Consider the following 141353-nt stretch of genomic DNA (forward strand, 5'->3'; position numbering starts at 1 on the left):
AACGTTTTGTCACTCATCCAGGTGACTTCTTCAGTCTCAGCTGACTGCAGGTTTCCCCAATCTTATAAACAGTACATTTGCATAATGACTGAAACCAGCCCACTGAAAAGTGGGCACGTCTTGTTTTCTTCTTTTCCAGAATTCTGAGATTAAAGTCAAAATTCTTTCATTACAGAACTCAGTTTTAAATGTTAGCTCCTAACAAATTTTGAAGAATTCCTATTGTATTGGTATCAAATATCAAGTATTTTTTAAAAGCATCATTTGATTTCACAAAAACAAGTTGTGCCGCAATATTAGTTTGTACCAACAGATGGCAGTAGAGTTATTGGTAAATAATGAATGCAATTGGATATGATTTATATGGAGGCCAAACAAACAGCACAAATTAAACAACTTACGGAGTCACTATACCAGTTATTCAGCTATGCAACAATAGCTATCTACATTGCCCTTTAGGGTATCTGTAACTCAGGATATAGAGCAGGTGATTTATTAAACAGAAGGTTGAAGGTCCCTGACTGCTTCACTCTGCATGCCACAGTATCCTTGGGCAAAATACTAAACACTGATTTCCTTAACAGTGTGTTCACTGAAGTATATTAGACACAAAGCACTTAAAGAACGAGGCATTTTAAATACTGCTCAGAAAAGTGCTATATAAAAAGTTGCTTTCTATTTAAAGTGCATGTGATTGCAGAAAGGTGACTTAAAGAAAGTGTAACCAAAGGTTAACTGCATTTTTCTTTCCCCTATCTTCATGGTAATGTCAATGTCACAGTCGTCATGATTTTCAATTGTGTATTAATGTTTACTGGGAAATGTAGGCCTCATCAGTTGAGCATTCCTTTTTGTAGTATATTTAGTCTTTGACTTCCATTTCATTTCATTAACTTATGGCTGAGTAATATCAAACCATGTATGTAGGGTCATTTTCAGTTTTGTGTATGAATGGTCCTCCACCTCCTTGTTTCCTTCCTCTGTGTGCTGGGTACTGTTATCTTTCTATGTTACTGTGTCAGTGCATTCATTTTATTATAATAAAATTTATGATTTTATTATAAATTATTATTTATTAGTCATTTTAATGTTTCCTTGTTTCACGTATTTGTTTTCTATTGTTACTTTGTGCCTGATTTTAAGGTGACTTCCTCTTCTTCATTCTCTCTCTCTCACTAACCTGTGTCCTAATTTGCCCTCCATATGTATAAAAATTCTAGCCTCCCCTTAATCTGAGTGCCTTCCAAGTGTTCCTCCCTTGTGTGATTTATGTTTGTTAGATTATATTTGTTTTTATATTTTAGTCTTTGCTAAATATTGTAGTCCAGAAAGAAAGTAGAATGGGGGGAACAACACACAGAAAACAGTGTTAGGCAGACTTGAACCCAGGCCACTGTAATAGCCTTCAGCAGATGGGTTACCTGCTCAACTATCTGCCTCTGAGGTCTTCATTTGGGTCCTGACCTCACACTTCAAAATGAACGTCTTTGTTCAATATTGTATCTACTTTGAAGTCAAATATGTTGTTAGTGTCAGCTTTTAAAGTACCCTTTCTTTCTACAATAAACTGAATTTGTAATTATTAATTCCTCTAATACAGAGTTTGGAAAATAGAGAAACATGGACCAAATTTAACTGTGAAGAAATGCAAAACACTTACAAAGAATGATTAGATAAAAGTGGAAAATAGGGACCACTGTACCGAAATGCAAAAATGTCTGGAAACAAGACAGCTGCTTTCCGTTTGAGTTTCTAGCTAGTGCGTAGAAAGGACTGAAGCCCTTTTAAACAAGACTGCATGGTACTGGTTCTGACTTGCACCAGTGCACCGGTTGGTTTGCACCAAAAGCGAACTCTAAATATACAACATGCTGCGGGTTTACAGAGTGCTAAGTGAATGGGTTTCGGTGGCCAATCAGAAACTATTATTGTATATTGATGCTGCTTTGGTTTCCTGACATGTGTGTGAAGTATCAAAGACGAGTGTTTGTTAAAGTCAGGCAGACATAGTCTTTGGAGGAATTTCTGTGAGTTGTCAGTTGTGACTCTGCTTCATCATGACTGGACATCTACTGTTTGTGATCCTTCTCTGTAAGTTAAACTTTCTGTCATATACATTGTTTAATTGTTACTTAACACTAAATGTAACGTTGAATTTTTAATCTTTCTAATTTTACATTACTATTGGAACTATTTAATTTATTAACTAATTGTGTCTCCAACAGATTCTTTTTCTGAGATCAAAGGTCAGTCAATGAATTTGATATTTCTTTTGATAATCACTTTTATTGATATGTAACATATTTCATGCACATATGTTAATCTCCAACTTTACAGCTCTTCCTGAACCTAAACTGACACCGAGCAGATCAGAGATCACAGAAACAGATTCAGTCACACTGAAATGTGAGGCTCCATCCTCTGTTCCTATGTCTCAATGTTCTTTCTACTCTCCCACTGGAGGAACTGTCAAAGAATTGCCCTGCTTAACGAACTTGACAGCAACCGAACTGCTGAAGATGGCAAATCTCAAATCACCTGCTACTGTTAAACTGAACTGTTTCTACACAACACAGCCCGGAGCACCAAACTCTCCATACAGTGACTTTTCCAGCATCATCATTCAAAGTGAGTGGCTTTAGCGCTGATTACTGATGGCATCTTAATGCAGAATCAACACAAGCAATGCATGCTTTTAGCATGTTGCTCATGTTCATAGATATAATCCTAATGTTAATCAATGCTTCAACTCTTCAGCTCCTCTTCCACCTAAACTCATCGTTAATCCACTGGTGATCACAGAGACAGACTCAGTCACACTCAACTGTGAGACTCCCCCATCTGTTTCTGTGCCTGAATGTTATTTCTACACTTCGAGTGGAGGGATAGTCAACAGGTTTTCCTGTCTAACGACACTGACAGCAACCAAACTGCTGGAGTTGGTGCATCTCAGATCACCTGCTGAAATTAAACTGAGATGTTCTTACACTGCACAGTCTGGAGAGTTAACATCTCCATACAGTAACATGTCCACCATTAAAGTAAAAAGTAAGTGATTTTCTATTCTACCCCATTATACATTGGACATATACAATAATATATTATATAATAAAATATATAACACTTTATATATTGTATAATTTTAGGGTCTATCTTAAAATATAAAGTCCCTTGAGGCAACTGTTTTTTGTAATTTGGTGCTGTATAAATAAAATTGGAATTGAAATATTCATACAGTATCAAAACAGCAGATGTTGTGTGTTGTAACATTTCAGTTTTAAATGTGACTTTAGTCCAAAATCCAAAGAATGCAAGCACAACAGATTTAACAACCATCATTCCTGATAAAACATCATCATCATCATAAAACATAATATGTTTTAAGATTGTCCACTATTCTAATTTACAAACACTAGTGCCACATACAGTAAATGTTATTTAATTACACAACAGTAACAGGTCTAAATAAATCTTTGTTTTTCAAAACCAAATTTACAAAAGTTCAGATTCTGTATAAAGATGTAAATAAAAACAAAATACGAAGATGTAAAAATTGACTTTCTGTTCCACCTCATTACACATTTATACAGTATGCTACTGTTCCACGTAGGATACATGTTATGTAATAACATAAAATAACAGGTATAAACCTATCTTTGTTTTCAAATCCCAAATTTACAAAAAAAAATATAAATAAAACCAGAATGCAATGATTTTTTTAATCTTATCAGCCTGTATTTTATTCAGAACCAAACAAATACAGTACAAAGTGAATGACTTTCTTTTCTTTTCTATATACATTTATGCAGTATCCTCATCACAGATATTTTGTGCTATAACATTTTTCTTTTTTGGTATGTTTGTTATCTTTGTTGTTGTTGTTTTTTGTTTCAAGTTTGTCCACTACTCTGTCTTTCAAACACTGGTGCCACATAAATGTTATCTAATTACAAAACAGTGACAGATCTAAATTTATCTTTGTTTTATGACCCAGAATCCAAAAAAGTTATAATGCTGCATAAGCTGTAGATAAAAACTAAATGGAAAGATTTACAAATGGCATTGTTTTTATTAACAATGAATAAAATAAACTACAAAGTGTGTGACTTTCTATTCCACCGCATTATACATTTGTACAGTATCCTAATCACAGATGTTTCCTGCTGTAATATTCCAGTCTTAAATTTGTGTTTAGGGACAACTTCAAAGGATGGAAGAGCCACAGATTTAACCACTTTCAGTCCTGGTAAAACACCATCTGGGCGCAAAGTTCACACAGGTATCTGTCATGTCATTGTGACACTGTGACTGTAATATTATTTTCTAGTTTGTCCACTACTGTTCCACATAGGATACATGTTATGTAATCACATAAAAATAACAGGTATAAACCTATCTTTGTTTTCAAACTCCAAATTTACAAATAAAAATAAATAAATAAATCCAGAATGCAATGATTTATAAATCTTATCAATCAGTATGTGATGGTATGTTATTTTGAAAAAAAAATCTCAAAATGTAACCAACATTTCAAATTATTATCTTAGAAATGGTTACTCCATTATCTATGGTGAACAATTTGTTATTGGTTGGTTTCGCTGTCTTAGTCGCTATCTCAGCTTTGTCTCAGTCTTAGTTTTGTGCGACTGAAAAAGTGAGATTTCCTTGTTTATGACCTCTTGTGCTGCAAAACAGATGAACTGATATGGAAACCACTGGTGGTTTCAACTGGTTGTGGAGTTGCTGTGGGTGTTGTCTTACTGGGATGTGTACTTGTGAGGAATCTGAAAAGAACTGGTGAGAAATGCTGTTTATTTTTATTTATCTTTTAATGATCTCCAAGTACATTTTTTATTTAAATATTGATGCTGCTTTGTTACAAAAAATTGAGAATTAGAAAAAAATATTTTAAATGCAAATTGTACCAAGGTTTTTCCACTTTTATTTTTACAAAAAAAAATTCTAATTCATTTTCAGGATTTGCATAGATGAGTTAGAAATAATAAATAAATAAATATATGTGAGCTTTTTATCTGCTTCATTTATTTTCTCAATTTAATATAGCTATGACATCATGTTCAAGCTCATAGTTTTGCGTGTTGTAGCATTATAATTCCAAAGTAAATATCTCAAGCCTAAATTACATCTCATGTCATATGACTTAAAACTTAAGCTTCTGTGTCTACTGATCAGAACTGGTTTGTTTAGTATTACTTTAGTATTTCTTTTCTCCAGTATTTCCTTATGGATCATGAAAGTTGTTTGATCAGCAATTACTTTTATGTAAATTTACAAAGGCTCGGATTCTATATAAAGATGTAAATAAAAACAAAATGCGAAGATGAAAAATTAACTTTCTGTTCCACCTCATTCTACATTTATACAGTATGCTACTGTTCCACATAGGATACATGTTATGTAATAACATAAAATAACAGGTATAAACCTATCTTTGTTTTCAAAACCCAAATTTACAAAAAAATATAAATAAAACTAGAATACAATGATTTATAAATCTTATCCGCCTGTATTTTATTCACAACCAAATGAATACAGTACAAAGTAAATGACTTTTTTTTCTTTTATTTATACATTTATGCAGTATCCTCATCACAGATATTTTGTGCTATAACATTTCACTTTTAAATGTTTATTTAGGGGCAAATCTCAAGGATAAAAGAACCACAGATTTGACAACCTTCTGTCCTGGTACACTATCATCTGGGGAGAGAGTTGATACAGGTATCCTTCATTAAAATATTTTATTGGGACAGCGTGACATTTATTTCTCTTTATTAATTTATTTCACTGTTGAATATGATGAGATATCAGTGTGAAGTTCAATACTCCAGTAGTTTCAGATCTCTCCTCACATTACTAAAAAAGCATAAACTTTGCCATAACCGAAAAAAATTACACGAGTTAAAGGCTTCTTTTCACAATACAGACAACCAGAAGTCCAGGTTAACATTAGTTGGCAGCATTTGTGGAGTGACTGCAGTCTTCATAGGATTTGCACTTCTTTGCACCCAAATAAGAATTGGTGAGAATCTAAGCACTGATATGAAAGGAGCCCGAGGAAGATATTTTTATAATATGTATTTATAAAGGTTTGAACTTGCTGAATAACTTATGTTTATGAAGAAACATATGGTACAATAGTACAGAATTTGCATGTACTAGAAGTTCATCAATTTTCTGGTGTTCTTTTTTTTCAATTAAAAAAAAAAAATACTAGAATAAAGAAATCAAACTAGTCCAGTCCCTGGTTTTTGGTTGAAGCTTCGTGGTAACTTATAGATGTTCAATGATCGCTGTTTTTTTTTTGTTTTTTTTTTGTTCTTTGTTGTTTGTTCTTTTTCTTACATTTTTTTTAGAGTCATCTGATTCCAGTAGGTGAGACATTTATATACACACACACACACACTTATGTATATATATGTATATATCTATATATCTATGTGTACATATATATGTATAAAAAAAAAAACACCCAGCACGCCCCTGCGGGCGGTTTATCCTTCAAGCTCGGGTCCTCTACCAGAGGCCTGGGAGCTTGAGGGTCCTGCGCAGTATCTTAGCTGTTCCCAGGACTGCGCTCTTCTGGACAGAGATCTCCGATGTTGTTCCCGGGATCTGCTGGACCCACTCGCCTAGTTTGGGAGTCACCGCACCTAGTGCTCCGATTACCACGGGGACCACCGTTACCTTCACCCTCCACATCCTCTCGAGCTCTTCTCTGAGCACTTGGTATTTCTCCAGCTTCTCGTGTTCCTTCTTTCTGATGTTGCTGTCATTCGGGACCGCTACATCGATCACTACAGCCGTCTTCTTCTGTTTGTCTACCACCACTATGTCCGGTTGGTTAGCCACCACCATTTTGTCCGTCTGTATCTGGAAGTCCCACAGGATCTTAGCTCGGTCATTCTCCACCACCCTTGGGGGCGTCTCCCATCTTGACCTCGGAACTTCCAGGCCATATTCGGCACAGATGTTTCTGCATACTATGCCGGCCACTTGGTTATGGCGTTCCGTGTATGCCTTGCCTGCTAGCATCTTGCACCCTGCTGTTATGTGCTGGATTGTCTCAGGGGCATCTTTACACAGCCTGCACCTGGGGTCTTGCCTGGTGTGATAGACCCCAGCCTCTATGGATCTTGTACTCAGAGCTTGTTCTTGTGCTGCCATGATTAGTGCCTCTGTGCTGTCTTTCAGTCCAGCTTTGTCCAGCCACTGGTAGGATTTCTGGATATCAGCCACCCCCTCTATCTGCCGGTGGTACATACTGTGCAGGGGCCTGTCCTTCCATGATGGTTCCTCGTCTCCCTCCTCTTTCTTGGGTTTCTGCTGCCTGAGGTATTCACTGAGCACTCAGTCAGTTGGGGCCATCTTCCCAATGTATTCTTGGATGTTCGTTGTCTCATCCTGGACTGTGGTGCTGACACTCACCAGTCCTCGGCCCCCTTCCTTCCGCTTAGCGTACAGCCTCAGGGTGCTGGACTTGGGGTGAAACCCTCCATGCATGGTAAGGAGCTTTCTTGTCTTTATGTCAGTGGCTTAGTCTATGTGTGTGTATATATATATACACACACACACACATGGATATAGATAGATATAGATAAATATGGAAGCATGCCGACTCGGACGTCGCCCGGATCAACAAGGTCTGCGTCAGGTGTTGAAGAACAGGGCACCCTGACGAGAAGTGGCCGTTGTTGGAATGCTACTATGCAAGTAACCCTGGCGGAAGGGTTTACATGAATAGGATGAGGGACCTATGGAATCTTCGATACCATAGGTCATCCACAATGATGTCTAAACAACTAGTAGCTCAGTGTTCCAACATTCGAAAGAAAGGACTGCTCTAACAGCTAGACACAAATGCTACGGCAAGGGGGAGCCAGGACACCAGGTCAGGGGGATGATATCATCACCCCCACCCGAGATTGGGTACCAAGCCCAAAGTGCGAAAGAAGAAGGATCGTTGAGTGCAAGAGGAACTGACCTGAAAGTTCCTGAAAGATAGGATCATGGACAAGCTTGAAAACTGGACCCCCGTAGCCGGTTACCAAGACTACGTGAAGTACCCTCAGAAGGTCTGCTAGATGATATTAATGCAGCACTACGGACGATACCTACAGGACCATTACCGAGACTAACAAGCTGATCTACACTACGGCAGCAGTGATCAGTGAGATGCTTGCCTACAAGTTGAACAGCCACAAGGGGCAGTGCCCTCCATGGAGAAGGAGGCTAGAGGCTAAGCTCAAGGTACCACAGAGGGAGTTTAGCCAACTATCTGAACTGCAGAAAGGTGCGATGAAGAAGGTGCCTATAAAGTACAGCAAACTGTCCATACCTGAGGCCTTGGAAACTGCCAAGCAACGACTAACAGCCTTGGCCAGCCGCTTGAAGAGGTACACTAGAGAGATCGAAGGTAGGAGAATAAACCAGCTGTTCTCCACAGAACCAGCCAAGGTGTTGTAACAGTCACAATGGTGTGGTGTCTCTTTAATGTAACATAAGTCGAGGGTTTATGATGTCATTAGTGTGCGCCACTGCCCTCTCTGTGATTTATGGGAGCAATGTGCTTGCATACTAGTACACGGAGAGAGACGGACTTTATATGTTTTACCTTTCCAGAAACCTTTGCAACGCTACGGGTTGTATGAACACTGTCTGTCATGCTTGATAAGCAGCAGCCGTTCAACCGGGCCTTGTATGGTTGATGAAGAGAATGTGCATTAAAGCATACGCTGTGGAATTCCCAGTACCAGTGTGATCGTGTATTCTTCCTACTGTCCTGCTGGGGTTTCTACCGCCTCTTCTCGACCACTGAACACAGCCCAACGTTACAGTGTACTCTCAGTGGTAGGGGAACAATATGAGAACAGCACCACCAAGGCTGGAGACGGAACAATACTGGAAGAGCATATGGGAGAAGGACGCAACCCAGTAAGCAGCACAGCAGCACAGTGGCAGACATCCAAGAAAGGGTCTCCAGTATGAAGAGTTAGACAGCACCAGGCCCCAACATGGTTCATGCTTACTGGCTAAAGAAGCTGACTGCACTCCACGAGCACCTGGCAGCACAAATGAACCAGCTGCTAGTTGAAGAGAGACACCCAGAATGGCCAACCGAAGGCCGGACAGTCCTGATCCTCAAGGACCCCCAGAAGGGACCGGTCCCCTCCAATTACTGACCAATAACCTGCCTCAGCACCACGTGGAAGCATCATAGCGGCTAAGATGAAGAGGCACATGGGTCAATACATGAGTGGGGCACAGAAAGGGATGGGCAAGAATACCAGAGGCGCAAAACACCAACTACTGGTAGACCGAGCAGTCAGTCGAGACTGCAAGACTAGGCTGACCAATCTGTGCACTCCCTGGATTGATTAGAAGAAGGCCTATGACTCATTGTCCCACACCTGGATCCTGGAATGACTAGAACTGTACAAGATCAACGGGACTCTAAGAGCCTTCATCAGGAACTCAATGGGGATGTGGCAGACAACTCTAGAGGCCAACTTCAAGCCCATAGCACAAGTCACCATCAAATGCAGGATCTACCAAGGAGATGCTCTGTCCCCACTGCTGTTCTGCATAGGCCTGAACCCCCTCAGTGAGATCATTAACAAGACTGGCTACGGATACCGACTACGGAATGGAGCAGTTGTCAGCCACCTCCTGTACATGGATGACATCAAGCTCTATGCCAAGAGTGAACGAGACATCGATTCACTGATCCACACTACCAGGATATACAGCAATGATATCGGAATGTCATTCGGACTGGAGAAGTGTAGTCGGATGGTAACATAGAGAGGGAAGGTAGTCAGGACTGAGGGGATTGAACTACCAGAAGGCAACATTGCAGACATGGAAGACGGCTACAAGTACCTGGGGATCCCACAGGCAAATGGGAACCATGAAGAGGTCACTAGAAAAGCTGCGACCACCAACTACCTGCAGAGGGTCACGCAAGTCCTGAGAAGTCAGCTGAACGGTAAGAACAAGATCCGGGCTATCAACACCTACGCCCTGCCCCTGATCAGGTACCCGGCTGGGATAATAAGCTGGCCAAAGGAGGAGATAGAAGCCACTGACATCAAGACAAGGAAGCTCCTAACCATGCATGGAAGGTACCATCCCAAGTCCAGCACCCTGAGGCTGTATGCTAAGCGAAAGGACGGAGGCTGAGGACTGGTGAGTGTCAGCACCACAGTCCAGGATGAGACAACAAGCATCCACGAATACATCAGTAAGATGGCCCCAACCAACCGCATGCTCAGTAAATACCTCAGGCAGCAGAAACCCAAGAATGAGGAGGCAGAGGAGTCACCATCATGGAAGGACAGGCCCCTGCACGGTATGTACCACTGGCAGATTGCGGAGATATCCAGAAATCCTACGAGTGGCTGGACAAAGCCGGACTGAAAGACAGCACGGAGGCACTAATCATGGCAGCACAGGAACAAGCTCTGAGCACAAGATCCATAGAGGCTGGGGTCTATCACACCAGGCAAGACCCCAGGTGCAGACTATGTAAAGATGCCCCTGAGACAATCCAGCACATAACAGCAGGGTGTAAGATGCTACGGCAGGGTGTAAGATGCTATGGCATACATGGAACGCCATAACCAAGTGGCTGGCATAGTATACAGAAACATCTGTGCCGAATACAGCCTGGAAGTCCCGAGGTCAAGATGGGAGATGCCTCCTAGGGTTGTGGAGAATGACTGAGCTAAGATCCTGTGGGACTTCCAGATACAGACGGACAAAATGGTGGTGGCTAACCAACCGGACATAGTGGTGGTAGACAAACAGAAGAAGACGGCCATGGTGATAGATGTAGCAGTTCCCAATGACAGCAACATCAGAAAGAAGGAACACAAGAAGCTTGAGAAATAAGGGCTCAGAGAAGAGCTCGAGAAAATGTGGAGGGTGAAGGTAGCAGTGGTCCCAGTGGTAATCGGAGCACTAGGTGCGGTGACTCCCAAACTAGGCGAGTGGCTCCAGCAGATCCCAGGAACAACATCGGAGATCTCTGTCCAGAAGAGCCAGTCCTAGGAACAGCTAAGATACTACGCAGGACCCTCAAGCTCCTCAAGCTTTAATATTGATAATGGGCAGAAGGGCTACTTAGTTAAAAACAAAAAAAGGCCAAATTGACAGTGTACATATGATATGAAATTTGAACCAAATTACATCTCTTGACAAGGTATTAAAAACCATATCAGCAAGAGGATAGTGGAAGGCCTCAGTGCAGAGGCCCAGTACAGTCTGCATGGACATTTACATAAAACTAATCATTATTTTGATTTAAGCACATGTGAAGTTTTGCAGTTCAGCAAAGGGTGCAGTGGTTAGTGCTGTACTGCTGTAGCCTCACAGCTCTTTGCGTAGACTTTACATGAAAATTAATGGATGCAAAGTTTTATTTTATAAAGTAAACCAAGCAAGTATTTTATATGAACAGTTATGCTGATTAGAAAATACACATAGTTGTAATGTGCATTCTGTTTATATACTCCCTTTTCTCTCCCTTTAGATCAAAAGTCAACTTCATAGGTAAATAAATACATAATGTTGGTAGTTCTTTTGTAAATCAATAGTGATATTTGAATTTATATAATTTTGCTTTCTCTTTAATATGTCTTTGTGACTACAGAACGGCCCATTAAAGAAAGAGCGGTAATTTAAAAATATTTTTTAATTTTATGTGTAATTTTTCTGTGATACAGTGAAGACTTTCAATCATCCTCAGATAATCTCCCTAATTAATTTACAGGTTGATTATGATCAAACCTACAGTATTGTTGTCTATGAATCGAGCCACATTGTGTCAAAAGTTGAGCTGCATTGATCTTTACACTATCTTGAATGTTAAGTGAGGTTCTTAAACAAGGTAAGACGACATGTTTCACAGTTTTCTTATGTGGTATTAATGATCAGTATAAAGTACACATGCATAATAAGGTGAATTATTTACATTGGGAAATGTAGGCCTAATCACTTGTGTATTTTTAATATGCACTTTAAGTACAGCAAAAAAAGTTTTACATTTCTCACGTGAAAGAGATTTTTACAAAAAATTAAAATGTGTAATTAATGAATGCCTTTTGTTTTCCACAGAGTGAAAAAAAAACAACAGAGGCACCTCAGAGATGTCGTCAGTATCCTTGAAAGAATACTATTATTATCCTATAGTATATGTATTTTTGTTAATATTTGAGTTTGATTTTCATTGTAATTCCAGTGTTTGAATTTTGATTTTCTAATTATTTTGAGTATCACTCTGTGTTTGAGTTCCTGTCTTCATTTAGTATTCTTTTTTTTCTGTCTTGATTTCCACATGATTCGTTTTTTCTAGTATATTGGACCTTTGATTTGCATTTCATTTCATTAACTTATGGTTGAGTACCTATCCTCATACTATGCATTTTATGTACATTTTCAGTTTTGTGTAAGAATGGTCCTTCACCTCCCTGTTTCCTTCCCCTTTGTGCTGTTGTCCTTCTGTGTAGTTCATTCATGATTTTTATTTCATTTTCATGTTTCTTTAACTTCGTTTCCTATTGTTAACAAGAACCTTTGTGCCTGATTTTGAGTTGACTTCCTTTACTTTATTTTATCTCTTGTCACTCAGCTGTGTACAATTGACTGATTTGCCCTCAATGTGTATAAATATTCTAGCCTCCTTTTAGTCTCTAAGTACATTTCGAGTATTCCATCGTGGGTTATGAATGTTGTTTTAAATAGTGATTTTTGACATCTTAGTATAGCCCAGTGGAACTGAGCTTCCACAGTTTTTCTTTTTCCTTTTCTGCCCGGGTTTGCCAAACCTATTCTCTATTGGCTTAATTGTATGTCTATCAAGTTTAGTTTGCCATCCTTTCACCTTATTGGCTTAAACCATACACCCTTGCATGTGATTGGTTAGGAGAAGTAGATCCCTCCTCCTCATGCTGACTGGGGGGAGATTCCGCGTGTCAGGCGGACGAGGCGACAGCGCATCAGGTGAAATGCTAAAGCAAATGATTCCTGATGAGTGAGGAAAAATACTTTATGCAGTGGAAAAAGTAACATCCTGTAACCCGGCTTTGGTTCAGGAGGAGCAGAACGCAATCACCAAGAAGACCGGAGGTTGTTTCTACAGAAGCTATAGTACTTCCGATTGTCTTGGCTGTTTGTTTTTTTTTGTTTTTTTTCCTTCCATCCCGTTCGTGGTTATTTATGGACTTTTGATGTTGGAACTCTCCTCTGCGAGGAGATGGCAACCCGGATCCTAGAATTCATCTGCTATAAGGTTCGCCAGTCGCTCCTTTGAAGATTCACGGTTTGGTAGGACCCCCACTCCCCAAATCACACAACAGCGCTGACAGTAGTAAACGAACCAAGGGCGTAGATTTGGTTTTGGCATTGGTGGGGACGGATGATTCAACCACCGAACTCTGCCCTGTTTCTTTTTTTTCCCCTTTTTGTCTTTGCTTCTTGATAAAAAAAAAAAAAAGGAGAAATATACTTGCCTATATATGCTATTCTACATGCTTTTAAACCATTTTAAATTACAATTCATAGTTTTATATGTGAATTATATAATGTTAAATTACTATTAAACAAATGACTAAGTATTTTAGACTACAGTTTACTTCAGCCATATTCCATATAAATCATCATACAAAAATAAAAATAGCTTCAAATACAGTCATGACAATAAAGAATATGACTTTAAGGACTTAACAACATTACTTCAGTTATAGTGCACCAACATCTCTTATACATTAGCACTAAGGGAACACTGAATGACCTGCTGGTTTTTGTCCATAAAACTACTCATCTAAGATTAGCACAAAGTAAAAGATCTCTCAGCAAAATTATGCAACATCTTAGGCACTATTGCCCCGATCAAATCAGTGAGCTGGGATTTTTTATTCTAAACATGAACTACTGTTACAGCAGCAGACATGGACTACTGGTGCCCCACACAACAACTCAATGTCCACTATGTGCAGGAGCCAAACACATGACTTCTCCTCTTGTTAACTGAGATAAACTGCTGGCATATTTGTTTTACATCTATACTGTCCAGTCTCTCCTGGTGGACAGACAGCAGCATTGTTTAATCTCATTGGAGTCACTGTTGACCTTAGCCATGTTTTTAGTCTTCTGAGAGCACTGAAGCTTCTTTCAGCCTCAGCACATGTGTTTTATCCTCAGATTAAAATTATTATTATGTGCTTGATGTGCCTCACCTTTGGCCCCGGCTCTTCCCCTCTGACTGCACTAGGACATATTGCCACCTGATAAAATAACACATTGATTCGTGCCATATAAAAAAGTGAGACATGTCAATTCAGATTCTTTGTCGAATGTACACTAATGAATCAATTTACATCAGCAGCCTGACAACTGTCATGATAATAAATACTAGTTAATCTATAGCACCAAATCATCAGTCAGTCACCTGTGACCTCGCCTCTTCACCTCTGTCTGAGCTACAACATGGCAGAGCTGCCTCTGTCACCTGATAAATAACAGTGAGACATTCCAAATACATGCAGTCACACATGTGCGTCAAATACAGTAATGAACCAACAAGTCATCATCCAATTTCACCTGTGATCTTGTATCACCATTGCTCTCTGAGCTTTGTGTTGGTTCTTCGGTCACCTGACAAATAGGACATACATGACAATAAGAATAAAATGTGGAGCTGCTTCAGTGTGTCTGTCACTTTGTGCAGATCTTGACTCATCAGTAATGTTTGTAGGGTGAGTGCATTTTTAAAACAATTTGTGCAAACTGCACTACAAGGTGGAATATTTGCAAAATCATGACTACCTCATGATATTTTGTCTCAAACATTAACCCTATGAATATGTCAGTGCCATTAGGATGAAATTATTGTGTCACCAACATTTTAACGTTAGACGTATAATTTTAACAGCCTCTGTAAACTAATATCCTGGCTTGCTCGAGGCTGCAGTTTTCTCTGACAGTTTCAATCAAAATTGGAAATTAGAGACTGAGATAACTAATAGTGCTGCCTGCTGTGCAGTTAGTTTCCAAAACACGTTATTCATGGTTACATACAATTTTAGACTGATGTGGGCCAAAGCCTAGCATAGCCTGTAACGTTATTATGACGGACACATTTTCTGAGTGAACTTGACTTTAAGTGACTTACAGGTTTCTTTGAAAAATACTTTCTTATATCCAGGTTCTTCCTTTTTGCTGCCATCCTCCTCTCCTTAGGGGCGATCGTGGCTCAAGAGTTGGGAGTTCGCCTTGTAATCGGAAGGTTGCCGGTTCAAGCCCTGGCTTGGACAGTCTCGGTTGTTGTGTCCTTGGGCAAGACACTTCACCCGTTGCCTACTGGTGGTGGTCAGAGGGCCCGGTGGCGCCAGTGTTCGGCAGCCTCGCCTCTGTCAGTGCGCCCCAGGGTGGCTGTAGCTACAATGTAGCTTACCATCACCAGTGTGTGAATGGGTGGATGACTGGATATGTAAAGCGCTTTGGGGTCCTTAGGGACCAGTAAAAGCGCTATATAAATACAGGCCATTTACCATTTACTCCTTACAGGTCCTCGCAGCGCAGGCTTACCGCTGCTAAAACTAAACAGAGCTCACTGAAAGGCACAGCCAATCACATTGGCCATATTTGTCACATGAGGTAGACCTCCAGTAGAGAGCGTAATTTAACTCTTTCTGCACAGCTGGGTGAATGAGACGCTGACAGATCGTTTTTTTTCTTTCTATCAGTTTTATTTTTCTTTACTCAAAAAGATCAAATTATTGGTGGGGACATGTCCCTTCCGTCCATGCCAAATCTACGCCCTTGAAACGAACTGAGGATGCACCCAATAAATCCTCTTTTTAATTTAAAAAAAATATATATATATATTATTCTCTTCCTCTTCTCCAAGAAGAAGCGAGCTTGACTGGACTTACTCTTCTGATTCTTGACTTGAGATTTTAGACCACTGACACCATACCCGTGTGGACACTCAGACACTTAACAGGGATTATACGTGTGAGATTGTTTAGCTTGTAACTTGTTTTGCTGGCTATAGTTGTTGTCTATGTTATTGTCTGTGTGATAATACAGTTTCCCCCTCAACTCACCTGTCTCCTGCAAATCATTCTCCCTTTATTACTACCTCACAAATCTAGAACTGCTCCACCAGAGGGTATGTAGAAGCTCATTAGCCTTTGTTAAATATTGTAGTACAGAAAGAAAGTAGGGAGAGAGTGGGAGGGAGATGACACACAGAAAACAGTGTGAGGCAGACTTGAACCCAGGCCACTGTAATAGCTTTCATCAGATGGGTCAGCTGCTCAACTATCTGCCTCTGAGGTCTTTATTTGGGTCCTGACCTCACACTTCATGGCAGATAACAAGATTGAACAAAGAAGTTCATTCTGAAGTCAAATATGTTGTTACTGTCAGCTTTTAAAGTAAATGGCCTGTATTTGTATAGTGCCTTACTAGTCCCTAAGGACCCCAAAGCGCTTTACACATTCTGTCATCCACCCATTCACACACACATTCACACACTGGTGATGGTAAGCTACATTGTAGCCACAGCCACCCTGGGGCGCACTGACAGAGGCGAGGCTGCCGGACACTGGCGCCACCGGGCCCTCTGACCACCACCAGTAGGCGAACCGGCAACCTTCCGATTACAAGACGAACTGCCAACTCTTGAGCCATGATCGCCGAAGTACCCTTTCTTTCTACAACAAATTAGATTACTAATTCCTCTCGTAACAATGTCAGAGTTTAGAACATAGAGAACCATGGACCAAAAGTAACTGCGAAGAAATGCAAAACAATTACATAGAATGACCAGATAAAAGTGGAAAACAGAAACTTGTGTAAAGAAATACAAAAAGGCCTGTAAACAAGTCAGCTGCTTTCAGTTTGAGTTTCCAGCTACTGCACAGAAGGGATTGAAGCCCTTTTAAACAAGAGTGCATGGGGCCCATAATTTTACAAAGTCTTATGACTGTGAATGTTAAAAAGTCAGATTGGGAAAGTATATATTGACCTGTATGTGTCTGTAGTTATCAGCTGTTTCAAAAATATCTTGCTCAAATGCTTGCAGAAAGGACCATAATTTTTTTTTTTCCATTTTTTCACTAATAAACAGTAAGACACATTTGATTTCATGGAAATAAACAAACAGTGTAACAATGAAAGAACTTGTGTGTTATCAAACTATTGTAGCACTTTCTGTTACAGCTCAGTAATAATGCGGTAAAAGTAAAAGTGAGGTAAGACCGATAATACTGACCGAAAATCAGCTAATAACCTCATGATAATGAGGTAATAGTGGCTGATGTTTTAGCATTATAGGATAGTATTACCATATTATTAAGCTTGAATTAATCTTAAGTTATCAGCATTCTGCTTTGCTTAAAAGCAATAATGTAAACATTGTTCTTAAATTTATGGCATATTAAATGGAAACATGTTTAGTAATTTCTGTATAATAAGCTGGAATTAGGACTGCAGGCAGACTCAGGACTGGATATATTTATTTAATACCATTTTAATAAATGATAAAATCAAACCTCAGGATTTGTGATGATTACCTAGAATAGCTGTTGTTGTTACTGTGTAATAAGCAGAAATCATCAAATAAAAACGTAATAACCACTTAAAGAAACTTCGAAGACTGAGATGATTACCTGAAAATGACTGGTAATCATCACAATTGATCATACAATTGATGATGTAGACTTGATCATACTTGACTATTACCTCATTTTTACTGAGCTATAAAAGAAATTGCTACCTAAATGATAAATGACTGGGTCATGTAGGTGCATCTTAAATGTCAGTTAATGTGATTATCACCATTGTAGCATATACAGTATTTTATTTTTTTATCAGTGGTGCCAAGTATGTCATATTTTTTTATGGTTCATTTTTAGAATAGTTTTTATAAGAAGTGATGTAATTGTGTGGTGGTTGGGATCCCTTCACAAATGCCTTCACACTACTTACTTCTGTAATTATGGTGCAGGAGAAAATGTCTTTATGAAGTTGAAAGAGTCATGTGACCTGTACTGCTGTACTAACTTTGAGCCCTGAACCACACTGACCCAGCAGGAAAACACCTTTAACGGACTTGCTGTGAGAATTTTTGCTAATCTGGCTAAAAAACACACAGACAGTATTATATTGCAGTATCGTAACACTCACGTTGAACTGATACTGACATTTATGTTTTTAGTTTATTTCACTGGTTCTGACATTTTGCACCAGTTGGTCTGCACTGATAAAGCGAAATCTAAATATACAACATGCTGTGGGTTTACAGAGGACTATGTGAATGTGTTTCTGTGGCCAGTCAGAAACTGTTATTTTATATTGATGCTGCTTTGGTTTCCTTTGGTTTCACATGTGTGTGACGTGTCAAAGGCGAGTATGTGAGAGTCAGGTAGACGTAGTCTTTGGAGGCATTTCTGTCAGTTCTCAGTTGTGACTCGGCTTCATCATGACTGGACATCTACTGTTTCTCATCCTTCTCTGTAAGTTAAACTTTCTCTCATATATATTGTTTAAATGTGAATACTGCTACTTACACTCAATAGAAATGTAAAGTTGAACTTTTAATCTTTCTAATTTTATATTATTATTGGAACTATTTAATTTATTAACTAATTGTTTCTCCAACAGATTCTTTTTGTGAGATCAAAGGTCAGTCTATGAATTTGATATTTCTTTTGATTTGTTTTTGATATTTAACATATTTCATACACATGCAGTTAGCTCCAGAAATAGGTGCGCAGAGACAACAAGGGCTCAAAAGCAATTGGACAACAACTAAAATTAATAACTCAAAATAAAATTTAATTTCTAATACTTGGTACTCTTTGCTGTCCATAACGGCCCGAAGTCGAACTCATGGACATCAGCAGATGCTGGGTTTCCTCCTTTTTAATGCTCTGCCAGACCTTTATTGCAGCAGCCTTCAGTTGTTGTTCGTCAGGCAATGAATGGTCAGGTGACTGACTCGGCCATTCAAGAATAATCCACTTCTGTGCTTTAATAAACTCTTGGGTTGCTCTGGCTGTATGTTATTGTCCATCTGTATTATGAAATGCCGCCCAATTAATTTGACTGCATATAGCTGGATTTAAGCAGACAGTATGTCTCTGAACACCCCAGAAATCATTTTCTGCTTCTGTCCTGTGTCACATTGTCAATAAACACTAGTGTCTCAGTTCCACTGGCAGCCATGGACTCCCAAGCCATCCCACTGCCTCTGCCTTACTTTTACAGATGATGTGATATGCTTTGGATCATGAGCTTAGCTTTCCTATTCTTGAAGCTTATTAATGGCTGGCGCCTTGCAGTGAACCTCTCTGTATTTACTTTCATACACTCTTCTCTTTATGTTAGACTTGGATATTGATACACCTTCCTCCTGGAGAGTGTTTTTCACTTGATTAGCTGTTGTGAAGGAATTTCTCATCACCATGGAAATTTTTCTGTGATCATCCACCACTGTTGTCCTCCATGAATATCCAGGTCTTTTTTGTGTTGCTGAGTTTACCAGTGCTTTCTCTCTTTCTCAGGATGTACTAAACTGTAGATTTTACTACTCACAATAATGTAGCAATTTCTCGGATGGGGTTTTTTTCTGTTTGCACAGCTTAAGGATGGCTTGTTTTACCCGCATGGTGAGCTGCTTTGACCGCATTTTGTCTGTTCACAGCAAAATCTTCCAAATGCAAGCACCACACCTCAAATCAACTGCAGGCCTTTTATCTGCTTAGTTGATAAGGACATAATGGGGGAATTACCCACACCTGCCCATGAAATAGCCTTTGAGTCAATTGTCAGGTTACTTTTAGTCTCTTTAAAAAGAGGGTGGCACATGTTAAGTAGCTGAAACTCTTAAACCCTTCATCCTTTTTGAATCTGCATACCTTCAAATACCCAACACACCTACGCATTTTGTGTAGACTCAGCTCTATGCCCATTACATAACTAAATTGGAATATGTGTCAGTAAACTGGTAAAAATCAAAAATTGTGTCCAAATATAAATGGACCTAATTGTATGTTATTCTCTTACTTTACAGCTCTCCCTGAACCTAAACTGACACCGAGCAGATCAGAGATCACAGAAACAGATTCAGTCACACTGAAATGTGAGGCTCCATCCTCTGTTCCTATGTCTCAATGTTCTTTCTACTCTCCCACTGGAGGAACTGTCAAAGAATTGCCCTGCTTAACGAACTTGACAGCAACCGAACTGCTGAAGATGGCAAATCTCAAATCACCTGCTACTGTTAAACTGAACTGTTTCTACACAACACAGCCCGGAGCACCAAACTCTCCATACAGTGACTTTTCCAGCATCATCATTCAAAGTGAGTGGCTTTAGCGCTGATTACTGATGGCATCTTAATGCAGAATCAACACAAGCAATGCATGCTTTTAGCATGTTGCTCATGTTCATAGATATAATCCTAATGTTAATCAATGCTTCAACTCTTCAGCTCCTCTTCCACCTAAACTCATCGTTAATCCACTGGTGATCACAGAGACAGACTCAGTCACACTCAACTGTGAGACTCCCCATCTGTTTCTGTGCCTGAATGTTATTTCTACACTTCGAGTGGAGGGATAGTCAACAGGTTTTCCTGTCTAACGACACTGACAGCAACCAAACTGCTGGAGTTGGTGCATCTCAGATCACCTGCTGAAATTAAACTGAGATGTTCTTACACTGCACAGTCTGGAGAGTTAACATCTCCATACAGTAACATGTCCACCATTAAAGTAAAAAGTAAGTGATTTTCTATTCTACCCCATTATACATTGGACATATACAATAATATATTATATAATAAAATATATAACACTTTATATATTGTATAATTTTAGGGTCTATCTTAAAATATAAAGTCCCTTGAGGCAACTGTTTTTTGTAATTTGGTGCTGTATAAATAAAATTGGAATTGAAATATTCATACAGTATCAAAACAGCAGATGTTGTGTGTTGTAACATTTCAGTTTTAAATGTGACTTTAAAAGGATAAGCGGAAGCGAATGGATGGATGGATGGATGTGACTTTAGTCCAAAATCCAAAGAATGCAAGCACAACAGATTTAACAACCATCATTCCTGATAAAACATCATCATCATCATAAAACATAATATGTTTTAAGATTGTCCACTATTCTAATTTACAAACACTAGTGCCACATACAGTAAATGTTATTTAATTACACAACAGTAACAGGTCTAAATAAATCTTTGTTTTTCAAAACCAAATTTACAAAGGCTCGGATTCTATATAAAGATGTAAATAAAAACAAAATGCGAAGATGAAAAATTGACTTTCTGTTCCACCTCATTATACTTTTATACAGTATGCTACTGTTCCATGTAGGATACATGTTATGTAATAACATAAAATAACAGGTATAAACCTATCTTTGTTTTCAAATCCCAAATTTACAAAAAAAATATATAAATAAAACCAGAATGCAATGATTTTTTTAATCTTATCAGCCTGTATTTTATTCAGAACCAAATAAATACAGTACAAAGTGAATGACTTTCTTTTCTTTTATTTATACATTTATGCAGTATCCTCATCACAGATATTTTGTGCTATAACATTTCACTTTTAAATGTTTATTTAGGGGCAAATCTCAAGGATAAAAGAACCACAGATTTGACAACCTTGTGTCCTGGTACACTATCATCTGGGGAGAGAGTTGATACAGGTATCCTTCATTAAAATATCTTCATCACAGATATTTTGTGCTATAACATTTTTCTTTTTTGGTCTGTTTGTTATCTTTGTTGTTTTTTTTGTTTCAAGTTTGTCCACTACTCTGTCTTTCAAACACTGGTGCCACATAAATGTTATCTAATTACAAAACAGTGACAGATCTAAATTTATCTTTGTTTTATGACCCAGAATCCAAAAAAGTTATAATGCTGCATAAGCTGTAGATAAAAACTAAATGGAAAGATTTACAAATGGCATTGTTTTTATTAACAATGAATAAAATAAACTACAAAGTGTGTGACTTACTATTCCACCGCATTATACATTTGTACAGTATCCTAATCACAGATGTTTCCTGCTGTAATATTCCAGTCTTAAATTTGTGTTTAGGGACAACTTCAAAGGATGGAAGAACCACAGATTTAACCACTGTCAGTCCTGGTAAAACACCATCTGGGCGCAAAGTTCACACAGGTATCTGTCATGTCATTGTGACACTGTGACTGTAATATTATTGTCTAGTTTGTCCACTACTGTTACACATAGGATACGTGTTATGTAATCACATAAAAATAACAGGTATAAACCTATCTTTGTTTTCAAACTCCAAATTTACAAATAAAAATAAATAAATAAATCCAGAATGCAATGATTTATAAATCTTATCAATCAGTATGTGATGGTATGTTATTTTGAAAAAAAAATCTCAAAATGTAACCAACATTTCAAATTATTATCTTAGAAATGGTTACTCCATTATCTATGGTGAACAATTTGTTATTGGTTGGTTTCGCTGTCTTAATCGCTATCTCAGCTTTGTCTCAGTCTTAGTTTTGTGCGACTGAAAAAGTGAGATTTCCTTGTTTATGACCTCTTGTGCTGCAAAACAGATGAACTGATATGGAAACCACTGGTGGTTTCAACTGGTTGTGGAGTTGCTGTGGGTGTTGTCTTACTGGGATGTGTACTTGTGAGGAATCTGAAAAGAACTGGTGAGAAATGCTGTTTATTTTATTTATCTTTTAATGATCTCCAAGTACATTTTTATTTAAATATTGATGCTGCTTTGTTACAAAAAAATTGAGAATTAGAAAAAATATTTTAAATGCAAATTGTACCAAGGTTTTCCACTTTTATTTTTACAAAAAAAATTCTAATTCATTTTCAGGATTTGCATAGATGAGTTAGAAATAATAAATAAATAAATATATGTGAGCTTTTTATCTGCTTCATTTATTTTCTCAATTTAATATAGCTATGACATCATGTTCAAGCTCATAGTTTTGCGTGCGTAAATATCTCAAGCCTAAATTACATCTCATGTCATATGACTTAAAACTTAAGCTTCTGTGTCTACTGATCAGAACTGGTTTGTTTAGTATTACTTTAGTATTTCTTTTCACCAGTATTTCCTTATGGATCATGAAAGTTGTTTGATCAGCAATTACTTTTATGTTTTCTTTGTTTTTAATAGTTCCAGTAAATTCTGTTAACAGCAGGTAAGACATGCTTTAACCTTTTCTGCAACTGTTTCCAATGGTTTCTGTATTATGTCCATGAAAATGACTGTCTGTTTTTTTTTTCCTTGTAGCTCACAAGCGCACTGCACTGGTAATGTAAACGCTAAGTGACTTTAAGCTTTTTCCAATTCTTACCTATAGTATATACTATGTTTATGTTTATACAATTTTTTTTACTTTCAGTTGTAGATGGCTTAATGAACACAACACATCTTGGAGAAGTGGTAATTAAAAACAAAAGCTCTCAATATAACATTCTAGTTAGTGGTTCTGAAAAGTATCTGGACACTTCAAGCTGTGGCAGATGGATACTTTTTGAAGTAATTAAAAAAAAAACATCCTTCAACCCCTTTCAAAATACTGAAATTCACATAGTGTCAATGGAATGAGATGTTTGCACTATTAATAGGCTTTGTGGCTTGAGAAATTTTAAACTGTGAGCAGTCACATGTATTTTCAGATAACATTTATGAGTAGGGATGGGAATCACTTCTTGAGGAGAACTGGTTGTACCTTGGAATTGTTAGTCTGCTTGCCTGTAAATTTGCTTATAGGTGCTACTTATACTATAATCAGCTGATTTCAGTCCATGTGTCAGAGGTGGATGATAGTGACACAGTCTACAATTCAGATATGGACCTTACTTTTATTTTTGCTGAACAAAAGGATGAGAGTGTGATGGTTAAATGCATACTCCATCACGAATAGAAACAACTGCATTATAGTGCAAATAGAACTTCGGCTCTTTGCAAGTATGCTAATGATAAGCTAGCCAAGAACCCAGAGTGACATTAAATCTGAGTGGATGCCAACCGCAGCAGCGAGACCCTGAACTTCAACAGGTAAAAAAAGCAATGATGACCAGTAAGGCTGGACATCATTTCTACCACCTGTTCATGTTTCTAAAGGAGAATCACTGCTGAAGTGTCTTTGTGCTGGTTTTTGTGTTGCCAGCAGTGTTGCGTTCATACCGATACACTAAGACAAAGATTGCATGTGTCTCCTCATTAGGATAGGCGGATCATCCCCTTCGTCCCCAGACTCTGCTTCCACCACGGAAGATGTGCCAGTGGGATTGAGGAGGTCCTCGAAGTATTCCTTCCACCATCCGACAATTTTCTCAGTTGAAGTCAGCAGCACTCCACCCGCACTATACACAGTGCAGGTAGAACACCACTTTCCCCTCCTGAGTCGCCTGACGGTTTGCCAGAATCTCTTCGAGGCAGTCCGAAAGTCTTTTTCCATGGCCTCTCCGAACTCCTCCCACACCTGAGTTTGCTGCATTCCGCTTGGCCTGTCGGTACCCATCAGCTGCCTCTGGAGTCCCACAGGCTAACCAAGCCCAGTAGGACTCCTTCTTCAGCTTGGTGGCTCCCCTCAGCTCTGGTGTCCACCATTTGGTTCGGGGATTACCACCACGACAGGCACCAACTACCTTGCGGCCGCAGCTCAGTGCAGCGGCTTCGGCAATGGAGGTGCTGAACATGGTCCATTCGGACTCAATGTCCCCAGTCTCCCTCGGAATGCTGTTGAAGCTCTGCCAGAGGTGTGAGTTGAAGATCTCGCGGACCGGGGCCTCTGCTAGATGTTCCCAGCACACCCTCACTGTACATTTGGGCACGCCAGGTCTGTCCAGTGTCCTCCCTCGCCACCTAATCCAACTCACCACCAGGTGGTGATCAGTTGACAGCTCAGCCCCTCTCTTTACCCAAGTGTCCAAAACATATGGCCTCAGGTCTGATGATACGATTACAAAATCGATCATCGACCTGTGACCTAAAGTGTCCTGGTGCCACGTGCACTTATGGACACTCTTATGTTCGAACATGGTGTTCGTTATGGCCAAACTGTGGTTTGCACAGAAGTCCAATAACAAAACACTGCTCGGCTCCAGGGGCCATTCCTCCCAATCACGCCCTTCCAGGTCTTGCTGTTGTTGCCTACGTGAGCATTGAAGTCTCCCAGTAGGACAACAGAGTCCCCAGGAGGAGCACCCTCCAGTGCCCCACCCAGGGACTCCAAGAAGGCTGGGTACTCTGAACTGCCGCTCGGCGCATAAGCACAGACAACGGTCAGGACCCATTCCCTGACCCGAAGGCGAAGGGAACAAACCCTCTCGTCCACTGGGAGAAACCCCAACATACTAGCAGCAAGCCGAGGGGATACCAAGATACCCACCCCAGCCCTCCGCCTCTCACCAGGGGCAACTCCAGACTGAGACAGAGTCCAGCCCTTCTCCAGGAGGCTGGTTCCAGAGGCCAGGCCATGCGTTGAGGTGAGCCAGACTATATCTAGCCGGTACCTCTCAACCTCACGCACTAGCTCAGGCTCCTTCCCCACCAGAGAGGTGACATTCCATGTCCCAATTGCCAGTCTTGGTAGCCGGGGATCGGTCGGCCAGGACCTCTGCTCCTGGCCGCCGCCCAGCTCACATTGCACCCGACCTCTACGGTTCCTCCTGCTGGTGGTGGGCCTGCAGGAAGATGGGCCCATGTCCCTTTTTCGGGGTGTGCCCGGCCAGGCCCCTTGGACTAAGGCCCGACCACCAGACGCTCGCCCTCGGGCACCCTCCCCGGGCCTGGCTCCAGGGCGGGGCCCCAGTAACCCTATCCCGGGCAGGGTGAACTGTTCATAGGGGTCTTCCGAATCGCTCTTTGTCTGGTCCCTCACCCAAGACCATTTACCCATGGGAGACCCTACCAGGGGGCAAAAGCTCCCACACAACATAGCCCCTGGGATCCCTTGGAGACACAAATCCCTCTACCACGATAAGGTAGCGATTTGCGGAGGGGATGTAAAGATTAGTTTAATTAATTATTCTCTCCTTGGAGTAGTTAAAAATGTACAGCATTGCTTTTAAGAAAACTGTTCAGTGTAATACTTTTGGGGGTTTTTTGAGTCATGACCCCAGCACTAATCATAACAAGGAGGGGAAATACTTCCAGTATGCACATACAGAGATCAGTGATGTACACGATTTCCACACTCAGTAATTGTTAGAGTCAATCCATAGAAGAACATTTTTGGTATTGTTTGGGTTATTATGTTACATGTTTGATTTGTATAAGATGTTATGAGGGAAATATATGCTGCATGTCAATTTGTGTCAGGTAGGATGAACATTGTACGGCGCATGTGTGGTAGGGGGATAGAATGAGCCAGCACAGCACTGGAAATGTGTGCTGTACAGCAAACACTTTTTTGAGCATGACATCGTGATATGGTAGCTTTGTTAGTCAGAAATAAACCTGGAGAGCTCACATTAAGAAGTGGAAGAATTATTTTTTCAAAGTTTGGGACAGAAATTCGCCATTACAATAAAGTTTTTTGGCAGTCAGATGAGCACATGTTTATTTTTAATTTTGATAAATGCATCATAAAAGTATTTCCATGCCAGCTCTACAACAGTGATGTGGAGCTGATTCTATTCAAGTTATAGTTCCATAAATCACAAGAGAAAGCTTGATCACAGAAATGGTTACAAGATCATTTAAACACTTTTTGTGGTCTTGATTTTGGAGCTTCAATTGTCTAACTGCTGCTACCACACAGTGGCCACTGATATCATTTCCAAAACCAGAGTCTTAGTTAAAAATAAATAATTTTCTAGGCATTTAAGATTTGGATGAGTTTTAGCTGTAAATTTGTTTTGTGGACATAGATCTAAACTCTCTGAGGAACAGAAGACAACCAGTTAAAATCTCCAGTCAGGAGAAGTTTATTGAGTTCCATATGAAACTCAGAAACATCACAGAAGTTTGCTGTTGAAGTGTCCAAATTCTTTATGGGGCCAGTTTCCAGTATGTGTATTATAAGGCTTATGAGCTTAAATGTATTGTTACAAATATTTTTTTTTTCACTATTCCAATTTTCCCATCATCTCTGCAATAATCATCCTCTCACTTCTGCCTTATTTCATTTTTTCAAACTAGTCACCTCCAGGAAACGAGCAATCATACTCTGTATTCACCTCAGTACCTGCTGCTGATCCAGGTGAGCTGCTTTGTATCCTCATTTGTAAGAATGTAAATGATACAATTTAATGGCAAGTTCTATAAAACCTCAAAAACCTTTTTCTATATCATGCTTTGCATTAAAGAATTTCCTTTTCAGTTGCAGATTCTACTCAAGAAGATGGACAGCAACTTCAAAAAAATGAAGTAAGTCTGCCAGAAGCAGAGGTGGCAAAAGTATAGACATTCTTAAGCAGAAGTGTTAAAGAAATGAACATTGGAGACATTGGAGAAAAAAAAAAAAAGAAGATGTACATTTGCAAAAATTTTGTGAGATCTCAAGTTACTTCTGTGAGGTCCCACAAGTTTTTAATTTAAGTCCATGCACTTCCAGGGCAGTACTGAGACTTTGGAATCAACCATAGCAATGGAAGACAAACACTTGCGGCTTGGCCTAAAATATGACAACATTAAATCAGTGCTTGGCAGTACACAGGGTTTTTATAATTAAAGATTTCTAAAGAGAGTTCTTAGTGTAAGCAGGCACAGTCATCACAAGGAGTACTCTGACCTGGCAGTTTTGGTTGAATTCATTAACTACCACTTGAAGTACTTTTAAGCTCCAATATCAAGTACAATAAATGCAGGGGGAAAAAGTATTTCTCAATCTCTTGCAAATCTTTTGCAGGATCTTGCAAAATTAACTCGGGATCTTGCAGAAGTACATCTTTTTGTTTTTTTCTCCCATGTCCCTTGCAGGGCTCTGTACATTTGAAATTACCTGCCTCTTAAAAAAAATATTATACCCTTATCCTCACTCCTCTTCTGTAGCTAGCTAGATGCTGAAGTACCACAATCACAATTTGTGGCCATCTGCACGTGTCCTGGTGTTTTGCCATAAAAAGCACTGGCCCACTTTAACCCCTATAGCACTATAAATTGTGCAAAAATACAGTAAATGCAGTAATGTGAAATAATAACTCCCCTCAAATGTCCTAAAACAAAAGTAACAAGCCTATTTTGAAAATGTAAGAAGCAGAAAGTATTAGTTGTGTTAAAATGTAAGGAGTAAAAGTGAAAAGTTGTCAGAAAATAAATGCTTAAGTAAAATACAGATATCTTAGAAGTATTTGTACTTTGTTACTTCCCACCTCTAGTCACAAGAGTAACATTAAATCTGTTGGTCATATAAGTTAATAGATAACACAGTTAATTTTCTTTTTCCCCCCCAGTCTGATATATACCATTGGTATTCAACCATCCCAGAGGAGCCAACTACATCAGCCCTGAAGAGTATGGTGTATAGCACTGTGAACCCTATGTACACCTCTGTGAACTCCGTGTAAACTGCAAATGAACATTGTTTTAACTTGACTGCCTTAAGACAGTTTGATAGCATAAATGTTAAATTCCTGACTAAATTAAAATGTTAAAAAAGTGTTGTTTTCTAATGTGTCTATTTTATGCTTAACACATTTTTTGTAATAGGATATATTTTGTTTTTCCTCCAGGACTGTATATAAATAGCAACACATTTATATTCAATGTCTGCAGTACAGCTACACAAACTCACCCACACAAAAAAGTAGCTTAATGTGTAAATGATGGAAAATATTTATTTGCATTTATTCATCAGCTTTCCTAAAGATGTAGTTACGAGTATGTGGTCACCTTGACAAATGGCTGAACACATCAATGTCACATTCTTCAAACACACTGCTCTTATTCATGCATCTTGTACTTTTGTTAAATATCATTTGCTTAAAAAAACAGAATAAACAGAATGAAGCCATTTAACATTTTCCGGTGTCTCACTACTATTTTACATGATCCATTACAGACATCAAAGCAAATTTAGTAAAACAAATAAATTGTTTTAACAAACTGAAGACTGTGGTAGCACTAACAATTGTTTGTAATGATCTACTGCCTAAAACAAAGACCACTCTGCATTCTTTTCTCACTCACAAAAGTGCATTTTACATTCTGCAGACAATAGCTTTCATATTTTTCCTGACACAACAAATAATCAAACATTTAATGTCTTCCTGTGCACAAAGGCCCTTGTCTTAGACTTTGAGCAAAGCAATCTCACTTGTTGTGAGGCATTCTGCGTTTCTTTCTTCTAATAAATTCAGCACACATGTAGAGCTATTTTGCAAACTCTATTTGGTGTGTTCTGCAGTGCACTGATCAAAGTCACCAAGCACTCCTGTTATTCTCATTTTCTTTTGTTCTCTGCATTAATGGATGTGTCTCAGTGCTGCTGATAAAGATTTTGTCTTTGTAAAGTGCTGCCTGTATTAGAGGTATGAGCAAATTCATGTTTTTATGTGTCTGTAAGCTTCCTCTCATTGAATTAGTCCTTACTGATTTCCACTGCAGCTGCTTTTGGTCACCTGCTGATGATCGCTGTTATCAGAGGCAGCAGAGCTGCTGCTAGGGGACTGGAGAAGCGTGTTGCTGAACCGCACTCCATGGCATTTTCCTGTAAGGTACACAATCAATTGTCATATTGCAGTACACATGCTTTTTAGTAACTTACCAGCTGTATTTGGCTGTGACAGTACTGAATATAAACATCATATCATATCTTTAGATAACCTTTTTACTAATGTTAACTTGACCCATATAATGTTATTTATATGTCAAAAAAAAGTGAAATAACTATTCAGTGACATGGATGAGAATGATCCCCCTTGGAATTGGAATGTACAAGTGAAAACTACAAATCCAGACAATCAGGATTTCAAAAAAACCAAAGAAACCAACCCTCTAAAATTCTGGGATGAGTTAACAATTTAATTTCAATTCAATTTTTTTCAATTCAATTTTATTTATATAGCGCCAAATCACAACAAAAGTCGCCTCAAGGCGCTTTATATTGTACAATAGATCGCACAATAATTTATAGCTGAAAGTTTGAAATATAAGATTTACAATATGTACATTTTTATTAACAGATTAGTTTTTAGACATTTAATGCTAGAAGAGGATATGCCATCATCACTACATATTGTGTTTGGACTGTCCTTTCATATACTACTGTAGCCCACATCTTAAAACTTAGAAACAAGCCAGTGGGTTAAAAATCAAGTACCAGCTCCCTATTACTACTACCACTTTAACTACTATCTCTAAAGCTAACTTACTATTATATTATTATAACATTATTATGTTATTCTTACAGAAAGAAATCAGTTTTAGTGATGTTATATGGAATTATATTACCATTATCACATTTTCATAGAGTAGCACATAACCTTATTTGTGTTTTCTTTACTGTCAGCTTTCACTGTATCGATGTTGACCCGCATACATACAGATAGTGTGTGCAGATCAACACTTTCACATACCTCAGGGTGGAAAGGATGACATGATTCAGGCTTTTTTCTGTCCTTCTGATACTTCAGTCTCTCACATTTTAGTGACTCGTTGTGTTCAAAGGTGTCAAGGGTGTAAGAATAAATCAACAAGATGTGGTGCTAAGTTTGAAACCCGACTAACATGCATTAAACCTCACTTACCCTAAACCACAACTTCAAATTTAACCCTAAGTGTAATCATCTCAATAGTAAATCCTCAAGATGAAATTCATAATGATCACTTTTTCTCACAGCCAGCTAAACATATTTAGGAAACAAAATTTAAAAAAAAAAAAACCTTTCAGCTATTTTGTTTCAGTTCATGAAATGTCTCTGCTTCACACAGAAAGGATATATATGATCTCAATGGGATCCATTGTCACTGGAGGAGCACTGCTGCAGTCACACTTATTATCCACAACAACCATGAACAGGTTGCTGCTGGGAATCTGCTGTATGACAAAAGATCTGCAGCACAAACACAAAGTCTAATTTTAAAAAAAGTTTAATGTTGGTTAATTATAATCAAATTATATTATTAGATTATTATTTCATGATTTTACTTTGCAGCACCTGATGCAACCGTCGCACTCAATGTTTCCAGTTGTTTCTTTGATGGTGCGTTCAGACACAAATGCAGGGTATTCTGTATCACATGGTACCATCATGGTTTTACCCCGAGATCTCTGAGCTGAACGTGAAACAGAGCAGGTTTAACTGAAACACAGAGGCTTTACAAAACCAGCATTAAGCAGAAGAGGTTTTCATTTTACTCATACTTTTCAAATATTCTCCCTCTCTCAGATCTCAAATGCCTTTAAATCGTCATGAAGTTACGGTTACCTTTAACTGAGAGATCAATATTCCACCAGCTGTACAGGTTAAATTCTAGCAGGAAACTAAGTAAAAAGCAGAAACATAAAACATAATCAGCATTTATGATGAAAGTTATGAGAACAGAGTAAACCATACTAAACAAATATTTTATTAAAATTCTTACATGACAAGTTCAGTCAGAAGCCATTTAACTACAGAAAATGGCTAAAAGACAAAGAAAAGATAAGGTCAGCTTTTTTATTTGCTTTGTTTTGTATTGATTGTTGTAAATACTGTAGTTCATTTTCCACTTGTTCAACATGCATCAGCAGCATGCAAATGATAACCACAAACTGAAATATGTATATGGCCAGTGGTTTAGTTTGAGGACATATACAGATGTAGATGTTGTGAACCACAGATTATAAATATCCTTTTACTTCTCTTTCTCTAAACGCTGTCTGTTGCACACTTACATCTGACAAAGTGCGTGCACTGTCACTGCTCCCAGCATACTCTCTGCAAAGGGCCTGGTAGTCATAAAGAGTGATCCTGAAACACACACACCACAGTGAAGATCTTAATAAGCATCCGATATCATCATCATCGTTTATTTATATAGATCTTTAAAAACACACCAGGTAGACCAAAGTGCTGTACAATATAAATATAAATAGTAATAAAATAGCAAAAACCAAACATAGCAATAAAATTAATAAAAATGTCAGTTACCCACAGAGTTAAAAGCCAGGGAGTAAAAATAGGTTTTTAATCTGGACTTAAAAACTGGGACTGATGTAGTTTGTCTAATATGGAGAGGAAGAGTATTTCAAAGCAACAGGGACTGAAAGCAACAGCTGCTCAGCTGACCGAAGCAAACAAATGGGGACATGGGGCTTCAACAAATCAGACAAATAAACAGGTGCCAGACCATTTAGAGATTTAACATCCAATAAAAGGACTTTAAAACAGATCCTAAATTCAATAGGAAGCCAATGTAGAGAGGCCAAAACCGGAGTGATGTGGTCGAATTTCCTTCTGCCAGTTAAAAATCATGCCACAGCATTTTGCACTAGTTGCAAGCATGACAAAGTGCCCTGCCCAACCCCTGTTACAAGGGAATTGCAAAAGTCCAAACGTGAAGTAATAAAGGCATGAATAACAGTTTCCAAGTCACACTTGGAAAGAAAGGGCTTAGCCTTCGATAGACGTCTGAGGTGATAGAATGTTGATTTTACCACCCCGTTCACATTACCATCAATGGTAAGTGCAGAATCAATTTTTACTCTGAGATTTGTGATTGAAGTCTTTAATTGGGAAGTCAAAGCGGCAAGATCAACATCTGGAGCATCAGAAAAACGATTTGGCCCAATAAGATCGCTTCCGTCTTATGATCATTAAAATTTAAAAAACTTTTTGCCATCCATGCTTTACCTTCACTAAGGCATTCAGAGGTCGACTTGGGAGACTATCAGAATGACTAAAAGGTAAATAAAGCTGGCATCTGCATATAGATGGAATGACACTTTATATTTTCCAAATATCGCACCAAGAGGCAGAAGATACAGCGAAAACAATAATGGCCCAAGAACAGATCCCTGTGGCACACCCCAAAGCAAAGGGGCCACAGAGGATGAAGCAGACCCCAACTTAACGCAAAAAGTCCAGTTTGAGAGATAAGATTTTAACCACAAAAGTGCCGAACCACAAATTCCCAAACAGTGCTGTAAGCGGGAGATCAGCATATCGTGATCCACTGTGTCGAATGCAGCGGTCATGTCCAACAAGACAAGCATTACATATTTATCACAGTCTGTCGCTATCAGAATGTCATTCATAACTTTTACGAGGGCTGTCTCCGTACTGTGAAAAGGCTTAAATCCGAACTGAAAGATAGAGAGTCATTCAAATAGTCCATCCACTGAGTATAAACAATCCTTTCCAGGATCTTACTCAGAAAGGGAAGCTTAGAGATGGGTCTAAAATTTGACATGACTGAGCTGTCTAAGCCTGGTTTCTTAAGTAAAGGATGTATGACTACATGCTTAAACTCGTTAGGTACTTGACCAGACAAAAGACTAGTATTCATCATGTTCAGAATGTGTGGTCCGATGGTAGGAAATACCTTTTTGAGAAAGTGGGGAGGAACAACATCATTTGGAGAGCCACACGGCTTAGATTTCAACACAGTTTCTCTAAATCAGGTAAAACAATTGGTAAAAAAGCAGAAAACAAACCTGAGCAAGAACCATGCATGGCTGGGTCAGCAATAGATAGAGTCGGAGGTCTCAACCTAGCAACCTTGTCCACAAAATAATTAAGAAACTTATTGCACATAACCGCAGAAGAGTGCAAAAGAACATAACCTTCTGTATTAAGTACAGAATTTATAGTGTTATACAATACACAAGGGTTATGCGAGCTGGAAGCAATAAGTTGAGAAAAATAGAAGTCCTTGGCAGCCTTTACTGCTCTCTGATAGACTTTCCAGCTAGTCTTAAGAGCTTCCAGAGAGACATAGAGCCTATCCCTTTTCCACCATCTTTCACATCTCCTACATTCTTTTCTAGCGGCGCTGGTAAAATCAGTTAGCCAAGGACTAGCCTTGGGCTTGCACTGTCTGAATCTTAAAGGAACAACAACATCGAGGACAGATTTACAAGCAGAATCCAAATAAGAAAATGATCCATCTGAGGTGGACAACTCAGGAGGATAAGACATAAGTTGGTCAAACAATATGGAAAACCGCTCGGCAGTATTTAAGCCAAAAGCACGATAACATCGAACAGGTACAGCCCGTTTACCAATAGGATTAAAAAGAACAATGTCACATAAAATAGGCATATGGTCAGAGAATACCACATCCTCGACAAGTAAGTTACAGACAGATAAACCATGTGACAAAACTAAGTCCAGTGTGTGACCACGTTCTTGAGTGGCACCTTTAACAGACTGAACAAAATTAAAAGAGTTCACTAAGTCCAGAAAGTCCTTGGCCAGGGGCTTCCCCGGGCAGCAGACGTGTAGATTAAAATCACCGCTCAGAAGGATCTGGTCATACCGTGATGCACAGTTAGCAAGAAACGCTGAGAACTCTGATAAAAACTCCTTATTATATTTCAGGGGCCAATAAACAATCGCACACAACAGCGAAGGCGAGTGGCGAGTTCGCACAAACAAAGTTCAAAACTGGTGTGGCGTGTTGGTGGGGATAGCTGCTTAAAGTCAAGATGTGCCTTATTGTCATATATAACATCATGCTTTTTAGCCTTTGAGTTTAATTTATTAGGTTAAAGCTCAACCAGATGTTTAACTGTGTCTCAAACCTTTTAAAGGATCCCATTTGTAGCAGTTTGTTCATAACAGCACCTTCCACCTCTCCAAAGAAAAGTCCTGTCTGAGAGAGAAAAGATGTCAAAGCACACCAGAAAGCATGAAAAAAGATTTTAATTTGAAATTAAGTGTGTTTATGTCATGCTTTATTTAAGCAGCATTAAGCATTCACAAAGAAACATGAGATGCAAGCTGGCTTTTTAGGGCATCAGTACATAAATAGCGTCTACCACAGTGAGGTGGTAACCACTGAGACCTGATCAGCTGCTAAAAGTTGTGTAGTTATTGCAGTACAGGAAGCCGGAGCTATTTGTTCTTGGTCTGCAGCTAAAGTTAATGTGAATGCTCTGATACATACAATGTAGAGCACTTATATTACCAGATGTTACTGAGTGTCTTTGGGATTTTCTAAGGTGGTAAATGCATAGCTCACTCTTCCACTTTGATATTTCCCACTGTAAGAGTGACACTAATGCATTTCAAGACTCAATGGAAACCCTTTAAAGGAAGAACTGAATGAATAAATATAGAAAAATAAAGAAACTTTCTATGCCTAAATATGTAATAGAGGAATTCAATATATTTTAAATTTATATCTAAATTTGTGTTTTTCAAAAACAGAAATATTAACACTGGACAAAGGAAGGTCAAAATCTAAAAAGATGAGTATTTTATTAAAAAGAAACACGTTCTTCAAGGCAAAACTGGTCCTGTGATGTAGTTTAGTTGCACACAGTACCTGAGACTGTTCTTCTGTAACAAGAATAAATCCATTGTTGTCAATGAGATAACAGTTGATGTCCTGTTTGAAATGTGGATATAAAGATCATAGTCATATTTTCTTCTAATACCTTTCAGTACTCCTCAAGTCAGAATAAAGAAGCTTTCTTACCTCATTATCGCAGCTAATGCTACATTTTCCATCCAGGGCTGTACACTGAGCATATAAAGGACAGGTTAGTTTCATGCATAATCATGAGGCTCACTTTTGTATGTAAAACTGTTGTGACACTTGGTGTGTTGTTACCTGTCTGCAGGCAGTCCAGAACTTCTTCTGAAAGTATTCAAGCTTCATTTGGATCCCTACAGCTGAGAGCAAGTGCAAGCAAAAGTGAGCTTGGACATAAGTGCAGCTAGAAACTAATGATAATGATATGACAGAACTTATTACCAGCAACAATTGGAGATTTCCTGTCATCGAGGAGCTGAATTGCTGTGCTGGCCAAAACCACACTTTTATTTTCTAAAGCTGGAGGAGAAAAGGAGATAAATACAGCTCAAGTTATAGTTTCTGCTCACTAGATGGCACCCTTTACCCAGCAAACTCGCAATAAACCTAGTAATGGAGTTCAGTCTGGTCTTTTTTGCAGCCAGATGACTATAATATTTCGGAAATGGGTTCTGTGACAGAACATTTCAGGTTATGATGGTAAAGCCTGGCTGGATACAGTCATTATTAACAGGGGAAAGGGGGGCAAATGTCTCGGAGAAGGAAACTGAGATCTCTACCCTCCAGATAGTAGACAGCACGTGAGCCACATTAACGGCAGGAAAGCTGTGAGGGAGATGAGCATCCCACCAGTAAAAACCACAGTCCATAACAGAGAGAGAGACGTAGAAAGACAAGTTAATGCCTACAGCAACCAAATGAATTTGCAAAATGTACAGTGTGCAATGCTGCATTGAGATGAACTTGTATATTAGAAGATACAGGAAAATTTACCAGCACTGTGGAGATAAACTCATGTTTTGTACATTTTTGTACAGGCTCATAGAGCTGATATTTCACACTTCATAATGTTCTGTATACCTGTGCTGAAGGGGATGGAGTAGACAAACGTGCCGGGAACCTGCTCTGCTGCTCTCTTGTACCACAGAGGGAAGTGATCAGCATTAAACACACCCTCCTTGTCCTCTGCTGTCAGGAAATCTCTGGGGATTCATACAGAGTGAAACTGAGGTGAAGAGCAAAGGATTAGATTCATCAAGCACAATCACAGCCTCACCTCACGCTGTAAGGAATGGTTAGAGAAACGTTGAGCGGTGGCACTCACCTATTGGAGAGCTGATCAACGGGTACAAACAGGTTGGTTCTCGAAAGACCCGTACGTGTTCCCAGAAAAGCAATCTCCACTCCTTTGTCTGAGTTTCTGTTGATCAATTTTAGAGCAGTGAGTGCATGCCACAAAAACACACCTGCGCTTTGAGTTTACATGCTTTCCCTGAACATTTGTGACTGATACAACGCAGCATGTAATTTAAATTTCTCTTTGAATACAGTATTTGATGAACTGGGTATTTTTACATAAAAGTTAACTTAACACAGATGTTCTTATTAAGTTCATACTTGATTGCTTTTTATTTATCCATGTAATTATTCACATATGACTTCTGGTGCATTTAGTTTGATATTTTATAGGCAAAATTATTAAATTAATTTGTGACAAAAAATATTCAGCAGCTTTATCAAAAAGAAATTATCATCAGTTGCAAACATGCATAGACATCTTACACATATTACTAGGATTCAAAGTGTTATATATCCTGTAACTGTGTAATAGTTGATGAAAAGGTAAATTAGCTTCAGCTATATTAGTCAAAAACTGCATTGATACAGATGTATTGAGTCTTACAAGGCATATCTTTTTAAGGTATGCATAATTTGAACAAAAGATATGTTATTTAGAATTAAATAATTTCATAATGTGCCAGAGATTTATAAACACTACTAATAATTAACTTCATATTTGGGTAAATGCTTCTAAAGTATTAAAGTGATCAAACCTCAGCTACATCGAATCATCATTGTGCATATGGTACTAACACAAACAGCACTTCTGACTTTGCTGGTAAAAAATGGCAACTGGATAATTGCTGCACTCCTACTTGCAACATGGAAAGTTTTGCAATCCATCATATCAGCATAGTCAATTAAAACTTAATTTAGCATCGTGTACACATGCCACCAGATGGCTGTTTTTAACTCCCCGAGGCAACCACAAATTTTTTTAAATGCACAGTAATATATACCACTGTGACTGATTAAATGAACACTAAAATCAAATAAATCATATTGTTTTATAATTAAAATAAAGAAATTGCATTTCATAATTTTGAGTTTGGGTTTTTTTTTTTTCCTTTTTTTAACTTCTATAATCTTGTGTTTTTTTAATGTTCTTTTATTGAACATATGTGTTGAGCATAATCTTTATGTGTTTAAATGTGGAATGCAATGTTTTTTTAATCAATGCTTTTAAATGCAGACCTCAGGAAGAAAATCTGTGCCTCCCTAATAAATAAACAAAACAAAAGATGTCAGTATTTACCCAGCAAACCTGCTGGGCTTCTGTAGGAACCCTTCACCCTTCATTTACAGTGACATTTAAGAGTGCAGATGAATTGCAAGCAATCTTGTGATAGTTTGGTATGTAATAATAATCATATTATTAATGCTTTATTCACAACTTCATCTCAGGAAGATGTACCTAAAGATTCTTACTCTGACTTGTTGAGAGCCAATCCAGTCCAATAGGCCTCGAGTGGAGCAGTGACCACAGCATCAAATAACACCTCCTGGATCAGCTCTCTGTCACCTGTAACATCAGAGGATAACCTGGGTCTGATTAACTATATATCCATCTCATTCAACATATTTTTATCTTCATTGTTCACACTTGATAGGATAATTGCATTTCAGAAATAACAGGCTAATAACTATGACTAGCTTATGTGTTACTTTATGTCTTACATTTGAGGTGCGGTCTGCGGCCTGTCATGAAGAGTTTGATAGCTTGAATCTGGGTCAGGTGACGATGTTCATGCTCCTCCTCTATGTTGCAGTAGGTCCTGCGTCCAAAAAGAGCCACACTGTCACACCACAGGCCTCAGGATCCCTGGTGATCACAAAAGGGTAACCTACATAACGCATGAATGCCCACTCCCATAACCCCTGCGTTACCATTCGTCTGCCAGGGCGACATCTGGCTGTTCCAGATCACGGAGCCCTGAAAAACACAAGTCAGTAACGCTTCAGCAATGCCGGTCTGCAATGACTGAAACACAGAGTAAATTTACATGTGCAAGTATTTGTATTATTAGAGAAATGTGGTTATGTGTTGCTGATGTAAACGTCTTACTTTGTTGTGTTGGTACAAAAACCCATGTATAAATGGATATAAATAACCTGGTTTTATATATTTCCTGTAAATGCCACATTCTCAGGATACTCACTACAGGATACTAACCAAGTAAGATCTTCATCACAAGCCATTTTTTCATGCAATGTGAAGTATTCAGACTTAAAAGTGTAAATCAAAGAGCGGAGTACCTGCTTCGAGTGACACATTTCCTCTGAAGAAGTACTTTCCGTGACCTCTTGAGAGAGCTACTCCGACACTAGAGGCACGCACCGAGAAGAACATTACACTGAGTCAGTCAACGTTTGAGTAGAAGTGACACATAAACTGACAGAAAGTCATTTATGAATGTAATAAAACTTTTCTTCCACCTGAATGGAGTTCCTTTGATGTCAGTGTAGTAATAGTCATTGTGCATCTTTAGCACACGCCTCTGAAAGAATAACAGATTCATTCCCTCAGTTCAGAGACAACAAAGAGAACATTCTCATTTGTTATGGAGACACTAAGCGTCTTTATCTGCAGCCTCACCCCTCTATCCACAGTCTTCTTCACCTCCATAGAGAAGGTCCCTGTCCTCCTGTTCACCATAGCATTGCGTAGCTAGAAGATAAAGCAGAGAGGGCAAGGTTGGGTCACTGATCATACTACCAGCCGGTGCTGAATTTCAATGCAATTGGACTGTGTTGCAGAAAACTGAGCAATCGCGCCATGGCAATTCGTATGCTAATTTGATCTAATAGAAACCTTCGCCATTACTGAACAAAGTAATAAATGTGTAATTACACAGTGTGTAATGAAGTCACTGATTTGCTTAATATTGCAGATCCAAACACATTTAGTGGTTCATATTCTACTAAACATAAAGGCTTAAAACTATGAATTTTGGTACATACTATGCCATCTTTGTCTTCCCATTCCACCTCCGAGAGATCCACACTGCTGTAGTTGGGCTTCCTTCTCTTCTGACCCTCCTGATACTGCATAGAGGAACACATCGTGCACAACTTAGTGACCTCTTTAGTGTAATAATATTTTATTTGAACTAATAGCTAAACATGTCAGCTTATCTATCCTTATTCATCTGTTAAACATACGCATAAGACATAATTTTCAAATGCATGAGCCAGATATTAAGGAAATAAATCAATTTAGAAATCATTATTTTTCACTGTAATCTGTCTTTCATGTTGAACTTTCAAAATTAAGACCTACTCTTATTTATCAAGAGCAGTTATTGAGGTTTTGCTGAGTAATTATTTAACAAATCGACTGTGAAATGAACACTGTCAGGTAAATTAAAAATAATTAATATGATTGATAGAAAATCCACGCTCAAACAACTCTACATCAATGCATTAAACTTTACATGTCAAACTTTGCTACTGAATGTAGTCTCGATCCACATGAAACAACAAGTCAATGACTACGACCACAGCACAGTTTTAGCCACAAAGAGACACAAAGAACCAACACAGACCAACACACACACGCATACACAGTTGCACAGAGAGGAATAGCACTAACACTGGCACACACAGATCCACTAGCACAGCCATAGCTCCCGAGGAACCAACGGTGCCAGGGCGAGCGGCTGTGATCTCTGCCAGCGAGTGTTAAGTTACCTCTGGGAAATCTCAGGCCAGCCAGCCCTATGAATGGCCTTTATCCCTGCATGCATACATCAAAGGAAAAGGTGGGGATTACAGACTATACGAGCCCATGTAGCCTCCTAGCCAGATAACACATTTGTCTCTGCGTACCCTCGTGGGAGGTTCATATTTTTGGTTATGCATACAATAGCATGGACAAAAGAAAAAAAGGAAAAATAGGGTCAAGTCAGGGAATGCTGTGAGAATGTTCAGGTGTAAAAGTAATGCTAAGAAAGTGAGTTACCAAAGGCCTGAGGTCCGGATGTATCAGGATGTAGCCATTGTTTGTGATGGCAAATGCATATCCATGGATCCCTAACTAGAGACAGAAAATGAGATACTTAAGGCAGAATGAAAATATGCATATGAATACATTAATCTAGCCCAAGACAGCTGATTGTACCATATGTTTGGGGATGAGCTTCATCAGCTCCTGCAGAGGGATGTCTGTTCCTACGACCCCCAACAGAATACCCTGGTTCTTCTGCATGAAAAGATTCAAAACACATACACAACTTTAGATAAAAACTGCATTTAATATTCAGTCACCCAGCAGTGGGAGGATATCATTGCTTTAGTAAAAGGTGTTTATAGTATGAAAAAGTAAGTTTAGTCTTTGCAGAATTTAAATGAAAGAGAAGCGGCTTTTCACTGTTGCTTGTCAGTTTGGTAATTTAGTCCACCAGGAGTGTTTTTAAGGTTTAGGCAGAAAATAAAGTCAGAAAGAAAAATACTAAGTTCTGGTGCTCACAATCTTATTTCACTTTCTCTTTATTGTTAATTTTTTCAAAAGTTTAGATAAAAAAATGTCTTTTTGTCAGAATTTTTACACCTGAGAAGCCATAGTTTGATAAATGCCTTGTATTCATATAGATTTAAGGTGGACCTATTATGTTCATCAGCCTACATTTATATGCCTGAACCCAATTAGAATAGCTTTTTCACAATTTCCAGATTAAAAATAATCTTTATTTATCAATACCAGAGCTTTACAAAGCCTCTAAGTTTATCCAGGACCCTAAAACAAGCAGTTTGAGCACCTTCCTTCCCCTTTTTAAAACAACTTTCTTCTGACTGGCTGCTCCTTAAAATAGAAGATTTGAACATCAGGGGATGTTCTACAGCCACATATAGTGATTGATCTCACCCACAGAGACATAACACACAGCCGCTATGTGAAATTTAATCATCAAAACACCTAGTAACTAGCTAATAAATGATATGATTGACTCACAGTTTCATTCTTTGTGCTGAAGACAGGCATGGCCACTGTAGTTGTTAAAGTTGGGCCTGATTTGTCGTTCAACTGAAAAAAAAAGACAGAAAAAAGCAAAACAGGACATTATTATTTGCAATAATAAAGCAAGGGAAGAAAAACTGTATTGAAAAAAACTCTCTCCCCTAGATAGGCTCTGGTAATCAAACATAATTAAAATAACTTTTCCTTTTTTAATTTAAGTAATTTAATTAAAAGCTCTGAAACTGACAGGAACCAACAATGCATTCATCCACAGAACATAAAACTTTAATTAAACTTTCTTCACATTTGATTCATTTTAAGACAAGTTACATACAAAGCACGCTGCGTGTCCTTACCATTGACACATTTTGTTTATCAGCAGTACCTAAAGTCCTGCAAAATTATATTAATGACACAGATTATGTAAAAACAATACATCTGAACCACCCAATAAAGTAGTTAATTGGTAATAAGCCCAAGTTCCATATAAATGTGTTATTAATGTATTTATTGAATGCGTAACACTAGACTGATGTGAAAGGCAGGAGCAGAATTTATTTCCTCCACATAATATATAACTGCAGCATCCAAACGGTCCTGAAGAATTACAAAAATGAATTGAGGCTGGTTAAAGCCTTTATCTTGTCAGACCTGAACCATGTGAGGCTCATGTGGTCAGGGGGATAAAGGCTGACATCAGCACATGAGCACCGTTAAAGTAGGTCTGCTATTCCCTCACCTTGTGAAACGGTACAGCTGAGCATGCCTGTGTCTGTGTTTGTGCATGAGCGTGGTTGATGTTCAGTTTGTGTGTGTGTGTGTGTGTGTGTGTGTGTGTGTGTGTGTGTGTGTGTGTGTGTGTGTGTGTGTGTGTGTGTGTGTGTGTGTGTGTGTGTGTGTGTTTGCATGTATATATGAAGCCAACGAGCTGTGAACTGCTGTGTGTACAAGCTGGCTTGACAAAATGAAGAATGGAGGCTCCTTAAATTCATCACAGTACACAATGGAAGAGAAAACTGGCCTGCTTTAGTCCTTACAAACACACGCACACAGGTACAGCAATGGACACCTCCATCGCTCTCGCTCTCTACCTTCTTTCCTTCTTTCCTTCTTTCTTGGTCTCTCCTCCAGTGTCAGTTTTATTATGGGCTTTAGGAGATAAAGTGCAATGATCCACAGAATGATGAATGGTGTGTCTGAGGCTGAGATACAAGAGCACACACTGCAGAGGACAATCTCCAAACCCTTTCTGTATGTGTGTGTAAATGTGTATGTCCGTGTGAAAGGGAGAGTGTGTGTGTTTTAGTGTGTGCATGCTTATTGCCTCCATATTGGAAAGAAAGACAATAAATGCTCCTCTGCTGTTTGTGCCCCTCTGAGCAACCCCCCCATTGAAGCATGATGTCGAAGGGCAAGAAACAATGGCCAGCTATTTAACCTCTCAAGTCATTTCTGCTTCATACAATATGACTTGTATTGGCTGATATTGACTAAAAACTTTTTTTTATATCCTGCCCATGATGCCTTTTCTGGTCCTACTTCAGAATCAGGTCCACAGCACAAGGCCAGTTCTTGCACAAGAAAATGAAAACTTTGCTGACATACCTTGTGGGCCAGGGAAAGCTGATGGGGAAGAAGAGATACACAAGGATTGAATCATCAGTGAAATAAAATCTGCATATTCTGCATCGACTTTGTGGACACAGATGCACACTGGGGGGAAAATCCATGCAGATTAATGAAGCTCATAATGAGGAATCATTCCAGCAGCATGAGGAGTAATGATGAGAGAGCAGATCCACACATGTGAATACTCATTCTACAGTACAAGAGCTGGACAAAAAGGCATGAAAACCTCACATCGTCATATCATGTAGGACAGCAACAGAATACAGCATTTAAATGTTTTTGAAGCAGACAGTTCGACAAATCTGTTGCTTTATTTCTGATGCTCAGGTATTTTATGAAGAACGCTTTCACACCAGAAAACTAGTGTATACTTGAATAATGAACCAGTAATATTCATTAATGTACAATACTTAAGATATACTTACAGCACTGTCCACGTAAGCCTCAGTCCACACTGTGTCGTGCTCATGATCAATAACCTTTGGGCGGCTCATGACATGAAGATATCTCATGACGTTCTCCTGAACATCAGCTAAGGTTGAGATTTGACTAAAATATCCTGCAATGACACACACACACACACACACACACACACACACACACACACACACACACACACACATTAACCCACAATCACAGCAAACACACTTCTGCAAGAGGAAGGACGTGATCCATAAACTCATTAAAGAACAGCCCAACATGTGGTTAGACTATTTAACACTGCAAATCAAATGTAAAACTTACATATTGTGGTTGGAAAAACAGTTCCTTTACTGAGGTAAAGTTAAAAATAATGTGAAAACTCCAAGTTTGCCAAACACATCAATGAACAATCATTCATAAAATGGATCTACAGGAATTTTCATCTTAACAACAGATGATGTAGAAAATCACAGCTTACTAAGCAGAGCATCCATGTATAAACTATGCCGTTAGGGAGGGTCCTCCATATTCCCGTATGAATCTAATGTATTCATATGTGTTATTCTTTTAAACTTAATTATTAACATTTTGCACAAGTGTTTCCAGTTCATTCCAGACTTCCTGACGCTTTTTTTAATCCACTATCATGACCATAGTATTAAATTCCTGCTTATTACACAGAAACCACCACAGGTGTTTCCTGGTAGTCATTACTATTCTTTAAGTGAGTTTTAATAGGTTATTACCTGGCTATTAATATGTTATTAAGTAGAAACAAGCAGTTTTGCATTTTACAGCTCTGTTTTCTGCCTGTTATACAGAAACTACCTGAGATATTTCCAGGTAATAGCCTCACTTCTTTAAGTTTGCTTTAATAGGATAATCTTATGTTATTAAAGAGAAACAGGCAGTTTTGCATTTTGCAGCTCTGTTTCCTGCTTATTACACAGAAACTACCCTGGGTACTTGAGTGGTAATAACTTAGAAATGTCCACATTATTTCTTTCTTGTTACCCTACTATTACCACTTTATCACAGAGCTGTATGTCCACAGAGCTGTATGTCCACATTGTTACCCCAGTTTTGGGGCCCTTATTATCCTGTTACATAAATTTCAGAGTACTATTACTCAACTGTAACCACTGCTGCTACCATGCTATTACTTGAATATTATGTAGTTATTACTTTGGTAATTGCATAGTAATAACTTAGAAATTACCACATTTTTACTCTCTTGTTTCCCCATTGTTACCCTACTATTTCCCCTTTATTACTGAGCTGTGACAGAAAGTGCTACTGAGTTACCTGATGGTTAGGTGGGAGTGTTTGAGTTATATGTGCGTCCAAGTCTGAGATAAACTTTGCAGTTTTGCCCTCTGCCCCACTTCGTTCACTGCAGCAGCAACACATTCCTCCCACACAGCGTGTTTGGCTTCGTTTGTCAGCCCTTCACCACTCGTTTGATTTCTAACAATTTAGCCCTACTCTTTTGGTGTGAGGTTAAATCCAAATTGTGCTAACATTATCTAGGTTAGAGGAGAGATAAGTTTAAAAGATATTACAGATCACTAGTGTGTAAACTCATCACCATCCTTAGACAAATGAAATGTAAGGACACCACTGGGGATGGTCTTCAGTCTAAGTCCATTTATGAATGCAAAAAATAATATTTTAAATTTATATTAAAACTTCTTATAATAAAATTATTATATATATTTTTGTATGTTTTTATTCACACAATTAACACTATTAATATTTCAATTCTATTTGATTTGTTAATGTGATGTGGTGCACAAAAAAAGAAAAGAATTCTGAATCCTAAAAGTAATACAATTTCAACGTACTGCACATTTAAATCAGCTCATAATACCCATCGTGTGGAGTTTTTAAAGGACTTTCTAACCAGTGACTTAACAACCCAACGTATATCCATCAATCCATCCATTTCAATAGCTACTTCTAAATTTCAGGGTCGTGGGGTGACTGAACCCTATCCCAGCTGTCACATTTCAACATTTCCAGGAAAACTGGCACAGCTTTGAACTCACTGTCTTCACTGATGTCAACAGAAATGTAAGCAAAATATAAGATTGCACAAAACAGTATCTCTCAAATATTTTGTGTATATATTCCATATTATTTGACTATTATTACACATTGATGTGTTTTAAAACTTCTACTGGTTATATTAAAATTAAGTCTAAAATAGCTTTTAATTCAAATATGGTTCCAAACCAAAAGAAAGTACCTCAAAACAGTGTTAAAGTACACTACGACCCTCCTGCTGATGTCTCTGCTGGATTGCACAGAGCCAGTGTTTCTGTTTAAACTGAGTGTCACCTCCTGCTGTTGCTGACAATGTTTTATATCAGACATGTTGGGTTATAACGCAGCGGTGGCCTGTATGGGAAGGAGGTTTGTGGCTTGTCATTCCACAATCCCTATGTGATCTGTTTTCCTGGCTGTGACTTTCCCTTCCAGAGGGCACTCATCTGGAGCGTTGACGCGAGGGAGCCATCAGCAGTGAGCAGCCAAGAGGAAGACACTGACAGGAAGAGGGATTAGAGCAGATTGACCTCTGACCCTCCCAAGTGCCACTTCATTGCCTCTTGGCAAAAAGAGTCTGAGCAAGCACATGCATATACATGCACACACACACACACACACACACACACACACACACACACACACACACACACACACACACACACACACACACACACACACACAAAGCTACACATACATGTCCAAACCGCACAGATCCCACAAATCCTTAATCTATCATATTATTGCACACAAGCGCAGCATCAGACCTTGTTTGACACTCTGATACGAAGCTGTCTTGGAAAGTGTTTATCAAAAAGTCTCCAACCTTTGTTGGCACAAGCCATCCATTTAAGGTTATCAGCAAACGCAGACTCTCGTCCAATCAGGTAAGGGAATAACCGGACCTGTTTAAAGGACACATAGATGTCAAGAGTTTTTGAGATAGAAGGATAAAAAAAAAACATGCAAAGTGATGTATCTCCTCAGTGCTTCATCTTCCTGTCCTGATTCTATCTGGTTCTGGAGAAGAAGGAAGCCATATGTTTTTTTAAATTCTCAGGAGGAAAGAGTATCTTTGCACCTTTCTTTTTAGTTTATTTTTATTTTTTCATCTTTTTTTGAGTTTATGTATTAAAATTAAATAAATTTTCCTTTGTTAGGGTTTGGGCATGGGGGCATGTACAACTGTCCTTCTGAAGAACGCTGCGTGACACTTTGCCAGACCTGTACGGCTCATTGGCTCCAGATGCTTTGCTAAGCAGAAAGCATATAGAAAACACTGAAAGGCTGCCATATAGCAGCCCTGAGGGTGTATTTGCGGGGTGGGTGGGTAGGATGAAGGGGGGGTGCCCTGCCAAACACTGCCCGGTGCTCTGCCAAAAGCCCCACACATATGCTTCACAGGACTGAACAAAAGCCCTTTAGCTGTTGTTTTTATGGCTCTGTGAGCTGCACAGCAGTTCATTTCATTTTAACTGCATTTAGGTCTTATTGAGAAAGACCAACAAAAGATTTTAAACCCAGTATTGAATCCACAAAGAAGTGTGGGGAGAGCACAGCAGAGGGGTAAGAGTCCTTTGAGCCTGAGCTGCTTGTACATGCAGTGCCCTTGAAAATAATTAATTTCCCATGCTTTATTCCTTGAGCTGTAATTCATCAACACACTGAAAAACATCATATTGACAACGATTTTTACACGAGTGATAATGAATTAAGAAACCAATTCCTCAAATAGAGCTCTGGCTGGCATATTGTAAAATATACATTTTTTCCTGATGCAAGAAAACTGCAGTGCAAGCAAAAAACTGTGATGTTTACAGTTTAAAATTAGACAGAAAAGACAGTGTGATGGAGACGAATAGAAGGAGCGAGAGACAGCGGTTAAGACTCACTTTTCTTTCTGGCCAGTTGTATTTTTCAAAAACATCGTCATACATCTCAGTTGCCCCGTCTGTGACGAGCATTATGGCCTGACTGCACACGCTGCCACGACCAGTCTGATTGAACTAAAGTACAAGGGGGAGAATGCATGAGAGTAACATAGCATAAAAGAAAAATCAAATAATATCTATGATGTTATTTACACATGAAATAAATAGAACTAGCATTATGTTGAAGTAAATAAACCTGAAAAATGTGGCACACTTGACTCAGATGCAAGAAGATGCAGTGCAGTAATTAAGTGGCTTATTGACTTGTAGCAGTGTAAATGTGAAGAACCACAGGAGTGCGAAGAGACAAGATCACAGGACAAACCCTGCTGGGCACACCTGTTCTTAACATATAATATGCATCTTTTCAATTCTGTTGTCATTGGAGGACAACAAACAGAGACTGTGCCTGTATGTGTGAGGTCAGCATGACTCTATGTCAGGAAAAACAAGAAAAAGGATGAAACCCTTGGCAGGTGCAGGTATTAAAAATTAGTTAGAAACATACAGCATACAGCAAACTCTTCTGATTGAGTAACTTTGGGTAATGTTTCGTCTGATATTAGAAAACGGAAAGAATGAAAGCAGTGACTAACGTGATCATCCACCACATCTGAATGTTAAAAAATGTTTTTAGTTTATCGGGTGTTTTTGCTGACAGGAGATCTTTTAAACTGTCAAAAGTAAAACACGAGAGTGGCGACAGTGAACCAGGATGAACATTATCAGAACACCAATTTGTTACTTTGATTAGTTAGACCTGTGCCTTTTCTGAGAAATGCCTGCAGAAAGCTCAGTTGAGATGTTGCGGGATGCCCTTCCACCTGTGGTTGTTCCTCTTTTCAGGCTGTTGACTTGCTCTTATTTTCTGCCAAGCATCCATTTCTTATAAATTCTAAAGTCTTGCTGTTAAAAAGTTAAATCCATATTCTTTTTTTCAGAAAATATATTATAAATTAGTATTGGCAGAATGTTTTTTGTCCTTGCTGTTTTATGGTACTTTCATATCACAAGCTTTGTAAAGCAGTTCAATTTTGTGCGTGTGCTTCTCAGCTTTACTCTCATCCATCTCACCAGGCCTCAGTATAAATGCTGCAGAGCTTGTCAAGTGCAAAGAGTTTCTCTGTGATTCAGTCTATGATAGGATGCATTCTTAATTCACTGTGCAGCGGTGTAACAGTGAATTTCGATGGTAAGCTATGGGCTACCTGATTACCATATTCATTGCAGAGCTTTAATTAATCTGACAAATGCAGAGGTAAAAGCTGCGCTCCCTCAGCTTCAGCAGCACTGCCAAAGCTTGCCTGAAAACAGGGAGATAAAAGCAGTGCGGCGTGGCTCCTGGCCTTATCTTCTTTGTGTTCCAATCACACGTTATTAATCATTGACGTTAATTAGAGCCATTAATCACAGTTCAGAATAGATGTGTCTGTGTTTGGAGGGTGGAACGGGGATTGCAACGGAGCATTTCGACGGGCGACACACCTCCCAAATGCTCGAATATATTTGACTAGAGTGTGCTACTTTTTATGATTAGCTCGGTGTTGTACTTGGAGCACATTCTGACAGTGAAAACAAATGTGGCTTGTAAAATGAAAGTTTCCCTTGTGTTCAGGTCAAATGGAGCACTTGAATTAAATGAGAACAAAGAAGCATTTGTCTTATGTGAGCACGTGCAAAAATTCATTACTTTCATGTCAAATTAATCAATAAATGAATTAAACTTTTTAAAATAAAATTACAAACGCTAATAATCCAACATTAAAATGCAATCAGAAAATCAGAAGCTGTTTCACCTCCTTTGTAATATGTTAATTTATTTGAGTATAGACTGAGAGGTTTAATGTTAGAGAGATTTGTCATTAAATGTCAGTCGCAGTTTTTTTTTTTACTGGAACTTACATCACTCAGGATCATGAACGCTTCAGTCAGAGCGTCACCAAGCAGTCCGATCCCTTTGGCAAACAGCTTGTCCAGATGTTCACGGAAATGCTAACACATAACCACAAAAGTGGAAGAAGAAGTTTTCAACTTTAGCTGCATGAATTCGACCTGCTGCGAGACACATATTCATTAGTTTTAATAGGGACTCACGTCTTTATTGGTTCTGTCGGCCCGGACCAGCGTACCATTCAAACAAGGCTCCACATAGTGGATCTCCTGATTATACTGTGGGAGCATAACGACCATTTAAACAGAAGAGATTTAAATAACCAATCTTTGTTTTTCATGGATGACTGCGCTCCAGTTATGCCGAATACAAGAACATTGTAGAAACATCTAAAAATGTGTTCATTAAAGCAACAGAGAGGGCCTGAGATTACAGAGAAATATGAGAATCATTAATTTAAAGGAGTAAATAGTTTGTTTCAACTTTAACTTACTGCAATTATGTTGAAGAAGTCATCATCTCCCAGTGTGTCTAATATGGAGGAAACAGTCTGTCTGGCGATGGTAAGCCTCAGCCCCTTCATACTTCCACTAACATCAACTAAGATCACAACATCCTTGGGAGACGTAGCAGCCTGAATGTACCTGTGAGACAGAGTTCACTTAAAGCAGGGGCATCAAATATTTTAATTTATGGACCTTGTCTAGTTCAATTTAATCCAAAGTGACGAGGAAAAACCCATCTATTATAAACAAAGTGATTTTTTTTTCTTTTTAGTGCAAAAAAAGTAAAGATACATTCTGGAAAACTGTCAGTTGGGAGTATGGGTGCCTTTAAAAATGAGTGCAATTAGTGTCTTCGTTTTCCCACATCAAGTCCATCTGCTGTAACTACATTCATTGTGCATTACAAATAATAGCAGTTAAGCTACAAAGGCACAAAACCTTCACATGTAATTGCAGCTAAAGAAATTTCAGATGATGTCAAGATCTAAAAAATAACTTTTTAAACATCACCCCTTGTTTTAAGTAATTTCGACATCCTCACATCAGCAATAGAGAGGAATATATATGTAAGCTGACTTACACACTTCCTCGGACAATTAGACTAACGACGTCTAGAATCTGGTTATATAAGCTGTGTGATGTACAAAAATTCTCAGGTACATTCAGGCTTACCACTTCCGATTTCTGCAGTCGAAGCCAATGACACCATGCTCATCTGGATGCCACTTAACTCCTGTGGGGCAGATTTAGACAAATCAGAATTGGCAGAATTTTTAAGTAATAAAATAACATTGCTTTTCAGAGAGCAAACACAAGCACACTGACAAGTTATATTTAACATGTAACAGTAATCAAAATATAGGTTCTGTCAAGCTCTTCAGTAAGACACAGCATACTACATTGTTCCAGTTACAGATCATAAAGACTGACATTTAGTGCATTGTGTAATAAGCTACATATTGGGAGGTTTGTTAAATACAGTGTTCACCTTGCATGAATCTACATAAAAGACTGATAATGCACTATATTTTTAAAGCCACCAGATTTGTGAGGGGGAAAAAACAAAGCTCTCCCACTATCAAATTTAGCCTATGGGTGAATTTCTCTGAGCCACTGAGTGCTACTGTTGCCAAAAAACTATTAAAAAGACATTACAAGCCGCATTGTTGCAGTGGGCAACATGTTCCCTCGTTATGATGAACACACTCAGTGTGGCTTATCTCGAGTCAGTCCCACATTAACCATCCTGATGCAGTAGACTCACGAGGCTCATCAAATCTGGTTTAATCTAAGGATGAAAACACTCACCACAAAATAGCTGTTGAGACCTATTTATTTAAAGTTTAAAAGCTGCAGTGCTTGAAAAACCAATGACACTAAAAGACTGCGCATCTCTGCAAAAACTGAAAGGTCTAAAAAGATATCTGGGTGTGAATTAATTAAATTTTAATTTGATATTTATTTGTGGAGATATGAAAAGACATGAAAAACACACAGATGTTTGGCCTTGAACAACAGCCACACACAAATATATTTGTCTTCTCAGTTAGTTTCTTTAACAGAAACCAAAAACACTACAATTTGCTTGTCTTTTCATATTTAAGAAAATCCAGAAAAAATTGAACAATCAGACTGAAAATATTAAAAGTTAATATCTGCTTATGTAAATTTCTTTCCTCATTTAATGCAACGGGTTCCCAAAACAAAGAGCAGTATTGTGGAGTGAGTAATAAAAACATGAATGCATATATTAGCAAAAAACTGATGAGAAACATTTGGCCTTTATAGATTTCCTGTTATACATTAATCACATAAAGCCTACATCTGTTAACAGTCTCAAAAGCCATTTCTCATCACTGCAGCTTCTCTACAGCTCTACACTGAACAGGCTGCCTGTTTTACATCAGCGTAACCGTCTGGATAACATCGTCTGGATCTAAGAGATGTTACTGAGTGTGGCTGCAGACCAACTCTGGCAAATTCAGATTAATTGCAGTCTGTATATATGCATCCTCTCTGATGGTCTGTAAAATTACAACATTAGCCAAATTACCCCTTTAGTAATTCAAAATCATTTGTTCTGATCAGTTTTTTTTCCACTGACAGTTGAGAGCTCCCATGGGATGCTCTCTCTCACACACACACACACACACACACACACACACACACACACACACACACACACACACACACACACACACACACATGCAGACTGACAGATTGGCAGCACTCACCAGGGTACTGTCTGAAGAAACCTTTGGCACTCCCAAAGTACTGCCAGATAAGCGTTGGATCTCTTTCAAAATTATCTACAAACACTTTATTCAGGGCCTCAGACCAGTAAACCCCGTTCACTATATCAGGATCTGTAAATGGCGGGCACAGAGACACACACAGGCATGGTGAAAGAGAGGAGAAAAAGAGAGAAAAGTAAATTAAATGGTGATAATGGTAACCATTCTGGTCACCATTACCGAGTGCATGGTTGACCTTTGTCCCTTATTGACCCCCCTGAAAGAGATACAATGCCTGTGACTAAATCATCCCTTCCCTTCCTCCTGCCGGGTGACCCTCCTTTTGTGCTGTAAACAGAGAGTTATGGGGAGTCCATTAATGCTGAACAAAAGCCACTCAGGCAACACACGGGAAGAGGTGAGAACAAGAAGCGACAGAGCAGCTACCATATGAGCAGCATCTTTCCAGAGCGGACTGCTGCTGCTTTCTTGTTATGTCTGGGCTCATATCGATCCCCTATCTCCACTTCGCCCAGCCTGTCACACTGATACAGCTTCAGCTACCATTTCTCACTTTCACCACTTACTTTCCTCCCTCCCTCTCTCCTCCCCATTCATCAGCTTCCTGTAGGTGAATATCACTCACATAATCCTGAATTTAAGGCGGCTGCAGGCAACAGGAATACAGACCTTTGTTGTACATGTTGGTGGGCACCTGGACAACACTGAGGCTGAGGTTGACTGAGAGGTTATTGAAGTGGTCACTGGGCTCCAGGATGAACTCTCCTCCTAGCTCCACATTATTGCCCTCCTCATCCACTTCATTAATCAGCACAGCATTGAAGTATTCATACTGAAAAAAGAGCAGGCACAGCAGATATTACACACACAGATATGTTAACCAAAGCCTGCAAAAACAAAGACAGAACAGTTACGGCACACACAAGACAATAATAAAAATATTTATGTTCATATTTAAAACATATAGTGGGGGAAATAATTATTTTATCCACTGCTGAATTTGTAAGTTTGCTCACAAAGTAATGAAGAGTCTATAAGTTTTATGATAGTTTCATTTTAATCAACAGAGACAGAAAATCAACGACAAATCCAGAAAAAATACATTGTATAAAAGTTAGAATTTGATTTGCATGTCATTTAGTTAAATATGTACTATATCCCCTTCAAGCCAATCAGAAATTTGGCTGACACAGATTAGCTGTTTGCCCATGTGGCACACAAATTACAATCAAGCAATTACAGTTTCTCCTGATCTCAACTCATTATGTATATAAAGCAAACTTGTCCACAGAATTTCAACCTCTCGACCACTATGGGCAAGACCAAGGAGCTGTCAAAGGATGTCAGACACAAGCTTGTAGACCTCTACAAACTAGCTACAAGACCATCAGCAAAAAACTTGGTGAGAAGGTGACAGCGGCTGGTGTGATTGTTTAGAAATGGACAAGATCTAAAATGACTATAAATCACCTTCGGTCTTGAGCTCCATGTAAGATTTTGCCTCATGGGATGAGGATGAGCATGAGAAAGATGGTGGATCAGCCCAAACTACAAGGCGCTCGTTAATGACCTGAAGGTAAATGAGACCGCAATTACCAAGAACACAACTGCTAGCACACTAGGAAGTAATGGATCAAAATATTGCATCACCTGTAAGGTTTTCCTGCTCAAAAAAATAATAATCTTCAGGCCCATATTAAGTTTACCAGTGGACACTTAATTTGTTCAGAGAAGACTTGGGAGAAAGAGCTGTGATCAGATTCAGTTTAATTCAGTTCAGTTTTATATACAGCGCCAAATTACAACAGCAGTCGCCTCAAGACAATTTATATTGTGAAGGTTACAATGCTACAACAGGAAACAGAAAATCCCAACAATCAAATAACACCCTATGAGCAAGTGTTTCGGTGACAGTAGGAAGGAAAAACTCCCTTTTAACAGAAAGAAACCTCCAGTAGAACCAGGCTCAGGGAGGGGCGGCCATCCGCTGTGTCATCTCTTAGTCAAGTTGTGTTTGTCTTTTCTTTTACATATTTTCACTGCGCTCCAGCTAATTAGTGCTCTCCACCTGTTGGTGTATTTATTCCCTGTTAATGTTTCTTTCTCTAAATTATTGTATTACTGTAAAGCACTTTGGTGTACCACTGGTTTTAAATATGCTATACAAATAAGGTTGTACTGTATTATAGCTGCCGTGACCAGTTGGGGGTGAGGGGAGGAAGACAGGACAAAAGACATGCTGTGGAAGAGAACCAGAGTTTAATAATAACTACTGACTAAATGCAGAGAGGTGTATAAACACGGGATTCAGGGTCACCTGATCCAGGCCCAACTACATGCTTTAGCAAAAAGGAAAGTTTTAAGCCTAATCTTAAAATTAGAGAGGGTGTCTGTGTCCCAAATCTCGCCTGCAGTACGAGAGCAAAGTGCTCTAATAGGGTGATATGGTACTATAAGGTCATTAACATAAGATGGGACCTGATTTTTCAAGACCTTGTATGTGAGGAGCAGGATTTTGAAATCAATTCTGGATTTAACAGGGAGCCAGTAAAGGGAAGCCAATATAGGAGAAATATGCTCTCTCTTTCTAGTCCCTGTCAGTACTCTTGCTGCAGCATTTTAGATTAACTGAAGGCTTTTCAGGGAGTTTTTAGGACTTCCTGATAATAATGAATTACAGTAGTCCAGCCTGGAAGTAATAAATGCATGAACTAGTTTTTCAGCGTCACTCTGAGACAGGATATTTCTAATTTGAGAGATTTTAGAGCAAATGGAAGAAAGCAGTCTTACATATTTGTTTAATATGTGCATTGAAGGACATGTCCTGGTCAAGAACGACTCCAAGATTCCTCACAGTGTTACTGGAGGCCAGTGTTATGCCATCCAGAGTAAGAATCTGATGGAATCCAAATCTAGCTCTTTGGCATCAACTCGACCTGCCATGTTTGGAGGAAAGACAAATGCTTTGGATCTATTTTCTGCTAAGGGTACCAAACTGACAGGCCAACGGATAATATCTTGGATGAGAACCTCCTTCTTTTAGCCAACACTGAATCATGGATGGGTCTTCCAGCATTACCACAACGGCAACAAAGAAGTGGCTGAAAACGAACATTATTAAGGCATAGCCAGTCTCCAGACTCAATCCTGTAGAAAATCTGTGCAGGGAGCTGAAGCTTCAAGTTACCAAGTAGCAGCCAATAAAGGATTTAGAGAGTTTCTGTAAACATAAGTGGGCCAAAAAGACTTGAAAAGAACACATCGTTTGAAAAATTTGGCATCCTAGACTCTAAACCCCAACCAAAATGACCTTTTCAAATGTTAACACTCATGTGTGCTCAGTCTACATCTGCAGGTTCCAAACCATGAAATCAGAAGAAAAATTAAACAATGGACACAAATGGCATCAAAAACAGATCTTTCTAAAGCAGATTACAGTTAGCACAGTTGTTGTTTTTTTCTTTATATATATTTCTCAGTTTGTCAAAAAAAATTGGCATTGGATGTGCAAACAGAGACTATGAGTAGAAAGTGAAACCCAACAATTTGTCTGTCCTGTCCTTCACTGCCTGCTGCTGCAGTAGAAAGACTACCTCATCCCGTGTGAGCGGCCTCTCTGTGGCCTCTAGTCCTCATTGTCTGCACTAAGAAAGAGAGCGCGAGAGACGGGGGAGGCAGGGAGGGAGGAGAGATGGGTGATGGACTCTCAACCATCCCTCCTAGGAAGAGGGGGAGCAAGCGGGCATCGCCATCAAGCAGCCTCTGACAGCTCATACCACGCCTGAGCAGCTCTCTGACGAGCTGTGGTGGTGGTGGGGCGGGGGGAGGCGGGGCGGCTGTGGAGGAGGAGAGAAACGTGCACCCTCAGCAGAATTGAGTGCTGTAGAGAGGCACGTTAACCACCAGGGTTATTACTGTAGAGCAGGCCATGGGACACTGCAGCTCTCCGAGACGGCCCGCTGACTCTTACACCACTGCAGTTAGCTCTAGGCCTTACTGCAGAGATCTGCCCTCCATTACAAACAGCTAGGCCTTACTGTATAAGCAGGCTCGACAGCTGCAGCTATCAGGTCTCACTAAGCTTTGCTGGATTTAACAGCCCTTAATCTTCACACTACTCTTATCATATCTAAATTGAACTTGTTAGTTTCAAAGCTTTTGCTTTGTGTGATGAGTCAGATTGTTCATGAGGGAAGTGCTGCTTACAACATGAAGTTAAAGTGTCACTGTGATAAATTCATTTATAGTAAGTATTTATAGCATAGCATCTTTCAAGATAAACATCACAAAATGCTTCACAATGAAATGCCAGAACAGAAAAACAAAAGTATTTATTAGAGAATTAGCATAATTGTATGTGAGTGTGGTTATACTAACTTAAATCTTTGTGGTGTCTATAAAGACCTTTTGTTGTTGTTCTTGTTGTTTAAATGAAGTGATTCAGACTCAAACATAGTTTTTTAAACTAGTGTTAAAACATCTGAAGTAGAAATAAAGGAATTCTCACAAAGCCTTGAAAGTATTTTAGAAACATGCACAAAGTCAGACTTTATGTTGTTTCAATGATTAGAGAAATTTAGAGCCTGTATGCAACAATTTTTCTGATGTGTCTTGTATATTAGGAGACAGAATGAATCTAAAAGAATGATTTTATGAACAACAACTTTAAATATTGCTCATATTTTAATATTTAATACTTTCTTTTAGGCCTACTGAAAGGAACACTGACAACCCCCCAAAAAATAAACTAAATAAAGCTCTACTGTACAAATGTTTCGTTTACACCATCACACACGATCTGCACACCCTTGAAGTGCAGACTACGCTCGGGTCAGCACAAAACATCCGAGTGTCCTGAGACAAAGCAGCTGAGATAAGAGCAGCCAGCTTATCTCACTGTGGTCAGTGAAATGGTGCGTGAAAAATGTGTGGTGTCAGAGGAGGCGAGGTTGGCTGAATGATGCCAAGAGGAGTACTATAATGACATCACATCATTACCGCAGGTGGATATTGAATTTTCCTTATTATTTTTTATGGCCTTTAAGCTGAAATGGCTGTGTGATAGGCCTGTGTGATAACTGTCAAGGGCTCGGATGAGAACTGTTGTTATCTAAGAGTGTGTAACAATTTATGTGTACCAGTGCAGCCACGGGAGGATCACGAAAAACTCAAAACAAATGTAAAAAAATCTGCAGATATTTCAGGAAATAATGTTTTTGACAAAAATATAAAGAATGTAATATTTGTGTTTCTTTGTAGGGACTCATAAATACATAAATGCATAAAAAATATAGTTTGGTTTATGGATTATTGCTTTGAGTCTGATAAATCTTCACATTTCTGCACAGATCTTATTTCTTAAATATAAAATAGAGGAGGCTGGGAGTATTTAAGCTAAACAGTTTCAAATAGGTTAAAAACAAAAATACTTCTTCTTTATTTCACTGTTCATATATTTCCTTTAAGGTAGCATCTCTCCCTCTTGTCCCTTTTGTTCTGGTGGTGTGAACAGCAAAGAAATGGACAGGGGAACAAGGTGACAGAATGTATTCATATGATGTAAATGCTTCTATTAACTGTAAAGTGCTCCAGTTATTTCAGTGTTTTGTTGCTCGAGTGGTTTTCCAATCTACAGCCATGGAAGTGAAACAATGCGCCACGCAAAAGAGTTTCATTTATCTCTGTCCAGTGGACGGAGAGAGAGCGAGGGAGAGCGGTAACAAACGCCAGAAATACTGCATCCCCTCTGCAGAGACCAGGGAAGCTCTCAGCGCGCCCTGGAAATCCGCAATGAGAGCCGCTAAATAATGTCCCCAACAAAGCCCGAGCGCATGAGCAGATCCTGTGAAGTATAATTAAATTTAGAATGACTTGTCTCCTTCCCTTTTTCTTTCTGGTTAACCTACAGACCGCCCTCTAATAGACTACCTTACCTGAGGGGGGAAAAATGTTGGTACTACAAAATATTGCACAACAACCCGAGGCCATAATTGTGCTTGCAGAGGGTGGGATAGATCTTAATCTCCACTGTGTTCTAGTTAGTGTTAATCACAGTATGTAAAAGTTTAAAGGCTCTGCAGCACAGATAAACCGCGATTACCTTACATAAAACAAAAACAAAAACAAAAAAAACAGGGTTATGAGTTATGGCAGTATTGGCGCCGCAGCCTTCACTGTGTGAGGCTTGACTTATCAAAGAAACATTATGTATCAAACCGCTGGCAGGACGTCAGAGTGAAGGGCGCTGCCAACGCAATTAAAGACTTTTAGGGCCTATTACCCTTCTCTCACCTTGCAGCCGCTCCTCCCCTCACCAGCTAAAAGATGATTCATCGTGATCTATGACAGTGACACGCCACTTCTTTCCTTTTCTTTTGCAGCCTCACCTGCAGGTCGGGATTTTCCTCATGCTGATGGTGCGCTTCTTCTGCCGCCTCTACGAGTCGCTGAGAGGAGAAAGGGGTTGGTTAATAAGAGCAAAACTTTTTTTTTTTAAATGCATGTTTAAAATATGCAAACTCTTCCGTTCATACATGGGGACTGTACAGAAACTGTTAAGACACTGCGTAAAACTTGGCGTATTTTTGAGAATTCCACAAATTTCCCCCGAGGCGTTAACACTTTGCTGCTTTTTATTTTTTTTCTGTTTCTCAGACTTGCTGTTTGGACATTGCTCTGCTCCTCGGTTATTTCCAAAGCGCAACGAATGACATTTCACCAAAGAGGAACGTGATCGAGGACCGTAGCACTGCTTTAAATTAAATCTTAGAATGAAATCGGCAGCATGTGAAGCTTTCTGTCCGCGCTCTCCAGAACTTACGAAAATGATATGTTCTCAAAATTCAGTCGATTAATTCTTGACTGTCCTCGCAGCATTTTAAAGGGGAAAATGTACATAAAATATAGGGAACTGCTGCAGAGAGCAGGAGCGGAATGATTGATGGAGGCAGGTTGGAACGGGATTTTGATGCCGTTCACCAAAGCAGAGCTAACTTCTGGAATAGATTGATTCAGAGAAATATGCTTGACTCCGGGTTTCCGGGGAAACCGCAGGTAAGCAGGTAATTAACATCTGTCACGCGTGTCAAAACAAACTGCTATATAAACACAACTGGGGCTTTTTCCGCCGACTCCTGAGGATAAATTCAATTGACCCCAAAGCGAGTTCTAGTGGTGTCAGCAGTTGTCGAATAAAAGCAGCGGGAAATAGGTTAAATCTATGTTCTTTCATTTTATTATTTTTTATTTATTTATTTATTTTTTGTGGTAGGCTTGTGTATGAATGTCTGTTTTTCAGCGCACAGCTTCACCCTTACCACTTGAGAACAGCGTCGATTTTCAATTTGGAGCAAAGCGACGACGCAGTCAGACTGAGATAAACCTGAGACTGATTTTGTTTTTGCACATGTCCGTTTATTTATATATTTAATGTGTAATATTCGGCCGCACTTCAAACTGAATCCAGCCGTTTTTTATTAAATTAAATCTGTGTATCCGGTGTCATTTGTGGCCCGAGTTGCCATGAATTATCGCGCACATGGGACAAGGCGCAGGGAGATAAACGTTATCATTTCCCAGCAGTCCGTGCGAGGCGTAGCATTAAAATGGTTACAAGCTCCTGTGCGCTGAGGTCGCAGACAGGCTGCTGCTGTGAGCCTTAAATTCACCTCAGGCCCAGACTAGATTCAAGACTACACTTCAGATCCACGTAATCTCTCAAAGTTTCTCAGATCGTTGACTAATCTTTTTATTTTCTTCCTGGTATTCACGAGTTACGTATTATTGTTACTAAATAAAAAAATGCACATAAAAAAAGCAAAGCCAGCAAAAGTGTTTGTGGTCACCGTTACTGAGGATAACTCCTGCAAATTTTCTTACTCCCTTTATGAGAAACAAAATAAGCATAAATTGTTGACTTGATCAGACTCCAGACTGCCTTCCACAACTAAACTCTCATTGACACAGTTAGAGCTGCTTTTACCTGTCAGGTGCGTCAGAAAACATTAAATATTGAAGCTCAAGTTAAGTAAATGACAAGGCAGAACAGAAAAAAAAAAGTTATTTCAGGAAAAAAAAGAAAGAAAAAGACTCCCCTTTTTCTGATTTCACTCCTAACCCATACACGCCCTTACCCTAACAAATTGAAATGAATATATCTCACCATAAATATATTTTTCTGATAAATAAAAATTCAGTAACATGGCCTACCCTTGTTGCTTCAGCTTTTCTCCGGAACATTTCCTCCATCTTCACAGCCAAGTTCTTGACCACTTTCATACCATCAATCTCTTCCACTCTGACTGACTTTTCAAATTCTTTATATTTCTGAAAATAACCAGAAGAATCGTAAAGTGTGGCGCTGACAGGGGCAACAGCTGTGTGTCCTGTAACATGGAGAGCATAGTTTAAACGTAATGAGATCTCAAGACTGATTAACCCATTCCTTAGATCTTACTCAGCATGACAGGGAAAGAAACAGATAATTAACATCTTCTGTGTGTATATTTGTATGCGTATTTAAGCCTTATTGTTTCACTGTATCCACTATAGAAATGAGTAAATTGTTAAACAAGGTTTATAAGCTTTGACGGGTTGGCTGACGGGCTGCGTGCAGCTAGTCTCAGGTGAACATAAAATCCATGCTGGGACACAGAATGACTGATGGTCTTTATCTGGTCTCAGTTACTGGCTGCACATGCCGCATCTTCCTCGCTGATTGGCTGGAGAAGTCCATGTTGGGTGGCCGGGGAGGGGGTGGAGCTGGATCTGAAGGCTATGCATGGTAAGAGGGTAATTGAAATGGAGTCAAAGCACAGAAGAAAGATAATAACGTGTCAAGCTTGGGCGACTCTGGGTAATGAACTACACCTCACATAATGCTGATTCTGCTGGATGCACAGGACCTCCAGTGATACAGAACAAAGCCCGTCACAGCTCGAAGGAATATAGCATTACATAATCCCACACCTGCCTGCCACACACACACACACACACACATAAACACACACATGCCAAGTAAAAACAAAAATCCTCCCACACTCTCCAGTCAGCCACTTCATGCACACATTCAGTAATCTTATCTAAAAATAAACACGAGCTACTGAAGGCTCGTAGCACGTCCAACATTACATGTTACGGGGACAGGTTATACAAAAAACACACACAAACCAGTACATGAGGCGACAAATTACCTACTGAAAGGAAGAGTGTGGACTTGCAGTGGAGCAGAACAGTTCATTTCACGCCTGTCCTCCTCGCCCCAGCACCCTGAGTCCCCAATCCCACCCCAGACCCCCACCTTCCTACCTCCCACCCCTCCAAGTCATCAAGTGGAGGTTAAGCCCCATCCATCAAAAACACTCATCACTATTATTGATTAGAGTAATGACCAATGCTTGAGTGCTGGGAGCCGGAAGAGCCAGTCTTTTCCCCCTTCTTTGTGAAATCGGGTAAATCACCATAAAAAGCATCTAATGATCAGCCTTAATGACCAGCCCCTAACGACCCGTCAGTTCCCTCACAGCTCACTGCTTTGTGCTGACTGGCTCAGTACAGCTCTCTCCAGACATGCCTCCATGAACAGCAACATAAGCAAAGTGCTTACATATAGACAAAGAAAAAAAGTATATCTGCGGGGCATCTTGAAAAAGTCTTTTTAGTTCAGATTTGATAAAAAATAGAAGGGGAACATTATATACACCACACATCTGATCTTAAATTAAAAAGAAGTCACCTCAGAACAAGAAGATCCTAGGCTGGGACCCTGAAGTCGTCTTCTAATTGCAGTTTGAACACTCTCTCCATGCTTGCGTGGGCTTCCTCTGGGAAGTCCGCCTTCTTCCCACCCTCCAAGACAGGCGGGATTCTTAATCCTGCTGCTGCCCTTGACTGAGGTGCTGCCCTCAGAGCTGGAGTTGACACCTGGACGTGGCGCTGTGATTGCCCACAGCTCCTAAAATAGCAATGTGGATCAATGCAGAGTATTAGCAAGAGTCACGCATAGATTCAGGTACTTAACAAGAGGAAAGTAAAGGTTATAAACAGCAGACAGGGAAGATGACAGTGTTCTGACAAGAAAAACAGAAACACTGAAATACGGTCCTCTATGCCAGTTTTGTAATTAAAGTCTTATATAAATTTAAAGATTTCCCTATTTTTATTGCCATACATATGAAAGGATAGCTTGAATATGACACCACCACAAAGAACAGCTCCACAATACAGTGAAAAAAGAACCTGAATATTTAACTGTAGCTATACAGCACTGGCGAGCTCCGCATTACATCACACTTAAGTGAGAAGGTCGGGAGAAGGAGTATGCACACTCAAAAACTTACTCAATAAAAGTTGCTTTTCAGTTTAGAGACACGGGACATGCTTACAGCATTCATCTATTCAAGCTAAGCTGAAACTGCTTGTACAACCTTTCAACATACAAAGTTTTTTAAAAACTTTTTTCACTTCAAAATGAGATGATTCAGCAGTTTGAAGTTAGACTAAATACATAGGAGAATGTACAAGAGACACAGCCATTAAAACACAGAATGTCCACTTTGACTTGTAAGCAGCAATAAAACATTTAACCTGATGAAACACATATTAAAGCTGACAAAGTGACTGCATTTTATTTTCCCAAATGTTGGGATTCATAACCGTCATCCTAACATTCATGCAGGGTCTTTAGCTGACATAATAAAGCACCGTGTGACTGTTGTTGTAATTTGGTGCTTTATAAATACAATTGAAAAACCCTCACCTGGGTTACTGCAAATAATTTGGTGTTTTTTTCTTTTAAATCTTTTTACCTGAACCCTGTAAAAAAATAATAATTCAAAGTCTTTGCACACAGTGCTAAAAGCCTGTACAGCTAGTCTGTATTCATGCACAGCTCCTACAGCTGTTTGCTTTGCAGTCCCTGGTTTGGTCACTTTTAAGGGAAACCTGCAGTTTACCATTCATCCCGAGTGAACACTGACCACCTTTTTACACCTCAGGCCTGTGACTACAGCGCACACCTCTGCCATCAAGTGGTCAGAAAGTTAAATCTACTGCATTGGATCGTCGCTCATTCTCCCGAGGTTTCACTTGTTCATCTTGTCACTCCCCTACACCCTCTATCAAACTCCACCACACTTATTTAATTTGTCCCCTTGTCACAATCATAACCAGAGGTTGAAACTCTTGACTCCAGAGAGTTAACTGGAGAGATGAGATGAGAGAGGAATCAGAGCCATGGTTAATGGGCCGTATCATGAACAAATACACACACACACACACACACACACACACACACACACACACACACACACACACACACACACACACACACAAATGTGTTTTTGCGTGCATGCACACACATATACACAGAGTGCTCTACCAAGCACACCTGAGTCTCCTCCAGAATAACGCATCAGCATTCAGCTGAGACACGGAAATGTCTCCGCAGTCATTAGACAGCACTACAGCATACAATGGGTGTAACTGCATGGTATTCAGACAAAGGAAAAATCCATCCATGTTAAAAAAGAACATAAAGGAAATCTACCTTTTGCAGTAGCTGGGAACCAGAATATTTTGCAGATATTGATTTAATTTCTCCCCCAAATGCAGAGGCCCAAAGCTTTACGCTAAGGAAAAAGACAGAAAATGACATGGCAAATTATCCAACAGTTCCCTACATAAAAGAGAAGTAAAATTTAACAAGAAAAGACAACAGAGTAGAGAATACTTTGAGCATTTAAAATATGAAATCCTTTTGATCTATCATTTTTAAGCTTCCTTTATGAAATGATCAGTAAGATTATTGAAGAACATTATCATAAACCTTCACTTTCCTGATAAAAGTTTATAATCTGATGATCTAAACTACAGTTATTGAACCTTCTTCTATTAAACTGTAAATAACGTCTACGTGGCATCAAAATTCTGCACTGTGAATATTAAATTAATATCATTTCAGCTGACTAACCTGCCTATTTATTACTAATGGGAAGTAGATTTATTTAATGATATGCTAATTTTTAAAAACCCATGAAACACTGAATACATGTTTTAAAAATAATGTGTTGCGAGTCAACTGTCTACATATGCAAAACAAACTTTGGTAGAAAGATATTCTTTCTTTCTTCCCAAATGGTTTCTCAAATATCCAAAGGGGGAGATTTTTTTTCCTTTGCACAGTTTTTTTTTTCCCAAAATCTGTCCAATTCACATTAAATTGCACCTTAAATAAACTTGCTAAGAGAAAAAAAAAGTATTTTTTAAATATTTTACAGGTACATACACAGTACTAACTTCCATATAAGTGAGCGTTAACTGCAGTGGAATCTAGATTTATTTACATCTTACACTTTATTTTAGATTTTACAGTCTTTGATTTAGACATTTTCAGAACAAATGAAGCTTGGTAAAAACTTATTAAATTAAATTATATGGCACTGAAATAGGTGTCTACAATCTGCTACAAGTAGGCCTACAAATATAACAAAGAAAATGTAAATCACTTGCAGCTAAACAGTTACTGTGGGCATTAAATTACTAGATTACACTTGTATAGGACTGGGTGGTGATTGCAGCTATAACACTTCACACTTAGGTGTGTTATTATAATGAAGACTGTGTCTTCTTTATTGCAACTCTTAAAAAATAAAATGATAAAAATTCCCCTGTAAGAAAAAGATTCTGTAGTCCATCATATTAAAATGTCCCGATTTATGAAAAATGAATAGGAGTTTCATGCTTACATTTATATAGTATATAAATGTAATAACAGCAAATGCAGGTATAAGTGTGGATAAACAGGTAGCATTCACTGCAAAGAACGTTTAGGTCTACTTTTGCAGTTTAGCTTCTAGATATATGTAAATTCCCCAACCATATTTTAATTTTTACAACATTTTTTGATATATAGGAAAACAAAAAACACCACATCCATGAGACAAGCGGCATTTTATGAAATGCAAAATACGTTTGTTACTAGATACATTCATTTAAATCTAGAACATAATGCATGATTTTAAACGCGGACTTTGTGGTGGTTTAATTATCTGTAAGTCAGAAATCGACACGTTCATTGCGAATCAAAGTTGCACAGCAGTTTCTCACTCACACTGACAGAGGGATCCCTTGCTGGGACCCTACTACCTCTACCACGTTCAAGCCGACGAAGATCCAGAGCAGAAGGAAGCTGGTGCTGCACACGTGGGAGAACAGGATCCTCCAGTTTCCCTCCATCTCCAACTCTCTTTATAAAATGTGGGTACAGTAAAATCCAGTCCCGGCACCGTGCTGGACCGCTCGACCCCGGTGCACCTTCTCAAGCCCGCGCTTCTGCCAGCACGTATCCTACTGTACACGGTTGTATGGACGAGAGAGAGAGAGAGAGAGAGAGAGAGAGAGAGAGAGAGAGAGAGAGAGAGAGAGAGTATTACACCCCAGCTTGTCTCTCCAACCTCTCTGCTCCATTGCCTTATCTGAAAATGGGGGGAAAGCCCTTACTCGGCTCTCCGGTGCAGGAATCGCGATTTCTGTGTGTGAGAAAGCCTGAAAAGCTCGGAGAGGCAGGAGATCACTTATATCTAGCAAGACTTCATGCGTTTTTATTTCCACCTCAGCAGAGCAGCACACAGGTGTATGAGACTCTGAGCTGCAGAAGGGGGAAAACAGCACAGTGCTGTACTTCTGTACTTGTCTTCTGTCAGGTCGAAGGAAACTGGCACTGAATTGTCCTAAAGTTGTAGCATTAACGCTGACGCAGCAGTATAACTGTACACGGCCGCTGGACCGTGCTGCCTCCAGTGTCCAATCTTTTGCCGGTATAAAGGTAATCAGGTGGTGCAAAACGTGCTTTCTTTTTTTAAACACATATAACTGGTTAAATATGAATTCTGCTTTGCGTTTGAAGGGGGCATTGTTCACATAAAGTGTGGCTCTGCGGGTAATAATGAGACTGCAGATGTGATGAAAGCTTCCGCACTGGCAGCAGCACAACAAAGGAAGAAGAAAACATTCAGTTATTTGGTTTAGCGAAGATGTGGGTAGTCAACCAGAATGAAAGAGAAGAAACACTAATAGGTAACCGTGGAGGGGGGAAAAGAAGCTCGTCTATGATTGGATGAAATCCTGCCGAATGAATCAATCACGGTCACTCAGTGGCAACTTTATTTTAAAAACGTCAATTCCTGGAATTATTTGGGGAGTTGTGAATAAGCTCCTCTCTTGTGGAAATGGTGAAGGTGCAACTAAATGACTTGCAATAAAAGTGTTGGATTGTGCGCAGTTTTCACTCCCTGCTATTCAGTCAGGCCGAAAGATGTCCCCATCGTCCTGCACCTTAAAGGCTGATTAGGAGGCGATAATGATGTCAAGGCAGCAGGCGGGTTGATGCAGCACGCCTCCCCTCCACCATCCCCCCCTCCGGTGCCACCATCACCTCACCGGGAATCCTGTTTCGACTTGAAGCTTTTATTAGTTTAGTAATTGCATCGTACATCAAAGTTGTGAGGAGCCTCTGCTGCCTGCGACGTGTCGATAAGGCGCCCGCATGTTGGATGACGGACAGTATCATCCAATGTCTTCTCTCTGACCGCCCGCTCTGTTCAGCGGCTCCCAGAAAGCTTTAATTAAGTAAATAAAAGCAACTCGCTCTTATTATCCTTAAGGTCCTTTGCTTTTATCGAGCCAGTTCAAGACGCTTACTGTAGCTCGAGGTGTGCTGTCCTTGTGCAAGCAGTGGCATAGTTTGAGGGTTTCATGTATTAGGACACAGAGTTCATTGACTAAATTTCTTATGATCTCCACCCACAGAGTGCAGCTTGGGTATATTTCAATATATCTTGTTGTAGTCGCAGTAATTTGCTGCAGTGTTTTATGTAAAGCAGCCTATAGAGAGCCTGAGTTATTCCAGGGTCTCTCAATTTTACCTGTTTCCAGGTAAAATTTATTCACTGATCTCTTTCCTTCAGTACTTTTTACTGTCCCTATCAGCTGAAAGTAGAGTCTGATTAGCTTAAGTCATAATTCAGCTAATCAGGTGCTGAGTTTGATTTACAGCAGCATGAGATAAAATATGATCAATTGAGGTTTGTCTAAGCAACTCTGGTTTATAGTGTATCAGAAAAAAACATGATTCTAGGGCAAAGCAATCTATTTCCTTGATCATTCTCTGATCCCTGACACTTTTCCTCCTGAACTCCAGCTTCATTGTTTTTACTTCCAGCCTCCGTTGGTCCTCATGGACCCTCTGGTCCCACCAGAAAACGATCCCCCAAAAGACTTCCAAGCAGTAAAAAGTAGTCAAGGTGCAGTCATGATAATACTGTGTGGGGGATGGATTTGGTCCATGCCCTTTGACCTCTATTGTCATGCTATGGATCTATGTTGCCTGATATCTGAACATGTTGCCTAAATGCAGGCTTGTTTTTTTTTTCAGTTTAGTTTAGTTTAGTTTAGTTTAGTTTAGTTTAGTTTAGTTTAGTTTAGTCTTGAATGGCTTGAACTCGATTCTTCTGTAGTTGAAAAGACCCTGAAGTATTTGTGCTTTATTGACCTCTTGGATTACTGTCTAGGCTCTTCTGAAGTCTCTGTTCATTTACTATCCAGCCTTGACCTAAAGGTATACCTGAGACTACATAATTGTTAGGGCAGTTGGTGTTTATATGTGTTACTTTAGGTAGTGTAAATGTTGAACTGGGCTGAATGATAATCATTAAGAGAGTAATGGTTGAGACACCTTCATGAATGGAAAAACAGAGGGCTGCAATCACTAAATACACTCAAGAACAAAAAGGCCAGGTTAGACTTTGGAGAAAAAAAACTCAAAATAATCCTCAAGTCCACAATTCTGCTTGGACAGATGACACCATGATTGACTGGCACCAGAAAAATGGGAAGAGAAAATTGAGGAGAAGGAGAAAATCAGCTGTCTAAAGTATGCCAAATATCTGATGAACATGATGGAGGCAATGTTATCACATAGGCATGTATGGCTACCAGTGGAACCAAGCTATTAGTGTTTATTGATGATGTGACTTGAGATACAAGTACAGAGGCTGAAGTGTACAGGCCTATACTCTGTTTAGATTCAGCCAAATAATGTTAAACAGACCAGACAGCACTTGGATATTGAGTTTTTAAGACATAAAAATGGGACATTCTTTATTAGCAAAGTAAGTCACTTGATCTCAGCGCCATAGAGTACGCTTTCCAGTTACTGAAGACAAAACTGAAGACAGAAAGACCCACAAGCAAGCAGCAATTAAACATGGCTGCAGTAAACACAGCAACTGACATCAAAGTATTAAAATCAAATATTACAAATATTATCTTTGAAATTAAGTTAGATCATCAAATTACCGTTGTGCCTCTGAAAATGAACATACGGTAAATGGTTAACTGAAAGCAATGTGAGTATCTGCATTTACTGTCCTCAACTAAAAGTAAATATTTCCAAATTTATTTCGCAGAATTTATGATATATATTATATATTGTACAATGTTTTGTTAAACACAGATCTACCAACCAAAGTCATGTTATACCATGCATAAATACAATGTTACATGCAAATAAATAACAGCTGTTAATTCTACTGTGTACACACTTTATTAGCAGGGTAACAATAGCATCTAGGTAAAAACAGAAAAGTCAAACAAGGGCAGTGAAGGAACACGGAGTGAGGAGTAGTGACACAGCAACACACAATTGCACAAAGTGCTCTCTAGTTACATAAGTAAGATTAGTACAATAGCTTTCCTAAGAGTTCATCACGGTCTTTGTGAGCAGATGGTTTTACCCAGGAGATGTTGTGGAAGTGTTCAAATCTGTCAAAAGTATTTTGGGAAAGTAATTTGGATAAATAACATTTCTATATCAAAGCGCCTTCAGTGATCTGAAAACAGTTTTAAACATTCTCATAAAGGTATGAAAAGTAAAGTTTTCTTGGATGAGACAATTTCCAAGAATTCAAGTAAATGTTAACCGACAACAGTAAGGCCTCTGATAGTGGGATGGGCTTCTTTTTTTACCATTTAGGTAAGATTTTGTTTCAAAATGAAAGAGACGTGCTATCATCTGAATAAAAAAGAAAACAATCTTTTCATCAGTGCTCTGGAACCCACCACCCAAACAGTTGTAATCTGTGTCTTGACTTGATTGAAAATAAGCCTCTTAAAGGGTTAAACATCGGACACCTCTTGGCATGTTCTCTTGATAATCTTGAGGATTAACCTCACCTTGCAACCCCAGCAGCTGCGGATAACTTAATTCAGGCCACTTCCAATGGTCATTCAGTCTTATGTATTCAGTAGAGGCCATGACTGAGTGAACTGTTCTGGCTTGCTGTGCCATATGTTATTAAGTCTAATATATAAATACAGATCCCATTTCATCATCAAGTATCAGTTATGTTTTTTTCTTTACTTTTTAATCACTGCTGTGAATTTGTGTAACACATTAATTAGTCATCCAGCCAGCAGTGAAATAGCAATATAATAGTAATATTACACTTGTAACATGTTGTTATAAATAAATATAGATCAAAAAAAAATATTTACTTTTGCTTGATGATTAGGTTCAATCATTGACCTTTGCACTTGTTAAAGTGTTTTCATCTTGTTGTTGTTTGTCTGAGTTCTGGTTTTAGGTGGAACTTTAATACAGAGTTATTAATAGCACATCACCGTAATCCTGAGTCCAAACAGCCCGTTACATGAGTTTGTAACTAAAACGTAACCGGTTACTTCATCGCTTGTTCAATCAAATCTCTCTTTAAGAACTAGTCTTAAGCCAGCCTTCAGAAAACATCTTTGTTGCACACAGAGAGACAAAATTGTTCACATCAAACTAATTCCACATACTATAATTAATGCAATGATATATTTACCATTGTCATTATCCTACATAACAAGCACTTCATGGCTTTGTCACCCTGAAGTAAATATTTTATTCACATAGACTATAAAAATACTGAATATATATATTTTGCTTTCTGATGGAAATCTGTTATTAGTAATATAGTTTCAAAATTAAGTTTGTTGAAGACATTTGTATGTCCACATTTAAGAGAAAAATATTTTAAATCCTCAGACCATTTTGTATAACCCTTCCTTCCCCAACTTACTCAAATCCTAAAGGTATAACTATCTTGAAGAAAAAAGGATAATTTAATCACATTTGAACTATTTTGTTACACTATTATTGTAATTTTATTGATCTGAAAAATAACTTCCAAGAAAGATGATCATGTTTCTTACACGTTTCTTACACTGCTGTATTCAAAATTAGCAACTTAGAGAGTTTAATTATGCCTATGCTTTATCGTGTTATAGCCTTTACATTTTTTATCCAGAGCAGTACCACTAAAACATGCATATCTGAAAAAGTTACAGTTTGATTTTTTCGTATATATGTCCTCATCTCATTATGTCATAATTATCATAATTCTGGCTTTATGTCAATCACTAATCATTGTCTCACTTGCAGTTTAAACTCAGCAAATGTTCTGTTTATGAGGGCGGGGAAACCTGCAGTCAGCCGAGACTGAAGAAGTCACTTGGATGAGTGAGAAAATGTTTCTCCCACAGAAAACGCAACTTCTAGATGAACAGAATCAACTTTTTGGGGCACTCAGTTATAATTACAGTAGTTAGCACATGTTGTGAAACACCTCTCTCTAAGCATTTCACAGACAACTAAATCAGCAGTCTGTTTTCTCCTCTGTGAGGGGGAGCAGTCACAAAGAATTTAATATATCATGAAAATTATTGTATTTTTATTTTTGTTGTATTGTCTTGTTTTTCTTCTGTACTTGCTCAGTGGGTTGAGCCCAGCAACAAGCACTGCCTGTTTAAATCCTTTTACAATTAAGAAAAAGGTGGGGGATCAAGGACCATCATTTTGGAGGAATTACTCTTTGGTAAGTCCAGATCTGGAGTATTTATTCTTAGACTCGAGTCGTCTAATCTCCACTGTCACACTCAAGTAGTGAGATATTGAACTCTGAGTAGCTCCAGGGAAGAAAAGACGACCATACCACTTTTTTTTATATAGCTTTGCATCCATGCAGCACTCTGGATCTTTGCAAAATGCTTCTTTTTACCTGGGTCCTCAGGGGGAACCCCCTCTTCCACGTGCTGGCTTCATCATTCTGTCCATCATTATGGCCATTTTCACTGGTCCAGCCATCATCCTCAACGCTACAGTGATTATTGTGTCCCTCATGTACAAGCAGCTGAGGCAGCCGCTCAACTATGCTCTAATGAACATGGCTGTGGCTGATCTGGGCACAGCCATGACCGGAGGAGTGCTTTCTGTGGTCAACAACGCCCAAGGGTACTTTTCCCTGGGCAGAACGGGCTGTGTGATGGAAGGTTTTGCTGTGTCCTTGTTTGGTAAGTTCAAAGAAGACCACATGGAGTACAGTGTCATTAAAAGTACTTTCACCTCCACTAGCGTCTGTGAAAGTTTTGAATTTTATTTTATTTACTTATTTATTTATTTATTTTAGGCATCACATCTCTGTGCACCGTTGCTCTGATCGCAGTGGAGAGGATGTTTGTGGTGTGTAAGCCACTGGGGCAAATTACCTTCCAAAAGAAGCATGCAGTTGGAGGTGTTATCTTATCTTGGCTGTGGTCCCTCACATGGAACCTGCCTCCATTGTTTGGATGGGGAAGGTATGAGCTGGAGGGTGTTGGGACATCGTGTGCACCAGACTGGCACAACAGAGACCCTCAAAATGTCTCCTACATTGTGGCTTACTTTGCGGTGTGCTTTGCTGTTCCTTTTGCCATCATCCTGGTATCCTACACCAAGCTAATGTGGACATTACACCAGGTGAGCTATTATACATACATTTTGAAAAAAATAAGCACGCATACTTTTAAGTTATGGTGTTAAAGTCACAACATTTGTAGCAAAATCGAAGTATGTGTTTGAATTTACATTATAACTCTGATCACTAGTAAAATCTCTTATTTTTAAATTTATCATATTTAACTGACAGCTTTGGGCTACACATACTATTCACAATAAACACAATATACTATAAGAAGTGTAGAAACTTTATGATACAGTGTTTTATTTTTCTGTTTTTTACAGGTTAAATCAGTTCTTACCAGCTTTTATAAAATTCTAATCCTGTTCAGTAAAGTGTTTAGTGTCTAGCTGGGGTGCCTTTTCACTTTTCAGTTCAGTCTTGAATTTTACTGCAGAGACGTTTCCTCTCTAAATGTCTTTAGTGACCCTATCAGTAACACACCATTTTACAGGTATCAAAGATGGCTTGTGTGGAAGATGGTGCAGTGGCTAAAGGGGAGATGAAGGTGGCGTCCATGGTGATCCTGATGGTCCTGACATTTCTGATCAGCTGGATGCCGTATGCCACCCTGGCCATGCTTGTGGTGTACAACCCAGACGTGAAGATTCATCCTCTGGTGGGCACAGTGCCTGTTTATCTGGCCAAGAGCAGCACTGTGTACAATCCCATCATCTATATCTACCTCAATAAGCAGGTAATAATTGTACTCAGCCAAATATGGTAAACACATTGAGGGGAACAAGTGAATCAACTTCTTTTTCCGTCACATCAGCACCACCCAGTGGTGATATATAGTAAAACACAGCTATTCAGGAAATACAGGAATGAATACGACACTGTCTCTGTTGGTATTATATAACTTACAGATTAGATATATTTTATGTTGAATATTCCAGCTTTAATGAGAAAATTTTAAATTTCTCTACAGTAAATAAATCATTTAACCTCAGTTTAAAACAAGCAAAGGGTTTAGAGTCTATTTTTGTTTGTTTTTAATTTTACAGTTACCTTCATATATGATCAATTCTCCCATAAAGCCAGTAAATATATTTTCTTTAAACACAAGACACGCAGGAGGGGTTGTAGTTACAGACATGTATGTTTTTCTTAAATGCATATTTCTCTGCTTACAAAAGCCTTATGGCATGTCTCTTTTTAAAGCATATGTGTAGGGTTGGCAATGAGTTACATTTTTAAAGTTATTTTTATTTTGTCACATTTTCACTGTTAGAGTGTTTGTTTTGTTGCATATGATATAACCTATAATCTAAAAGCCTATTTAATGTACATAGTTTCTACTGTATATGCTGATAAATCAGAAATGTTATTATTGACTTACAATAATAGACTGTAATATATGTTTCCTTTAGTTCCGTAAATACGCTCTACCCTTCCTGATGTGCGGGAAAGAGCCACGGGAGGATGATGAGGCATCGGAGGCGACAACAACTGTGGAGATAAACAAAGTGTCTCCTTCCTGAAATATGCAAACGCAACAGCTACCCTGAAACATGCTTGTAGAAATTCATTTTGCAGACCTCTTCTGTCACATTACACAAACGTCAGTGAAGTTATGTGTTTGAATGTGTTTTTAATTGCGAGGCGACACTCAAAGCAACTGTCTGTCTGCTAAAAAGTGTAGAATGCAAAGAGATTAGAACAGCATTTCAGCATAAGTTTATTCAATGATGATCAATAGAAAATAAAATATCAGTATCGATTCAAATAAAATCAAGGCCAAAATAAAATAAAAAAAATACAAAAAATGTATTGATACAAAACCTAGAGGGTTATAGTAAAGCATTTGCTACTAAGAGAAAAGATGTTTACTCAATAAAAACATTAAGGAGCAGATATCAAGACTTTCAAGTAGAGAACATTACCATGGGTCTTTCCATATTGTACATATATTACATTATCTTCTATTTTAATACAGCTTTCTGAACATTAATAGTAGTAATAGTAATTATAATCATAACAAGATGAAGAAAACTAATAGAAACGTTCAAATCAACATGTGTTTCTCTGTAAACTGGTACTTGATTTTATTTTATTTTTTCTCCTACCTGCAAAACAGAGGAACAGTGCACCTTGAAAATATTTTTTAATACTCTTTCATTCCCAGCATTATGAGGTGAGGTGTAAATGACAAATATAGATTCCACTAAACCATACACACAGTCACAAAAAGTACAAAATTGTCTCACCTTAATACACAAATCTGTTTAGAAAAAGGAGAAACAAAAAGCACTATACAGTTACTTGTGCAAAGACAAACAGCTATGTGCTAATATTTAAATACCATTGGTATAGACTGAACCAAATCATTATATTCTTTTTTTCTTTTTTCAGGAATCCCTGACATGAGGTAAAAGTAAGTTCTTTTAATCTTTAGTTTAACACAACTTTTAAAAGTGTTTTACAAAATAATGCATATCTTCAGTTCATCAGTACTGTAATTGCTACGAATAGTACAATGTGCCTTTTATGTGCATTGGTCCTTTTATATGACAGTTATCAACAAAAGGACTACAACACATTTTTTTTTTACTCACAAACAATTCAAAGAGCCCTTTCAATGTGCACACAAAATGGAAAACCTACATTTTCATGACAGTATTCGGTTGAATTAGAGTACAGTATGCACTCGCCTACAACAGCAGGTCACATTAACCCTTAAACGCTCTATGGTAACGCCTGAAATAGCCCACTTTAATTTATTTAGTCCAGTATCTTTACGTGAGAGAAAAATGGATGATGAATGATTAAAAGATATTTTGTTGCCTTGTGTTTTTAAACTTGTGGGCTCCAGCTACTCCTTTATTTTAACGTACCCAGCGTGGGGTTTGCCTCGCAGCGCCATTCATTTTCATACAGTCACACTAAAATCCAAGTTCAGCCCTAGTTAATCTCAACGAATCCACTGTGGGACACTGGGACAAACAGATAAGCTGTGACAATGATATGTCTTCACCAATGCCTAACGAGGTATACTATACGCAGGAACCAGGCAGGCTGAGAGAGAAAGGTCGGGGGTGTGGGGGTTAGTATTGCTTTGCCTCTCTGCAGCATCCTGACACCAGGACACCCTCAGTACTTTCACCTAGAACACATGTTGGGGCTGTTTCCGGCCTTTGGATGTGTGCATGTGCCTTCTGCCACCACAGCCCTCTCCACACCCGGCATGAAGGCTAAGATGTGATAGCAAAGATTCGGTACAAAGGTCTAATGAAACTCTGCCATGACCAACAAAGAGTGAAATTCCCAGCATGAGCTTTGAAAAGTGTTAATTTATCCCTGTGATTACCATCTATCAGTTTTCGTTCTTTCAGCAGCAAAAAGGCATTTCAGTAGGGGCTGACAAAAACCTAGGTTTGACTCCGAAGCCAACTAAAAAAAGCAGCATTGTTAATGCACTATGCATTTTAAAATACCGTGCACAAAATATGCAAACAAATGTGTTCGTCACATCTGTGCGAAATTTCAGCACTGGATCCTTGAGGCTTGCCTTCTAAAAATGCTCCATTGTCGGTTTGATGAAGTAACACGTGTACTCCTATGCTAAGAAATCAAAGCATATCTTGTGCGGTAGTGTCGCCACATAAGCAGAACCTCTAAAGATTGCTGTCGTCATAGGCAAAATAAAAGGTGCATATTCGCAAAAAAAATAAAAGGCAAATAAACATCCGAACAGTTTACCTAATAAAATAATGCAAGTCTGCTTTTATAGTATAACATGAGTCACAAGGGTCCATATTGCTGATCTTTTAAATGATACATAATTACAAAATATAGAATATCTCTTTACAAAGTTTCTTTTGTTATATAATACAATTTACAGCATATCAACTATGAAATATTAATCAGGCTATTCTAAAGTGTTAAAATAACCTGCCTGCTAGTGCATTTATCACAAATGCTTTTGTTGCTTCAAAAGTACATATCTCAAGTTGAATGATGCTATAAGTAGGACTGTTAGTTCCTGCATAATCTGTTGCAACTCAGCTCTCTATCTCACTATTTCACTCAGCTCTAGCGATCTTTAAACGATCTGCTCTAACGACGAAGGGATCGAGTTATTCTAAAAACTATGTGAGGAGATATGCCTTTCTATGCTTGCATTGAAAACTTGCATGATATGCCAGACCTTAAAAAAGTGACTGAGGTAATGACATCGAACATCTGATTGTCATCACCCTTAGAGACCCACCCTCTAGAGCATCTCACACCTTTGCCAGTCGGTCCATCTCTTTCACTGGCATCAGCATTATTGTCTTTGACTGGCTGCAGGCAGAACCTGTATATTACCATCAGGTCAAAGCCTTTGGAAGGAAGATCCAGTCTGTCCCTCTGTGCTCAGCAGGAATGGTAACTGGCTCTGTGCTGTGACCTCCATGGCTGGCAGGTGGAGAACAATTAAACGAACAGGACTTGTGTGTCTCTCATCCCTATGCCTTTTCTCTTCACTTTAAAGGCACTTCTTTGGGTCAGAGCCAACAGATGCATTTCTTTTTAAATTTTAGCAAATCTATAAGGGTCCTAATGTGCAGAATCCTTCAGCCTCTGCTATAAAGTTGTGATGCAGATCATCTCGTCTGCCAGGTCCTCCTCATAAGGACCTCTGGGTTCTGTCTCTGGCTCTTCATCGCTGTAGCTGGCTGCGGTGTCCGGCAGTTCATAGTCCCTTGGAGTCAGAAGGGGAAACACATTTACCCCATTGATACCCGGGGACATTCCTCCATTCAGCAGGTGGCTGGCTGCACTCTCCATCTCATCTATCGTCATCTCACATGCATCTGCTATCTCGTGCTTTGTGGCAGCGACAAACTTGGGATCCTTGGCATATCTCCCAAGTCCTTCTGATATCAAAACCTGTTTGGAATAATTTGAGGAAAAATATGTCAGTGTGGATTTTTGTAGGACTGTGTTTTGTGTTTTGTTCAGATGACACAATAAATCTGAAAATGTGCTTGTGAGATCAAAGCCCAGGTCACGCAAAATTTCCAGTAACTATTTCACCAAACAGCCTTAAACTCACCGCTTCCACAAGGCTGGTTGCACTGCCTCTTTTCTGGTGGTACTGGTTATGGTACTCCGGAGGAACCTGCAGGTGCACAGGTGAGTACGTTCTCTGGGAGAACTCGGGATCGTCTGTGTACCAGGAGCTCTTGCGCACAGACACTTGGCTACCAACAACACTCTCCCTGTGTGGGTGCTCCACACGTATGAGAGGGGTGTAGTATGGTGACTGGTCTTTACTGGCCGGTGTGGCAGGGGGCGTGGCCCAAGAACGGGTGGAGCGGGTTGGGGAGAGGCGATGGGCTCTGCTAGAGTCCAGCCCTGCTACGGCCATAACCTGATGGGTGAAGAAAGAGGATTTGACGGTGGAACACAAAAGTGATTTGAAGTATAGTAAACTGTGCCACCCACTTGGGAAGCAGTTCTGTTTGCTGCTATTTCATAGCTGTGTAGTATCTCGATTCAACAGTTTTCTGTGATATTTAGCAATTAATTTAAGAAAGCTGATGCAATCTGCAACTTACTAACAAACGTCACTCCACCCAAGTCCAAAAATGTCACTTAAAGAATGTCTGTGTTACCTGGTGCTGCATAAGGTGCAGTGGTAGAGCAGTACGCTGATGTGGAAGCTCATCATGGCTACTTTGTCTGCGCAGACACTCAAAGTTGAAGGATGGCCTTCTATGACCTGAATTAATCACGAGTAGAGCAGTGAGCATTAACTTAGAAACAATGAGAGAAATTCAAACATAGGAGTAACACAATACGATAAAATGAATAAAAAGCAAAGTTTGTGTACATGTACAACCTTTAAAAGAAAACTATAGCTTTGTGAGGTTTGTCCACAAGCACACAAAAAAACCCACACAGCTATTTTATGTTGCTCATCTTTAGTAATTTCAGATATTCAGAAAATCTATGCTCTGATCAGTGTACTAGATAATAAGCTATGAAGAAATGAAAAGCAAGAGGGGTGTGCCTCACGTAAAAGCTTTCTACAATATTTAACATTGACACATGGCATCAGGTCACGGTGGACGACAATCACAGGCTGTTTCTTTATAAGATTAAGAGAGACATTTTTTATATTTTAGCCACCGTACTTTTTTGGAACCAGAGCCCACATGAAAGGGAAAGATCTGACCAAAAACCAAGGACATTATTACTGTAGCGACAATCACGCAATAAGAATATCCTAAAGCATACCCTTCTTTCCTGTCTGCTTACTCTATATCAAGCCATAACTGACTAAATGAACATCACGCTGTGTTAAATAAAGTCATTACTGAGAGTGTACACTGATTGAGAAAGATTTTATTGAGCATAATGCTTATTTTTCTAATTGACTCCTTTTTGCCCCCTACTGGCCATTAGAAAGAAAGCAGGTTAAAGGCATTCACATATCAGCTTCCACTTTCAGAGATGAAAGCCACGTCTACCTTTTATATATAAACGATGGTAATAATATACCTTGAGGTGTTGCAGGAAGCAATCTTCTCTTTGGTGACCTCCGTGAGTCGTGGTAGAGAGGCTGCTCATCATCATCGTAGTAACTGTCAGGATGATGGTAGCCTTTGGGAGTCTCATACTCCGTGTCGCTGTTCTGATACCTGGGGAACATTACATTATGGGATCCATTATCCAAAACACCTTTGGAATAAATTTCTAGCCAAGTCAGAATGAAACTGCAATTGCAAACTGCAAAACTGTGAAAAGACTGTTACCTGTCCCCTGACAGCATACTGTCATCTTCATAAAACTCCTCCCCGCTGTAATACTCCCCGGAGAAACGGTCTTCATCAAACTCCTCCTCCCTTCGGATGGTGGGATGGTGACCATCCCCTCTGTGGGACCTGTGGAAAAGCCAGGGGAGAGGGGTTAGAGCGTGCACACTGTTACTGTCTCTATGGGGGTTACTGGTATACTGCCATGCACTGCCATGCAGACACAAGCCTACAGGGGGCAGCAATTCAAGAGACCACCCTTTCACAGCCAAACCAAGACAGACAGAAGTCGTGGGTCATCTCTGCCATGTAAACACCCCATCCACTTTGACATTCACTACTTTAATTAAAACACATCTCTTTCTAGTAAGTCATGAAGTTAACTATGTGCAGTGTTGCAGGAAATGTGCACTAAACAGAAGAAGTGGACACAAGTAGTGATTTTTCAGTCACTTCATTTCAAACATTCTCATACACTCCCCTGTCTTCAAGCATCTGGGTAGTCCTTTAAAGCAAGCGCATCACTTTTACACATGCATTAAGCAGGGCTGCTCTCAGCACAATGCTGGCCACTCACATTAATTTCTCTATTATTTATGCAACAATGCATAGACACAACTGTGCCATAACAACTTGGAAAACAAAATGACTGGCCAGCATGTAATGTGAAACACTGACTTAGCAAGGATGCAACAATTTCCAAAACCAAGTCAAAATGAAACAAAAGTCCTTCTTTTGCTGTTGAGACATATTGCTGGAACCAAACCTAGAAAAACAACATACCTAACATAGGTCTCATAGTAGCGCCTTCTGTCCAAGAAAGCACAGGGATGGTCAAGAGAAAGAATTTAGTTAGGAAGGAGAAAGGGAGAAGGAGAGAACACAGGAAACTGGGTGAAGAAAGTGTGACATATATATCATACAGTATATGAAGCATATACAGCGTTCTCATATATATGTACGAGGAGAACAGAGAGTGATGGCGATGACTCCACTGTTGGTTGACAATTCCATTATCTATTTTTAAGATAAGAAACAATCTGAGAATCATTTCTCTTTCATAAAGAGGAAGCAATGAAATTGTCCCCCAAACTTCTTGGGCACTAAGGAAAAACAGGCCCAATGCTGGAGAATGTAGTTTAAACAGAAGATGGGAAATCATAAGAAAAATGTGCTACTGGTCACAAATTAAGTGTCAGTACAAGAGTAGGCTTATGATGCATGGTGGAATGAAGTTTCCAGTAGAGGCTAATGTAATGGAAAAGTCTGATAAGAATCTGCCTGTGGGAAAAACACTTTTGTAGCAGTATGGTCCACCGATGTCTGACAACAGCAAGCACTCACACAGTGAATAATCACAGTGATGTTTTTTAAAATCCCTCTTATGTGTTGTTATACACCATAAGAAGTCTGTTCGCGACTATCACTGGGCAGAAATGAAGACAAGGACACCTCTTAATATGTGTTAGTGCTATATCTTCTTCTATAATTATCAAATTCATTGTAACATACACTTCTAATTACATTCATACAAAGATGGTATCTGACTTTTCTACAAAGATTTTCTTTGTCTTAGCTATTCGATGAGAATAGTTCAGACAATACTGAAATTCCTCTTGCAACAGTCCATGTTGAGCATATCTTGATGTGATGTAATATTTTACATGTTTAGTCCACATGTAATTTCAACATTTGACACGTAATGGGAGTAAGTACACACCGCCAAATAAAATGTGCCAGAGACAGAGGGTACAACAACAGGGTGTGAATGGAGCTTCAGGGTTATATAAATTTATATGAATCCAATTTCACTCTATATTGTTTGATCTAATTCTGCAACATGACATAATGACATAATCACTGTGTGGATACCTTTGACCCTGGGGTGTCCGTGGCTTGTCGTAATCGTAATAGGAGCTGCGTAGACCTGGATAGCCATTGGGAGGTGCGTGTTCGTAGTAGCGATGGTGTCCTCCGTTGGGCAGACTGGACACGTTGGCATTGTTGAGGTTTATGTTGGTAGATTTGGGAGACTTTCCGTAGGAGTTGTGGTGGCGGTGGTGATGATGGTGGTGGTGGTGATGATGGTGGTTGGGATGGGACATTGCATTGGCTCTAGACAGGCGTCCTACTGGCTGTTCCATGTGGGCATAGTGAGGTGGAGGCTGCACTTGCAAAGGGCGCTGAGTGGCATTGGTCTGATGCCCATTGGATCGGCGATGACCACCATTCATGAGATGGTTACCAAAGAGTCCACCATTACGCTGTGAAGGAACACTCACAGTAAAACCACCAGCATTTCTCCTTCTTACAAGACAAATGCTATTGATGTTAAGTCTGAGAGCTGATATTTTTTAAGAAAAATATATGTGCAAAAGTAAGTTAAGAAGCTGGTACATGGCATGATGTGCGAGCAAAACAAAACACTGTTTAGATTGTTGGAACTGAAATGGAGAAGAAACATAATAAAGCAAAATGAACTCATTAGAAGAAAAAAAAAACTTACATATTGCAGATATAAAATCTGAAGCCAATGCTTCTGCTACAGATTTAGCTGCTAAATGCTTCCTACTCCATTTCCATCTACAGCTAGCTTTTTCATATGTACTTTTCCATGAACAAGAATTATTATTCACAAGCACAAACATTTCCCTTTGTGTAAATTTGAATCAGTTACCCTATAAATTTCCTCGTCTTCCTCTGGAATAAAGTCTATTAGTTCGTCATCCTGCAGATCACATGATATCGCTCGGCGAATTTCAGGCCCAATATCATGCAGCGTGCGAAGGCCAGCCTGGAACCATGACAACAACAGGGCTAAGAGCTACGGTTGTGACCTTCATCTTAAAACTCACAGTGCGAACTCTGACATCATACAGGCACAACCACCACACATACTGAACATACACGCACCTGTGCTGTACAACACCTGACACTTACAGTACTTTCAGACTGTGAGAGATGAGAACACAGAGACAGACAGATGTGCTCTCCTGAATGTAGCCTTCGGTAGATTCCAGATATGCTTCTCTCACATACTGGGAATACTTTGAGTACTGCAGGAAGTAATTTAATATCAATAAAAAAAACTGTGATTCATGGATATTTCTTGAATTAATTATAGAAAAATGTATGTTCAATAACCCATATGTTGTGTTTCACATTCAATTTTCATTGCAATGATTGCAATTTGTCAAATAAAACTTCACAGAAAGAGAAATCAACAACTCAAAGAATTTGATTGCTGCAATTGCCTTCCTATCACCAAGAATGAAAGATGTCTAATACTCAGTTCAGTGAAACTACAATGTTAACATTAAAAACAGTCAACATATTTGAAATGTGTTTATCTGTGGACTCCAGAAAAAAGACAAAGAATAGAAAGGAAGTTGAAGGATAAAAGACAAAAAATGTAAAATCCAATTATGTCGACTGTGTAGTGACTAAAAATGATTCAAGTGGATTCCAATTTTTTAAACATCTTATTAATTTGGAAAAAGAGAGCAATTTACATTTCAGGTGAAAGCATTGCATGTAATTATATAATTAATTCGTTTTACTTTAATATTTATTTATCTTCATATTTATTCTGCTATTAACTTACGTTCCCATTTTTAAGTTATTCACTTTATATTAAATCATTTTTGTAAGTACTCATTACTGCACTACTTTACCTTTAGACTTTCACATTAACATTACTCCTAAAAAGCATTTATTCACATATTTCGCTTTTACTTTTGCTGATGTTGTTTTGTGCCCCTTTCAGTCCCTTTTTCCCTCTGAAATATTTTGCACTAGCTGGAAAGTACTTGGATGAAAAAAATAACCAAATGTAAATGATGTAAAAATATAATTTTCTTCTCACTCTTTCCTTCTTTAGATCTCTATAATAGCAGAATACACAGAAAAAGTTAATTATAAAGAAACTAGTTGGTCATGTTTTTGACTGACAGTGATATATGGGACTATACTGAAGCCATATATCATACGATATAAGGTAACAGAAACTGCAACAAGCTTTGCATGTGAAATTCATGAGTCGTGGACTGAATGCACAGAAAATACATGCAATGGTGGCTGAAGACAGTAATGTGCTTAACATCAACATCTAGCTATTTTTTTTAAGACACAGAAGACACAAGTACTGAATTCACACAAGAGAAACATAAATCACAGAATCATACTGTACACCAAGATCATGAACGTCCTGCTGGATCACAAACCATAACATCAGCACTCTTGATGAGTTTTGAATGAAATGCACAGAGATGTATATCAGATTTAACAAAGTTCATTCATTCATCCATTTTAACAAAGGTCTCAACAGCCTGTCTCACGCTGTCAGAAACACACTTGAGTGCCGTAAGACTCACCTGTAAAGCAATGGCTGTGTTGTTCTGGGAAGGGTGTGCACCCACCAGGCCTTCCTCTTTACGTTTCTTGAATTTCCTAAAGTAGTCCTGTATCAGGAAGGTGGCATAGAACTTCCCCACGGTTACCTCATCATCTGAGTGAACAGACCACACAAATGCTTCCTATGTCAGCAACACACAGTACCCTGGGAGAGAGAGGGAAAGACTCTTCTCTTCCCTCGTCTATGGGTGGTGTGGGTTCACCACCTTAGAACTTAAGAATGGCGAGGCACTTTTTAACCTCCACCAACCAAATGATTTCTAACGAAATGTTATAAATCCATTTTGATGGTGTATATACTTTACCTCATTATGTAACCAAATAGGATCATTTGCTGTGTATCAAAAAGGACAGGAAATGAACATAACCCAACACGTCTTCACGTGTGTATTTCTGCATGTATAAGAAGTGAGATTACATGTATGTAAGTATGTCTGACTTGTGGATGATTTAATTGGAGGAATTCGTGTTCAAACACCTGCAACATTAAAAGGACCCATAAAACTTTAAATGATTACTATTGCTCTGCAGAATGTCTTTTCTTCTTCAAGAGAAGATCAACAAGAACATCTGAGCAGATGGAGGTGAGACAGATGTACAAGCTCATTGGAAATTAATGATCAATTTTAATTCTGTTCAGTTAATCATGACAGAAAAACAGAAAGGCTTTTCAATTTTTAAATGTGTATCAAAAACAATTTTTCCAAATTCCAATTTGTTCAAATTTTTCTTAAACATTTTTTTCTTGAGAGGGTGTTTGAACCTAAATCTTTCTTAAATGTCAAAGGATGCTATTGAATGTTTTTTAACTGCTTTAGCACATGCAAGCAAGCAAAACTACAGTATGCATCATACATGTCGGCGTGTAATTTCATATGCTTGTGCTCATGTATGCCCCTACATAATATTATGTATGCTTTTTTCTAAATACTGTACTCAAAGCTTGTGTTCTTGCATGTATATTCTGCCATTTTTTGAATTTAAAAAGCATTTACGAGAGTGTGTGAGAATCATTCTGAAGCAGGGGTCTGAATCACTTTGAACAAGCACGCTGGGGACAGAGATCAGAGAGAGAGGCAACACTAGTTCCATGCCACCACCCTAAAACAGAACTGCTTCAGAATATTCTGAAGTGTTTTCAAAGTTTTGGACACAGAGATACAAAAGTGTGAGGAGAAAAAAGCTCAGGCAGTAAAACAAAAGACAGAAGAGAGAGAGAGTAGAAAGAAGAGACAGATAAAGAAGGAAGGACAGAGATGTTAGAGAGAAAGACGAAGCATGCTCTTGCACAGTGGTCTATAAGGCCATGCAAGCCCAAAGCCCAGCAGATAGTCAGTGGCCTCCATCAGCATCCAGGGCAGGCGGGAGGGAGCAGTGTGTACTGAATACACACAGACTAAAAAAACATACTGCTGAGGGGACAACAGGGAGAAGATGAACAAAGCAGAAACAGCACAATATAGCCTTATTTATATGTGACACTGTCTCAGTGTGAGTGTGAGTGTTAGGTTTTACTTAAGTACTCAACATACCTGTTTGGAGTAATTATATGTGAACAGCATGGAAGCATATGGTTTGTGTGTGTGTGTTTTCTGCAGGCTGCTTTAGGCTGGTTTGTGTGTCAAACTTTAACAGAAGGACATGAAGGTGTCTGTGATGTTAATTCCACTAACCACCAGCAGGAGGCACCACTTGATCCAGCAGCTTCATGCTGGTTCGCTTCCAAATTTTCTTGATGACAGCTCGCAGCTCTTCATTGGCCTGCTCTAGATTACCTGCACCACAGGGAAAGAAGCACCCCTGAGAACCCAGCCCTCCACTTTACAGCCATTTAAACTGAAGTTTATTGCAGTTAATGGAGACAATTAACGCAGTGTGTGCATGAGCTGAATATTGAGGGAATATTTTTCTTTGTTCTTAGCAGCAATTTAATGAAATGTCATTCATATTTGGTTTATACCTTCTGTTTTTATCTTTAGGGCTGTCCGCACCAGTGCAAACAAAGTGGCATTAAACATAACAGTACCGTCACTGTTCAGAGGCATGTTCATGGCTACCAGCCTCTGAAAGAAGAGAACAAGCCTTGTTGTAAAATAATCATCATTTCTACCTGAAATTATTAACAAAATGAGAGGAGAGGAGAGGAGAGGAGAGGAGAGGAGAAGAGAGGAGACCTTGCAAGCCACTCTGTGAGGACACAGTTTGCCAAAGCCCAGAGGAGGCTGGATGCGACGAAGAAGGGTTACAACATCCAGATGTTTAATTCTGCCTCTATATGAGAAAAATACATAGAAATTAATGGACATAGTCAAAAAACGAACATGAACATGAATATTCAGATGAGGAATAAAGCACATACTTTGCCTCAGGGTCATACTCTGACCAAATTCTTTTGAATTCATCAAGGTGGTGAGGACCAAGAATGGACCAATCACGTGTCAGATAGTCAAAGTTGTCCATAATGACGGCCACAAACAAATTGATAATCTAAGAAAATAAAAGAAAAAGGTCTTAATATCTTTACAAAGTATTTTTTCAAAATAACAGACATACAGTATACAGTACAGTTCTAGGAACACCTGGTATTTTAAAGAAAGGATATTTCTATTATGACGCTATTGTGCTATGATGCACGTAACTCGGACCTGTTGTTTTATGTTATGATGATTTTAAAGATGATTATTCGTTTTTGCCCCATTTCATATTAGCTCTAGGTGAAAGAATGATCAAAATGATGAGCAAATGTTATACATATAGTAATATGTTACACATATTAAACCTGCAATGTGAAAACTGCATATGATAAGGTAGTGCAATACACACCACGCAAGTATAACTGATAAGAAATGAATCCTAAGATAAACACAGTTTCATTTTTGTGTACCAAGAAAGCACAGAGCATGTAGAAAGTGATGAAGTAAACTATTGCAAATCCACTGCCACACGTCATCTCCTCCCCGGGGTTGTAGTCAGACTCTGGGTCGCACAGTTTCCCTGGCATACAGGCCAACATGATCTCTTGCCACGCTTCACCTGTGGCACACCTGGAGAAAACGCAGGCATGGCACACACAAATTAATCACCTAGAAAACAAATTTGATTTTCCTGATGGTCTGACATCAGTTATCCACAGACCTGAAGAGAAGCAGCACGGCCTGTGGGAAGGTCTGGAAGTTGTTGTTTCTGTTAATGTGAGTGCCATCAACCATTGCAATCTTTCCAAACACCTGTTAGAGAAACATTGCCAAATGAATACAACTGCACTCTTACTGTTGTGGTTAAAAATCAGTGGAAAAAGTATTTTCTGTCCAGTTTATTTACCAACCTGCATGCCAATGACAGCGTAGATGAAGAACAGCATGGCTATCAGAAGAGCAACATATGGCAGAGCCTTAAGGCAAAAAACAGGAAAAAAGTAGAAAAGATTAATATGAGCAACTTCCATTTCTCCCTCAGACATTAATTAAACATTTGCGCTGCATCTCACCTGGAAGGATTTAATAAAAGTCCAAAGCAGGGTGCGAATGCCCTCTCCTCTGCTGAGAAGTTTGACCAGCCGCATGACTCGAAACAGACGAAAAAAAGTGATGGAGATTCGAGCGCTGTCCTCTGTGTTCTGTGGAGGAAACGTTCAGTGTTATGCAGCAGAAGAGCAACAAAGCACGTTTATAGTGAACACAGAGCACCCGGCTGTGCTTTATGGGATGATGAGGGCTTATCAAAGACCTCTGTATCAGCTACATATGGGCTGAGAAAGCAGCACTGCATCTTTTCATAGTGAAAAACTGAAACTGTATCTTTAAATCAAAACTGATTTTTGCTTTTATTTGAGCAGAGATTATAATTTCTGGTTTGACCGCTGTGCCTTTCAGATATGATTGCAGCTCTCAAAAACAAATGTAAAGACTTCAAAAAACACAATCTAGAGAAGTCTGTTAGGCAGTCTGCTGCAGCTGATATGTGTCTGTTTCTGCCTGTGTATAAAGCACTGTCAGGTTCCCTGTCACTGTAAAGACCTACAGGGAAGGAAGCAAGGAGGCAAGCATGCTGGAGAAAACCTTGCCATACTTGACAGGACACATCTGCACAAGCATGGCACCCTCAGTCCAGAGTCACTGCATGCGGAGTCACAGTGGGACCAACCCGAACGGGTCGGCCAGGAGGTTCACAGGTCAGAGCTGGGTGACCTGATCCCAGGGGTCATCCATGGGTCACTACCCCACCCAAGAATGGTGGCAGAGACCATGTAGCAGTGTCAACAATACAAACGTGAAGAGCGGCTTAAAAACCACTCCCACCTAACAGGATACAAACGTCACGTTTGAGAGACACACTCTCCTTCGAAATAACTCCAAACAAAAGGAAAAATTAAAAGCAAATGTTTTGAGGATTTATGCGAAGGAGCTAACAAAAGCAACATGAGGAAAAAAAGAAAAGAAATGTAAAGATAAAGGAAACCTGAACATGAAAACGTAATAGTACATAACATGGAGTTGAAATAAGCAACAGATTATAGTGTAACTGACAACAGAAGACCAAACAGAGAAATGCAAATCCAAACATGGCATGGCCCTGACAGAGTTAAAGGGGTGGGGGGTGGAGCATCTTACCCCCATCTCATCCAACTGAGGAGTCTCCGTTGGCTTTAAAATCAAAGACCTGTATTAATGACTTGTACAGAGGCCGCAGGTCTAACACACAATGGGCCAAAAACGTGGAACAACACATTTGATCGTTTTTTTTTGTTTTGTTTTGTTTTTAATATCACACGACACCAGCACACGTCAGCAAAGACGCAGACAGAACAAAGTCACTACTCTTCTCACTGACAGGACAAACTGTCTTATACTTTCACTGTGACAAAGACACACATGTATTTACCATTAAATGTTATCTTAACACTTTAAAAGACCGCCAAACAACAAGTTCACATTACTTAACATTTCTATGTGGGGTTGACTGACATACAACATAAAATTACTTAAATACGAATCAACATTTAAGACTGACACACAACTTTATCACTCCCCCGGTGTAATGGTTTTTACTGATGGGACTAAATGGATTTTATGATGAGATCCTCTTAGACGATGTTAATGAATAGTTACAGCCAACTGACAAATGCAATGAATCGATGTTGCTATAAAAGCATCATGTGCTGTTCTTACAGAGTCCTGCTGTATCTCAACATAAACCCTGCAGGCTTCAGATTCAGACAGGTACACATCAACATATGACTGCACAAAAATCATATATTGTGTGCTTGAAGCATTATCTATGGCACAAGTAAACACAAGAGAGTACAAGTAGGATGTTCACACTCCAATAGTTTGTCATTTTAAGTGATTGAAAATTTGCTGACCAAAAGAGCTCGAGTATGATCAATTATGTACACACAGTCTCTCGCACAGATTCACACCCATACACAACCTTTGTTTGTGATTCATGTCAATTGACAAATAAATCATTTGATATCATCAGCTGTAATCAGCGAGCATTTATTCCCAAACAAAATCCAGATGCAAAACTTTTTAAAAAAGAAAAGAAACATCAGTCATAGTGATGGTGGTTAGGCTGAGCCTGTATCATGATAATGTGATTTTACAGCGAAAAAAAACATTTAGCTCAATGTGGAAAATATCAGAAAGGCTCAGCACTGACAACATAAGATAATCAGACAGATATGGCTTGAGTCAATATTTTGCAAACTGTCGTTATGAGGTGCAGAATGAGCAGAAATGATTAAAAAAAAATAGAATTAGCCTGAGGAGGTTCTTTAGGTAATCCTGGCCACAGCGCCGATGGAGCATGCGTTCAGCATTGCCACGTTGCTGGGGAAGCACTGCACGCACACGCAAGACCTTTGAATGATGTGAACTCATAGCAATGCAGCAACTCATGCATGTCAGTAGTGCCCTGCAACAAAACTGCCATAGCAGGGCGCTCTCACAGTCCGGTGCAGAAGGATATGAATAAACATCAGAGAGGGAAAAGAGAGAGAGAGAGAGAGAGAGAGAGGCAGACAAAAAGGCAGGAGGAGGAGGGAAACAGCAATAGAGACCAAGACTGGGACAGAAAAGCAAACCAGAGAGACTGAGCCATACTGAAACAGGGAGAAGAAGAAGAAAGGCAGAAAGGTAGAAAGAGGGAAAGAGGGAAAGAGTAGAGAGTTGCTGTGGGAGTGTTCATGCACCTGACTGGAGTCTACACACCTGCACTACATATGAGCTCCATTCTGAGCTTTAAGAGCTCACTACAGGAAGACAGAACAAAACACAGAGACAATCACTCACAGAGACACAAACACAAGATCATCAAAGAACCTCAGACTCAGCTGCATTAAACCACCATCATTGTAAGTGTACAAAATCACACTAAATTCGTGCCTACTGAACCTACTGAAATTTTCAGACCTTACCTGAATTTTTACTTTGACGGGAACACTACACCCAAGGCCTAATTTTAGTATCGTTTCCTTTTAGGTCACTCTGTGACTTGATCTGTTCCCTGATTATTGATGCATTACAGCAGCTGCATGTGAAGCCACAGTGGCCTCTACACAACTTTAAGGACATTAAATGGTGACATTAAGAAACACAAGTAAACCTTTTTTAGGATTTTCCAAACACACTGAGCTTCATAGGCTCATCGGTTTAATTCTCAACATTATTGCCCTTAATGTTGTGTAGAATTTCCAAGCTCTGAGCTCCAGGGCCATTCTGTCTGGAAGTAAAGAGGAGTGTAGCAAACGAACAAGGACAAACTGCACAAGGCTCTATGGAAAAAACTGACCGGAGGGGAATGGAGCGGGTGGCCAAGCGCCATCTGCGAGAGGCGGGACATGGAAAGGATGTTAGGGGGATGAGGTGAGTGTCTGACACCCCAGCATGCATTTGGAGAGGTCACAGTAGTCTGGTAAGACTCTGAGCAATGACACGAGTCATGACTGACATGGCAAGCAAGTAGAAAAAATATTACTGACTCAAAACACATCCTCATAACAGATCTCCTGTTATGAATAAATGCAAAACTCGAATATCTGAACATTTACATGCAGTGCAAATAAGAAAGAAATGCCATGAAAAAGCATGTCATAGAACCACTATGTGAAATAAACATCATGTCTCCAACACACACACACACACACACACACTCCTCTGCATACACTCGCACATACAACCTAAAGTACACGCTGAACACACATTAAATACATGCATAACAATAAAAAACCTGAAAACACACCACTGTGTCTTATGCTTCAAACAAAGTTAATGTTTTGTTGTGCACTCATGCAGACACACATTTTGGAACACAAACTGAGAAGACATGAAAAATTACTCCAGAAAAACAGCACTGCAGCTCAGACATGAGAGCACTCAGGAGGGGGGAGGAGGGTCAGTTTGGGTGGTAAGCCTTTGGTATGCTACCCCTATAGTAAACACCATATTCACCATAGTTAATTATCTGGAAATGCAACATTTGGGTATTTGTTGGAACTTTCTTTTAGTATTTTTGTCCTAGCTAAGCTTAAAGCAAAAAAATGCACAAAAGTAGACGTCCAGTCTTTGTTTTTAGATGTTTTTTAGCAAAGGAAAGCTATAAAGCGAAGCAATCATCTACTATTTTAATGAGCTTCAATATTAATTTTTTAAAGTACTGCGAAATTACAAAAATCTCTTTGTCTTTGTCATTAATCCATAGCAAAGGGGTCCCAAAGATAAAGTTGTCATCAACAAAAGATTACACACAAACAACATTTTTTCATTGCCATACTTGCCTCTACAAGTTTCTATGGAAACAAAATAAACAAGAGTAAGAGTTAGACAACTACATCAGAAACCGTCCTGCTCTGGACCAAATTCTGGCCACAGTTCACAAAGAAATGTGAGGTTTTGACATTGCTATGTCCAAGAATAAACAGAATAATCAACACGTTCATCAACAATTTTGTCGCGATGTCCTGTCAAAAACTGCAACAACAGTTACAGCAGCACATACAGAAGCAGAACTCCAACAGGAGAGATCTGAGTTAGGTCAGTTCAGCATGAATGAAAAGCTTCATGAAAATCAAACTGAAGTTTTACAAACAAAGCCAACGGCCAGCTGTAAATCTTCTTCTTTTATTAGGGAGGCATTTTCAACATTTCTATATTTCTTTCAGTTTGTTTATTTGGATTTTTTGTTATTATTTATTCAGCCTTTTTGGGCTTGAGAAACAAACTTCTCAGACCCGAAAGGACAAGCTGAATTTAACTTCATAAATTCAGCTCTTTATCATACTCTATTTGGACTTTTAGCTTTACAAATGCTAGTAAATGTTAACATCTGTCAGTAAGTGAAGCACATACAAGTCAATACGCACACTTGACTGATGTATCGTTGCATCCTGAAAATTTATAACATGTAAGTTTGAAGATCAGCATGAAAATAACCAGCTTAATAGGTTATATTTTATAGTGGAAGCTAAGATTCACAGTAAATTTAAGCTAATAACACTAAAACTTGCCATGTGGCTTTCTTATAAGGCTTCAGTTCACCTTACAAATCAGAAAAGAAGGAGTACTTACGTTAACTTCTGTGATAGCGATATCGACGACACTACCGACAACAATTAAGGCATCAAATGTGTTCCAAGCATCAGCAAAATAGTGCTGTTAGTGCATGAAGGTACATGTAAGGGGCACCGATGGGGATGAAAGTGAGAGACCAAGAAGACGGGGAAGGGATAGGGGAAGAGAATCAGACAAGAGTGGAAATTTAAAGGAAGACGTTGTAATGAAATGGAAGGGTTGGAGAGAGAAAGAAAGGAGGAAAAAGTTAGACAAAGCAGCAGAAATCAGAGTCCTGCCCCTGAAACCGGCTGTGGAGGTGGTCTGAAAGGAAAGAAGTCAAAGAGCAGCGAGGTGGTTCAAGCTGAGCTTACTTACATCAATCTCACTGAGAACAATGTCTACTATGCTGCCAATCACAACCAGGGCGTCGAACACATTCCAGGCATCCCCAAAATATCCCTGAGTGAGGTTGAGCGTGTGGTGGGGTGAGTCAAATGTGATATCAGCAAAAAAACAAGGAGGCTTTACTCTCACACTGAAATTTAAATCAACAAACTGCTTATTTAAGGACACACGGAAACCCCTGCTAGCTACTTCACCTGAAGGGCTCATGATTATACGGACTGTGATTGATTGCAGAACACTAAATTTGCACAAATTCCATGCTAACAATAAAATTACACATGAACACGCTGTGACTAAAAAATTGGTTAAAAAAAAGATTATTTTTAGCTTAAAAATGGAAGCACGGCACCCCACACGTGTTTCTCTTACTAGCATCCTGTCCTTCTTCTCAACAAAGAGCTGTGAGCCAGGCAGGCACGCCAAAGGGGAAATGGAAACAAATATTTAAATGTCCACATGCTGCTCTTTAGTAAACATAACTGAACATTTTACAAATCACAGTTTTAGAAATATGCTTAATAGATGGATACCACTCGTTGCTTTACTTAACAATCATACTTATTTTCCGCAAGCTTGTATAAAGAAACTGAATATAACCATAAACTGTACATAAAAGCTGGATAACCATCATTATGAACGGGTTTGTGATTATCTGTAAAGTAGTGAGTTTGGTATTCTGGATGCTACCACCAAATCTCTTCCTATAGCTGTAAACATGTTTATTTCTGCTGTAAGGCTGGACATGTTAACTGAGGTGTCTAAGGGGACTGACTTACCATTCAAAGTCAGCTCTTGGGGTTGCCAGTTGTCTATAACACATTTTGCCCCGTTCATATTTTTTTCGATTAGCTAAGTTAATGGACGACTAGTTAGTGTATAGACATCTGAGCGGTACTGTCCTTCTAACTCTTCTTATAATGTTGAAAATTTACTCTAATAAGCAAAAGCATGTCACAGCAAATGCATCCGTTTAACAGCTGGACTTAATTTGATGCTTCATGTCAACTCACCCTGGGTTTGAAAGCGATGAGTTTGAGAACCATTTCCACAGTGAATACAGCAGTGAAGACCATATTGAGAATATCCATTACGTAGTTAAAGAGTGCAGACTGGCCGTAGTGCTGCAGACAGAGATGGAGATGGTCGGTTAACGAAAAGATTCAATGTGTTCAATGTACAATGGGAAAGTAATGCGGTGTGTCTGAACAAAAAGTGCAAACAGACTAATGTTTATGTTTTTCTGTGACTCCAGCAGGACTTTTGCTTGCACTAATGTTCACCACAGTGTTTCTTATAATTCTGTCAGTGCCAAGAAAAAATAGGAAAACCTGAGCAACTGAAAATGACATTTTACAGGCTGACGCATCCATACTAATGAAAAGACTTACAGCAAATTACGAGATACTCTAATGACTTAAGTCTGCATATTTACAGTCACGTGGACTCCATGCAGTACTGGGAAAAAACTAAAAACACCTTCATTGCCTTCATTAGCATTCAGAGGGTGAGGAGCAGCCATGTTCTGGGGTTGATTAACTGATTATCAGCAAGTACCTCTATAAAAGAAGAAGTTTTAGCAGTTTGCCGGTTTGAAGCATTCAGGTGTGTGTTAACACAATGCCACAACCTTTAACAGACGTCCCAGCAAATTCAAGCTGAGGTCACTCATGTGGCACATCACAGACCAACTGATGAATAAAAACGTCTGCTATGCTTGAACAAAAAATTTCTCTAAGTAGAAAAATCCATAACTTCACAGACTCTTTGATGGCTGGTTGTCAGGCAGGTAAATACTTGACTTCTTACCTGTACAGCCAGGCAGAGTGTGTTGAGCATGATGAGCACAAACATGATGTACTCAAACCCAGTGGAGTTCACCACATACCAGAACTTGTACTGGTATGGGTTCTTTGGGATGTATCTCCTCAGAGGACGGGCTTTAAGAGCGTATTCCACGCACTGACGCTGCACACAAACACACACAAAATATTTAACATCATCATTTAAGAACAATCTTAACGCTCTCTTTTAAATGAGACACAATATTAAAAATGTAAAGGTGGTAATCAGCATTAGAATGTCATCTGTTTTGCTACTTTGTTGCTGTTTTGTTTTTCTTGACACAAAGCAAGAGGAACCCCAGATTTTTAGTGTAATACATTAAAAAATAGAGAAAAGCCTACAAAAGTAATCGTTATACTTAACACATAATGTTTTGTGCTTCTAATGACTCTGACCTGGTTCTTGTCGAGTTCACAGTTTTTATACTCCTTCTCTCCCTGTTCCTGAAATGTGACGATCACAAAACCTACAAAGATGTTCATCATGAAAAAGGCGATGATGATGATGTAGATGATGAAGAAGATGGAAATCTCCACGCGGTAGTTGTAAATGGGACCGAGGTTTTCCCTGTTGGAGTCAATGGCCTTGTACAATAACCTAAAGAAACATGAGAACAAGCGCAACACGTGATTCAGATTCACAAATTCAGGCTTTCTCCATACATTATCTATACAGTAATCATCTGAATGATGATATCTTTAAATCTTACGCAGGCCAGCCTTCAAAGGTGGACACAGTGAACAGAGCCATCATGGCCATGAGGACGTTGTCAAAGTTGAAGTCACTGTTGTGCCACACCCGTTTGTGGACAGTTGGCTGGTTCACATCTCCATCTTTGTACAGGATGTAGGTGCCCCTGTGACAAAACATGTTGCATGGAGGTTTAAGTCCAACCTGTGATGTTAAACCAGCAAATCTGCAGTTCAGGAACAAGAGGGGATGAAACTCACTTGCACTCTACTGGGCTGGACTTAGCTTCATCTGTGCAGCGATAGAATTTTCCCTGCAAAAAGGAACCATTTTTGCTGTTATTACACATTTTGAACTTCTCTGGATTGATGTGTATTATTGATGTTTTTCAAACTCTGAGATGCTCACCTTGAACAGCTGCACACCTATACAGGCGAACATGAACTGAAGCAGCGTGGTGACGATCATGATGTTACCGATGGTTCTGATGGCCACAAACACACACTGCACAACGTGCTGTAAGACACAGATAAAATTTTTTAAAGGGAAGGTTTCAGATAGTGCTGGTTATTGTACACACACTGGAGAAGGTCTCGAGTAGCACCCACCTTCAGGCCTTTGGCTCTATTGATGGCCCTCAGGGGTCGAAGTACTCGAAGGACCCTGAGAATCTTCACCACAGAGATGGCAGAAGACCTGAGAGTAAACAAATTATTGTAATAACACTTTATAAAAAGAAGAATCAGAGAAATATGAACTTTTTAGGGGTCAAGAACCACTTCAGGAGCTCACTGTGGGAGATAAACAAAGTAACTGCTGCACTCTGCTTGTATGTTAAAATCCGAATGGCCTGCTTCAACCAAAAGATAAAAAATGACAAAGTGCTCAGAAAATCATTTATTTTGATGATTGAACTTCTTTTCACCTCTACATTATTGCTCAAACGGGATTTTAGTTTATTTCCTTACTTTGTTCCTTTAACTATTTTTCTAATGAATAAAACCTTTTTGTTTGCGCAAAAACCATAATGCAAATATGTTCTGGTTTTTCTGTACTCACTGAATGCCAAAGGAAACGAGGGAGACTCCCACCACCAGCAGGTCCAGAAGGTTGAAGTAATTCCTGCAGAATGCTCCTTTATGAAGAAAAGCTCCATATGTCGTCATCTGAGGAGAGGACAGAGGAAGTTAAAAGAGCAAATGACCAAAAAAAAACATAAAAAACATGTAGCATCCAGAAACAAATACAGTGTTGCACTCCTCACACTCCAGCAGAAACAAACAAACACACTGAGCTAACATTTTAAATAGGAAAAACTAATTCTCAGCACTCATTCCCATTATCTCACAGTCAAACACACACGCCCGCACACGTCTCCACACTCTTATAGATCACTCTGATTCGGGGTGGCGAGTTCAGAGCAGTGAAACAGGAGGCTAAAATCTACCATCACCACCCCCACGGCCCTTAGCTACATGAATGTAGTAGTAAGTCATTCATTTCGCAATCTACTATGGGAGGCAATAAAACATGCATTTTGTTGCCATGACGTCGGGGATATTTACTACCTGCAAGAGCTCTAGTTATAGAGATTGGAAAATAGAAATGGCCTTACTGTCACATTCATGTGGACCGTCGGCTTAAAGCACATTCCATTATGTTCTTTAATAGTTTAGCGTAAGGGGAAGCAGCTCCCAATTAAAACTCCAGAGTTCAGCAGGCAGAGAAGAAAAACCAGCCAAAATAACTCTTCTTCAAATAATAAAAGTAAAGGATTCCTTCCAAGAGTGCATGTAAATGTGGAGACCTGCAGACGAGGAACGGATGAGGTTGCTAACTAAGAGCAGTGGATGATTTAGAGTCAAACAGCACTGGGTTTGGCAAGTGTTTGCCCCCTCCCACTGAAAAAAGAAAGAAAAAAGCTGCAGAGAAAACTCCACATTTCTATGCACTCAGTCGGGGAAAGCAGACTGAACCATGCTCGGCAGGAGCATGGTTGGTTTTGCCCCCTCTTTTATGGGTAATCTGAGGAGCAGTCAGTACGAGAGGCATGGAGTTAGCTTTGACTGGAGTTGATTTTCGACTTTCAATCACCGCCACTCTGAAGATGACCTCAAACTCAACTTCAGCCAATGCTCTGATATGTCTGAGCAGCCCATTAAAAAATTGTGTTGCATCGCACGGGAGGGGGTTGCATTACTTATTACATATTTGCATCATCAAAATCATTTCAGCAATGACTGCCCGAATGAAGTGACACCCATGTGAGTATAATGTAAATGTTGATGATGTTTCCTTCCCCTAACAGTTCTTTCATCAGTGCAATTTGAGCAAATCTTGTGTTTGTGTTAGTGTGTGCAAAATAGTGACTAACAATTCCAATATTCGCTTCATCTTCTTCTTCTTTTTTTTGCTTTTTTTTTTTTTTTTTTGCTTTTTAAAAGAGGTGCCATGAAGAAAAAAGTAAATAAGAGAAAGGAAACAAACAAGCCAGGTTGTACTGAGTGGCGGGTGACACACAAGGAGAGAATGCAGCAAGGCTCTCGTTGTCATTTAAGGGGTTACCTTCAATACGATCTCAAATGTAAACATACTAGTGAAGACATAATCTGCATAGCCTAGGACCTGGAAGGCAACGAGACGTTTGGAATGTTATTGGGGTGTGGTTAGTTACAGCACGCACAGGGGACACAGGGAATTTACCTTCAAAACGATCTCAACAGTAAAGATAGCCGTGAAAGCATAGTCAAAGTAACCAAGTATCTGCAAGAAGCAACGTAGATGTTTAACAAAGACAGTTCATTGTGCAGCGTCATACATCACATGTTAACAAGATGAAAGGAAAAAAAAATGAAAGCATTTTCTGGAAAGGATTTGTTGGAGTGAAGAACTCACAGCAAAGTTACTTACTGACCTTACAGCTGTTTTTGCCTGTTTTAGCTCATAAAATATGAGTTTGCATCTTGAAGCAGACGAGGAGCTTCAATCTGCTTTTAAATGGAAGTGCAAATCGAGGAACAGAAACCAGGAACTAGTCTGATGGACTACTGTGTTTCTTATTTTCTTGTAAAGCACATGCATGCCCAACTAATTAATCATAAGCTCTACTAAATGTACTGCAATCACATGCAAAACAATAAAAGACAAACAATACTATAAAAGGACAATGTGAACTTGAAGCATCTTAGATTTAAAAGGCTGTCGTTAAGGACTTGATCTCTAAATCTTGGAAAGGACCAGAAGGAACAGAGCGATCAGATGTCCGCTTTCAGTATAGACACTAGATTTTCAAGTACTTATCCCGGTGTCCTGACAGGACAATTACACTGAATATATGTTTTAGAAAATAAACTGCATCTAATGCTTTCTTGTCAAGGTTAAAGAGAGAATAAATCACATGGCTCAAGATAAAGAAATTGTGAAGTGCAGAAATAGCAGACATGAATTTAATACATACCATTTTCACTGCAGTAAAAAGAATATTGAATGTCATCCTATTACTGATTACTATGGAAAATAAGTGATTTATATTAAAAGTAAAATGCACCCTTTGTTTTGTTACTTTTTCATGTTTTTTCAAAAGTGTATAAACTCATGTAGAGTATGCTTTGCAAAATCATCCATATAAAGTACAAAGATCAGTGTAAAGCAGGGATGTCAAACATAAGGCTCGGGTGACAAAGACTCCAATCCAGCTCACTGGGGGACACAGATTCTGAATCTGTATTTTCAAAGGTTTTACAGCTTTTTCTGCCGATAAAAAAATCGCCTACAGCCATTCATACTGCACTTAAGTCAAGTAATAGATAAACAGAAAAATTCTTGTTTTTTACTATCTACTATAGAAATGTACATTTTTTATAGTGGGTCCACAGTCTTAACAAATTGGAAAAAATTACATTTTCTGGGAATGACCACAAACTTTTTTTCATGATTGCAGAACAGGCCATGAGCTCCCAGAACTTTATCTGTACACGTCAATTGTGCCTAATTTAAGCCCAAAGAGTCGTGCTGACAGACTTCCTATGTGGCCCACAATGTAAAATGAGTCTGAAATCCCTGATTTAAAGAGTGTAGTAGTTAAAATAAATGGGCTAAAACATGCAAAACCAAGAGTGTGGTCATTTATAGAAGCATCACAAATTGTTACACAAAGGCAAACATGAGAAAAGTTATTTTTAAATTATTTTACTTCATTCATGTGTCTTTACTAATCTGTTCATTTGAAGTTCTGAAGTTCTGTGACAGGTTTTATAAACTTACAATATTGCGAGCTGAGAAGTTTCGGATTGGATCCTCAGCAGCGAGTGAGACGGAGCTGAGCATGATGAACACCAGGATGAGGTTGGTGAAAATGTGATGATTAATGAGTCTGTGGCAAAACACACGAACCCTGAAGAAAAACAACAACAAAAACACAGGAGACATCAGTGTGATATGAATACCGACCTGTTTGTGTCTGCACAAATGCAATGTCATCTTACGGGTTTGTGTTGCTGAAGATGAAGAAGGCACTTCCCTCTGGGATAGGAGTGATCTTCTCCTTCTTTACCAGGTCGGAGATGACCGGCCGAGGCCCCGATGGGACTTCAGGGTCCTCCTCCTCCGCTGCAGTGTCGTCATTGTCCTCATCCTCATCCTTAAACGAAAGCAGAAAATATGTAATGTGTAACACGCGTAACTTCTCAAACTGTAAACATGTTTTATGACTTAATAAAATTTAAAAAAAGAATACCTTCTCATCTTTATCATCATCTTTTTTGTCCCTGCAAAGAACACAGATATTTTTACGAATGCAGACTGGAGTTTGAGCAATTATCCAAGCAAATATTTGAAGTTATTCGTTGTCACAGAGAGACATATTGGACGGTCACCCTTTTTTGTCTCCTTCATCTGTGTTGAGAGATTCTGCATCTGCCAAGTTGTCCACAGCGATAGCCAAGAAGACATTCAAGAGGATATCTGAGTAAAGTGTTAAGTCGAGAACAACTCTGCGACTACGAATAAAATACAATTCTAGTGACTAATCAATAACACATGTCTGCAGTGGATAAAAAGAATTATTGTTTTCTTTGTAACAGCTACACCTTTGTCAGTGTGAGTGAGGATACAGTTTCCACAGATGAATAGGATGATGAAGTAAAAGCACACAATCATTCCAGAGGAGGAAGGGCCACCATACGCCATGATCCCATCATACATTACAGCATTCCAGTCTTCTCCAGTCAGGATCTGAATGGTTCACAATATTTATTATGCGAGAAACACAACAACTGAAAAACATCAAGCATAATAAGTGCCAGCTTCTTTATATGATGCAGGGTGGCTACAATGAACACGTTAGAGCTGCAGTAAATTTGCAGTGATGGTGGGTTGGATGTGAAACAAGTTTAATGGCATTCATATGCATTTTGACACTGTGATCTTTTGCCAAATTGTTTTAGGAATTGACACTCACAGCCACTTTGTTAGGTACACCTTGCTGTTTCCCTTAGCCTTCAGAACTGCTTTAATTCTTCATGACACAGATTCAACACGGTGCCACAAATAATCCTCAGAGATTTTGGGCCATACTGACATGACAGCATCACAGAGTTGCTGCTGATTGATCGGCTGCATGATGTAAATCTCCCATTCCACCACATCCCAGGTGTTAAACTGGATTCAGACCTGCCAAATGCCAAATTCAGACCCCATCATCTGAATTTCACAGCAGAATTCAGGACTCATCAGACCAGGCAACATTTTTCCAGTCTTCTATTATCCAATTTTGGTGACCCAGTGCGAACTGCCTCAGTTTCCTATTCTTAGCTGCTGTAGCTCATCTGCTTCTCCTTTGACCTTTGATATCAATTTTTGCCAGAGAACTGCTTCTCACTGGATATCTTCTCTTGTTCAGACCATTCTCTGTAAATACTAAAGATGGTTGTGTTGTAAAATCCCAGCAGATCAGCACTTCCTGAAATACTCAGAGCATCCTATCTGGAACCAACCACTATGCCACATTCAAAGTCACTTAAATCACCTTTCTTCTCCATTCTGATGGTTCAGTTTGAGTTTCAGCAGGTCGTCTTGATCACGCCTTCATACCCTAATGTCCTGAGTTGTTGCCACATGATTACATATTTGTATTAACCAGCAGTTGAACATGTATTCCTAATAGTGGCTACCTAAAAGTAGTAATATTGTAATATTTCAGGCTGCACGTATGCCCTGGTTGTACATCACTTCTCTCCAGACTTTGCCAGTTTACTAGCAGCACTTCAATTCTGTGTTTTTTGCTAACCTGTGTCTCCTCATGTGTGGTGTCTGTCTGCTCATTCATCTGTGGTACAATTCTCCCGTCTACAGTGTCTCACTTTAGTCTGCTGTGCCCAATCTGCCACAACCTTTCAGCCTGCCGCTCACAAACCATGCCATATAAACAGATCAAAATGTTCTTTTAAAAACTTCTCTCAACAATTCAAATTTGGGTTTTCAATAAAGCTTCTGAGTTCAGCCTTCAGGCACATTCACAGTCCTTAAATGTTTAGTTGTTTTTATAAATCTGTTCTACAACTTCTTGTTACTTATGAACTGACATATACACCAAAATATCTAAAATGGGCAAATACTGACTCATATAATGGCTTGTTGACAGAATCTGTCTAGTTCTGCTTTTTTTTCTTTTGCCTTTGACAGTCTGCCACAAATTCTTCTACATATGTATGAAACACACCCTTCACCAATTTTATTTACATTTTCAGCCTATTTTACTTTACTGACAACACTGAAGTGCTGCATATTTATATTTAACAGTCAGATTTTTACTGTATGACATTATCTGGAATCTGTTAATACCTGAAACACAGTGAGCAGGGCCTGGGGAAAGTTGTCGAAGGTGCTCCTTTTTGTCTGGGTTTCGTCAAAGTTGAATTTTCCACCAAACACCTGCATGCCGAGCAGGGAGAAGATGATGATGAAGAGGAAGAGCAGCAGAAGCAGGGAAGCAATGGACTTCATGGAGTTGAGCAGCGATGCCACCAGGTTACTCAGAGACTGCCAGTGTCTAAACAGAAGGTTGACCAAGAGAGAGGAGGACGGGCAGGATTTTAATCGAACTCCACAGGCACGAGACTGTGAACACACGAGCACGAACGCACAGCATGCCGACAGTCTTACCGTGTGACCTTGAAAATCCTCAGCAGGCGCACGCAGCGGAACACAGAGATACCGAGCGGAGACATGATTTCCAGCTCCACCAGAATGGTTTCAGTGATTCCTCCGCACACAACAAAGCAGTCAAAGCGGTTGAAGAGTGACACAAAATAAGCCTGCAGCCCAAGACTGTACATCTTTACCAACATTTCACATGTGAACAGGGCCAGCAGCACCTTGTTGGCCACATCTGAAAAGCAGAGGAAATTATATTAAACCAGATGAATACATTTCACTTTCATAAGTGAAAGAGAGTGATGCGTTATGTTTTGGAGGGTTTTGTTTTGGTTTTTTAATGTAACATATAGTAGATCAAACCTCTGACTGCACAAATATTTCTATGTTACACCTTCTTGCAGCTTCTTGTAGCTTTTTCTTTGTGTACACTTCATTTAATTATTACTGTTCTTTACTTCAACCTCATTTCTATTTTTGATTTTCTTTGTTGCAATCAATCTACACAATTCCCATTAATTAAACACATTATATGTATAAAAATCATGACATTTAAAACAATTTAGCTTCGTCCACAAAATACATACAATAATAGAGAAGATGGGAAAAAAATCAAATTAGTAAAAACATTCTGGTATTTCATGAGAACATCATCACAACATTCTAAATTAAGTAATCCTTTAAAAAAAAAAACACTAATTAATAGAAGAAACATTTAAACAAATTCATTCATTTTATTTCAAAATGAGACGTTTGTAATTCATACCTTGCACCTGTGTCAGCCACAAAGGCTGGTTGTAATGTTCTGATGATATGGTCAGGGTGTTGAGGAACACAAGGATGATGACCAGCCAATAGAAAGGCACTGACTTGACAGCCAAACGGCACTTCCTGCGGCAGAATCTGTTCCATCGGCGCCAGCGCCGACTGCAATGGCAAAGAACACTTTCAGTACAAAGTGGCTGTGTGGCTCAGTTTGCACATAAAGAACACAAGACGCAGTCACACAGATTAGGATGTCAAAACAATGGAACAAACTCATCACTGCGGTGTTTTTAAGGAAATCTCGAAAGTGTGCGCCTCTAAAGTGTGCGTAATAAGAAGAACGCAGTGAAGTATGGGCGAATGCCCACAGGGGACTGCATCAATGCGTTTCTGCAAGTCATACAGTACAGTAAATGAGCTGAAAAGTACTGTGTAAGCCTATTCTCTAAAAATACCTTATAGCACATGCTGACTATATAAAAGTTGTTGATTTATCATTCCCCGTAACATCTCATTAAAAATACAGTAAAATAGAAGCCAAGCAAAAGAAAAATCAGTGTAATTGAATGCAGGCAAAAAGCATATATTAACAGCTACATGCACTATGTAGACATGGCTACCTACAAATATACTGACCTGAACTTTGACTTTGAAATCTTTTGACTGAAAAGAAGAACAAGTGAAAGTTGATGAATGCATCTTGTAACAGAAATGAGTTGTTAGCATGTAGTTAACTGACATCAACCCCAAAAAAGTGCAGCCGCAATGTTTGCAGTACGAAGTTTACCATTTTTTTTAAACACATATGACAAGATAAAGCAGGCACTGACACGACAAAATGGCTGTGCTGACCAAAAAACGTGATAGATAGTGACACCGAAAGAAATCCTGTGTGCAGGTTCATAGTGCAAAGTTCTCACCACAGAGGTCCGCAGCATGGCGTCTTTTCATCCTCCCCGTTCTGATTCTCGGTGTTCACAGACTCTGTTTCACTGGCTGGAACGCTTGCTGTGGCATCAAATAAAGCAGCATATTTAAAAAAATATGTAATCAAACTCTATGCACTTTGCAATGGTAGAAGATTCCTCAGAAAGGCACAACGCATGCTTCCCATCGGGAAAAAATGTTCCCATTGTATCAACAAGAATGCAGATGCACAAGAAACACATAAACTAAGAATTCAAAGACTCTTTTCAGGTGAACGAGAACTGTATGACAGTGATTTTAATCTCCAAAGCCACAGTGCAATCACAAAGCTACCTCAATGAAAGGAACGTGCTAAGTTCCACAGCTCTGCATCACTGTCATCATCAGTATCATTTACCAAGTGCTGAGAGTGAGCTGACGTGGGTCAGGCGAGTGGACAGCTGCTACGTGAGAGCTGACTGATGCAGACAACGAGGAGCGGAGAGAAGACGGGAGCCGAGAGAGGAAGACAGAGCTCTTTAAACTGTCTCTGAAATGCTACACTCAAACTACTGCCAGCACTTTGGAAAGACTGTGTGTGCAGACTGATGATGATTAACTGTGTGAAATGTCTCAGTGCTTTAACTCATGTGAGCGAGCGTGGTGTGCTCTCCTGCTTAGCTTATGCAGACGTGCCGGCTTTGATTCCTAAGTGGTCGGACAGCTCTCAGCTCTGAAAATAGTGCTGACTGCTGGAGTAGTCATCTGGGTTTAACCCTGTTTCCTACATTCATACTGAGCTCCTGCATTTGAAGTGGAACATGGGAGGGAAACAGGGTGTGGCTGCTATCAAGCACAGCTGTACGGCTCTTCCATATCGGACTAGTTTAACAGGTAAGAGACAAGGGGTTTTATTCAGGACGAGGACATAAGGAGAAACTTAAGAAGGCTGTGATGTTTGGACACAACAGGTAAAAAACAACTGTAAAGTATGTGATGGTATATTTTGTCAGGTTTCACACACACACCCACAAAGCCACAGACTCATTAATCTATCCTGGTCAGTAATATGACACTGACTTATAATATTGCAATAATGACAATGTACATTTCAGTCTAGTCTTAATAGTTTGAGAAAATATGAGCTAAATTTTCTGTATCAGATCAGTTCGAGCTTAAAACACTAACACACCCACACAAACACACACACACATAAAAGCTAAAGAACACTGGAGGGAAACCACAGGATTTACCATGAGTGTCGGACGACTGGCTGAACCACCCAAACCTTCCTTTCTTCTTCTCAGTAAGGTCAGCCAGAGTCACCCCTTCATGTGTAATGCATGCAAGCCAATGCATTCAGACACAACGGCACAGCAGAGGGACATGGAGGGGAGGGGGGCGAGAATGGGCTGCTATCAAAATGGGTCAGAGCAGACAAGCACCACAGGACAACAACAGTTTTCAAAATATCAATATTCAACCACGACAAGAGCAGCAGGAGCCACACCGCAGACACTGAGGAGGGCAGAAGAACGACACAGAGAGCTGTTAGTCAAAGGAAGCGTCTGGAGGTGGCGGCGCCCTGTACTAACATGTGACCATGCAAATTAAAGCATTTACCTCTGAACATGTTAGTAGGGGTTTATGTTTCGTGGACAGACACTGTAAAGCCAGCATGGATGCTATAGAAAAGCAGTATGGACCTCCCTCCTTCTAACACGGCACAATTAACTGCGATCTTCTTGCTTTCTGGTAAATTTACAGAGCACCGCTGTTCTGAAAAATTGGAGCAATAGACTGGTGGAAGAGGCAGGAATATACACAAGGAGTACATCATGGATGCAGAGAAATCATAATGAGTTGACAAAAGGCAAAAAATAGAAAACCCAAGCTCAAACTCTAGGAGGAAGCAGTTGCAGGTTTTCTTTTCTGTATCATGTGTGCCGCTTATATAAAGAGGATTTGGATTACTTTTTTTCTACTGCTTGAGTAATATGTTTCTTTTTTTTCCTTTCCTTTCCTTCCTTCCACTGGTGCTTACAGAGTGCTCCACTTCCACCGACATACATGGAGGCTGGAGACAAAACTAGTCTGATCATTTAGTTTCAATCACCTTCCACATATCCACATATGGATGTCAATACTGGCCTCTGTGTCGATATTTGTGCATCTATGCATTTGTCAGTATGTGTACTCTGCTTCTCTATAACCAAAAGGTAGACTATTCAGAAGCACAGGCATTACTGTGGGTCATGTTACACATTAAAATGTAATAATCACTACATCCCAGGAGTTCTTCTGAAATCACTGTAGTCCTGTTTTTTTTTTTTCTTTAACTGTGGTGATCAGCTGGCACAATTGATCAGCTTGCCTTGTCTAGCTCCATATAGCGTCCATTTTTGAAAATTTGCATGAGAAAACTGAGTATTTTGGGGCTTAATCAGACCTAATTAAGATTTCCATGATGCTGGTTTCAATTCTCTGGTGGCTTTCTTCCTGCTTGATTCAAGCAGAATCATTGGGCTAAAAGCAGAGAGGACTTAAATGATGTGTTAGATTATTAAGATTTTTTTCTAATTAATACCCCCTCTATCTGTTCTCAATATGTCTTGGAATAATTGACCAGTTATCTGGGGCAATATGAAAAATAGAGCACTTTAGACCCAATAAGTCAGGAAACAGCACCAATTCTGATTTAAGCAAGTTCTTTCTCCAGAGTGATTTTCGGTTTTAAGATCCTGTTTTTAACCAAGAAAAAAGAAACTCTCTAAACCAGTAATGATGCACACTACTTGATATTCATCCTTAACATGGCAAGAGTGGCTTCAATCAGTTATTTGCATTGAAGGGCTCTTGTGATGGCAGCGTAGCGTTAACGGCCGGAAAAAGGAAGCGGGTCAGACGGCGCTTACGGTTACGCTTGCTCTCCTCATCTGCCTCGTCCTCATTGTCAGGGTCAATGTCTTCAGCCTGAGTGATCCAGTCCAGGTAACCCTTCAGATCCTCCTCCAGCTGTTGCTTTTCACGCAGCTTCTGGAAGTCTCCGCGAGCTTTGGCCTTTTCCCTCTCCTTGGAGAACTCTCTGTGTTTGGAGAAAAAAACCCAAAACAAAACAAAACAAAACAAACAAACAAAAACAAAAACACCAACAAATACACAGTAATGCATGAATTAACACAATCATGGGACGTTTCACAGCAAACAAGAAACAAATTGTTTCACACAAAATGGAAAGCAACAAACCTGTCGTTCTGTTCTAGATCGTTTTTTCCCACAGAATAAAGACACTCTCTGTATGATTTCCTGCATATCCTGTTTCTGTTTATTCTGTTTTCTGCATTCTTTAGTCACAGCCTTTTAATTTCTTGTGTGTTTTTCAGAAATGTAGCCACTGGAGGGAGATGTACGCCTTTAAGAGACGACACAGTGCTATATTTAGAGCCCAGCAGTACAGTAGTGTATCCGTCAGGCGAGCATCTTAATCTTACAGAAAAGGCAATTGAGGTAGACAAATGGTTTCAAGAGAACTGCAGCATTTGCACAGTATCTAAACTTATAGTTTATATAAGACAATGAACTTGAAAACAACGAGATTCGACTCTATCTGCCAACAGTGTATTGTGAGATAGTCTTATTAGAATAACCTGTATTTAAGCTGCTATACCAGAAAATTAAGATGAATGAAAAAGTCACATATGTGACAAAAAAGTGAAGACATCCAATGTCAAGAAGCCAGCCATGTAGCACAGGTAAAGCTGTATCAAGGTAATTGATGCTGACAGGTCATGCCAGTCTAAAGACGCCAACATGCACTCTAGGAATGCTTGACTCGATTGTCATGTTAATCTTGTTTTCTTTAAAAAAACACAGGTTTTCTTCGCTGGTCAACCATCCAGAGTTAGTTGTACTGTAATACCCCACCCCCCACTCCACAGAGCAGGGAAAGCAAACTGGGGTTTGAGAGAGCTTAGGCGTGCAGAGGGAGTGAAGGGCGAGGAATAAGATTAATTTCTTTCACAGGAGGTTGGGTGGGCTGTCGAGGGGGTGGGGGGAGAAACGCTCACTTTGCAGTAGCCGTGGAAAGGTTGTTATAGTTTGACATCAACAGAGGTCAGAGAGGAACGCTTAAGAAACAAAATAGACTCTAATGTAGACTGGCCATTTACTGCTTTATTACTTGTAATGATTTATGCATTTCTGGTGCACAATTTCCCAAACACACATCCCAATTCAATTTCAAGTCAACTCTATTTTATTTATGTGGCACCATATCACAGCACCAGTCGCCTGAAGGTGCCTTATATGTTTATAGGTAAAGAGTAATACAGTGAAAACCCCAATAATCAATGGCCTCCTTTGAGCAAGCACTAGGTGACAGTGGGAAAGAAAAACTTCCACTTAACAGGAAGAAATGTCCAGGCTCAGGGAGGAGCAGCCATCTGCTGCAATCACCTGGGGATGATGTTGTGAGTGTCAAGGAGCACAGCAAACCCAAAGTGCATGCACTTTGCACACTACAGACCAAACCCACTGCAAAAGTTGCCTCTTACCCACTTAGCACACCTAACACAAGGTTTAACACGAAAAAGGATCCCAGTATAATCAGACTGACAAAATAAATCCACGGTGTTTCCCATCCAATGGCGTCATTTACCTACAGAAGCCAAAAGTAGCCCGTCAACAAACATGGACACATACAAAAACAGAAACCTTCTGCCTCAAAGAAGCAGAAAGTCTCTGTTTGGAAAGAGAAGATGGTGCTTACCCGCTCAACACACCCAAAACCAGGTTAAGAACGAAAAAGGAGCCGAAGATCACAAGACTGACAAAGTACACCCATGGAAGCTCAAAGCCCATGGCATCGTTCATCTGCAGGAGAGGATCAGTCACCACAGAGAAAGGAGAGCAGGGGGAAAAGGAAGGAAGGATGCACAGACAGAAAAAGGGTGAGATAAGTTGTTAAACTGTTAGAAAGGAGGAAGAGAGAACAAGTCTTAGGAGTGCTGATGACTGTCAGGACAGGATCGTTTTATTTGATGAGTTGTTGATTGAATTCAATCATTTAGCCAATCAATCATATCAGAGTGGTAAGAGCCGCCCCAGGAAATTATCAGCAGCTTCATCATCAGACTGTCAGTCGCATTGGTGTTGTGTGTTTGATTTGAGTAGACATTAAAGCTGAAAAAATGTGACAGTCGCAGGTTATTGAATTGGGTGCACAGAGCGAGAGACTCACCCAGTACAGCACGTCAGTCCAGCCCTCCATGGTGATACACTGAAACACCGTCAGCATGGCAAACAGAAAGTTGTCAAAGTTGGTGATGCCACCGTTGGGACCTTGCCAGCCTTCCCTGCACTCCGTGCCGTTGATGGGGCACTGGCGCCCATGCCCTGAGATCGCACATGGAGCTGGCTCCTCTTCTGCTATCATATCTACAGAAAGAGAGTTTTAAGTAATCTGACACTTAACATAACTGCTGCAAATAAAGTTGCTTTTTAGCTTGCCTAGTCTTAACTGTAGGATTTCCTACTATAAGCACTGTAAATGTTATGACTAAGAGCACTCTGATTCACTGCATCTTACACCAAATACCATCTCTTTAGTAGCTATCTTATTCTTCTCATTTACAGTTGTTCAGCAGTGGAAACGTCTACTTTAGACTTTAGACTTTTAAATAACTTTGACAATAACATGTAACAATTACTCAAATACATATCTGTATATCTTAGAGACGAACCACTTTTCAATTTACAGTTTCACAATATAAAAACATATTATACAAAACATTATTGTAACGATTAACTAACATTTGTGGTTAAGTTTTAGGTTTCAGTGAGTTCCACCAAAGAGGTATTTCCCTCTCTGAAGATTTAGTTGACAAACTATTAAAGTGGAGCAATATTTCACAGAAATATAATCATCTCAAAACCCTTCACATGGACTTGTTCCCCTTTGGAAATTCCTGACGTCTATGTTTGAAGTAAACTACTTAGAGAATAACTTCTGTCACATAATCCAATATATGAGTCATGCAGTGCATACTTTTATGTTTTTGTCTAAGTTATGAGTTATATTTCAGCTTAAGGAGAAAACAAGCCAGTCGAGATTGAGTTTGGCTCGCCTGATTTGATTTGAGTTGCCACAATAATTTGTGAAAATTCATCATCCCTCTCAGAGCTAACAGTGTCAGTGTTATATGAAATAAATAATATAATTTAAGTTCTAAGTGGAAAAAGCTTGTCTGGGACTCATCTTTGTGTGCTTCATTTAGTCAAATATAGGCATAATCATAAACTTCTCTAACTATACCCATAAAAACAATCAAACTACCTTTCTATATCACCTTTAATCTTGGCCAATCTTCCCTGACCAGCGCAGGAACTGTTTGAGCAATGCTTCTATAGGTCGATCGCTACCTACGATCCATTATAACTACTTGCACTTTGTGTCTGCAATGAATGCTGAATTTTCTCCAGTGTGTCAAAATCCTGAACTTTAAACTCGAACAGTATGAAGCAGCACTGAGCTAAATGTGGAAAGCACCTACAGATTTTGTTGAAGTGACTAAAAAAGTCTTTTAACAAGCTGTGTGCTGGCACACAATGACGTGCACCATAGTTCAGGTTGTTTCGGCTGCCTCTCTCTGAGACACCTCAGGATGCTACAGTAGAACTCTGGGTTGGCAGTCTGGCCCAGGGGGGACGAATTGACAGTGCACAACCCCGTGAATGACGAAAAAATGCCGCACACGTTCCTGACCAATGTGCCGCCTTGAGGCTTGGACACTGTAGACTGTTTTACTGAAAACTGCTGCGTGATGTCTGCATCATAGCAAAGGACCCTGCTCTCTTCAGCATGAAAGTCGTGTCAGTTTGGCACAGAGCAAGAAGGGAGGTCAGGTATGGTTTTTGATGGTCATTGACAGAAGCAAAGAAGTTTATGACCACACCCAATAAGTAATTACTGTATCTGATAAAGCTATTACCTCACCTGATAACAATCCCTTATACTCATTTGTCTGGGTAAGCAAAATCATCAGACTAAGCATTATCCTGACTATACCTTTAATCTGTTGTTTATGGAAAATCACAGTTCACAGCTGATATACAATGATATCAACTCTTTGTTACTTTATTAAAAAAACAAAAAAAACAATTTGATTTTACATGTAAAAGTCAAAGTGCTCACCTGAACCGGGGAAATAGCAGGTTGCATGCATTTTACCAATGAACAGCTCCAGGCCGATAATAGCATAGATGATAATGACAAACAAGACCAGGAGGGCAATGTGCAGGAGAGGGACCATGGCTTTAATGATGGAGTTCAACACCACCTGTAAACCTAAGCAAAGAAAAACAAACACTTTACACAAAGCCTGGCCGTACTTTGTAGTACCAAATGGGAAACACAAACTACAAATTCTACCAGTCTTTTTACCTGTTCTTAACACAAAAATTAGATTCCTGGTTCCAGATGGTGAAGTGGCTAATTCTGTTTGCTCTTGATCTTATTTAGCTTACCTTTAAATTGCATAAATACAAGAGTACAGGCAAGCGGAGAAAACTAATTGTCATTTTAAAACTTAATCACAACCGTATAATCATTTCACAGACTGCTAACATAAACAAACAGAAGTATTTATGGTTTTCAAGTATATAAATATAAATAACAATTTAAAGAATGTAGATACTGGTTTCAGTACATATTTCAGAACATCTTTGCCTCATATATTTCATAAGCATGCCGTGTTTTTTTCTGTAAGTTTGTTTATTATTGAACTGAGAGCACATGGCCCTTGGTTGCTGATGTAGATGCTGAATAGATGCTTAAAGAAAATAGTCCTCAGGGACTGCACATGGACCATCTGGACTTGCCGTGTTTAACCCTTAGCCCTGCATTTTTCTATAAAAAAGGACTCATTTTATTGTACGACAGATGCAAAAAATATGTACATTTAATTAATATGGGTTGCCTACGTGTGGAGCTTAAAAGTTCTCTTACTGGGTACTCCTGAGACCAGCCGCAGGGGGCGCAGCACACGGAAGGCTCGAAGGGCTTTAACATCAAATCCACCTGGCTTACCCCCGTGCCCATGCATTGATGCATGGGTATCTCCTTCAACTTCTCCCTTTTCTTCTTTGGTCAAAAGCTCCAATGCAACACTGAAGAGTCTGTTGGAAAACAAAGAAAAAGCCTTACATTAGTCACCTCTGCATCTGAGGTACATAATGAACTGTCCTGACAATCTTTAACAAATAATAGATAAAGATTAAAGATCATTTTCGAGAAGAAGCATGGCAAACCTTTGACAGTTCAATAATTAATGTAGGAAATAAAGAACAGATAAAGCAGCATTAGATGTACTGATTCTTATACAGCGTTTTTCTACCTGAGAACTTGCTTTATACAACATGCCTCACCAATTCACACACATTCACCTTTTAACACTTAAATGCTTTCTATCTAACATTCTCACACATTCACAATACAATGAAAGCATCGGACCAACTTGTGGTTCAGTTGTCTAAGAACACTTTGGCACTCAGACAGGAGCAGCCAGGGATTGAACCACCAACCATTCAATTAGTAGATGCCCTGTTCTACCTCCTGAGTGGCAGCCTTCAGTATTGCTCTTAATCTTAACATTGTTACAGAGTAGCTAGTTTTCATTCAATTCTACTATTTTCACTCGTCAATAATTTATTGTAATTAAGAAACAAACCTTCATGAGCATGAGTAAAACTAAGATGTAACAAGTATGTTGTTGTATCTACAAGGCGCTACAACAAGTTATTAAACCTTCAGAATCTGACAAAATGTGAGAATATATTAAAAGTCTTACTTTCTCATAGTTCATAAACTCCTATTCACATCATTAATGTCACTAAGTCGATTTAAGGTCTCCAACAAACACTTCTGACATTAAAAATTCTGCCTGGCTGAAAGCTTTTCACTTTACCGTTATTCCCTCAAAGTATCATTTAGCTGTGAAACTATTATGTAGTGGCATCAGTTTACTTTACAGCCACCCACAAGCCATACTGAAATCTCCAGGATACAATTTGATAAAAAGCAGTCTGAAACCTTTATTAACCACAATCCACTGTAAATATCATGACTGCATCAAAATGGTTAGTAAACACTGTACTGATAATGATCCAATTAAAAAAATTTTAAGACTAGAAAAAAAATCCCAGATATTTCTTGCCCTATATGCAGCGCTTCAAAAAAAAGCCAGTGGATATGTTGAAAGAGCAGGATAATATGACAGCATTGTAACCCATCTGGGTCAGTGCCCAGTCTGAGTGTACCAACAAAACCTACCCACCCAGCAAAACTTTGGTGAAAAGACGACTTTGTCATACTACACAACAATTTGGATTTTGTTAAAAAGTGAAAGTCGTCTATTTACATATGTTCCCAGCATGTGTCACAGTCAAGGTCTATGGAACAAATGTGAATCTCCACAAAGTTTACATGTTAAGGTTGTTAAAAGATTTGGCCCCTTCTAACTGTATGTGTGGTCTGAGCAGAAATACTCGCACCTTGCAAACAGCAAACATTACATAAACACATATCCACAACGCCTGCAAGCTAAAAAGCCAGCATACAAAAAAATGTATTTAACGTATTATTTTTTAATCTACCCGCCACCAAAGATCAAATTACAGATTTTCAGAGAAACAAAAGTTTTTCTGTCTTTGTTGTGCAACAGAACCAAATAACTTCATGAACAAAGTTCTTTAACTTTCTCAATTACTGAGACTTACAGAAAAATGTGCAATATTACTTACATGCGGAGGTATTTTGTTTTACTAAATAGATCAGATATTAATAGATAGAAAGATGGATATTTATATTGTGAAAATACACTTTATGGACAAAAGTACTGGGTCATCTGTATATGACACTTATAAAAGTTCCTGGGACATCAAAACCCATGGCATGAAGCTCCCAGTGCATAGTTGTTGTGCTGATGTTAATGCCAGAGGAGGTTTGGAGCTCTGCAGTTCCTGAGTCAACAGATCATTGGTGACCTTTACACATATGCCTTCACATGCTCTCTACCACGCTTTATGTGGTCTCACACCTTGCGGCTGGTCCCTACTCCATCTCACAATCAAATATTAGTGTCTGAACTTTCACTTTTCCCAAATTTAGACATAAAGGGACATTTTTTTAAAGGTCATGTCTGGCCAGCCAGATTAAGCCCAGAATATAACATCCACTGACATCTGGTGCACGGTGGGTCTGTATACAAGAGATAACTGTACCATAGGAAGTGCCTCCTTCTGTGGTCGGAAAGTAAAATCAGCAGTGAACAAATCCCTCCCCAAGAAAGAGGACCCTTCATTACACTCAGATAGACATTCCTCACCTAGCCAAGAGGGAAAATCATCTCAACACATTACATCAAAGCTGCGGACTAAAAGCGAGATAGAGCTGCCGATAGGCGCTGGAAGGAGTTCTGATGGCCTTTAAGCACAGTCTGCTCCGGCTTATGTTATACTGAGTCACAGCTGTAAGACTGACCGCCTGCCACTGGGGGTTTTATTAGTCATCCAGTCATGCTCAAAGGAAAACCCTCCTTCACTTATTGACACCTTTTTGCTAAACATATTTCATAAAGTAAATCAGAAGGATTTTGAGAATAAGATTATTCAAAGCAGGTGTTTTCCCAGTGTCTCCAGTCAATAGGTTTACAGGTTTAAGCCTATTTGCAACAAATCACAGTTTAATTCTTCCTCCTAGAAACGTGTTCCTTTGCAAAATAGTTTTCCAGTTATGTTTAAGTCCAGCACAATCACTGGCTAGATTATAAAAATGTTTTTAACAAATTAACTGAAACATTTATGAACTCAGTCAGAGTTGGCTCAAAGCTTGAGGCACGGTGGACCAAGTACAGCCAGTAAAGAGAAATATGTATAAAAATGTTTAATAATGCACATCCCAACACTGCAGTAGATATTTTACAGCAAGAATATCAGTGTAATATATTAAATATGTTGCCAAAAATGTGTCTACTCTTTGCAACATAGTAAAAACTTTGCTTTAATGCATAATAAATTACCAGGATTTCTGTAGCTTATGCAACTTTCTGAGTTTTCTCTTTGGCTTTTAAACTGCGCAAAAATGTATTTATATTAATGTATTATTTAAGATGAACTGCATGAAGTGTCAGAAATATTTACCTTATCTGAGCCAGTATGTTCATAAGACAAACCTTGGTTTAGTATGTATAAAAACAATTTAGCTGTGGTATATGAAACCAAAATGGAAAGTAAAAGAAAGACATTCATTAGCGATTAAAAACTGTCATGTGATCATTTTCTACAGCTTAGTTACCATTAATGATTCCTTCCCATCCAAAACTTTATCCACTGTAATATAAAATTCCGATCAGTGCATCTTTAGAAATCAACTTTGTGGATTTCAAGGCAGTACAATGGCTCAGTGGTTTGCACTGTTGCCTCATAGCGAGCAAGTCCTGGGTTCAAGCTTGTGTAGAGCATCTTTTTCTGGTGTCTGCCCTTTTTCCCAACCCACAGTACTCTTGCAAAAAAGACTGACTTCCTGATAAAATAAACATTAAAATGTAGGCTTAAACCCAACAATATAGTTAAAACAAAACACTATTTTTGGATTATTTTTTTCTCTATGTGGAGTGTGTTTGCCTTTCATGAAGTCCCTACACACTACTATAAAATAAATAGTGGACACACAAACATCCTGATGACTGAACTGTGACGATTTTCATCAGATCCTGGCAAAATTATTTTAAATGTGTCATTTCAAATTTTAGAAGCTGCAGTCAGATTTAATAGTTGGGACAGCCGTCTTTGCATTTGAGTGGATGGCAGATCAACCCTGCATGCAGCATACAGACAGCGATCTGACCCAGCTACCCACTGGACTGTGTGTATTAGAGGAGAGAAAGAGGGAGGAGAGAGAGGAGGGAACACAGAGGAGAAAAAAGAGATAAGGCTGAGATAAGGATGAAGATAACACGGGGAGAGTGTGCAAGAGATAGGAATGAGGGCAGAGAGAGGTGGGGAGGTGTAAAGCATGAACCATTTGAGATATGAAAATGGAAGGGGGCAGTAATAAGAACAAGCTGCAGAGACAAAGGAGAGCAGCGTGAGAGAAAGACAGTCAGTGAGAGGAGAGGGAAAGATGGGAGGGAGTGCTGGAGAAGAGATGAAGTATGGAGAGATGGTGACTCACTCCAGTGGTGGTAAAGCTCTGATTTATTCTCTCTGTCTTTTCTGGGTCATATACTGTGGGTGTATGAGGGTCTCTGTTAGCAGTTGGCCACTTGGAGCAGAGGCTTAAGCAACTTTAGCTTTAATACTGACTTCTCCTCTTACAAACACTGTAAACTGCAAATGTCACAAGTCAAAAACAAATCCTAAAAGGAGACTAAAAATAGCTAAAACCTTGTGGCCTGGCCTGCAAACTAGCACACAGAACGAACCAATATAATACATAAATATTAACAAATCCAAAAATCACAACTAGTTGTGTCAATAAATGAAATAACAAAAAAAAAACTGAACCTAAGATTTTATATTTCAAATCCCACCATGTGGCCAAAGTTCAGGTAGTGGGTTGCAAAATAACAATTATAGTAGACTAGAAATAACACAAATAATAGTTTTTATTAACCACATACCAAAACTAAATGGTAACATTTCTGTTAACTGAACTAAAACTTAAAGAACTAGACTTCATTATTTTTTTAACTAGAATTAAAAAGTGAAAAGAATATTGTATATTTCTAAAGCTGAATGAAAGAAAAGAAAATCATACAAATCGTTTTTGTAGTTTAGGTTTTGTCAGTTTGGCCACAAAGTGTTTTTCGGTAACACCTTTTCTGAACTCAGCTTTACAGCAGCAACACTGATGCTAACAAAAGCCAAACTGAAACAGTTTCAAGAAATAAAAACTGAACTTAAGCAAACAAACCTCAAACTCAAACTGAAATGAAGAGAAAAAATCAAAAACTGTCAGCCAACCAACTCTCCCAGTGTGAATTTTGATTATGATCATGTGTCTTTCAATCAGTGGCTTACAAACTGAAATATTTTCATAACAACCAATAGTCATACCAAACATGAATTAGACACACAAGCAGAAGCTGCATTACTGCATGCAGAAACTGCAGTACCAGTGCAGGCAGATAATATATTTAAAGTTAAGAAGTCGGTAGTGAGCAAAAAACATATAAAGTATATTCCAGGGTTTTTAATTTCCAGAAACGATTAAGCTAGCTGGCTCCCAGTCCACCCATGGACATGGTGGACCGGCATGTCTATTACACGCTTTGCCATGATATCCTGATGGACTGCATCAACTACATCGCTTGTGGAGGATCTCATTATGGTAGAGCCAGGATTCTGTCACGGTTTAGCAAAGAATCCACTATTGTCCTTTTACCATTTACATACAGACCATTTATCATTTAACTTGAAAACTTACCCAATCACCACAATGACGAAATCCAGCATGTTCCAGCCGTTTCTCACATACGCATTCTGGTGCATCACCAAGCCATAAGCGATAATCTTCAGAAAAGTCTCAATTGTGAAAATGATGAGGAAGGCATACTCAACTGTTTCCTGCAAATACAACAAAAAGGCAAAAAAAACACGAGCAAGGTATTAATACAGGACAGTGTTTTGGATATTCAACACACACAAGTACAGGAAGAGGTGCCAAAGTCACAGTGCCTATCAAGGATAAATTAAGCTCTATTTTACTGGTGAGCAACAAGGAAATGACTTTTTGTCAAAGCAAAAATATTTATAAATATTTTAAAATAAAATGTAAAAAATTAAGTTGTTTTAACTGCTTAAAAATACAGTAAATCTATAATTTACAAGAACAATTTTCCTCCAAAGCAATATTCTCGTCCCCTTTTGCCTTGTACTTCCACACATTGATCAGTAGGCACTGAACTGATACATCAGGACACAAAAATAACCCAGGTTTGTAGAAATTACACTACACAATACAGTTACACTATAGGAAACAATATACAAACAGACCAGATCACTGTGCAGTTTGTCACCACCACACATTGATTTTACTGACATTTAAAAAACAAAAGGCCAAAAAAGGTAAACACCCATTCATTAAGTACTTCCAAAGCACTGAACAATGATGTTCCACCTTAAGATCAGAAATACTGACACAGTGCACAAGAAAAGACAGAAACAAAAGATAAGGACATCAATGTTAGTGTAAATTATTTACTTCTGTTTTTTAGATGTATCTTCTAAATTTTGATTACTGGTTTGCAAAACTTTCAACTCTCAATGACAAAGTGCATCATTGCCTGCAGGACAACCTTCCTCAACACTGCCTGGATGTCCTTGATTAAATTCCTATTAAAGGGAACTTTGTGTACAACAACAACTATTAGAAAAATATCAGAGAGAGAAGAGTCAGAAAGCCAAGAAAAACTGACCTACAAAGGGCAACTGAAACTCCTGATTTCTACTTCTATAGCCTACTTCTTATCCCACTAAGCTAGCCAAATCAGGCACTGACTTGCCTGCAGCATAGATATGCAGACATCAAGTTTCACAGCTTCTAAGTGTTGCTTATTTTTAAAAATTAAAAAAAAAAGGCTCTGGTAACACTAGTCAGTGTATGAAGTGGACATTGTGTGGCTGCCTGTTCACAGCCATTCAGTGACCAAACACAGTGATCAACTTTTCTTGTAACAACTTGGACAACTTTTGTATGTGGAATCAACATAAATACCATGGAAATGGCATCTCCTGTGTAAGCTTCACCTATAATCCTGAAAACATTTCAGTGCCTGGAATTTATTTTTGAATATGCAAAATAAAAATAAAATTGTGACCACTATGTGCCACTGAAAAAAGGGCAAATCTACAAAAGAGCCAGTAAGGACCATGCTAAAATGGTTAAAACCAATTGACTAGTTTGGAATGAAAGGCATGAATGTGTCAGAGTGATATAGAGGTTAAAAAAGGGACAAACACACTTTGAACAAAATCTGTGTTTTTAGAGGGTATATACAGATTAGAACGAGTGATGTAACTCAGCAGTGCGCCTTTCTCCCGTTGTTTCAAAGGCAGAGAGAACACAGGAACATTAAGCCATCAGGTTGAGGTCAACTGGGAGTGGATCTGACAACAGAGGCGGGCAAAGGTAGTATGTGCATTTTAGATAGTGAGATATTTGTGAAAATGGGGGTGAACACACTGAAAGGTGACATAGCACCATTTAAAAGAGTCCTCGCACCTTTTGCTAAGATGTGAAATCAGAAAGAAGCCCTTTGCATTTTTCAAGCTTGAGGCAGGTCAGCATAAACTCTGCACACAGGCTGGCATTCAAAATATCTGCCAATCAGTACAGCACTGCACTAAATGTATCACAGGTAGGAACTAACTTTAAACACAACGCAGAAAAATGCATACACGCACACATATTATAATATACATAAAAACCTCGTCTGCCTTAGGGAGTCTTTAATCCCTTTTCTGTGGACACGATAAATGCAGGGGTACTGTGAGCTGCAGGGCTCGTTTTCCCAACAGTTTACTGCAGATTGTGAGAAGCACTTAGCCCAGAATAAGAGACATGGGTGTCTTTGTTACTGAAGTAAAAGGTTGAGTTGAGCTTACGGCCGCTGCCTCTATGACAGAGCACGCTGAGGCCACAGGGAGCAGAGAGAACAGAACGATTCATGTGAGGATGGAAGGAAAGTGACAGAGAGACAACTGAACAATTTTAGAGGCAGCAAACAGAGAAGCAGTCTCTTGCATTTCTCTGTTGTTGGTTAGCAAGAACATATAAACAAAACTCAAATCATATGCTTTAAAGCAGGCAACACACATATCATGATATGGACAAATCTGAGAATGACATTGAGAATATATATGTATACATATATATATTTTCTCCTGTGTGGTCATCATTAGTAATTTAGCAATGATTGCATATTAAAAACACCCATTATTAACATTATCAGAATAATTTAAGCTTTCAAAGCCACAGTAAGTGTGTGCAAATTACCACTTCCTGGTTTGTGAAAGCATGTTAAATATAATAGCAAATGATAACCGTTCCCTTTCAATTAACCAGCAATTTATTCATTCATCAGCAACGGTGAGCAGAAATAGAAAGAGGGAGAGAGACAATGAGAGAAAGAGAGCAAGGAAAGAGGCCTTTGGGGATGACCATAAATATCTCTGACTCATCTTATTGTGCTGTAAAGACACTTACTGTAGCATGTTTCCTCATCTAATACAGTTTATGAACGTTATATGTAGTTAATAGTTTACATCACTGCCATCCTCATAGGTATATCACATGACACATAAAGCACACGTGCTTACACATGCTTACTTTGCCTATTTAGGTTCAAAAATGCACCGTAACAGCAAAAGCAATAAACATAGAGTAGGATACTACACAATATAACACAAGTTCCTCCTCAACCCCCACAGCAACAACCCCAACTGGCCTTTCTCTGCCACAGGGTGAGTGTTCGTGTCTACAGGCACAGCTCACTTCATCTCACAGAGCTCACTTCACCATATGACATATGATGCTAACCCACTGAACCATGCATTCTTCTACATAACACACCATATGACTGAGCCAGGCGGACAGCAGTAATGTGAACCTATTAACAGTTCAGACTGGCCTGTCCGCAGTGCTCATGAGCTGCAATTTAGCTTTCTCTAGACTTCACACAGAAATGACAGAAATCTAGATTTAAAAAATTAAAGACATAAAGCTTGTTGTGCAATTTTGTCTATGCTGTTAAAACACTGTGGCTTAATATTTAAATCTCAAATTGCCCTTATTCTGTTTCTTAATCGCTGATGTTAATGAATACATAGTCTAAAAAAGTAGCCTAGCATCTACTAAACATGCATTATTTTGCAAGAAGATAGATAGAAATACCCCTCTAACTTCTGTCTCTGGTTTAAACAGACAGAGCTTATAGACCATTAACTTGGTTTAGAGACTGCACAGAAGGTAAAACATTAATAACAGTATTCTTTATATACCCTAGAAACCTGCCTTACTACCCCTAAAAGCCAAGTTTGCTAGCTTATTGATTTTCAGCTTACATATCATGCCATGTGAGCAGTCCAGAAATTTTTTGATTTATCTTTAGTATGCAGATAAGTACCAATCTCTTACTCTCATTAAAAATATAAACTGTCTCATTCACAAAATCTTTATTAAGATGTTACTTTAGAAATAGGTATAACCACCACAAAAAAGGTAATCACAGAATGTCAAGCTAGAAGATACACCAATCGCTCAGCCCTTATCCAGCGTGTCCGTTCAACTGGTCGACCTCACATAAGTCTCATTATGAGCTGGTCCGTTTCATGCATGCACAGCGCAACACAGCGAAGCAGCACAGACAGAAAAAATTGCACGCTGACTCACGCGCAGCTGCACAGTAACATGTTTTCAGCTTGGAATCCTTCGCCGTGAGTAACAACACAAACTTCACTAAAGTAAAGTACACGGAGACCACCACAAAAATATTCACAACAACAAATCAGATCAGACAGTTAAACTTCACTTACCTAGCTTAACATGAACATTTTAAAGAAGCTAACAAATGGCAAGCAGCTAAAATTATCCAGAGTTCAGAGCAACAGATCAAAACAATTAAAGGAAAAATTACGGAGATGACCGAAACACAGAAAACAGTTATTGTCCTGTTATCTGGTGACATTATAAACATTGTGGAAAATACTTAAGTACCTATGGTCACAACCCGAGACCTTTACTACGAAGCAGGATTTGGGGTTATCAAGGCAACTTCATGGTTAATCTTGGGTTTAACCAGAAGACAGTTCATTTCGTAATGCAGTACATGACCACGGCAACTTCTGGTGCAGACCTAACCTACTCTGGAGCAGGTTAGAGATAAACAGGTACAAAATCTCAGCCTACTTACTGATCAGTTATTCAGATTCTTAAGCTGAAAATGTTTTACCAGCATCGAAATATTAACTAAATAAAATAAGACTTGCAATTCATCGGATTCCCCTGTCTTAATCAGAGAGCTGTTATACTGAGAAGTCTGTCTACTTACACAGTCAGCACTTTTGCCAGTTTTCTGTCCCGACTTTAAATCAACTACACTTACAGTCTTACTGACCAAAGCACTTAAAGTGCTCCCACATTTATACAGAGCTTTTAATACCTTTATTCTAATGCACTGATATTCTTCAACCTCATTGGTTTCAGACTGTTGCAGTTTTACTTTTCTTCCAAAGTGTTTGCCAACACCATCCCATTGGCTTCATAGTGCAGCACTCGGCAGGAGAGCCAAGACCGCTGAGGAGGAACACACAAACCACATCATCAAGACGAAGGCCAATAAGTCAGGAGTCAGGAACATAAGACTGGAATAAAAATATATCAAAAATAAATCAGGAATCACCACAAAGATCATGACATAAAACAGGGTTAAACTTTTTTATTGCATTACACTTTAAACCTCTAGATGTGTTGAAAAAGGTCACAATTAGACTGAAAATATGTGCAGGTTCCTCTGACATAACATGTAGAGTGCACATTTAATTTCCTGCTTTCTCTGTTTTCATAAGTACCTGATTGTCTCTACTGTATATGTACCTGTAGGAATATCTGAGCATGAGATAGCAAGCCCACAGATGGAAATCAGAGTATAAATATGCATGTTTGAGTCCATTTTTGAGTGTATGTCATATGTAGAGCAATATAGTGTATACACACTCGTCCAAACACAAACTCCACAGTTACCAGCTATGGGACAGTTTGAGAGCAGATATCTCTCAAATCTTAAAGAAACATTACAGTGTCATTACGGATCTGATTCTGCACTCACTGAGGAGACATACACTCTCACTCTCCTGCTATCGCCCTCCCCCACGCCCTCTACATCTCTCTTTCCTTCCCCTGTCTGTATAGATCAGTCAGTGCCATCCAGCCAAGCCAGGGGGGTGAGGGCAGCCAATATTTAGTGCTTTTTCACCGCCTACTCCTGCAGGTTTTCACAGTAAATATCTGTGCTTGAGTGTGCAGTCTATAATGGGATGGCTGTTCAAGTCTTTATCAGGTACATCTTTTAATAAGCCAGTAATCAGATTACCGGTTGGTCATATGTTTAGTAAACTGGAATATTTGTAATATGGTATTCATATACTTTTCTCAGATATGGTAGAGTTTGCAGTAATTCTGAACTACTGATTACAAATACAAGAATAACAAAAGCAGGAATGCAACTAATTGAAATTTGGCAACTACTCTAAGAAATACCATAATGCACTGCACATCTACCCTGTGCTCTCTTTTGTATCTGTTCATGTGTTTGTATATACAGCACATAAATGTGTCTTTTTGTGTAGCTTATGTGTGCGAATCTGAAGTACTGTGGGGGCGGGCAGGAGTTGCATGTGAGATGTGGATGTCACTCAGCCAAGGAAAACACTACTGTACAGGTCATCTTACCCACACTGCTAAAACGACTGTCTTAACAAAGAAAAAAAAGAAACATAATAATAGATATATATATATATTTGTTGCATAAGAGATAAGTGATAGCTTTTCCCTAAAGCTACACAGTCGACACACAGCTGAGCAGCGCTGTAGCTGCTGAATAAAACTGTTGTCATTTCCTCATTTGAAAATGCTGCTGCTGTCAGAGATCAGGTAGTTTGTCTCGCCACAGTTACAGCTCAGTGGAGGGAAAAAAAACAGGAGTGAGTTTTTACACTACAGCAGTTATCTACAATACCACATGACCTGTACAGAGCAACAATGCTTCTGATAGGAAACAACACAAAACAACCTAGGAAAACATGGAGCATGCAAACTTGACAAAGAGGTACACAGATGCTTATACAGTATATACACTGCCAGAACTATAGCACTGACTGAATGAGACCCAGGTCAAAGTAATCAGCAACAGGTGGACACAATCAGGGGAGGACAGGAAGCAAAACTAACACATTAGAGGAAGGAAAACTATCTTTCAAAATAAAATAGAAAAAGAGCCAAAGGACATGGCACATAAACTACTGACACATGGGAAGTGAACACAGAGACACCAAGACATGAACATGGAAATATGACAAAGGATAATGCAAATGGAAACCAGAACTAAGACTTGCATTATACTATAGACAAGGCCCCAAAACAGGAATCCAACATTCACAAACATCATCACCAAAATCTAAACTTCATATATGAGAACAACCAAACATAAAGAGTCCAAAACTGACAAACATACATGTAAAATTTTACAACAAAATCCAGAGACCATAACATATTTTATATGAAAATGTTGTGCATATTTTAACTGAAATAAAACCGCAAACACCCATTTTCAACAGAGAGGTCATGAAGGGTTCTTGGATCTCATGAATCTTATGAAGGGTTGGTATAAAGTTTGGCAGTGCAACATGCAAATAAAAATTTAAATGCATCACATTATATTTCTAATCATCATTTATCATCAACAACAAATCAACAAACGCTTAGGACAGCAAACAAAAGAATGGCAACTTCTCTTTTTCCTCATGCAATGTTAATGAAAATATTTTTATAAGAAATGATTCCGTGTCTATAGAAAAAAAAAAGAATTTCATCCTAAAACAGTTTTCCCCTTTAAGAAGGCCTGTTTGATGCACAGCCTTTGCACATGCTCGGCTGTTGTACATTATCATGGCTGCACAGTCACACAGCATTTGCACAAAGCTAGCATAGCTCTGCCTCTCTCCATCTCTACCTCAATTACACTCACACGCACACAAACACACACACACAGACAAACACACTCTCGCACTTAGGCACATGTGCAAAACTACACATTCAAGATAACAAGCAGGGACAAAGCTAGTGTGAGCCACAAATGAGCAGCTACGTTAAGTGACTAAACACATACTTCTACCATCATCTCTATGGGAGTCCACGGTCCAGGCGTTACTGCTTGTGCCAGCCATTACACACACACATACACACACAAAGAGAGAGAGCCAACTGCTTCATTTACATTTGCACTCTTCTATAACACAACATGCAACTAAAACACTGACACGTGAACCTTGGCAGCACTTCTTATACAATACTTGTCATCTGCTCCCTTAGCTCCCTCCAAAAGCTTAGGGATAGTGGGACCTTTTACACCTCCAAGCCCACGTTGGCACTTTTTGTGTTAAATTATAATTGTGAACAGCATATGGTCTATAAAGACACATGGTGACCATAACTTTTTTTTAAAAAATGGCCACTTCATTCTTTTGCTGAGACATAGCATAAAGACCACTGCATATATAAAGCGGAAATAGGGTATATTATTCATATTTAGTTGTCTTTGTTATCATGCTTGATATATAATTTTATTAACTTGGTTTGTCTATCATTGGCTGTCTTTAAGAGTGCCTTTTTACTGATAATAACAAAGACAAGCTGTACACATCAAAAACAACCAGTACTATATGGAGTTTGAACCTAGCTGATTGATTATAATAAAAAAAAACAATGGAAATGTTGGTGTAAAATATTCAAAACATTATCTCTAAAATCTCCAGCCACGTAAAAAGATTTTTAAAAGTGAGATTGACAATAATCCCGACATGTTCAAATTATAATTAGTTGTCAAAACTTTGCTGTACTGTGCCTCAGATTTGACAGGAACCACTGAATGCCTCTCAGTGGCTCGTTGTCACTCTGAAAAACTTGATGATTGTGATCAGTCAGCAGGCATTTGGCTTTGGGTCACAAGTTTGGCGCCTTGATAGTTGTTGGTACGCATTTACATCAGAACTGATGATGACGCTGATAGTTGCTCATTTTCTAGTACACTAGGCACATTTCATGCCTAGGACAGAGTCCCGTGCATGTTAGCTTCACATGTAATAGCCTCACTTCTTTTATTTCTTGGAAACATGTTGCTCATTGTGTGAGATATCTATGAGATTTTATTAGAGTTGGCATTGCACTGTGCTGTAACTGACTGAATGTAAGCTTAGGGGGATACATGGTGGTGGATTTGCGTGATTAGTTATTCTGTAGTATATTTGAAGCCATATGTGGCATCAGTTTATACCATTACCATTATACCATATCAAACTTATACCATTATTTGTATTTTAAAAATTGTGGCACAGTAACTTGTAACAGCATCCGAAGGGAGACTGGTCAGAATTGATCATTCTCTGCTGGCATCCAAATGACCTCGTTGTTGGTTGAAGACTGACTCTTTACATGTTTGTGTCCTTTTGTCCCCAGTAAAATAAATAGCTCTGCAGCTCCAGAGTTACGCAATTACAGGGATATGGGCACAGACACTACCTGATACCAGACGCAATTCACTGCATGTTGCCTGACAAAGGATAAGATGTATGAATCATATTCACCGTGAAAAGGTCATTGTTTTGCTCAGCTACCTTCAGCAGGAGCTGCCTGTGGTGTTGAGACTCAGATAGATAAGTCAGAAATGACCTTAAAGCAAAGGCAGGAGGGTCACAGACTATTTGTCTGTCCCTTGGACAAGGTGGGTGTGGAGGAGACGCAGTCACGTGCAGGGTGGGTTACGTGTGCATTTCTTACTATTGCAGTGAAATGACTAAACAAAGACGAGCAGTGAGAGAGCAAACTAAGCAAGAGATTAATGAAAATATGACTATAAGGTCCTGACAAGGGTTTGTGGTCTCACGGTGCATGTGTGTATTTGTGTGCTTGCTACATCCTGTTACTCACTTGTGCCTCCTGGTGGTAGCTAGACCCCAATCTTTTGCCCTCTGTTCCGCCTGAGGAGGAAATTGCTTTCTATTTATAATGAGCTGCTGCATTTAACCAAGCCTTACTAACAAGATGGGCAGACTCAGGCTATAAAGGCCTCTGTGACTTTGCAGCAATGTAATGTTCCAAGTCAAGCAGCTCTGCAGCACCTACATACTGTGCACACAGTGTAAAATGCACAGACTGAGTATTTTATCTTGTGATTTCAACAGAACATGCAGGAACTGTCCTGAATATAGTTTACACATCCACACATCTACACGGCAGCTTATTGCATGCTGGTTTTAGTGTCTCTGTGCTTTGTAAGTGAATTAAAACCTGCATGCCATTGCAGCTTTCGGATATCATTTGTTCTGTGCTTTACACATCAGCCTCTGAGCACAGCAACTCAGGTTTCATATCAGTCCACCTGTGAGGCTGCAGAGCAGAGTAGTGTGAAATGGCAATCTTCACTCCAGCCTTACCTGCTGGCTGCTACAACAAAACCAGCTCAGCGTTTTTCTCTCTAGTGCTCCTCCTGTGACTACAGTGTGAGTTCTGTAGAACAACCAAGGCCAAGCTGGCACACCTGCCCTATAAAGATTTCTATTGTTCGAGCGATGCTGAAAAGGAAAAGATTGCATTATTTGTCCTCTAGTATTTGATTATATGCTGCCTCTGCAGAATTAAACCAAAAGCCTGTGCAAGCAAGAGGAAGCTGTGTGTAGCACTGAGCAATAATCAGTGTAACCGCTGTAAGCAAAAAAAACCTATATAGTGCACTAAAATAGCCTCTGTATAAATTCAACATAGAGTAGGTTAGAGTTATACGTCTAAAAAGCTAAAGCCCTAACTGTAAAAATTACTGAAAACACAGCAATACATGATAAATCTATTCATATCTACTCATCAGCCCATCATCTGATCTCTGCTTAATGGCCTTGTTCATGAAGCATGAGAGCCACATAAATGTACTATTCAGTCCTGGATCCTGACAGGCACTGAGGTTTTTCGTTAATTCTTAATGGGCGCATTCATAAATCCAATTTGACACTGCTATCTAAACCACTAGAAGACGGTGACGAATATTACACAGCAGTGTATAGCAGGTTCAGACAACATACATAAAGAAGTAAGACGCATACAATAACTGCTATGTAGCAAGTAGTATCCCTCCTAATAAGTGAAGGTATTTGGTAACAATTTAACTCAACATTAAAAATGTTCCCAGACTTTGCTGCCAAACTAATTCATATCTGAACACAAATTTATGTAAATTCAGACACTTTCAACTGATTAAAATGCCACCATGATGCTCACAGTGCATTAAGGTGCATTTGTAAAAAGACCGAGTTACAGAGACTATACAAAGTTACTGGTACGAAATAAGCAAGCAGCCACACAGTCCATTAACAGTTTGAAGCTAGACACATATTAGTAAGTGGCATCTGTCCCTGAAAGCTGTTTGACTCAACAGACATCTAATGCACAATGAAGCTCTCATTCATTTGCATGTAGTTTATCTCAATGCTCAAATAAAACTCAAATGTATGGTCTGTCATTAAAGCATTTTCCTATTACAGATATTCTATGATATCTGTAATATCATAATATCATGTAATATCAGTCAGCCAAGGGTCTCTTGCTCGTCTTCAGCTTGTTCAAAATGCTGCTGCCCGCCTCTTAACTGGTACCCACAGGAATGAACATGTAACACCTATCCTGTCTTCTCTTCACTGGCTTCCTGTTCATCACAGAATTAATTTCAAAGTTCTAACACTGGTTTATAAATGCCTTAATGGTCTCGCTCGCCCATACCTTTCCGAGTTACTTCACCCTTATATTCCTTCACGGACCCTCAGATCAGCTGACCAGCTGCTGTTGGTTGTCCCAAAATCAAGGCTCAAATGCAGAGGAGAGCGAGTCTTTTCAATTATGGCCCCAAAACTTTGGAATACGCTGCCTTTAAATATTAGACGGGCATCTTCGTTTCCTGTTTTTAAAACGCTTTTGAAAACACACCTTTTTTCAATAGCGTTCAGACTGGCGTGAGTTGATATTTGTATATGTGTTGTGTTTATATTGATAGTTTATGTGTTTTATTATGTTTTATGTAAGTGTCAGTGGTTTTATCTTGTGTTTTACACTTTGTTTTTGTACAGCACTTTGGGCAAACCTTTTGTTTTTAAATGTGCTATATAAATAAATTGGATTTGGATTTGGATATAGGCAGACAAACACACACAAATTAACTCACAAAAAGCCTTTTTGTATCATTATTCACGATGCAAAAAAATGATAACAGTTTTCAAATAAAATATATTTTATATTCAGAGAAGAGGAGCTAAATGCTACTTATTTCTAGAGTCTTTTTCTGTATGTTCTTTTACAACAGTTTCTTCTAGTTGTCACCATTACAATTATAATAGACCACTTTTGGATTTCACTCCAAGCTGAACTTGACAGCATATGGTAGATAATACTGTATCAGGCACTGTAACGTCCCAGATGGCCCACTTTTCTCTGATGTAGCAGTGCTGTGTAAACAAACACCCCGAGGTCACCCTCCAGGAGGTCAAACTGGGACACAGCACACCTTTCTAAAGTAGACCAACTCACTCTTAACCAGAGCTGTAGCTTATCTTTCACAGCATGTTCAGCAACATAACAGACAGAGGAACACTCTAGCCAGTCATTTAGAGCAAGCCAATAACCTTTCCCTCACATGTTTCTGCTCATAAATAGAGCTTTCAAATCCTTTCATGTCTTCATACTCACTCGACACGCTACTCAAAAAACACTAAACACTATCAAATTCTGTTCATGCGAGCATCGCACATTCTATGCATCTGTTTGGCCTTTGAAGAATCCACTTATCCTCAGCTGTGGAACAATGCTTACAACAACTACAACCCCCATAATTCATCATACAGACATAAATGCACAAGGTGCAAAGAGTGGTGCAATGACGATAAAATTCTAAAAATAGAACGCTGAATAAAACCTGAAAACGATGACATGATAAAGCACCGTGAGAAGTGTTTCTCTCCTAAGCACGGCAGATGCTGAATAATAAAGCTACTGTATACACAGAAAACACTGTCTGTATGCAGTGTCCTGCTATTACTGCAAAACCTCTGGTATCTTCATCTCAGAAGAGTGATATTATCAATCTATATACTTAAAGAGGATTATAAAGCAACAACACGTTTGATAATGTATCGTGAAACAGTTTAATGATAATATAATCTGATGAAAGCTAACCAGACAAGAAGAGTACAACATACACTGCACTCGACAATCTTCCTTCAGTTTCATCACAAATACAGCAAAAATCGTATTTTTTATATTCCTTACTAATTATCCAGTCATTAAGAAGACAGTAAGAAGTTGACATTATTAGTTGATATTGTGTATGTCGCAGACACCATCAGACACCAAATACAAATACATAAACTGGTTACACAAACTACTCACCAGGTCATGGTTAGTGGAGTTGGAATCGTCTTCAGGGAAAGGGACATAAACAGCTAAGGCCATACAGTTGGCAAAAATAGCAATTAATATAAAGATATCAAATGGCCTGAGAGAGGAAGTTAAGGAAAATGATGACAGGTAGATGAAGCAATAAATTATATGGATAAAAACTGCACATTTGAACTTCTGTACTTTTTAAAAATCGTGTATCTAACAAAATACTTAATGAAATACTTCACTTATACAGTAGAATACAGAGCTTTGTTTCATGAATCTTAGCTGTCATTTATTTTTATTTGTTTTTATGTATTTGTCATTTAATGTTTTTATTTGCTTTTTATAATAATGCTAATTTTGCCCCCTTTTTCGAGTTTATATAATTTGCACTGATTAGGCCACACATGTGTACACATGCATGTAATGTGACTGAAAAAGGCAACAAAGTTGAAAAAACTGGTAAAAATAACTATGATGCAAAATAATGGAAAAGAAAGAAAAACTCTTGCATCTAAAAAACGACTGCCATCCCAACAGAGGGTTTATGACAAGCTAAACTGATTTAATGAAATGCTGAACCGTGGCAGGTTTTTATGACTAGAATTTTTAAAACAGTGGGAAAAGCATTCACCTCCATTATGTCCTCCATTACAGTAAGCACTGACATATTTTACTCTAGCTTTCCATTTTCATTTTCAAATCCTGAAAGGTTAAATTTAAGCTTCTTGTCATTCAAAAATGTCATAAAAAAGAAAAACACGACCCTATTCCAACGACATTTGAGAAAGAAATGCCACTTGTGCCGTGCTGTTGCACGTAGTCCATGCAGAGCAATTTGGGACACCTGATATGGCTACAGCTGCATTTCCTAAAGTGTACTGGTAGTCAATCCCCAGAGACTTTTTTTTTAACAAACATGAAAAGAGGGCTTATGAATATATCTCTGTGATTCATGTTGAGCAATCTACTTTATAACATCTGACGGCTTTTGTGATAGAAGCATCTGTTCCAGCAAAAACACCACCACAGCTGTGCTGTGCCAGGGTTCAGTTGCTTTGTCTATAAAGCTCACCCGTAATGACATGGTAATGTTCACTCTGTCTTTATTGGAGAGACATGCTTCAAATAGAACATTAGCTACATTGCGCCTACCTAAAATATATACATATATAATTATTAGCATTTAAGATAATATAAAAACTTATTTTCCTGTGACTTTAAGTGTATTCACTTTACATCAGAATCAATAAACTAGAAAAACTAAATTCAAAGCTTTACTAAACACAAAAAATAAGCAGATAATATGTAAACAATGAGAAATTTAGTCTGTTTACCATTTAGTTAACCTAAGTCTACATTTAGTGGCAGTCATCAATAATCATTACTTAATTATCGTAGCTAAGATCCAAGAGTTGTAGACACCAAAAATGATCATTGTTTTCATTGATCAGGAATAAGATCAGCAGGAATTTGTTTCCCTATCAAGGGTCATAAAATATTAAAAACTGTCTGTCGCAGTTTCTCACACATACGCACATATTTTCAAACATTTTTGTGTTTGTGTGTGACAGCGACCCAAAATCCTGCACTATCCAGTTCACACGAATAGAAACAAAGACTTTGCTACTTTGCAGCCATACTGCTATGTCTGAAGTTATTTTAAAATTTCAGTAATCATCAAATTACTTAGAGTTCTGAATGATACAGTCAATTATTAATGGCAATTAGATAACTAATAGTATTAAGTATTAATACTTAATTACGTGTTACGTAAAGCTCTAAACACCAAAATTTCACAGTTTCCTCCTTTGCCCATATCTACTCTTTTATCAGCCTTGATCTTTTGTCCTATCTAAACACAAACATGCACATGCACCATTTTAAAGGATACTTCCACTCCACCAGGCTGATGCAGGCCCTGCGTATAGGGTTGTTGAGGTTGAGACAGAACAGAGCCCTCGGTGGCCGACTGTTGGCATTACTGCCCTGTTTCTTGCTTTTGGCATACTGCTGCCGCTTCTTCTGTGCCAACGCACCTACCGGGATGGTAGAGGATGTTGGGGCAGGTGGAGCGGGGGGAGCAGGTGGTGCCGTGGGAGCCGGCGCTGGGGCCGAGGCCGGGGCCGGACCCGGAGCAGGGGCGGTTGTTGAGGTGGGAGGGGCTTCTGGGGTGGTAGGGGCTGGGTCTGGGGCAGGCCCGTTGGCGCTCATGGTGCGGGCGTGGCTCTGTGAGGAGCATCCAGCAGCATGGATCTGCCAGGGTAGACCAGGAGACTATAGGAGGGCAGAGTAGTCTGACCAATGAGGTGGCAAGTCACCAGGGCGTCCGACTCTGATGCTGCTGGCATAATTTGCCTCTGAAAATAAAGTGAGAAAGACAGTTTGTTTTTTTGTAACAACACGAAGCTCATTACACTGAACCTACCTCAATTGCTCCAAAAGCATCCAGTATGAACAAGTAAAGATTTTAAGGTTCTTTATCTGGATACAAAACTGTGAATGGCTTTGCTTCCTCATATCCATGTTACCCTGGGACCTGGAGTCCTGACAGTCTGGTCAACATACATTCAAAGTTCCTTTAAATTGGACCCTAGATGCTTGAATACACCCCGAACAAAGTGAATGATTTATTTCTGAAAGTTGTCAATTATTGTTATTATTGCTATTGTTTTAAAACATTATTGATCGATAGCATTTCCATCAATTCTACTATTTTTTTGTTGTTCTCGTCTTCATTTCTCAAATTTTCCCTGCTGTGTAAATAAAGCTGACTTTGCCATGCCTTAACTTTGTTTATATTCAGTACTGACAGTTAGGAATAACCTCTAATTTTTCCGACTAATAATAGTGCTAAACCAGCATACAGTTTCTTCCTTGTTATCTGCTGTGTACTAAACAAATATACAACACAGGAGGTGCTCCCAATGGAATTGCAGACAATTGGAGTTTAATGATGTAAAAACAAAAGAGCGTCAACCATATTGATACATGCCTATAATTAATGTTTGCAATATTATAAGGTCTTATAATTTATGATAGGAATGGTAATTAATCTAACACTACTATGAGATACCAAAGCACATTCTCAGTGAAACTCTAACCCATTTTTTATTTTCGTCTCTGATAAGCAATCCTGGTTCCACAGTCCTGTGAGTAACTCAAACAGAGAAATCACCTGATCACCTTCAATAAAACAGCAACAAATATGGCAGGCTTTGTTTGGCTTTGATGTTCCGATCAAAGTCTGGGATTAGTAAATTACCCCAAATTGTCTAAAAATAACCATATTTCACAAGGGGGGGGGAAGCAACATGCCACAATTCAGAGCTGCCACTCTCCGGCATCACTTGGTCACATCAGCTGTGTAAGTCCTTGAACTGCGAGCAGGCCCGCAGAGGAAGAAACACAAAAAGGTCACACTGCAGTGATGCTCCAAGAAGAACTAATCTTCTTATTGCACACACACACACACAAAATGTGATATGTGTATTATTGTAATGCATGGCTCTACACCTCGCTGCAGCGAGACTGGCTGCTTTACATCTCTTTTTGCACTACGCTCCTGCCTTCATGTAGCCAAGCCTAGTGCAAGCTCAAAATGAGAACAATGCGTATTAAATGCATAATTTTTCTAGATATTAATTTCACTGCTGCATCGACGTCGTCGACCGTGCACCCGTGATGGAAACAGATACTGACATTTCCATGAGCAATTCGTGACAAAATAACCATCATCGAGCGTCCTCGTGTTTCTCCTTGGACACCACCAAGGTAAGACATGGTCAACCCCCCCCCCAAAAAAAAACAGCGATGTGAAATGACAGGCTGGACTCCGGGCGCTCATAGTGAAAACTGAGCAGCGCACAGCCTTCAGATGGTCCCCGCTGCCCATCAGAAACAGCTGGCAACGTTATTACAGCAAACCTCAATCAGCGGTGCTCTTACACTCGGGGCTAATACAGTGGACGGTCCACATGACCAGAAAAGGTATCAGCCTGGTATCAGCCCCGGAGAGCTCTATTCATGTCAATTTACCAGTGGCGGCTATTGTTTATGACAAGGCGACAAATCTGTGAATCTACAGAACAGGACAGCATCGAGAGGAAAGTGGCCTTATATATCTGCTGTCCTCTGACAATAATAAAATATACATTAAAAAAACATCATCATTGCCTGTATGCAGGAAAACGCGGCTATGCTAAGAGGCTAACTTCAGTTTGTGGAGCAGAACCCGCACCACGCTGTGAGCTACCTTTTCTGAAGACTTTATAATTCAGCCGCGGTCCTCTCCGATGGATAGCCGAGTCCGGAGCTTCGGAGGGCGAAAAACGCAGGTCCCGTCTCTAACGGCGCTCTAAAAATCATCAGCTCCGGGAGTGGGAGAGACACGGAGAGGCTGTGCATTAATTAGGCTCTTCCATGGTGATTGTGGTGAGCTGGAGACAGGAGAGTGCGCACCAGACAACAGAGCATCCTCGTCTGCTGCCTGCTTATCGTCACGGAGCCAGTCAACAGTGAAACCAGTGTCCAACTGAGAGCGAGCTCTCCTCCTCCTGCCTCCGACTCATGGTTCTGCACACTTCAGATCGTTGCTGGGTCAAGCGGGCTATCCAGTGATAGCGCCTCTTTAATAAAAATAAATAAATAAAAAAGCGACACCTTTCAGTTTTCCTTCCGGATATTGTTGCAGTACACTTATCTTTAAACTAATTACAACCTGTTAACTCCCCCCGAAGGCTGTCTCATGAAAATGTAGCACCAAATATATCTGAAATCCATTTGAAACCCCGAAAATGAAAATAAATAAATGAATGAATAGCAGGACATCAGTCATAAACTGGGTCAGTCATATAATTTACTCGATTAGAACTTGCTGGTGCTCAGTAAACTCCCACCCCATGTATGTATACTCCCCTTTCAAGAGTTGAGACCCAATTGAAAAATGACTTGACTTCCGAATATTTAAGCGCTACGTTCATTTAAAAAAGCATATTAAATCCTGAAACTTTAAAATGCTGTCCTTAAAATATATTATAATCAAAGCGGAAAGTCAGCTTTGTATAGACAAGATTCTTCAGTGAAAAGCAATGCATGGGCTCAGGAAATTTGAAAACCACTACCAGAAACATAGCTTACTGTTCCATCAACAATGGAAGTTTAAACTCTACCATGCTAAAAAGAAAAAAAAGTGGCAAATGTAAACAAGATCCATAAATTCTACCACATTTCTACCACAAAGCAGGAAAACTGTCCTCTGAGCTGACAAACCAAAAATGTCAAATTCCTCTTTGAAAACAAGTCTCACTGGAGTTTCTATAAGCCAAAATTTAAGCAGATACATGGCTGTGTTAGTGTACATGGCAGAGAAAACTTGCACATCCTTAATGACTCTGTCAGTGCTGAACTACTTATACAAGTAGTTCAGCACTTGCCATCTTTCCTGCTAAAGATGGCAGTGCTGCCATCTTTAGCAGGAAAGGTCTTGCCTATATCAGCAAAGCAATGCCGAATCAGATTCTGCACATATTAGAACAGTGTGGCTCCATACATAGGTTGAGAGTGAAATCTCTAGTCCATCGGTTCATTAAGATATGACAAAGGGGGGTCTGAAATGATAAGAAGCAAAAATCCTATATTAATCAAGAACACCAAAACATTTTGCTTTTAAAACTAAAGCAGCTGTTCCAACAGCTCACAGTGTGAAAGAACAGCTAATGCAACACCACATCCCCCCTTTTTTGGGAAACAAGTTGCTGGCATCAGATTTTGGGTGTTTTAATTATGTGTGTGTGTTTCAGAATAAAAAAATTAAACATATATATAAAAAATAACAGTAACTGGTGACTGAAGGTGATGCTTATAGCATCTTATTAAAAGAAGAAGTGAAGTAAAACAGTGGAAAACAACTTTTTTGAATAATGTTGCAATAATTCATTTTTTCCATCATCACTTAAATTATAATAATTATTCATTATCATAAACATTCAGGTCTTTAACCATCATCTGTGATTTGTTTCCATAGTTCTTTAAGCACAGAACTAATTAACCTGCTTGCTTTGTAACCATAAAGCGCCCTACTGTGGCTTCTAAAACAATCCAGCACTAAAACCATAGCAGTGGGACATAAAGGTGGCCAGTTCTTCACTCAGAAGTGGGTGTTAAGCAGAATCTCAATGATTTACATTCTTTGATAAAATCTGTGATCCCTTCATCTCCCAACACCAAAAGGTTTGCATTTATCACTTCACAGATGTGATGAATGTGATATAGCTCACACGGAATAGCCTTATAACAAATGTACCTTAGTTCCATATATAAATACATACTGCACTGTTAACGTGCTGCTATATAATATCTCAAAGGGAATGTTTACTCTGGCAACCATAGGGGGTTTGTTATGGAGGGTGCCAATTAAATTTAATGAACTGCATCTACTTATATAAGGTAATCATTCAAAGTGAGTCTCACTATTTGAGATTTAAAAATATTTTCTGTGTATACCGTCTACACATATATAAATTATTGCTGTTATTTGTTTTCACAGACCTTCTGCCAAAGTCAGCGAGTGTGATTCCTTTTCACTGACAGTATGTTGCATGTTTTCATAATGAGAAAGTAAGTCAACACCACCTAGCCTGATCTAGTTGTAACACCTACCTCTCTCCCATTACAGCTGTTGAGCAAATAACCGAACGTTCCAGATGTATGCAAACACACAAAACACTTTCCTTTCAGCCATGCACGCTATGTAACAAGGGGATGAGTCATACCTTATTTTGCTTTGCTACAGATTTTTTCTCTGAGTGAGATTAAAAATCGTTATCAGAAACATTTGAGCAAATGCTTTACTTAAAAATATTGTTACTGACATTAGCAAGATTCTTACCATTGTGCATTATGGGTCCAATTCTCTACCTTCTGTTGTTTTGTAAAAGATATAAACCTCCTATATAGGTGTCGTAACATCCTGTAAAATCATTAAGTAAAGACTCCATCTGGCATATGCAACAGTATCACAAAACACAATCTGTTATACATACAGCTACATATTAATCCCACACATATGAAAAACTAATGATACCCTTGACCATTAGAAGACCATTTAACAACTCTTGTCTTAATTTTAATTTCAGAGAATATATACAGGTTCCTTTACAGTAGCAAGGAATAAGTAAAATGAGACATTGTGGTGGCAATGTAATATAAAAGTGTAGGTATCTCAGTTCAACCACATTCACTGTTCACCAAATTTCCTTCCGTAATATCACCGACCACAGACAACATGAAAATGGAGTCTGAAATAATTCCTACATTCCCTTGTTGTTATTTGCACAAATAGCTCAGTATGGTATTGCAAAGTCTTACCTGCTAACAGCTGAGGGAGGCCTCCGTTTCACCTACATGTTCCAGTGGACAACAAAGAACAGAAAAAGCCCCTTTTCATCCCCGCTGGAGTAGTCAGTGAGTTAACTGCAGCAGCAGTTGGTGAGGGGGAAAATACACCTGGGTGAGGAGGCAGGGACGGGGTACTGTATCAGCTTACCTGTCTGCTAAGGATAATGGTTGCTTCTAGAATCATCTTGAATTATTTACATATAGAAGAGTAGTGTGTGTGTGTGTGTGTGTGTGTGTGTGTGTGTGTGTGTGTGTGTGTGTGTGTGTGTGTGTGTGTGTGTGTGTGTGTGTGTGTGTGTGTGTGTGTGTGTGTGTGTGTGCGTGTGTGCATGTGTGTGTTGGTAATTAAATCCAAAACTGTTCTGAGGAGAAATGTTTGTTTAAAAGTCACTTTATTCATCATACATTGCTGATAATGTACTCATAGTATGGACAAATATGTGACACATTAAAGGAAAAAAGTTCCATAGAAAGGACAAAGGGGATGATACAGTTGGTATATTCCAGTTTATAGACAAAAAGATCATTAACTGGTATTTAGGCATGTGAGAATTTGGAAGATATAATAACACTATCCTTTTTTTTCTTTTTGCTGTGAGTTAGACAATAATATTTATACCTTTCTCTTATCTATACTGTAAAAAGAAGTTGGAAAGAACAGCTTACCTTTGCATAAAAAACAGAGACTGGTAGGAGAATTGCTTGGATAGAAGCCAACCTCTACTTGAAATGCTGACTAATCAACATTATATCTTGTTTGTTTATTACATACATGTATCATTGTGAAGTATAGTGAAAAGACATCAAGGAATCGCTGCATCCAGACAAGAAATAGCAATCTGCAAAACAACGTGTCATGTTTATATTCTGCTTTTTTGTACTGATTAAGAAAGTGGGGTTGCATTTGTTTCTCACAAGTTAAGTTATTAATTTGTGGGAAATTAGTCTGTGTGCAAAGCTCACACAGACTAACTGCTTCCCATGTTTTAACCTAACAAAAATAACAATCAGTGGTTTAGAATATTGTATGTTAACAGCTAGCATTGGGGGCTTTATTTGACTTTACTTGTGCCTAATGATTTAGTACTAACCAAACTCTACTCATACAAAACATTCTTCTTCTTTTTCTTTTTATGCCCAGAACCTGGCTTCGCTGTACTGATGAAATCCCTGCAGAGACGACCGTATGGTAGTGAAGATGGTGGAAATAATAGTTAAATGTTGTAGGGTTCACTCACCTGGAAAAGCACTGAGCATATAACAGCACGTCCATGTTTTTAGTGAGACTGTGTTCAAATTCGTGTCCTTCAAAATCACTGAAAATGGAATAAAAACACAGACAGAGGGTGCAGTGGCCCCCACGGACCACAGTTGCTATTTGGCTCAATCTGCCCCCCCACCTTTAATTTCATCTGCTCCTCTGCTCCACCAAACTTTCCCAACCAAAATGAACTTTTAAAAAAATTGACACTTTTAATACTTTCCATGCATCACGCGAGAAAATGAGTTTAACCATTTTTTTATTACACTGCCAGACAAAGAGACAGTGACGTTTCAATTTCCCTGTCAATATTTTTAGCCTTTTTAAAGGTCCCTGTTGAGATGTTTTTTGTTGAGTGTTGAACAGCTTTTCATCCATGTACAGGAAAAGTAGCAAAAATAAAATTACCTGGAGAACATGCCTCATGTTCTCATTGTTGCTGTACTGAATATTTAGTTTCTGGGCGATCTTTGAAGGTAGTTTTTCAATTGCAATTCATGGTGTAAAAGCTCTTATTTTTCTGTTTCTCTTTTAATGCACTTGGCTTTTACTCTATGTCTTTTATGTCTCGCATTCAATTAGTTAAATTAGTTATACCATATATACCTTAAGAGGGCCTTTGTTAGTGCTCATAAGCTCCCTCACTGGTATTTTCTTTCTATTCCAGTTTAATCCTGGCCCCAGTAAAAATTCCCAGTAAAAGAAAATTTGGGAATTTTGAAAGTATTTTAAATTTGACCACATACGTCTGAAAACCTGGCGATTGCTGCAGCATGTTCATGTGCACTGATGCAACAATCAGTGCTTTTGCATGTTTATGAGCGCTCTGTGTACATTTTTGTGTAACAGAGGGAGTGTGTTGGTGGAGCTGCTTGAAGGAGAGCAGTAGTGATGGAGCCTGAAAGCCCTGCAGCGCAGCTGTTCTCCCAGTGCATCGTCAAATTCGCTGCTGAGCCCACAACACACGCTCAGCCTTAACCCCTGCTCACACACTCTCCTCTATGAATCTTAGTCCCTCTTTGTTGTTTTTCTTCATCCACTTTGTCTGCTTAGCCAAAGCTCTTCACTCAAATCTTTATATTTCTTTAAATTGTTCACTGAATACTATTTGCTTCAGCTATCTCAATAAACTATACCACCCATGTGATATAGCTATACTTTGATATCTCTTTGATTTCCACTTTGATTTTTTTTTTTAGCATATATCATCTCAACCCAACCCAGACCAAACCCTGTCCTGAGCATTTGAATGACTGAGTGCTCTGTTGATAATTCAATCACAAATGCCATGCTTTTGTATCATGCACTGTCAGTGGGTGGGACCTTTGAGTGACAGGCAGCATTCTGATAGAAGGGCAAGCACCATGTCATCATGGTGACTGCAGAACGTTTTAAGGAAATGGAGTGATAAGAGCAGAGTGGAAAAGGCTCAAGCCTGAAGGAACAACTGGTATTAAAGAGAAGCACCAACATTTTTGTGTGTGCAATATATATACATATATATATGAATGTGGGATAATTTGTGTGCAAGTGTACTCATGTGCATACGTCAGCATGCCTGAGTACATATGCACATTATGTATGTTGGCCTGTATACGCGTGTGCATCTGTATCTTCTATCTATGCCATTAAGCATTCAAGGCCAACGATGATGAAAACCTTTTTTTGCTTTGTGCTCGTGAAACCACACACATGTTGTGTGTTATTTAAAGGCATTGTTTCAAAAGTGGTGGCTTTGCTCCTCTTTTTCTGCCAGAGAGATTAAAAATAGAAACATTTATGATCTCTGAATGTACTTTCCCTCCAGGAAGTGTGCAACTGTGGGTGTCAGACATTGGCTGAATATCACCACGTGGTGTTGTCTTCCCATGCCACCATTGGCTGGCACCTGTGGGGCCCTGTGAAGCAAAGCTTTTCTGACAGGATCCAGGAGCCCAGAGGAGTTGCTGGAAACTGGGAGAAGGACAACGTCGGTGGAACCAGGATAGCAGTAGGAGGCTCAACCGATGGCATCAGCTTGGCTATGAATGCACAGGTGCTGGGACCTGACTCCAAAGCTACGGAAGAGCGCAGGAATCCATAGAGATCATCTGATGGCTGTAAAGATTAAGTGAAAAATGAAACAGGGACAGTCGAGGGGCTGATCAATCGTAGCAGTTACACTCTCAGCTCACACTTCAGTTTGTTTGGATCCTGTCGTAGTTACTAAATACTTGTTTGGTTTCACTCTCTGTGAAATGAACAAATAATTCATCTTTGAATAAATACGTTATTCTTCTAACGATTCCCCCACTATAACACCCCTGGCTGTTATAGTATAACAATAGAGAGGAACATATTTTTTTGGTTACATTCATACAACATTTATGGGGAGACAGTGTCCTCTGGTGTCTAATGTTTAGAAAACTCTTAGCTGTGACGAAAGGACTTTCAAAATGGAGTACTGGAAAATAATGACTGTTCATATAGCATTTGCCACATTATGCCTTGCTGATGCCTACACACACACACACACACACACACACACACACATACAAACACATACATTTTTTGGCATGTGTCAGTATTATTTTCATCTTTTCAACTAAAAATTTAAAATAATCTTCCTCAAGATATTGTGTTAATTATAAAGTTACTTTCTGATATCTGCATATTACATACTGTACACACGAAAACATTCAGAATTAACGATGGAC

General features: G+C 39.1%; 5 protein-coding genes and 1 long non-coding RNA gene across 9 annotated transcripts; 4 read left to right on the forward strand and 2 right to left on the reverse strand.

The window, feature by feature from the left end:
* The first annotated feature begins 2057 nt into the window (after positions 1–2057).
* LOC116323917 lies at positions 2058–5756 on the forward strand. The gene is made up of 5 exons (XM_039612240.1): positions 2058–2091; positions 2226–2246; positions 2338–2628; positions 2758–3048; positions 5659–5756. The coding sequence occupies exons 1-5, from the start codon at positions 2058–2060 to the stop codon at positions 5754–5756; spliced, it is 735 nt and encodes a 244-aa protein (XP_039468174.1).
* Positions 5757–11551: 5795 nt separating this feature from the next.
* Positions 11552–11846, forward strand: LOC120440326. Its single transcript, XR_005613171.1, has 3 exons — positions 11552–11574; positions 11675–11697; positions 11795–11846. It is a non-coding gene; the product is annotated as an uncharacterized LOC120440326 (long non-coding RNA).
* An 8761-nt stretch (positions 11847–20607) lies between these two features.
* On the forward strand, positions 20608–29034 carry LOC116323916. Of its 4 annotated transcripts, none has more exons than XM_039612851.1 (11): positions 20608–20814; positions 21678–21761; positions 22160–22243; positions 22660–22761; positions 23244–23268; positions 23361–23380; positions 23473–23513; positions 24301–24372; positions 27222–27282; positions 27403–27449; positions 28475–29034. In XM_039612851.1, exons 1-11 carry the CDS (start codon positions 20793–20795, stop codon positions 28586–28588), a joined length of 672 nt encoding a protein of 223 aa, XP_039468785.1. In that variant the 5' UTR covers positions 20608–20792; the 3' UTR covers positions 28589–29034. The 4 variants fall into 4 exon arrangements, with proteins under 4 accessions (XP_039468785.1, XP_039468786.1, XP_039468787.1 ...); XM_039612852.1 differs by having other exon boundaries at positions 27409–27449; XM_039612853.1 differs by lacking the exon at positions 24301–24372.
* Positions 29035–29319: 285 nt separating this feature from the next.
* Positions 29320–65698, reverse strand: cacna2d3 (calcium channel, voltage dependent, alpha2/delta subunit 3). The gene is made up of 38 exons (XM_039612241.1): positions 65574–65698; positions 64011–64092; positions 60674–60790; positions 58852–58911; positions 53135–53297; positions 52445–52576; positions 50883–50943; positions 50198–50348; positions 49908–49982; positions 49716–49805; positions 47775–47888; positions 46709–46787; positions 43839–43972; positions 43390–43407; positions 41779–41850; positions 40948–41028; positions 40789–40863; positions 39789–39872; positions 39424–39495; positions 39264–39325; positions 39084–39151; positions 38715–38760; positions 38505–38602; positions 38256–38349; positions 36811–36906; positions 36548–36688; positions 35928–35989; positions 35784–35845; positions 35649–35693; positions 35496–35558; positions 34750–34820; positions 31900–31975; positions 31608–31648; positions 31451–31506; positions 31181–31298; positions 30963–31075; positions 30599–30681; positions 29320–29730 (listed from the first exon to the last, which is right to left on the reverse strand). The coding sequence occupies exons 1-38, from the start codon at positions 65696–65698 to the stop codon at positions 29638–29640; spliced, it is 3273 nt and encodes a 1090-aa protein (XP_039468175.1). The 3' UTR covers positions 29320–29637.
* A 5822-nt stretch (positions 65699–71520) lies between these two features.
* LOC116328944 (parapinopsin-like) lies at positions 71521–73760 on the forward strand. Its single transcript, XM_031750839.1, has 4 exons — positions 71521–71851; positions 71968–72296; positions 72731–72973; positions 73650–73760. Exons 1-4 carry the CDS (start codon positions 71521–71523, stop codon positions 73758–73760), a joined length of 1014 nt encoding a protein of 337 aa, XP_031606699.1.
* A 234-nt stretch (positions 73761–73994) lies between these two features.
* cacna1da (calcium channel, voltage-dependent, L type, alpha 1D subunit, a) lies at positions 73995–121390 on the reverse strand. The gene is made up of 45 exons (XM_039612755.1): positions 121340–121390; positions 117231–117370; positions 111753–111922; positions 110940–111092; positions 108987–109183; positions 108516–108619; positions 106663–106832; positions 105001–105075; positions 103762–103849; positions 103478–103504; positions 102843–103003; positions 102086–102311; positions 101765–101972; positions 100036–100156; positions 99799–99886; positions 99660–99690; positions 99409–99563; positions 99188–99317; positions 97628–97687; positions 95984–96090; positions 95533–95620; positions 95333–95440; positions 95185–95237; positions 94944–95090; positions 94630–94831; positions 94199–94357; positions 93403–93513; positions 92003–92086; positions 86923–87051; positions 86761–86826; positions 86571–86662; positions 86320–86479; positions 85795–85922; positions 85610–85706; positions 85396–85498; positions 85109–85210; positions 83396–83529; positions 81700–81816; positions 80895–81286; positions 79806–79832; positions 79023–79151; positions 78769–78908; positions 77880–77986; positions 77318–77635; positions 73995–77151 (listed from the first exon to the last, which is right to left on the reverse strand). Exons 2-45 carry the CDS (start codon positions 117293–117295, stop codon positions 76846–76848), a joined length of 5835 nt encoding a protein of 1944 aa, XP_039468689.1. The 5' UTR covers positions 117296–117370; positions 121340–121390; the 3' UTR covers positions 73995–76845.
* Positions 121391–141353: the final 19963 nt, after the last annotated feature.

This window comes from Oreochromis aureus, linkage group 5 (genome assembly GCF_013358895.1).
Source record: "Oreochromis aureus strain Israel breed Guangdong linkage group 5, ZZ_aureus, whole genome shotgun sequence".
Taxonomy (NCBI): Eukaryota; Metazoa; Chordata; class Actinopteri; order Cichliformes; family Cichlidae; genus Oreochromis; species Oreochromis aureus.

Excerpts from the sequence above, each read along its gene's own strand:
- LOC116323917 (XM_039612240.1), top strand. The coding sequence starts at position 2,058 with ATGACTGGACATCTACTGTTTGTGATCCTTCTCT. Across the intron at positions 2,092-2,225 it reads ACTGTTTGTGATCCTTCTCT|ATTCTTTTTCTGAGATCAAA; the intron begins GTAAGTTAAACT and ends TGTCTCCAACAG. Across the intron at positions 2,247-2,337 it reads TTCTTTTTCTGAGATCAAAG|CTCTTCCTGAACCTAAACTG; the intron begins GTCAGTCAATGA and ends CCAACTTTACAG.
- LOC116323916 (XM_039612851.1), top strand. The coding sequence starts at position 20,793 with ATGTCCACCATTAAAGTAAAAA. Across the intron at positions 21,762-22,159 it reads TGGGGAGAGAGTTGATACAG|GGACAACTTCAAAGGATGGA; the intron begins GTATCCTTCATT and ends ATTTGTGTTTAG. Across the intron at positions 27,450-28,474 it reads AGCAACTTCAAAAAAATGAA|TCTGATATATACCATTGGTA; the intron begins GTAAGTCTGCCA and ends TTTCCCCCCCAG.
- cacna2d3 (XM_039612241.1), bottom strand. The coding sequence starts at position 65,698 with ATGGAGGGAAACTGGAGGATCCTGTTCTCCCACGTGTGCAGCACCAGC. Across the intron at positions 60,791-64,010 it reads GTTCCCAGCTACTGCAAAAG|AAATATAAAGAATTTGAAAA; the intron begins GTAGATTTCCTT and ends GGTTATTTTCAG. Across the intron at positions 50,944-52,444 it reads TTTCTTCAGACAGTACCCTG|GAGTTAAGTGGCATCCAGAT; the intron begins GTGAGTGCTGCC and ends TCTGCCCCACAG.
- LOC116328944 (XM_031750839.1), top strand. The coding sequence starts at position 71,521 with ATGCAGCACTCTGGATCTTTGCAAAATGCTTCTTTTTACCTGGGTCCT. Across the intron at positions 71,852-71,967 it reads TTTTGCTGTGTCCTTGTTTG|GCATCACATCTCTGTGCACC; the intron begins GTAAGTTCAAAG and ends TATTTATTTTAG. Across the intron at positions 72,297-72,730 it reads TAATGTGGACATTACACCAG|GTATCAAAGATGGCTTGTGT; the intron begins GTGAGCTATTAT and ends ACCATTTTACAG.
- cacna1da (XM_039612755.1), bottom strand. The coding sequence starts at position 117,295 with ATGCACCAGAATGCGTATGTGAGAAACGGCTGGAACATGCTGGATTTC. Across the intron at positions 106,833-108,515 it reads GTTTTGGGTGTGTTGAGCGG|AGAGTTCTCCAAGGAGAGGG; the intron begins GTAAGCACCATC and ends CTCCAAACACAG. Across the intron at positions 77,987-78,768 it reads GCTTCCTGCAACACCTCAAG|GTCATAGAAGGCCATCCTTC; the intron begins GTATATTATTAC and ends TGATTAATTCAG.